The sequence below is a fragment of the Peromyscus leucopus genome, chromosome 5 (assembly GCF_004664715.2).
Source record: "Peromyscus leucopus breed LL Stock chromosome 5, UCI_PerLeu_2.1, whole genome shotgun sequence".
Taxonomy (NCBI): domain Eukaryota; kingdom Metazoa; phylum Chordata; class Mammalia; order Rodentia; family Cricetidae; genus Peromyscus; species Peromyscus leucopus.
Window position 1 is genome coordinate 87179423 of NC_051067.1, and position 125524 is coordinate 87304946.

Below are 125524 nucleotides of genomic sequence, written 5' to 3' on the forward strand. Positions count from 1 at the left end.
AGCTTGCTGTCTGAATTATCTTGTACCCTTCGGGCCTTGCCATCTGCCTTTTCTCCACTGATTCTCCTATGGATTCTCTTTAGCCAAATCTCCAACTTTGCCACCGTCATTATGAAAAGACAGGGAGGAAGTGGGGAGCGCAGGGGAGAAGGACAGAGAGGCAGAGGAAGAGAAGGACAGAGAGGCAGAGGAGGAGAAGGCCTCCACACACAGAAAAGAGAGCATGTCTTGAGAGAGTATAAAGTAAAAACTCATTTTACCAAAAATTAGGTTTGAGGAAATGAAAGGTGGTACATGTCACCTCTGCCTTCTACACATATTTCTACATGCATAGTGTGGGACAGTGGGGAAAGGCGAAACTGCCTTCTAAAATAAGGCCCTGTTGATATTGAAGTATTCATAAATTAGTTATTTGTGAATACCCTCTAGACAGACACACCAACATAAAGCACTAGTAAGTTACAAAGGCTCTGAGAACCTACAACCTAAAGAATTCACACACACACATACACACACACACACACACACACACACACACACTCAGATACACACAGACACACACATTCTTTTTAAAGAACTTAGTCCTGCAAGTTGTCCTCTGACTTCCATGTGTGGTCCATGACATACATGTGCGCACACATGCACACTGCCTTTGAGTCACCGTGTGCCTGTTAGGAACCCCAGGTACACACTAGCTCTATTTGGGAGAACCTTGTGGTACTGTGGGTGCCCCAGCTGGGGTGAGGGTATGTCTGGTCACACAGCAATTGTGTGTGAACAGTAACTCATCTCTACTCTCAGAGTCAAGGAGTCTCCGAAGCCCAGGAGGCTGTGGCTGTGGACAGGCAATGGAGACTGTCTGCTCTAGGGCTGTCCTCTCAGAGGACTGCTGATCCCCACTGCCAGGCACCTGCTCTTGGCGGTTCAAATGTGTCAGCACCAGCAGGACAGTGTCTGTCACAAGTCACAGCACAGCCTCACCCTTTTCAACAATGACCATGTCACCATCACTGGGCTGCTTTTCCTCTTCCAAATCTTCTGGCTTCTCCGGGGCCTTCTCCTCCTCTGCCCCTTGTTCCAGAGCTGCCTTGGTCTGTGGTTTACATATGTCAGTTGTCTTAGGACCCGTGTCTTCATATTTTTTCTGTGGTAGTTTAACAAAAACTGTTTTTACTAAAAGCAAAGCACTATTTTTATTTTATTTTTTTAGTGCACAGACACCAATTACTGAAATGGACAATGTGCGTCCTCTTCATCATACCATTTATCTACCTTTTTTTTTTTTTGCACTAACTGTCAAGGTACATAATAAACTTTCATTAAATCTTACAGGAAACTGAATTCATTGCATCTATATTGGATTCATTCACTGCCTGATTCATACAACTCCGGAATACAAGCAAGTCTGAAAAACCAAGTTGAAAAAGTGTGTTTTCTTTACCTTTACTTTTCTTGGCCAACAAAACGAAGTAACTAATGCTATGGGCAACCCAGCCATCAGAAGGTACATGAGCCAGAGCCACGGGCGCTCCTCTGCTGCTGTGGTTAGCTGTTTGAGCACACCGGGCTGTGGGAGAAATCAGCACAGAACCTTTACAAACTTCCACTGGGCAATACAATTTGATAACACACACACACACACACACACACACACACACACACACACACCACTATACTACACATCCACACCAAAAATGAAAAAGAAAAAAAGACCCCTTTGATAATACATTCTGTTATTTAAAGAACTTACTAATAAAATCACCCAGGGATTATTGTTTTTTTCTTTTTCTTTTTATATGAACAATTCCACAAGTGGCCCTTGTGCATGAATTTTATTTTCGCAACATAAAATCTGAGGTCACAATATATTTTACTTGTGACAATCACGTGTCTGAAGAAACCAAATGGGGGTAGGTGAATGGTTCGGCAGATAAAGGTGCCTAACACGCAGGTCCGTTCCTGGCATGGGCAGAAAATGCTGGCTGCAGTGGCCTGCATCAGTGACCAGAGCCCCCGTGGTGTGGTGGGAGGTGGAGACAGTATCTGGAGGCTCACAGGCCAGCTACCTGGAGTGCACAACACTGCAGCAGAGATGAACAATCATGGGGGCTTTAGAGTTCTCGAGATTTCTCTAGTGAAAACACTTGAAATGCATTTAGTTTAGTGCTAAACCTTAGGCTTGCACTGCCAACATCAAAACACAAAGGAGCATTTCCTATTGCTATAAGCCACAAGTGGGCTTTGAGTCTCATTAGAGCTTCCATAATTTAACAAATGAAATGAGGACATGGGACTCAGGTGCACACTGAGTTCACCCCATAGTCTACGCAGAAAAGCTGAACAGTCTGTCTGCAGAATGTGTGCAAGTCCGTCTCCTTGGCACTGGGTGGCTGCTGCCTCTGGGCACACCCCACAGTCACCACCGTACCTCGTTAGCATTCGCCACCATTATCTTCAGTTCCCAGCCGTCTGCGGCCCAGCGGTCTGCCACCTCCTTTTCTGAACAGATGATAAAATTATCAAAGTAGATGTTGGGAGTCATGGACCAAAGCTCTAAGCCCAGAGCACTGAAAGACGTCAGAAGGAATGGGTGGTCATCCTCAAAATAATCGGGGTTAGGGATCTTCTGAGGACTCCAGATTCCCTGGAAGGAACAACATATGAAGACAATGTTAAAGTGACGCCATTAAACAAACAAAAAGGAGCAGAAGAAACCTTTTCTAAGAGGACGGGAGACAGCTCAGTTGGTAAAGTGCTTGCCCCTGTGTGAGGTAGAAGGGTTCGAGGTCAGTCTCCAGCCCCATTTAGGAAGTAGGTACTGTAGGAGAGGCCTGTAGTCCAAGACCCAAGGGGCCAGGGCAACCCTGGGGTTTTCTGGCAGCCTGTCTATTTGAATCAGAAAGCTCCAGGTTCAATGACAGACACTGTCTCAAAAACAGTAAGATGAAGGGCAATCACACACACACACACACACACACACACACACACATCCACATCCACACACACACTTTGTGATAAATGCTGTGAAGAAAGACTACAGTGAAGAGTTAGAACACATAACCACATTTGTATGGTGAGGGAGACATCAACGAGTCACTTCAAAGACAAACTAGAGGGGGAAATGAACAGTGGAAGCGAAGCCAGAGCCCCCAAGAAAGTCTGACAGTTTCACAATTCTGAACTTTGACACTGTTAGATAAATAAGGAGTTCGCGAAGTACAGACACTAATTCTTGAAATGGATAACATGAGTTCTCTCCATGAGAACTCATTTATTTACTTCTGAAAATGGAACTTTATTCCACAGTGAGCACCACCTGACTATTGGGAAGAAATATATAAAATGAGACAGGGTTTCTCTATATAGCCTGGCTGCTTGGCTGTCCTAGAACTCACCATGTAGACCAGGCTCAAACTCTTAGAGATCCACCTTTCTCTCAAGTGCTGGGATTAAAGGCATGCACCACCACCTGGCTGCTACATTTTTTCTTTCTTTTTTTTAAATTGATACTTTATTTTTAAGACCAGTAGTACTTGGTTGTACCCTAGGCCTCTGGGATATCTAGTCTCTGGTTCTTGGTTACCCAAGCAGTGTTGGGTATGGGTTCCTTCTCATGGAGCAGGCCTTAAGTCAAATCAGACATTGACTGGCCACTCCCACAAGCTCTGTGCCACCATTGCCCTAGCATATTTTGCAGGAAGACAGGTTGTAGGTCAAAGGTTTTGTGGCTGGGTTGGTATCTTTGTTTTTCTTTTAGTAGCCGGCAAAGTACATCTCCCCACCAGCACCAAAAAGATGACTTCTCCATGTTCAATGAGTTGTGTGGGTGTTGTCTTTAGCAATACGCCGCCCTTGTCAGTTTTTGGAGAGCAACCATTTGTCTTAGCAACAGTTGGGGTTGTTAAGGATTTCCATGGTCCCCTTGGCCAACAATTCAATTGAATGCGACTCAGTCCTGTCACTGGAGGCCTCACTGGTGACAACAGATGTCTATTTAAGACTCCGTATCCCCATTACTAGGGGTCCTTATTAGGATCGCCTTCATTAATTCCAGGAAGTTTCCACTACACTAGGTTTCCACATCACCCCAAATGTCCCCCAATTCCAGCAGGCTCTCCCCACACTCTCTCCCTATACACCACCTTCTCCCTCCTGACCACTCCACTCCTGTCCCCACCCACCCCCAGTCCATCTGTAAAATCCATTTCCCCATCCCAGGGAGATCCATGCGTCCCCTCCTCTACCTACCCTAAATTAGTTGACTTTCTTTGACTTCATAAGCTACAAATCAAACTTCTAAAAGCTAACAGAACATTGGTGAGGATTGCCTGATTACAGAACTGAGACAGTGGTCATTACCTGGTAGCTAGGATTATTGATCATTGGCGGTTTCCAGACTCCTTTGTATTTTGGGTTATCTATCATAGGAGGTTTCCACTCGCCACATCCAATCTGACAGGCTGGATTGGGCATACGTGGTGCCTCCCATTCTCCATCCATGTCATCACTCCTGAAGTTATTAGAGCAGAGGGAATCTATTAGCCTCCAGTAGTGACAATTAGTAGATAATCAGGATTCACTTGACACCTTTCCTGGAATTGAAGAATGCTTACCAATCATCAGGCTTCTTGGCACTAGGATTGGGGATAAACTTTGGTTCATCATCAAGCCAGCCATCAGGTTTAACAGCACTTGAGTCTTCTATTTGGGCAGGTTCATTTTCATCCCTGTAAATATATTATGACAATGTATTCACTGTTTTAGGAAGCTCTTAAATACACAGGTCAAAATGTCCAGAGGGTTCTGCAGCAGTATGTCCTGTCCTATCATTTGGTTTGTGTGCCTACTAAGGACACCATACACCCCCAACACACACACACACACACACACACACACACACACACACACACACACACTTCATTTGCTTGTCATATGTGGTCTTGTGTTCCATGCACACTTTTTTTTTTAATATAAATGATAGCATTGCATACATAGAATGCTGAATCTTGCTTTTATCATTCAAGCTCAGTCAGCAAAAATTACGTACTAGATGTCTGTTGATATGGTTTGGAGTTTATGTGTTGAAGGTTTGGTTCCCAGTGCCGCCAAGTTCAGAGTGAGGTCTTGAGGATCATAAGGGCGTTGGTTTCATGAATGAATCAATCTGTTTTCCGATTCCTAGCTTAATGGATTTCAAACTTAATGGATTTTGTTATAAAGTGATTCCTCTCTGTTTCCCAGCTGCTACAATGTGGGAAACTTTGTTTCTAACATGGCCCTTTGCAAGGTGTCCTGACAACGCACCCAGGAGCAATGGAGCCAGGCACCTATGCATGAAATGCTGAAACTGAGCCCAAGTCTTTCTTCCTATGTGTTGACTCCTGGGTGTTTTCTGTCACAGTGAAGGAAATTTAACACAGAAACTGGCACCCAGAAATGCGGTCATTTACATGACTAACCCTGACCGTGTGGTTCAGAGGCCTCTGGAAGTTGTTCATGTGTGGGAAGGGCTTGGGAAAGTCTGGAGACTCGGTCTGGAAAGAGCTCGGAAAGCTGGAAGCAGAGCTCAGTGGGCAAGCCTGGCGGGAGTCAAGTCAGACAGGAGCTGCTGTGGGAAATGCAGCCCGAAGAGCCTGCCCGACAGCCAGGAGTTAGGTATCTCCACCCAAACCAGGCGCACAGGGCAGCACCAGTGCCTTTCCAAACCATTCTTATTTCGTTAGGTCGCCTGTTTCTTTTACATTAGGAAACTGGCCCTTTGCTGGCTGTGTACTATAAAAATATAATCTTTCCACTTTCTACTTTCTCAGGTTAAAAAAAAATTCACATTTATTTATTTATTATTTCTCCCTCTCTTCTCTCTCTCTCTCTCTCTCTCTCTCTCTCTCTCTCTCTCTCTCTCTCGTGTGTGTGTGTGTGTGTGTGTGTGTGTGTGTGTGTGTGTGTGTCTCCTGTGACCACACAGGAGGTCAGAGGCTAACCTGCAGAATTGGTTCTCTCTTCCACATGGGCTCCAGGGTGGAATTCTGGCCATCAGTCAGGTCCAGTGGCAGGGACCGTTACCCGATGAGCCATCTCACCAGTCCGCATCGGTTTTTAAATATATGGTTATTATTTATTTAGGCAGGGTCTCACATCACCCATGCTAGCCTGGAACTTTCTATGTAGCCAAGGCTGTGACACCCTGATGCCCCGCTCTTATTTTCCCAGTGCTGCGACACAGGTTTCTAACTTGATGCCTGGCCTTTAACACATGTCTGCTGCTGTTCCTTTTGCCATTTACAAACCATATGTTTTCAGGCGGCTGCATTTATTAACATTTTATGATTTTTTCTAATTTATGTCAGACTTAAAAAGATTCCTCCTACGCCATTTTTAAAAAATTATAAACTCTCCATATTTAATTTTAGTATTTTAATTTAAAAAGAAACACAAACTTAGGAAGAAAACCCCGAGGAGCATGAGCATGGTGAGCAGGAGAACGACAGAGACACCACCTCTGTGGAAAAGCGGACATCTTGACGTCATCAGCTCATTCATGGCTTCCCACATGCACCTCAAGCTGCAAAACAGACTAAACCCAATTCTGCTGATGCGCAGACTCGGCCGACCCGACCTCAGAGTCGGTCTCGGAACACACACAGCAACCGGATCCTGGCACTCGACAGCTTCTCTTTTAGCGCCTCCTAGACAAGTCTCACACGTTTCACCAAACATGAAGCTGTCATCTACAGCTTCTTGAGTTTGAGGGTAACGTCCTCTTTCTGGGCACAGAAATCTGAGTTGGAGTGGGTTCGCATGGAGGTGCACTGCTGTTTCTGGCAGTCCGAACACATCACATGATTCCATTAACGCAGCCTGCTGCTCCTACCCTCTGTAAAGCCTGAGAGGAAAGGCCCCGCTACCGTCAGTATCTCTCTGAATCAGCAGGATTGACGTGTTGGGTTTTCTTAAGAACAACATGCCGTGTTCTGGACAGGTGGTCACAGCAATGTTTACAAACAAGTGACTGGAGGAAATGGGAATGACTTTTCAAAGACCCAGAAAAAACCGCGAGACAACACAAGCAGTGGAACAAACACGTAGGGAGCGATCAGGATGCTCGGTGAAGCAGCAGCCAATCTGCACGCCACACAAACGGCGCGTCCACATTCTAAGATGCGCAAAGAACTGAACTGGAGAAATACAATCACGAGGACAAAGAAATCCACATCAGAACACAGCAAAACCGCACCGCTGAAAACTGGTAGTGTGGGAAAATACCTTAAAATTGAAAACAGTGGCCCACTAGGCAGGGATCATCCACCCGCCGTTACTAACGGCAGGCCTCAAAACAAAAACAAAAACAAAAACGGATGCATTCTCAGAGACAGCGCCCAGCGGTGCTTAGTTGTTAGTGAAAATTACCCTTCAAAAACTATGCTGATACAAATACATTTCAGACACAAAACAGCTGGGAGAACTCACTGAAAGCAGAGAAGAGCGAACCAAGTACATGTTGCCTGCAAGAAACCCACTTTAGGGCTAGCCAGATGGCTCAGTGGGTAAAGGTGCTTGCGGCCAAACAGTGGACCTGAGTTCAACCCCCAAGACCTGCATGATAGAAGGAGAGAACCAACTACCTCGGGTTGTCCTAACTTTCACACAGTCATTGTGGGGCAGGCACCACATACACACAAGCACACAAAATAAAGGAATAAGCAATTTCTAAAAACATTTGACAAACCTAAAATGGTATTTCAGCAAAGAAGTGATATAAATGGCAGTAAAAGCCACACACTGAGCGAGATTAGGGAAATGTGAGTTCAGACAGTAGGATTCCACTGCAGACTTTTCAGAATGGCCAAAAGAAAAACAGAAATAGAACTCTGTAAATGTAAAGCAGCTGAAACCCTTGTGTGAGGCTGGTGGGGTGCAAAATAACAAGGCCTTGGGAAAGGCTCGCAGCTTCTCACCAGTTCTCACACACACACACACACACACACACACACATGTATACACACACACACACACACACACATACACACACACACACACACACACACACACACACACACACACACACACTTCCTGAATGGTCCAGCAAATCCATTCCTAGGCATTTATCCTTGATAAGAGAAATTTATGTCCGTCCGAAATTCTGTCTGTAAATGTCGACCACACATTTACTTGTAATTACACTAAACTGGAAAATCCTGCAATTTTCCATCAATTTGTGAACGGATGGACCGATGACGACATATTTCCCGCGCAGGGCAGCTGCTGCAGATGCAGGAGTCAGCATAGGGCAGGCTCAGGGGACAGGCAGAGATTCTAGAAGAGTCCATTTTACACAGTGCTTTGCCAAGCTACAGAGAAGGAAGCCTCATGGGGTGCAGGATGTGAGGTCCTCCTGGGAAGATGAAAATGCCGTAGACATCGGTATGTCCATCAGAACCCATAGAACCATGCACTGCCTCCACACATCTCTGCCTCAACCCACTGAGGTAGTAATCAGCATGCATTGTCTTTGCCTGGTATGTTTCATGATATTTGTTACACAGTACAACCTAACACAGTGGTTAAATACAAAAAGAAATATAATCTATTTAGCAAACCTTAAGAGTTATGTAGCCAGCAAGAAAAAAAAAAAAAAAAAAAACTATGGTTCTTAGGAATAAAAGAACACGGTCTTCATGCAAAAATCACAAACCATATCTCAAGGACAAAGACTAGCTCGGTAGAAAGAGAGGTATGCTGGCATCCCTCACCATCCAACCTCAAACTATGGGGACTCATCAACTGAATGCATTTCAGTTAAGGAAAACCTTCAGTCCCCCAAAATAGAAATAACACACATACAGGGCTGGTAAAGGGAAACAGTGCTTTGGCATGATGATGTGATGAGTCCCACAATGGCTTTGTAAACTGATGACGGTATGGTAACCTAAAGCCAAGTCAAACAATCAAACAAACAAAACCCAACCAACCAACCAACCAACCAAAACCAAAACCAACCAATCAACCAACCAAAACCAACCAACCAAAACCAAAACCAAAACCAAAACCAACCAACCAACCAAAACCAAAACCCAACCAACCAACCAAAACCAAAACCCAACCAACCAACCAAAACCAAAACCCAACCAACCAACCAAAACCAAAACCAAAAGCAACCAACCACCAACCAACCAACCAACCAAAACCAAAAGCAATCAACCAACCAACCAAAACCAAAACCAAAACCCAACCAACCAACCAAAACCAAAACCAAAAGCAACCAACCACCAACCAACCAACAAAAACCAAAAGCAACCAACCAACCAAAACCAAAAGCAAGCAAGCAAGCAACCAAAACCAAAACCAAAACCAATCAACCAACCAACCAAAACCAAAACCAAAACCAACCAACCAACCAACCAACCAACCAAAACCAAAAGCAATCAACCAACCAACCAAAACCAAAAGCAATCAACCAACCAACCAACCAAAACCAAAACCAACTAACCAAAACCACAACCAACCAACCAACCAAAACCAAAAAACCAAGCAACCAACCAAAACCAAAACCAACCAACTAACCAAAACCAAAACCAACCAACCAACCAAAACCAAAACCACAACCAACCAACCAAACAACCTACCAACTAACCAACCAAACAACCAACCAAACAAAATCCCAGTTCTCTATAGTCACCTATAGAGAATACCACACACATATGAAGAAGAACAAGCCAGGAATTAAAATGAAAGGCTTGACATGTCAAACTCATGGATCTTCCCATAGAATTGATATAATAAAAAAATGAACACATGATGAAAAAAGGCAACAAAGTAAAAATGTTAAAGTAAGTTTTAAGTTAAAAAGATAAGGAAATGCAACATCCATTTCTGAAAATTATTTCATACAAAATTATCAAAGCAAACAGTATTGCTGTTAAAAGAGTTTCACTGGCTATAAATGTCACCGACCCATTTGTTGTGATATTTTGTTTGTGTTCTGATAAGTAAAGCTTGCCTGGAGATCATAGGACAGAGCTAGCCACTAGTTAATCGTAGAGGCCAGGCCGTGATGGCGCACACTTAATCCCAGCACTAGGGAGGTGGAGACAGGAATATAAGGCAGGTGGAAACAAGATCTCCGCCCCCATTTGGTCTGAGATTTCTTAGAGGTAAGAAGTCTCTAGTGGCTGCTGCTCTGCTTCTCTGATCTTTCAGCTTTCACTATCTGTATCTGACTCCAGGTTTTTGTTGTTAAGACTGATTAGGATCATGCTTCACCCATCCTGGACCAGTTCAGGCTGGACACCACGTGGTAGCTGAGCTCCCCCTTACCAGTCCTCCTTACCAGTCCTCCGGCTTGACCGCACTGGGGTCGGGGATTTTGGCTCTGTCATCCCACTCATCTGGTTTCTTGTCGTTGGGATCGTCAATTTCTCTGGGTGGGTTGATAGGTGGGACCACATCCTCTAGCAAGCTCCCTTGGTTCACAACTTTCTGATCAATGAAGATTTCAAATGTATCATCCGGATTCATCACTGGAGAACAATTTTAATACTTTATAGTTATTATTCAGACAGACATTGCAAAGATACTTCTAAATATGAAAATGGCCTGAACTTTATGGATATAATTTTCTCCTAACCAAGAAAAACCAGTGTGTTGAATCAAAACTTGCTGAAATCACTAGCTACAGTATTTTCTAAAATAAAGACAAAATTTGTTTTAAACTCATTTTTAAATAATAAAAATTTCCATGATTTCCACAGGTAAAACTACTCAACATCTAGCTAATCCTGGTGGAGACTCATGGCCACAAAGTGTCCCTCTTTTACAGCTACAGAATATAACCCAATCTTCCTCATATTAAAACAAAACCCTCAAACTTAAAAAGGTTGCAAGTATATTACAAAGAACTCGAACTGTGAGAGTTCCTGGCCCAGTATATATCACCCCTAAAAATGCATTTGTCCTACAAACAGACATTCTCCTATGTAAACCCTACTCAGCAAAACATTGTCAGGAAAGTTGCATACTACGTGACTTCCACTCAGGTATCTCTTCTGAACTCCCCTTACCTCTGCTGGGGGCTTTCTTTTCTCCCCTGTTTTATTATTTGACACAACTGTCTCCCCTAAAGATAAACTTCTTAAAGGTAGAGACGTTTGTTTTCTCCCAAAAGGACAAGCCGTCAGCAACTCTGCGGTCAGCGAGTACTTTTGAATGAATGAATGAATGAATGAATGAATGAATGAATGAATGAATGAATTAAAGGTGTACCAAGGGTATAGAGGTGAGTCTTTCTGTCTGTGAAGAACTCTTTCAGATCAACATCTGGAGGTTTGGCATGCTTTTCTTCAAAAGCTCCAGTTTTGGGATGTTTGTGTCTGAAGATAAGATGAAGTTTATAATCTTCTCCACATTTATCTGGTCCAAACATGATGGTATAGGATGTTTTATCATAAAAGTTTTCCTTCAAAGAGAGATGATGGTCCAGATTAGCCCAGAGTCATAGTGCAGTCAGTGATTCTATTCTGTCCAGTGGGTGGAGTTTATAAACTATATTAAAAGCCAACTTGTTGAAGAATTAATACAAATGACAATAAAAGATACAGCAAAGTGAAAACTTCTGCTTCAAAGTAATGTGCTCCTTTCGACAAGCACACACTACTTCCCTCCTGAAGGTGCAGGGAGGAGCTGGTGCCTTAGCATCAGAAAAAAGCTTCAACACTTTATGCAAATATGCATTAACAGTTCATAGGAAATTAAGCACATTTATGACCTCAGACTAAAGTGATGGATTATTCATTGCCATTATTTAGGAAGATCCCAGCAAATAACCTTAGTAAAATGTGCTCAGACACAGAGAGGAACTCAATCTCATTCCTTGTGGGGCCTACTCTTCTGGCACATTATTCTGTACTCAGATACTGCAGCTCCAATGTTGCCACTGCCACGTGACCAAGTGCATGTGGCTGAGTGAGTTTCTGAGCCCTCCGAATCCCCATGTTACCACATCTCAAATGTGGAGATGACAGTTCCTACCTTAGAAGGGCTCTCTGAGGATTTGCTGAGTCCAATAAAGCAGTAAAGGGATTCAAGCTACCCTTCCACTGAGACCATGACCTACAAGACCTAAAACAAGAGCTTCACTAACTCCATCCTACAAATGCCTCTCTTTTGCCTGACCTGAAAGCCAGCTGTTCAGAAAGCAACCCATGATGTGCTCCTTGCAGCCTGCCCATGGCAAAGCCATCTCAACAAGACCCAGGGTCTCCTTACTTAGGTTCTAGCCAGACCCCTGACAGAGCTCCCACTGCGGCCTTTTCTTTTGCAGACAGCTGTAAGACATGCCCCCAGCCTATCAGAACTGGACAGCCACTGTAGTTTTTTCTGTGTTTTGCCAACACTTGAAACAGCCCAGTTTTTAATGTGGGCTTTGGGATGCTTCTGCTTTGTGCTTCTCTGAACAAGCCTGTGAAGAGCTCCAATTTGACATCTCATCGGTATCTCTAAGCACCCGTCTTTTCTATTCGCAGATGGGGCACAGTTGTCTATATAACTAATGAGCACAGAACTGACGTTTTCACCAAGTAATGCAGCTGTGTGATGAATCTTGAAGGCAAACTGTAAAGACCATGTAGACTCATGTTGGAAAAAGACATAGTTACTTTTTTCAATTGAAAACGAACTTTTCAGTTGTTGTCAACCACTCCTTAAAATACTTATTGACTTTAATAAGGTGTTCTTAGATAGTAAAATGTCATACCAGAATCAAATCATCAGTGTCTGCTAGCAGTTTAATGTATGCACCTCCACAGTCAATACCATCTTGGAAATTGACTTCATATCTAAATGGAGGAAAAAGAACCACACTGCTGATAAGTAAAAGTTACTTGTTGCTCTGTAAAGTATAATGAATCACTCTCAATTCCTTTAAGCAGAATTATTTTATGTTACTACCAAGCTCATTCATAGAAAGAATACCCGCAACTTACAGGAGGTGAGCAGAAATGCTCACCTAATGCTTCAAGTCATGATGTTAAAATACGAAAGTATTTTAAAATAATTACAACCAACTAGACAAAAACCAACCACCCCATTGATGTAATTTTCCCAGCCAAAGTATTAAGGTAATGGTGAATTTTTTTTTTTTTTTAGTTTTTTGAGACAGGGTTTCTCTGTGTTGTTTTGGTGCCTGTCCTGGATCTCTGTAGACCAGGATGACCTCGAACTCACAGAGAGCTGTCTGGCTCTGCCTCCTGAGTGCTGGGATTAAAGGCATGTACCACCACCGCCCAGCAGGATAAACAGATTTTTAACTAACAGGAACAGCAACTGGAAACCTCACATTCTGATGAGGCAAGTTCTCCCTATATTCTCCTTCTTGATGGAGCTGGGTATCAAACCCAGGGCCTCACACAAGCTGGGTAAGCACTCTACTACTGAGCCATCCCTGGCCTCTCTATTCTGGATGTTCTGAGCTACAACAGCTTTCTCAGAAATTGATGATAACATTGGAGATTCAGAACCCACCACTAATTTTTATTTCAATTCAACTACATCTAAACCATGCTCAATAGTTTGAATTTATTGAAATAAATTTCTCCAAAGAAGTTTCAGATTTTCATTAAAAAACTTGGGGTATTTCACACAAAAATAGCCAACTTCTACTGTCTAGTGTGACAGCTAAATACCTAAATCTCTCACAGATCTGCAACATACTAGAAGTCTCAGCTATTTTTTTTTTTCTGTTTTAGGTTGTTTTTAAAGAAATAGTATTGCTAAAATAATAAGGCAAAAGCTTTTAAGTGTCTGATAAATTAATGAATCATATGTGAAAAAAATCTATAAAGTAGTTCCCAAAGTGAAAAACAGTAAAAATAATGGGGAGAAGGTTTTGTTATATGAAGTGAAACAAAAAGATGAAAAAATTAAGAAACTATGTGCAGTGCTGATTATTTAATGAATGACTATAGTTTTAAATGCTTCCTAGCAACTTCAGGGACAAGACAAAAATAAAAATAAAAAAGCATATACAACCTGCCAGCTTAAACCCATTGATGTACTCATTTGAATCAAAAAGAGAGGAAGAGAGAAAAAAGAAAAAAAGACTGAGTGATTCTGTCTAACTTGCAAGCCCGTGGGCAGGCCCTGCCTTGGCTCTTTCCTCAGCTGTCCATAAGAGGGCTCTGGGCAAAAAAATAAAATAAAATAAAATAAAATTAAAAAAAAAAAAAGAGGGCTCTGGGCACAGACTCTCTGCTTCCTGAGTCTTCTGCCTGCCCCACTGGCATCCTGGGAGACACAGATCCTTTAATAAGCTCTGATTCCATCTGCTCACCTATGATGCAGGGTGTGGCCCTCACCCGCCTAAAGAACTTGAGGGAAACAAAGGCTTAAAAATGTCACATTCTGTTATGGAATTTAGCAAAAACTATTTAAAAAACAGTTTAAAAAGAAATGAAAATTGATTTATTTCCCCTAAAGCCTAAGTTTTACTTAAAACACAACTTGACAGTCTCTTCATGGGGCTCATATCTTTGAAGAACAAAACAGAAGAAATCATGCCTGGTGCGGCTTCAAGGTTGTCGTTTTCAGGAAAACAACAATAGAAAAGACATTGCTGTATTCCAGGTGACTCAAGGGTGAGGGTCCTCCAGCACAAACTGGCTCTACAGACAGGGACACGGCCTTGCTGTCCCGTCACACCGAGGCTCAGTCACTCTGTTCGTTTCTCATCCTGCAAACTTTCTGTTTCTGGACATCAGCTCTGCAGGCCTACCTGCAAAGGCTCTAATCTCAGACACTTGGGAAGCTGAGACAGGAGGACCCCAAAGTTCAGTCCAGCTGGTGCAACGTGGTGAGATTTTGTCACAAAATAAAAAGTACAAACAGGGCTGGGCCCAGATCAGAGGCAGAGCATTTGCCCAGCGCACGCTAAGGCCTCCTTCAATCCCCAGCACCATTAGAAATAAGCCCACAAGCAAAGTGAACATTAATTTGCTAGTGTAAATCATATGCAGTGGACTGGAGGGTCAGCAAAACGTCACTTGTCACATATGGAAACTGCTGCTAAGCGTCAAGCCAGCAGGAAACTGAGGCTGGTAACTCAGATTTCTCAGGAGTATCATCTACCAAAACATTAAATGAAACAGTTAAAGGAGAAAACTAACTTACCTGGTCAAGCATACTTGGGGGAAATAATATTAAAGCTACAGATTTTTTTATATGTAGAACTTTTTAATATCTTTCATGGGCTAATGTGCTTTCTTCTTACGCTAGACCATCTCTAATTTTCAAAAGCTGTATGATCACATAGCACATACATGCTGGATGTTTCTTTGAGACCCATGCATGAACTTTACCTCTGGGTATCCCCAGTCTGAAATCTGAAATGCTTTCAAATCCAAAACACTTTGAGAGACACTTGGTTACTCAAACTATTTCAAACTTCAGAGCAGTAGAAAGTTCTAGGTGCTTTGAGAACTGAGAGAAATTTAAAACAAACAAACAAACAAAAAACAACAGAAAAAATTGCTAATTTATTGGAGCTTTTGAGGGAGAGTGTGGAGCATACTAGAGACACAATAGAAATGCAATATGGAGACCTGGGACAGTCTCAGGAAGGGTTGAAGCACACGGCGTCTAGCATCCCATCTCTCTCGAGCCAAGGCTAACTTTTGAGTCCAAAGGGGCTTCACAAAGTGGAGAATGGGCCTTCCAACAATGCCAGCTAATGCTGTGGGCACTGGCCTATTTGCTACAGAAGAAGCCCAAATGCAGCCTTCACAACCCCAGCTCAGCTTACAGAACTGACAAGAAACCCACACCACTGAATTACCCTAAAAAATGCCAGCTCACAGTGCCAGGCCCAGCCCAGATGCTCCATCTTAGAACTTTCCCACCTGTGGTCCCACAAAGCAGGTGAGCAATTCTACCCACCCACCCTCATCCTGGAAAACAGAAAGAAGCTTGGCTTAAACAGATTGGCCCCCCAAGGCTCCAAACAAGAAGCTGAGTCAAACCAATAATCCTCAGATCTTGGAAGGATCTAGGCATCCACAACCTCCTGGAGCACCCCGCCTCAGTCTACCAAGGTACTTCAGAGGCGATGGACAAGTCTAGACACAGCTGAGCATCCTGGAGCATAGGCAAGAATGTCCCACTACGTCCTCCTAGTCCCTAGACTAGGGACTCTGTATGACCACCAGCTACCCAAGCACGACCCATGCTAAGCCCCCAGAAATCAATGTGCTCCCCACTGCTGAGAGTGCTACACCATGCCGCCCCAGACCCACTGCAGCATCTCCACACCCACGAAAAACACATGTGGCAGGTACCTGCAGCTGCAGGCCCTGCCAAACACGCTCCACCTGCGTCCAAGCTGACAGCGTGACCTCACAAGCCCTGCCCACCTAAGTCATCGAGACCCCGGCAACCATCCGTTTTATGGCTAAAGATGCTACATGACACCACGTTACTGTGTCCACGTGGAACTAACGGCAGTGTGGTCCACCCAGCCAGCATCCTGGGATTCACTGCCGGGAAGGTGTAAGTTACTATCAAAGCCACAATATAAAGATGGTAGAGCCAGCTGATCTGAGTTCTAGAATGCTCAAAGGACTCCAGGAAAATCCAACCAAAGGGAACCGGGTCCGAAACACATGATACTTGAATTCTGAAACATGTGAAGAGGAAGTTCATAAAACCATGAGAGGAAAGTACTGTCTCAGCTGGGAAGCAGAAACTGCAGGAAACACTGCAGGTTCAGAAAACAAACTGAACTCACAGAGGTTACAAAAATAAAAACGAAAGGCTGGCAATCAAGAACACCTTAGCTGGCAAAGCTGGCCTTTTCAACCAGGAAAGGTATTACTTCCTAAGGCAAGCCAAACCTCTGTCAGCTCAGCACCACAAACCAGCCTTACGAGAAATCCATAATGGGGTCCTACTTTGGAGACAAAAGGACAGTAGCTGCCAACACAGAAGCACATTAAAGCATAAAACTCATAACAGACCACACACACACACACACACACACACACCTTAAACCATCAGAGACGAACAGTAAGAGAGAAACCAAACAATAAAAAACTTACAAAACAACAACGTATTGACAAAATTAGAGAATCTCCTGTAACAATAGCCTTGAATACTAACATTTCAAACTCCTCAATAAAAGTGAGACTTGCTGAGTAAATTTAAGAAAAATGAACTAAACAAACAACAACAACAAAATCTGAACAATACAAGAAGAGGAGCCAACCGTTTTCTGCATACTAAAAGATTCAGAGGTGGAATGTGAAGTGACAGAAAAAGATCTGCCATTCAAATTGAAGAATACAACTCTCCTCAAATAGGTAGAACAGACTTGGTCAAAAATGGTAAGGGGAAGCCAGGTGGTGGTGCACACCTTTAATCCCAGCACTCAGGAGGCAGAGGCAGGTGGATCTTTGTGAGTTCCAGGCCAGCCCAGTCTACAGAGTGATATCCAAGACAGGTACCAACGCTACAGAGAAACCTTGTCTTGAAAAACAACCAAAAAAAAAAAAATGGTAAAGGGAGACAAGTCACTCTAATGATAAAGGGGTCAGTTAAAGAGGACAAAATCCCAACCAGTACAGGTGTGAACTTGAGACTGGAGCGTGTGTGTCAAGTAAATGCAAATAGACTTAGGAGAAGAACCAGCAATTGCAGGGAACTCCAACACCCCCAATTTAACAGGGAACAGACCATTTGAGCAAAGCATCACTGGATTTAAATTATTCCAGGTCAACCAACAACTGCAGAAGCACTGACTACCCAGTAGGACCCAGAGCTTTCTCCAGGAAAAACCACATGCTAGTATAAAACAAGGTGTACAAATTAGAAATAATTTGTTAATATTCAAACTATATGAAACACTCAAGAGCAAAATGAAAAAAAAATCTCAAAAATCCTATTAAAAATATACACACGCCTTTAAGCCCAGCACTGGGGAGGCAGAGGCTGATGGATCTCTGAGTTCGAGGCCAGCCTGGTGTAGAGTGAGTTCTAGGACAGGCAGGATGACACAGAGAAACCCTGTCTCAAAAACCAAGAGATGCAATAGGCTTATAAGGCATTTCTCAAAAGAAGAAACACATGAGCAAAAGTATATTAAAGGACAAGTACTATCGTGAATCAGGAAAATACAAACCAAACCTTACCCAGGTGGAATGGCTTTAATGAAGAAAAACACAAAACAAAACAAAACAAACACACAAAAACCAAAAAAACCACCCCAGAACAAATAAACATGCAAAACTGCTTAGGATGTCAAAGAGGGTAATTCTTACATTGATGGTGGGACTATGAATTAATACAGCCACTATGAAAAATGGCACGAGATTCCTCAAATGAAAACCAGAACTACATTCTGAGCCATTTATCAGCTCTCCCAGGACTGGGAACGTAGTCACAGGAAGTGTAATCAGTCCGTGAGATGCCTGCACTTGCAACATTTACTCAGCATTAGTATCGATCGCCATGATGCAGGATTAACTGAGGTGACCACTGATGTTGGGTAAGGGAAAGGTGGTCCATATGCCCAATGGAATACTGCTCAGCCACTTAAAAAGATTAAACTTTTATTCACAGAGACATGGCTGGGACCATGGAGCATCACATTAAGTAAAATAATTCCAACAAAAAACTTGACATTTACTACGTGGTCTCACTCTTTTGGGAGGTAAAACATTGGTTTTATAGGAGTGGAAAGGAGTCATTAGAGGTTTTGAATTGAAAGAGAGAAGAAGGAAAAAAGGAAGCTAAAGATCAGGGACCAAAACACACTCAGGGAGGATGAAGAAGTTCTGGTGCCCTCTGCAGCAGCAGGTGACTACAATAATTTATGTTCTAGAAAGAGCCAGAAGGAAGGGTCTCAACACAAAGATGTGATGAGCATTTAAAGAGACAGAAATGTCAATTTCCATTACATACTGACCATAACATATCTATTAAAATATCAAACACCACACAGATAGCATGTGTAAAATTAAGATTTGAACAAATATTGAGCAAAAACAGTAGTACAGAGCTGCTATTATATGAAGAAGTGATCACAAAGGTTGGAAACGTGTTTTAAATTTCAAAGCATTTCAGATCTCAGGCTAGGTGCGCTTGACATGTGTTGACATGTGCACACACTGGAAAAGAACCAAAAGTCAGCAGATCCATGTGCCAATCACAGCACTTAACATACCATATTTTCATTTCAGCCCATCTGACTGCTGTTCAGTTCTTGATCCTCTTTATTTTTTTCAAAACAATCATTTCACAGTTGTTTGGGAAATTTTTAGATGTGTTTTTCTGTTTGCTTCCTATCTGGCAAGGGATCATTTTCCTGTCAGTGATTGGCACAGAAAACACTCCATTCATTTTATTCCTGACAACTTGAATTTTGTATTGGTTTCCTGTACAACCCTTTTCAAATGAAGAGTACATTCATAGAGTGATGCTCTATACATCTAACTTCTAAGAGAATGAGAGTGGGACTACCTTACAGTCTCAAGGAAGGGCTGGGGAGATGGCTCAGTAGTTAAAGCACCTGACACCCAAGCATTAGGACAGAGTTCAGATCCCTGGAACCCATGTAAAATGCTGGGTGAACATGGAGGCCAGCCTGTAATTCCAGCCTCAGAAGGTGGAGGCAGGGGATTCACAGCACAAGCTGGCTAGGGAGACATGTTGCAGATTGAGAGACTCTGTCTCAGTGAACAGGGTAGGATTGCATCAAGGATGATCCCAGCATCAATCTCAGGCTTGCACACACACACACACACACACACACACACACACACACACACACACACACACACACTCGATGCACCCCCCTTCCCTGCCCCGCCACCTCCACACACACTATAGAGAAGAAAATAAGGCAAAAAAATTATCAGCAAAATAAAAATCAGACCAAATCCTAATTAGTTATAAATAATACCATTGTGGATACTGGTCCCACTTAGTGTTTGTAATGTTATTTTAATTAGTTCAGGTACTTGTCCTCACTTGGTAGTGAATAGCCACTGACATGGATTTATCTAGACTGCAGCTAATCCCAAGAAGGAGCGGTTCACTGCGTCGGTGGGGAACTGGGGGTCTGGAGACCAGGGTCTACCGCTATTTCTGCAGTTTCAGACACCATGCCAATTGCCACATTCCTGTCTTGTATGGTCCGAATAGAGAAGGGTTTTCAGAGCTTCCTTGTGGCTTCACAGCCTACTGGTGAGAGAAGGCTGAGCCTTTAGCCTGACCTTGGGACAGTGCACATGCAGACCACACGGCTGATGTCGGTGCAGGGCGAAGAGAAAGTCTTTTCAGCATGGAGCTTTTGAAAGAGTTCCACGCTCGAAAGACACTGACCTGTGGACAATTTCCATTAGAATTAATCTGCTGCCTTGAGTGGCTCGGCATGAATAGGACGGTAAGCTGGCCAGGCTTATGGTTCTGTTCTGTGTCCTGAAGTGACTGTTATCAGCAAGGAACTGAAAAACTAAGATAAAAGTGGTGGCTTCAGTGTACCGTCCTTTACAGTGACAGAATTGTGCATACAAGACATGTGATGTGTAGTTGATCACTAAACTGTTTGCCCCCTCAAAGCCCAGGGTGTGGTTATATATGTGGACATTTGTATATGAGCCTTGAAAGGGAAATGTGGGAATTTTTTTGTTATACACAGCACCAAGACCTAACATACATTCAGATGCCAAATTACACCAAACTGACACAAATCGAAAAGCCTTAAAACTTACTGGACTACCAAAGGTTTATCGGAGAAAACAAAGGGTTTGGCGAGGACGGCAGATATTGCGTGGTGCTTGGCTTTAGACTTCAGAACCAGTCCTCGGTCGCCGGGTACCTGGTCTTCCTTCAGCTCTTCTATTTCCCATCTTCCTAAAAGAGAAAGCAAAGCAGTGAGCTGAAAAGAAGACACACAGAAAGTCACATCTCAGCAGCTGTTAGCAGTGATCTTTCCCGTGAAAACTGATTATGGAAAAATAAAACCAAATAGCACATCAGGAAATCACATCTGCAGTCAGTATCTCCCCTTCTCCCCTCTCATTCTTCCTTTTCATCTTCCCCTCCCCCATCTCCAAGTCCTTTCTCTTCCTTTCTTTCCTCTCTCCTCCTCTTCTTGTCATTTGTCAGGAACTGGTTTCATTTCCGTAGTCCAAACTCGGAAGACTAACAAATAACATGGCAGGTACACTTCTAAAATGAATGCTTAGAACTTCTTGACCTACTCTCAATGAAACAAATGATAAATATGCTTTATCTCATAAGGTCTATGAATGCCGACTTTAAAAAAATGAGCTATAAGAGCAAGTGCCCTTCCTGTCTGTGAGTTCCTTCTCCCAGGTACATCTTCTTGATCAAGAGAAAAGTTTGCCTTGTCTGGACACTTAGAATAAAATGAAATTAAAAAAAAATGACATATTTTAAAAAGTATACAAGACAAAGTGCATCCTTAACGGGAAGTGAGCAGTCTGCACAGCAGGTGCTGTAGGTACTGAAGTTGCATTTGAAAACTATCTCAGCACACAAACTCTTCTCTGATTAAACCGCATGGCCGTGAGCCAGGCGGGCTAACTGTAGCCCCAAAGTTCTGTGTTGGCACTCTTTTGCTCCGTTAAAATAGAAAAAAATCAAAATCAACTTACGTTATTTTCAAAATTATATGTTTAAAAATTATATATGTTTGTCTGTTCCAACTAAACTCAATTCAGCAAAAGATGGTTATTTTGTTATAATGTTTGAACTCACAATTATTTTTTTGGGCACATTTAAATCACTAATGCTCTAGACCGCTTTTTTTTTTTTTTTCTCTAAAGAACAATACCACTACCACAAGTCTTGAGATCAGATCAACTTGAGTTTTGGTGTCACTTTGTATACACTATTGGGATTTTAAAAGGAATCTCAAGGATTTTCAAGAGCAGCACCTTGTTGTATGTGCCTGTAATCAAATCACCACTCAGATAGCTCAGGCAGGAGGATTGCATGTATGAGGGCAAACTGGGTCACATAGCAAGACCCATCTTAAAAACAAAATAAATTCGGGTTTCCCTAAAGCGCACTCTGTCTTACATTTTTCTAGAGTGAACATTTTACTTGGTTTTTCTTAAAAAAAAAAAAAAAAAAACACAGTTGCTTAAATCAAGCATTCTGTTTTTTAGTGATACTGAGTTTATTTGGATCAATTTTAGCAGTGTATCGCCTGGACCCATTGTTTCTTTGAGGGAAGAACTCCGTCAATGGCTTTAGCTTGGTCCGCACGTGTGCTCACGAGGATTGCACACACATGGTGGCAGGAGCGATTTGCTGGGATGGCGAACATTTTGTGTAGAGGGAGGCAGGCAGGCATGTCTTTATCTTACACAGTTCAGAAGCTGTGGGAGGGAAACTGACAGCTGAAGTCTAGCACATGCTCTGATGGGGCTGCCTGCCGAGTCGGGGTTCTAGGCCATGTGCCGAAGGGTGTAAGGACCTCCCAGACAGGGGACGTCCCCCCCCCATCCCCTGCAGCAGAGGATATAGAATGCTTGAGGAGGCTGCTTTAGAGCAGGAGGGGGACATTCTTTTGTCATTCTCCAAGGTGGTCTTTCATATGACCCTGAAAGATACTTCCATAGCCAACCTGAAGACAGCGCCATCAGGGATCCTGTGCATGATGGGCATGGCCTGAAGCTGTGGGCTGTAGTGGTGGCCATGATCTTAGAGTGCTCATTAAGACACCTCTGCTCTTGATCTGAGTGCCTAGGCTTGAGGGAAACATCCAGAACAGCACAGTGCAAGCTAACCCTCTGGGGTCAAAATACAACTACGGTTTAAGAATCAGAAAACTGGTTCAATCCAGCAATCCCTGAAACACTGAGGAACAGGATGAAAAATTGAACATTTCATTGTGAGGTCTGGTTGGCACTTCTGGCCAACATAATTTAACAAAAATACAATCTCAAAGGCTAGTGAACATGGGTTATTTTATCTAATATTTAAGTAGTATTTTACCATCATATATGGAAATTTCTGAATCCATATCATCCTTCTTTGCTTTTGATAAGACCCACCTGTAAATAAAGGTGAAGACAGATATTTGCCATTAAAATAAGATATGCAACTTATAGATAAAACAAATGTAAAAATACAAGAGGTTACCTAACATAATCATTTTTTATTCAAAATAAATTAGTGCCAAGAAGTTAATAAGTTAATCTAGCCTTTGAACAATTCCAGGAGGCTTGGCATCTGCTCTTCAGTATCGGTGCGGGAGTAAGCTCGCACACCAGGCCTCAGTTTCTCAGTGGGGACTGGGGTGGACTACATATCTCCTAGCAGAGGCTCTGGAGCATACTAGTCAGTAGTTACGTTACAGCGAGGCATGCCGTCACTGTGGCTGCAACAGTAACACAGAGTAGTCTTGTGAATCTCCACTGTCAACATCTGCCCTAGAGAACTAGGAAATGCTCTATGTATTCTTTGCATTCCTAATTTGCATTGTCTCTCTCTGTATAAACACATAGCTTTAAATTATTCCACAAAGTCACAGGAGAGCTGATTTTCACAGACCAATAGCTTCAGAAAACCCATCAAATGGAAGAAAATGCTGTCTTTCAGGAGCACTCACCCAGCCAGCTTTCCACTGTCAAATGTTTCTGTAAAATACACTTCTCCTATAGGCTGAGGTGTCTTATATTTAATAGTCTAGAAAAGAGATTGTTTTAAAGCCAAAGTTATTCATTTCTGCAAATATCTGAAGTCATCCTGATAGTTCAGAACCTAGTACGCAGTGCGCATGGGCAGTAGAGATTCAGGCAGCATGGGCTCTGTTTGCAAAACTCACCTCTTAGTAATGTCATAATGAAACCTGTTATTTTGTACAACTGATGTCTGGTGATAAAATTTTAAGTGTTTTCCCCCACTTGTCATCCCACAAATATACTTGAGTGGTGAGCATGCGTGCCAATTTTTTAAAGTGTGAACTTTTAAAGACCCCTGTAATAAGGTGTTTGCCTAGGACGCGCCTTCCCTTTCACACCCGCCCTCCTCGTGTGCATTTTCTACACACGGAGAAATAAACAAAAGCCACTTCCTTTACTTCTTGAAGAACCACAAGTTACAGTGCCTTCCATTTTGTCTGGCAAATTCTGATATCATCAGAACTAGAACTGAAGGCATTTGTCTTTGCTAAAGAACTCGATCCTCTTTAACCAGCGAACTCTTGCCGTGGTAGCGAAAACTCCCCACATGCTCATTGAGCACAACTGGCAGAGGTGTCATCAATCAGATGTAGGACGCTAAGGAACACAGTGGGAAAAGTGACACTTTCCCGTGCACCGGGAAGACTAGCCCTGTCAGAAGGGACCGGTCACTCCTATGGCCATGGGAAGAATAACTTATAACATTTCTTACAGCTGTCTTACCCCTGAGGAAGTTTCATCTTCTTTAATATTACTCTCTTCTGAATTTTCATTGAAGTCTTCTACGTCAACACCATCATTCATAAATTCTGCATTGACAGTGATGAACAGAAGACTCAAGCATAGTCCAACACCTTGGAAATGCATATTGACCATCTGTAAAATTAAAGCAGCCAGCGAAAAGTCAGGCATGGATGCCACGTGGTAAGAACCATCAGAAGAAATAATTTCTCCTTTATTCTGTGATGGTTTCATCACCAGCAACATTATTTAAATTAAGCCTTGAACAAGTAAAACACCAACTTCACATTTGCAGTTCTAAGTCTTCCAGAACCAAAGAGCTAATGGTATAAAAATATAAAGATATCAGCAACATCATCAATCAAATGCAAATAATGTTAATTCATTGAAAAGAAAAAAAAAGCTATCATGATCCCTAAATTTTCACTTATATTATTTCAAATAATGTAGCTTAAGTATATGCAAAATTAGACATTTTATAATTATAAAGCTTGAGTCCACTTACATCTAAACACCCAAAACCAAGGGTTTTTAATCATACATTTAACATAATAGTGTTTTGCCAAAATCAAATCCCATGTTGTATAAAGCTGTCTGCTGGGGACCATGTTCTTTTGAACTCATTGTTTCTATAATTCCATGATCATCACGTAGTTATCTGACCACATGTGCCTTCAAACACTGCATAACTGCTGTTCCTTGTGTTAGAAGAAATGCCAAATGCAACCTGTCGTCCTCTTAGCAGAAGCGCTTGATTTATGCAATTATGTTCTCACCCACTATCATTAGCATATACTAGTTCAAGATCTCTCCCTTGGTGCTAGCAGACTTTCGAGTACTGTTGGGCACTGAAACAGTTCAGCGTCATTGATTCAAAAGCAGTGATACAATAACACATCATCATCATGTACGCTATTCTTTTCCCAAAAAGCTAACATCAACATGGGGACATTTTTAAAGTAGATTCTTAGAACTCTAAAGCTTTTCAGACCATAGATAGCTATGGACATATCTGGGCCTACTTAAGAAAGAGGGCACTACAGTCACCAGAATTGCTATCATCAAAAATGACAATTGATAATCACAGAGATTGGAGAAACCGGAACTCTCACCCACTGCTGAGGTGTGTCAAGGTACCACACCAACGGAGGTGGGAAACAGTGTGGCAGGTTTCAACATGCCCCAGTGATTCCACTCAAAGATAGCCAAAATAAAACCCAAACTTATATCCTCACAAATTCTTAGATACAAACCACAAAATGCAGTTCTTGTATCAACTCAAATGTGGACCGATTCAAATGCCCTTCAATTCAAGAGTGTACAGACGTAAGTTGAAGCACTCATACCATGGGAAAGCACCCAGCAACAGCAAAAGAGAGAACACCCATACAAGAATTCATGAACTCAAAACTACTGAGCCCAGGGAAAAGCCATGGGAAAATCATAAATGTACCATTTCTCTTTAGAGAAAGAAGAAACCCGAGAAAACAAGAACTGGAGACTAGATAAGACATCAGCTAAATCAGGATTGGGGACAGCTAGTGGGCATGTAGGGGATGAAATGTCCAATATTGGAATTTGGTAATAGTTACCCAACTCTATAAATATAACTACACATATTAAGCAGTTGAACTTGATAGTACACAAATAATATATCATTAAAGCAGTTTATAAAACATCACAAAAAAGCATTATTCTACCAAACTAGTTCAACCGACACAACCCCTTTTTAAATCAAAACTTTAGATGAATGTCTGGGCCAGAGACTTCGATTTCTTCTGAAGGCTGCTGGCTACCACTCCTGTGTTTACTTTGAAAATGTACATTTTCAAAACCACTAAGTAGAAATCTACCTTGATGGGAGCTTTCTATATTCAGGTACTGCCATCTTTATGGACAGAGACAATACATACATACACACACACACACACACACACACACACACACACACACACACACACGTGCGCGCGCATGCAGAGTAAATAAATTAATGTAAAAAAATTTAAAAGAATATCAATATCACTTTAGAACCATGTTTTCTGTTTCAAAATAAATGTTCAGTTTAAGTTCTTGGATGGTTAATACTGTCAACTTGACAGAATCTAGAATCCCCTGGAGAAAGCTTTCTGGGCAGGCCTGTTCATAGAGGTTTCTAATTTGTGTTAGTCCAGGTATGAAGACTCATTCTTAATGAAGGCAGCACCAACCCTGGGCTGGAGCCCTGAACTGAAGCCGAGCACCAGCGTTCATCTCTCGCTGCTTCCTGACTGCAGATTCCTCTTCCTGTTGTCACACCTTCCTGGCCACATGGACTGTATCCCCTCAGACCGTGAGCCAGAAGAAGCCTTCTCTCCTCAAGCTGCTTTTATCCAGTGTTATGTCTCAGCAACCAAAGAATTAATAAAGAGGGCGTATACCTGATCACTTGATCATATGACGGTTCTGTTTTTAATTTCTGAGAAGCCTCCACAGTGTTTTCCATAATGGCTTTTCTGTCTCCGCAGCACCGGATTGCAAGTGCACACCACCACACCCTGTTATCTTTCTATAGATACTTCTTGCTTCTTCCTATGAAAGCTATCTGAGGATTCCCAAACCCCACAGTTCAGAGGTCACTCTTCAGTTTGAAGAATTATTCAGTCTCAAAGATGACCCAACATCTTCATTAATTTGAACTTGCTCTTTCCTCTGAATTGAAACATTGTGCCCATTAAGATGGCCTGAGGAACTAGCTTAATCCCTAGGACCCACACCAAAGAGAACTGATTTCCAAAGGCTCTGACCTCCACACGTGGGCCATAGTATTAGACCACCCCACCCATAAATAAATAAATAAATAAATAAATAAATAAATAAATTTACTTTTTAGTTTGATTTTTGAGACAGGATCTCTGTTTCATCCTTGCCATCCTGGAACTTACTATGTAGACGAAGCTGGCCTCAAAATCGCAAGACATCCACCTACCTCTGCCTCCCAAGTGCTGGGAGTAGAGATGTGCGCCACTGTGCCTGGATTATTTCCCCTTTCTATTACCATCCCCTCTAGTCAACCAAAGTGGTCCTAAGTGGATGGACAAGGTCTGGGAATGAGCTCACTGCACAGCACTAGCCTGGCATGCCCAAGGCCCTGGGTTCCACAGAAAACAAAGCAGGACTAGATTGCACCACAGGTCCCCTGGGGTCTCTGGTAACTAATCTCATTAGGGCATCTGTGGAATGAACACATTTTCACCCCTCAGCCTTCATTAGGGACATGACCTCCTAACAGATATCACTAATCGTCACTGTGTCATTTACACTCTGGTTAACCTTCATAACCAACCCCTGCCTTCTTGCAAGCCTGATGTTTTCTAACAACAATTCTTAACTTGGACTCTACTTAAAACATTTTCAGTAGTTCTTATAGATTGCTTCCTCCAAGACTCATTCTTTTATTCTGGGTATTTGCCTTACATATTTTTTAAGACTTTAATTATGTATATGTGTGTTTCTCCTGTAGGGCTATGTACATGTGGGGGGGGGGGGGTGCCAGAGGAAGCCAGAAAAGGGCATTGATGCCCTGGAACTGGAGTTACAGGTGGTTGTCAGTACCTGATGTGGGTGCTGGGAACTGAATCCAGAGCCTGTGCAAGAGCAGTGTGTGTTCTTAACTTCTGAGAAAGCTCTCCAGCCCCAGTACTTTCCTTTTTAACACACTTACACTCCTGTAAATAGCTCCTCTAATAACTGAGGATTTTTGCCTGTGCTCAGGTCTAAGGCAGACTGAGGTGTCAGACGTCATTGACACACCTCAGGAGTGGCGGTTGGAGACTGTGGCTCTTTCCTGTGGCTTCAGAAGTTAACTACAGAATGACAGAGGTCGAAAGCTTCCTGACCTTGCTGCCTTCTAAGTGGCTAGAGCTGTTGTCCAGAGGGCACTGGAACTGGGCATGTGCTCTGGGCCTCTTCTCACCCATGAAGTGAGAGGGTTGAGTGGCATGAGCTAAGTCCCATCAGTGCTGACAGTTCCAATTTTCTAATTACACAATTAAGAAGGAAAATTTATTAGACACCAAAACAAACCCTGAAGCTAATTTACAGCACCCACCAGTGCATATCCATCAACACATGCCACCATCTACATACGGTAAACCATCCCAACCGACCAGAAAAACAGGACAAAAGAATATCTTGTTCTAAGAATTTGAGGGACAAGGTCAATGTGACTGGATGACCACACCAACAAAATGTGGACTATAAAGTCGTCAAAATTAGAATGACCAAGAAGAGGGCTATCTAGAGAGATGTAAAAATGTCAGGGCAAGCAAGCAAGCAAAACAAAAATGCGCAGTTTACTATTTCATGCATCACAAAGTTTCAACACAAATTAAACATGTTCCAAATATCTTCCCATTGACCGTATTGTTTTTGCCTAATTTGTTCGTTTCTGTACCTTCCATCTCCAGTTCCCAACTTCCTAGCCATTTATCTTTTAACCCCGAATGAACGCCTGCAGAGCCTCTTCCTCCTGGGTGGGGCAGATGCCACTTAAGTTCAGCTAAAGTATCTGATTGATAGTAAACAGGCTTTAGATAATGAGTCTCTAGTCATTAAGCTTTAGCTGAACTCAACACACTTTGCTTCGCTCCCTAGAGGCGCCCGCTAGGCTCCACCCAAGTGTCTAGGGAGTGGCCAGGACTCCCGGGCCACCTTCACCGGGTGTTGGTGGTGGTGGTGGGGTCCTTTTGGCTTCGCAGAGGTGGATTGCACAGAGGTGGGCTGCTTATGAGGAGCCCAAGTTGGTTTTGTTTACCTTTTTTAGAAAGATGCGAAGAACTCCCCTGGGAGCGTGGCCAGGGCTCCGTGGAACGGGGCCACAATGGCAACCGCTGGGATAACGGACTCCAGGGGCTCCGGGCTGAGCAGGGCACCCGGCCTTCCCCAGCGCCAGCGCAGCAGGTGGAGCGCTCGAAGTGGCGTCTCCCTCCACCCAGGGCTGATCTCTCTACCCGAGGCTGGCAGAGCCCACTCCCCAAGCGTCTAGCTGCTGCACCTCCATCCTTGAACTCAACCTCCAGCCTCACCTGGCCGCACCCAGCTGAACCTTCTGGACTCAGAATCGGGTGCAGCCGGCATCCGGACCCGATTCCTCACCCCGGGCCCGCGGTCCACACACCTGTCCTGCGGGCTTGTGTCCGGCAGCGGCAGCTCAGGTGTCCGACTGGCTGCTACTCGGTCCCCTGCGTCTCCCCAGACCGATCCCGCCGGCAGCCGCCCAGCAGCGACTGCTAACTGCGCATGCGCGAGCGGCCGCGCCGGAGGATGCTGTGGCCGCCCGGGTGCGCAAGCCGCCGGCTCAACCGCCGCTCGGGACCCAGCGGACGCGCGGCGACCCTGGGGATGCGGAGATCCCAACGTCAGGAGCTCTCTGGAGCTCAAGCTGCCCGCTCTGCAGACTGCTCGGTTCTACGTGTCGCGTCTTAATTGGCTCCTGGATGGACAGACGGACGGATCTAATTTAGTTTAGTTTAGTTTTTCTTTTTTCTTTGTGGTTATTTTGTTCTGTGACGGGTCCAGGCTGGCCTGAAACTAATTGTGTAGCCAACGATGACCTTAAGTTTCTGATCCTCTTTTCTCTACTTTCTGAACTTCGGACCACAGTACTGTTAATGCAGCACTTGGGATCGAAGCCCTGTTGGTGGGCACTAAACGAGCTCTATCAGCTGCGCCACATCTCACATCCCTTGTCCCCTGAATTTTATCTTAGTCACGGTTTTAGAGGATTGTCAGGATAGGCATGCCAAATTTCATATGGTAGATATTTTTTTCTATATTTCTGTATTTTAACAGCTGAGTGCCCATGATTACCAGTCAGGAAGCTTCCTATTTCATATGTGTTGTGACATGTTAAATGCTAACATTATAAATGAAACTATATATTTTTCATTCTATCAATATTATTAATAATTTTTTTTTTTTTTTTTTTTGGTTTTTCGAGACAGGGTTTCTCTGTGTAGCTTTGCGCCTTTCCTGGAACTCACTTGGTAGCCCAGGTTGGCCTCGAACTCACAGAGATCCTCCTGCCTCTGCCTCCCGAGTGCTGGGATTAAAGGCGTGCGCCACCACCGCCCGGCGTATTATTAATAATTTTACAGAGACACATAATTGCTTTATTAGTCTTGAACACTGCTTGAAGGTGTTACTTACTTTTTTTCCTTCTGTATGCTGTCAATTCTGTGTGTGACCAAACTTTGAATCTGTGTAAATGTCTTGTTTTCTGTCCATCTATGCTCAAATTGTCTCCTTGATTTAGGATGTGTCAATCACCTTTGCTTGAATCAATTTTACTGTGGTTTCATTACAGTAACTTAACACATTTTCATTATTAGACACAAATATAAATAAATATAAATACATCTTCACTCATCAACCCATCCTGTCTAAGCATAGGTTCATAGAGTCTGTTTTATCCAGTCATTCGCTCAGTTACTGCAGTACCCAAAGTGCCCTAGGTTAACTGAAGGAGGTGTCTTCAAGTCAGTTCTGGTAGTCTTTGGACATGATCCTATCCATGTGTGTGTGTGTGTGTGTGTGTGTGTGTGTGTGTGTGTGTGTGTGTGTGTGTTTTCGAGACAGGGTTTCTCTGTGTAGCTTTGTGCCTTTCCTGGATCTCGCTCTGTAGACCAGGCTGGCCTCGAACTCACAGAGACCCGCCTGCCTCTGCCTCCCGAGTGCTGGGATTAAAGGTGTGCACCACCACCGCCCAGCGATCCTATCCTTTCTTAATTGGTTCTTTGGAATATGTTTTGTATACAGTTTGCTGACTTTGGGGATATGCAAACACCCTAGGAACACAATAAGGAACATGTCACTTCCAAAAGCTTTCTTGACCCCATCCCTAGCAACCACAGACTTCTTGTGGAATCTGACAGAAATGGAGCTTAGCCAGCACTTCTTTTTCTGGCTCCCTCCAGCCAGCGTGCTGAGATTCATCTGTTTGTCTGGATCCAGTGTTTGCTCCTCCTCACTGCTGCATGGCTTCCCACTGTACTGACATACAACTGTTTACAGATCTCCTTTTAAATGGATGTTTGGATAGCTTCCAATTCAGAGCTACTGTGAATAAAGATGCTGTGGGCGTTCCTAGACAAGTCTCCTCTTCAGCAGTGACTAGCAGCAGAATGGGTGAGATGCTGGAGGGTCTGCTAGGAAGATGCTTAGCTACTTGTTACAATGTGGCTGTGCCATCTTAAGTTCCCACCGGCAATATGCAACAGTTCTTGTTGCTCCTCCACTGGTGAACATGGACCGTCTTTAATCTGAGCCTTTTGGGCAGCCGGTTAACAGGGTCTCGTAACTGTTTCAGCACTATGTGGTTGTCTCATACATACAGTACTAAGTCTGTTCTGTCAGTCAGGTTGTCCTGTATGCTCACAAGCAGTATAGGAGAGGAAGTACATGCCAAAGAGATATCCGTGCACCCAAGCCCTGCAACATCACATTTTTTTCCTGCAGGGTCATGGACTTTTTCTGAGGCTCTGCCCCAAAGCTTCAGCTCCAGCCTCTTTCATGTGTGTATGGAAGACATGTTGAATTTTTTTCAAATAGCTTTCCAGCTTCTGTGAAAGTAATAAAATGATCTTTTAAAAACTTGCTTATTCAGCCGGGCGGTGGTGGCGCACGCCTTTAATCCCAGCACTCGGGAGGCAGAGGCAGGCGGATCTCTGTGAGTTTGAGGCCAGCCTGGGCTACCAAGTGAGTTCCAGGAAAAGGCACAAAGCTACACAGAGAAACCCTGTCTCAAAAAAAAAAAAAAAAAAAAAAAAAAAAAAAAAAAAAAAAAAAAAAAAAAAAAAAAAAGAAAAAAGAAAAAGAAAAAGAAAGAAAAACAAAAACTTGCTTATTCAATGTAATAACAAGTTTCCTAACAGGCCCCTAAGGTTCATTCACCCTGGATGTAAATACCAGGACAGGTCGTGGTTGGGTGTATATGGACAGCTAATACTCCACTGAGAAAGTTTGGACCGGTTAGCATTTGTTGTTATGTAGTGTGTGCCTGTGATCATTATCCAGATTAAGTATTATTACATTTACACCATTAAAGAATTTGGAAATTTGCTTTGATCTGAAGCAATTTAGAAATAGTGGACTATAATTATTTGGGGTTTTGAAACTTTGCCTTCATTGTGGAGAGCCCTGGGTTCAATACCCAGTGCCAAGAAATATATATTGAGTTGAATTCCCTTATACAAACATGTGATCACCTGGGGTTGGTAGTGCTTTGTGAATTTTACTTCCCCTCAACTTTTTCTGTTTTTCTATGAAAACTGTCTGGCTTAAGCTATATGTCTAGCATCCATTTTGATGAACTGTATCTTTTTAAAAAAAAAAATTACACATTTTATCTGGGCTTATAGAGAAAAATCTAACATCACCAAAATAAAATAATGCAAAGACTTCATCATTAAATGGTAGAAGTGTCTACTAAAATCCACAAAGCATCTGTAAATGGATGCCAATGGTATTTCTAAAATATTTGAAAAACAAAAATCATGTTCTCAGGAGAAATAGCTGCCCAGACTTGAACACCCATCATCTGTCCACACTTTTCACAGTGGGAGGTGTTTAAGTCCACAACCTCATGACAGCTTTCCATTCCTATATTAACAGCCCGTGTCTCCATCTCCTCTACCCAAGAATGAAGAGATATTTATCATCACTATTAATATGTAAATATTACTACATTGCTAGGTACTTCAGACTCTGCTAAAGCTTAAATCTGGAATGTTCCCCTAAAGGTCCATGTGTTGCAGGTGTGTGAGGGGATCCCTGCAGGTGTCATACAGGGAAACAAACCACAGACAGAGATGAGAATGAAAACCTGGTGCAGATTGACTTCATCAACCTGGATCAGATTTTGGGGTTCTAATGCCAGACAGTTCATAGTAGGCATATTTGAACACACTAGAATTTGGAAAAGGGTCTCCAGGCAACAATAACTCCCATAATCATTCAATTTCCAGGTGTTCAATAAAATAGGCAAGCATAAGAGAATTATAATAGGGCTGGAGAGATGGCTCAGAGGTTAAGAGCACTGGCTGTTCTTCCAGAGGTCCTGAGTTCAATTCCCAGCAACCACATGGTGGTTCACAACCATCTGTTAATGAGATCTGGTGCTCTCTTCTGGTCTGCAGGCAGAACACTATATAAATAATAAATAAGTAAGTCTTAAAAAAATTAGAGAGAGGGAGAGAGAGAGAAGAGAGAGAGAGAGAGAGAGAGAGAGAGAGAGAGAGAGAGAGAGAGAATTATAATAGCTAACAGAGGACCAAGGAGAGGGGAAAGCCATTCTCCATTCACCCTCTCTTAATTCCTGCTGAGACTTCTGCTGTGAGCAAATAGGTGTAATATGCCAATCCCACATAAACCTTTATAAACAATCACTAGCATGACAAAACAGCATCACGTGTCTCCTATAACAGGTGTGTCCTTTATCCCCTTTGACAAAAGGCATTTGGATTCTGCATGGACAAAAATGAACATGCAACACAGTCATGAAATGTGACAGTATCATTTTGGGGTTAACTGTCATTTCCCCAAATTCTCCCCAAGCTATCTTATTCTCTCTCTCTTGGGATATCTCATTTTGGTGGATTTGTCTCATAATTCTCTTATGATTGCCTATATTAGTTAGACAAGCCATGGAGACAATACATTCTGCCATGCCCTCAATCATGGCCACTAATTTTTCTTTAAAAACAGTATTGGAAAGATGTAGAGGGAACGAGTGTCTTGTACTCACAGAAAAGCACTAAGAGGAAAGAGTCTGGAATAATCATTCTGGGGAATTAGGGTTAGTTAGGTCTGTCCCTTCAGACAGCAAAAATGTCACCAGGTCGTTAACAGTCTCTACTCTCAGCTCTCTGATGGAATGAAGGCATTTGATTTCATCTCCCTCATTGAGGAGACACCCCTGCAAGACTAATGTTCCCAGTTCTTTTAGTGCTTCTCTGTGAGTGTGAGGCCTTTGTGCCCTCTGCCAGCGTGGACCCAAGCTTGGTGTGTGGAGGGTGGTGGAGTTGGGACCCAGTGGGAAGTCTTCACCTCACTGGGGCCCTGCCTGTAAAGGAGACAGTGGGGCCCTTTCTCTTGCTTCCTCTCTCCCTGGCCCTGTGCTGATGAGCTGCTCTGTATACACTCACACAGTGATTCGCTGCCTTGCCACAGGCCCCCCAAAAAGCAATAGTGCCAGACAACCATGAATAAGAACCTCCACAGCTATGAGCTGCAGCAACCATGTTGTAAGTTGATTGCCTTAGGTATTTGTGGCAAGGATGTGTAAATGAATGAATCCCCCCAACCCCCGCCTGTTCCTGAATAACCAGTCAGAGGCTTGATATTAATTACAAACTGGTCTATGGCTCAGGCTTCTTGCTAGCTAGCTCTTTCATCTTAAATGAACCCATTTCTATTAATCTATGCTTTGCCACTTTGCCATGGCATTACCAGTCTGTTGGCATGCTGCTCCTTGCGCAGTGGGCTGGCTTGTGGAGTCCACTTGACTCCACCTTTCTTCTCTTTGTCTCTTTGCTTGGATTTCCTGCCTGGCCATAGGCCAAAGCAGCTTCTTTATTAACCAATGGTAGCAACACATATTCACAGCATACAAAAAGACCATCTCTCAAATATTATTAAGGACCAGCCTTCTTCTTCCTAGGGGCCCAGAAGAGAGGCTACGAATGGCAAAAATTATTTTCAGGGAAAGAATTTATGTATACCATTCTCTGAGTCCATCTACTTTATTCCTCTGGGATAAAAATCCTGTCTACACAGCTTCAGTTCTGCTCTCACACCCAGCTCCTTTCTTGCCTGATTTCTCTCTACATTTATCTGCGGTCCTCTCTAAGTTCTATCTTAATTCTCTCATCATAGTTCTGCCTTATCTAGGTTCTCATCCATCTCATTTGTTCCCATCTTAGCTCCTCTCCCATCTCCTTCTCTCTCATCTTGTTCTTCCCCATTTGGCTCTTCCTCATCTTCCATCTTGTTCCTCTGGTACTCTCTTCTAGCCCTTCAATCTAGTTCTTCCCCATCTCAGTTTGTTCCTCTTCAGTTCTTACCCATCTAGTTCTTCCATTCTCTTTTCTCTGTCTAGTCCTTGCTCTGAAAATGAAACTGCCTTTTATCCCTTTATCCCCTATCCTCCAAGCTATCTCTGCTTCCACAGTTTCTGGCAGAATGTGGGGAAGTGTGCTCAGTCACTAGGCAACTTGACTAGGCAACTTCCATCACAGCTAGATGTACCTGTAAGTAGGAACCCTTTAGTTCTGAGTTAATTGTTAAGGTTGGATCTAAAACTAGAGATAAGACTTTGGAAAGGAGAAAGTTAAGCTTAATTAGCACATCCGCCAGGCCTTCTCAAACAGGTAGTCTGGATGCTTAAGTCTGTTCTTAGAGAGTACAGAGGTTGGGGCTGGAGAGATGGCTCAGAGGTTAAGACCACTGGCTGTTCTTCCAGGGGTCCTGAGTTCAATTCCCAGCAGCCACATGATGGTTTATAACCATCTGTAATGATATCTGGTGTCCTCTTCTGGCCTGCAGGTATATATGCAGGCAGAACACTGTATATATAATAAATTTTTTAAAAAAGAAAGTACAGTGGTATCTCTGATAAGATACTTTTGTCCCTCTGGGGATGGTTGTGGCCGGATGCTGCTAATGACAATAATTACAGAAAGGCCTGAAATTAGGGGTCCTGGCTGCATTACTGCTCTGAAGGTTATCAAATATTCCTTTAGTAGAGGGAAAATTGTGTTCAAAGAATAATGGAAAAGCTATAATAGCACATGAGAAATCCATAGTAGGACATCGCTAATAATCAAAAGCCAATATCACCAAGACTCCTTGAGTCTCGGCTTGGCCTCTGGAAGGCCCTTGGCTTCTTCCAGGTCTTAGCTTGTCATAATCAGCTGAAATCCTACTTCATATATTTTTGCAACTTGCAGCAACCATCCCATAGCAGGGATGGAAAAGACTAACATGTTCAGTAGCAAAAAGTGCGGTTGATGGCTTTTTATATCAATACTTGAGAGAAGGTTGGGCAACAGAGAACGGCACTCCCACTCCCACGGTCTGCAGAGCTTAAGGAAGAAGGTTCATTAAACACCTAGAAAATCCAGTTTCTACAGACCTGCTGCAGTACTCAGTGCCTACGCTTGTGCCTTGTAGAGAGGTGATCTCAATAACAGATTCAATGTTATTGCTATAAAGTAAATGCCCAAGCCACCAATGAAGCAATTCTTTATGCCCCCAAATCGACACCAGATATTTCAGTCTCCTCCTGATACACCTGAGTCTAAGATCCTGAGTGGTAAGCCAGGTCCATGACCCCCGGGGCCCCCCCCCCGCCCCCCTCCATTTGTGAGCAGCAGAGATGGGCACTCTACTCATTACGTCAGACAAAGTTCCTAGAAATGCTGTGTGCCAGCCTCCCCAACTTTGCAAATCATTTTTTTACAGACAGGGCAACTGTTTTTTGTTTGTTTGTTTGTCTGTTTTCTACTTCCTTCCAGCTCCTGCATGTTCCCAGGATCCAGCTGTGGTTTGAATGGCCCTCGAGGATCAGGGCATCTGCCTTCAGCCTTGTGCTGGGCTGACAGTCTTTCAGTGCCTGCCCCAGCATAAGGTCCTCACCTTCCGGTCCTTCTGCTCCTGGCTTGGATGACTGACTGGCTTACAGGTCCACGTAAGCAGTGTTTGAGGAATATTGCCTCTTGAGAAGAACTGCACCTAGAGGGACCTTTGACTTTTTGTATTTGCTTAGCATAGGCCTGGGGAGACAATTTAGATCCTAACATACCATATGCATTTATGAATACGAAGTAAAATATTTAATTAAGACACTCTAAAAGGTGAAATTTTCAGTTAAGTTTAAACTCTTTGGAAGGCATCTGTGCCACTGTTCTTCTCACAGGAGAGGAGAAAATGGATGCAACAGTTCACTTTCTGTGGTCTTATAAACGCTCATGTGCCACAGGTCATGCTGAGTCAAATGTGTGTGGACTGGTGAGAAAGCTTAGTCACCTGACTAAACTGATGAACCCCATGTCCTGGTGAGACTTGTTTCAAAAGAACAAGGCAGATGGCTACTGAGGAATGCCAACCAAAGTTGACCTCTGACCTCCACACAAATGCACATACATGAGCATGCACACCTGCACATTTATGGACATCTGCCCATACAAGAGCATGAACATTTACCTGTGTATAATATATACACACAAAATTAAGTCAGAGCATTTGGCTAAAATATAAGAAAAAAGAATTATCTTTTATTGTTTAAATTATATAAAGTAAATGAAATATTTAAGAGATGCCTATAAAAAAAACTGGACTAAAAAAACTTAAATACCAGGGAACTCTGTATCCAACAATTCAGAATACTTTAAAAAGGCATTTTTAATTTATAAAATCAACATCCACAGAAACAAGTGAATGCAACATTTGAAAAGGCACGTTCATGGACCACACATTCTTGTCTAAGCTACGGAGCGCTTGAATTCACAAGAGCCCTCAGATATTATCACACAGATAAACTCATCCTAACAGCAATGCAGTCAGAAATCAATAAAGAACAGATGGAAAGATAACTTGTTCCCAAACGATTCATGGACCCAACTGTGACATTTTTAGAAATGAATGACTATCAAAAATATGTCACATACCAAGGTATCTGATGATAGGTTCCTATGGTACTCAGGTGTGTTTATAGCTGAAACATGTTTATTAAAAGGTAGGCTGTAAGACATGGTGGTACAAACAGGCCCAGGCTGGATCTACACTTTCTAGTTCTTTAGAGATCTTTGCAAAATGATCACAGCACACAGATCAGTTCCCACAGAGCCTGTCCATGACAGCAGCACACTTCTGAGCTGTTAGATATTTCTGTGTAATGGCCTTGCTGTCTACATCAATAAAATATAGTTTTTAAATGTTAGTAATGTCTCTAATTGTACTGTTTTAAAATTCAACTCTTTAGGCTAAAAATATCCCTGACAAAAGCTCTATTTTTGTCTTGACATAAAAAGTCATTTAATGCCTTCAAGTACTGTGTTCACTGATTTGTCCTCTTCTAGGTAATTTATCTTCCCACACTTCTTGTTTCTGAAAGATACCGTTGGAAACCAACATGTCAGAGGATCGGGTATGACAAAGTTTCTTCTTGTATGTTTATTATCTTCAATATTCCTGAAATAAAAACAAGAAATCTGTAATATTCAGAAAGAACTTTTTAATCAGTAAAGATATAACCATTTCTGTAGTAATTTCCTGATATTACTCAGTTATTGTGTTCACCTCAATATTATCACGCCATCTCCTTGAAGCATCAACAAAAGCTATAGTTCATCAATTCATCACTTGCACTGGTAGGTAACACCAATCTCAGTGTGGTTGTACTGTTAAATTACCAAATGTAGACTTCATCTGTAGGGCTCCTGAGAAAGCGTGTATATAAAAGATCATTGCAGCTAAAGAAACACTATAGGTCCCGTGGAAGTCACTTTGAAGAGACCATGAGGAGGGCAGGAGTGATGGGAAGAGAGAAAAGATTATGGATGCAGGTGACATGAAAGCAAGAGAGGGGGAGGAATGGGGAGGGGGACAGCAGGACCAGGCAGGGTTTGGGGGAGATGCAGAGGGGAACAGGGACAACAAAATATGCAAGAAAATTCCATAATAAAACCAGTCACTTTGCATGTTAACTAAAAAGCCCCTCAGAAGAAAAAGAAGCTGGGGTTGGGGATTTAGCTCAGTGGCAGAGCACTTGCCTAGCAGGCACAAGGCCCTGGGTTCTGTCCTCAGCTTCAAAAAAAAAATGTCAAGGATGAGCCTTAAATAATTGTTCAGCTAATGCATTTTCATGGTAAATCCCTCCATTCTATTATTTGTTGCCTGTCAGACGCAACAATGCACACAACAATGCACACAGCAATGCATGCAGCAATGCACACAACAATGCACACAGTACACCTCTTTGAAAAAGTTATTGTTGGTCTGGAGAGATGGTTCAGTAGTTAAGAGTAAGAACTGCTCTCCCAGGGGACCTGAGTTCAATTCCCAGCACCCACATCATATGACTCACAATTCCAATCCCCTGTAGTGCCAGCTCTGGAGAGTCCTCAGGCACCCACACTCACATGCACATATCCTCTCTTCCCCACATAAAGAAAATTGAAAGGTAAAGTCAGTGCTGCCAGCAGCTCATGATGATGCTTACTGCAATCCCAGCACTCTGGAGATGAGACGGAGACATTGGAGTTTGAGGTCAGCCTGGGCTACATAGTGAGGCCTTGTCTCAAACAACAATAAAACCATCGCTTAACTGAAATTCAGAGTCAGTGGAGCAGTGTGGCCGTGTGCAGCACACCACACAAGAACGGGAATGGTTTCACACAAACGCAACTTTAACAAGTTATAGTGAAGCTCTCACTTGCCTGCCAATCAAAAGGCACACCCCCTTTGGAGCATTTGTAGTCATTTGAAGAGATTACCTTTCCACTAACACAAAAGAAAGTTTTTGTTATAAATGTATTATAGAACATTTATTAAAGTTGAAGATCTAGTGAAATTTCAAAACTAAGGTTCATCATTAAAAGGATATGATAATGTTTTTGTTTTTTTTTTTTTTTTTTTTTTTTTTTTTTTGCTATAAGCTAGTGACCAGAGATGAAATAATTTCTTAATAAATCTACAGTGTAGCTCTATTGCACATTTAAAAGTTTTATGGTAAGTGTCACACATAATATGGTTTGGGAACTTACTTCATACAAGTGTTTTTGAAACACTTAAGTAATGAACATCAAGGGAAATCTAGTAACAAATTTGAACCCATATGAAGTGCAAGATTTTTCTATGTTGTGAGATGAACAGCCACCTGATAACTGTACAGACAGATTGAATTTGTATACTCACTTTATTACTGAAGGCTTAATATTAAACAGTATAATGTAGTCTCTTATCCAGTGTAATCTGAAAAAATCTGATTCTTGTTGTGCCCTTTTCCCCAAAAATGAGTCTGACAATTTTTAAAGAAATTGTGAGATTTAGGGAAATCCTAGTAAAAATGGTCCTGTTAGAAATGTAAAAAAAATAAAAAAAAAAAAAAAATAAAAAATAAAAAATTAGTATACTCACATTTGGTAAATTGTTACTTATATCTGTCTTATGTGCTGTGAAGGTTAAGATGAAAAGTACCAAGATTATGATATCTAAATATAAGGTATTATATACTCACTCATTTTAACCCATCATGAATTAACAAGGTTAGATTAAGATCTTCCTTCCTTCCTTCCTTCCTTCCTTCCTTCCTTTCTTCCTTCCTTCCTTCCTTCCTCCCTCCCTCCCTCCCTCCCTTTCTTTCTTTTTCTTTCTTTCTTTCTTTTTCCAAGATAGAGTTTCTCTGAGTAGCCCTGGCTGTCCTAGAACTCACTCTGTAGACCAGGATGTTGATGAACTCAAGAGATTCACCTGCCTCTGCTGGGATTAAAGGTGTGTGCCACCATTGCTCAGCTAGATTCAACTATTTTACTAGGCAAAATACATAACATGAGAAGAGCATTCCACTATAACCACACCCAGACAGGGGTCTCAGTGCACCTGCTGCCTCCTTTATGTGGTGGATGCTGTGACAGTTGCATGGACTCACAGAAGATCATTTTTGCTGTTCTGGGGCCTTCTTTGTCTGCTCTGATCTTTGCCTTAGATTTCCTGCCAGCTGGGGCCCAACACTGACAGTGTCCACTCCCTACAATGAGTGTTCACAGCGACAGTTCGAGAGAGAGAAGGGCGGGCCTGAATCACGGCTGTTTCAGTTGACAAAGAATCTCTGTCATTACTTCCCTTGGTTGTGAAGACACGGACGGCAGAGATGCCGAGGCTCTCAGTGGTAGATGACATCTTCTGGATGATTTAAACTCTTGGTTTTAGAGATGGAGGAAGCAGTGTGTGGGGCTCCCCTGGGAGAACAGTTCTTACTCTTAACTGCTGATCCACTCTGCATCACCACGACAAACTCGTGCCATTTGGAACCTGGACTGTTTCCTCTTAACCATCTAGATGCTGCTATGGTTTGGGTAAACAGCCCAAAGGCACACGTGCAGAGTTTTGGTCAGCAGGCTCTGGCAGCTGGAGAGCGGTAAAAGCTTTAAGAGATGGAAACCAAGGGGAAGATTTTGGCTCCTGGAGGTGTGTACTTGTGACCCAGGCCCTTCTTTCTGTGCTCAGTTTCTCTGCCCTGTGTTTGCCTTATGACGTGTTTGTACCACGGACCCAAAGCAAAAGGGCTGAGCAAGCCTGGGCTGACCCTACTTGAACTGTGAGCCAAGACAAACCTTACCCTTGTGTTAAGTTGGTTGTCTCAGGTACCCTTCTCAGCGACAGTAACACTCTTTCCAAAACTGATGTGAAATTTGAGAGTGACTGAACATGACATAATGCTGATTTTTTTAAATTTTGGTCAATAGTTATTTAAATAAACATACTAATTATATTTATAAGGGCTTTCCATTTCTGAAATATTCTTGCTAACAATTTTTATTTTAGACCAAAATAGTGACAGCTGCTGTGCTTTTCTTTTTCAAAACACTTTTTAAGTATTATTTGGATTTCACAGCTAATAAGAATAAATTTATGCAGACCAAATTCTTTTTACCATGGTAGATGACTTGGGTTCTTGGAAGATAAATAGCTTTGACCTTAAAACACTGCCCCAGTGTGGCAGCAGGTAACTACCACCCCTGCCTGTGACCTGCCCCTGGGGTGTGGCCAAAAGGAGACCCTTTAGGATCTGAGATGCACGTGTTTGCTCTCTTAGCTCCTCATGGTCCTGGAGGCTGGATGTGCAGATCACGTCAGGGTTCCCCAGAGAACTACACTGGACTATACCTCATCTCTCCTGGATCCTGTAATCGACCTCTTATTAGTTGTAAGTTACCCCTGAAATAAACCTCTTTTAATTACCAGATAAACTACGTGGAATTGCCTTGTTAATTATAGCAATATAAATGCGTAAACTTTCAATGACAGGCATATTATCACAGTCCTCACTTCTTCTTTTTCTAAAGGTTTCTAAGTTCATCGAGGCTATGTTACTGAAATTCCATTTCAGAATTTTACCTTGAGGTACTGTTTTCGTCCCGGAAATGATGAGTGGGTGCCCACGTGCTGGAACAGAGATGGTCTGTATTGAATTCGAACTTCTTTCTGGCGTTGTATACAGCTCCCCTGGGGAAAGAGCAAGCGGCCACCTTCACACAGAGTCCAGTACTAACTTTCTACAACATTTACTGCCCATAGGATCTTTTTAGATTAGTTTTGTTCAGAGTTCTATATTTGTATTTAAAATTTGCCACAAAACATTCAGTTCTGGAGTCTTCCTACATAGTAGCCCAGGAGAAGAGAAGGGCATGGGGGAGCATGTGGAGGTGTGTGGTTCCATGGGCTCACACAAAGTCAGGCTACATTCCACCGATTTTCATTTCCTCATTCTCACTCTTTTTAAAGTAGATTTTGTTGTTGTTGTTGTAGTTGTGGTTTGAGTTTTTGAGACAAGATCTCACTAGTCTGTAGCCCAGGCTGCCCAAGAACTTATTAGGTAGCACACACTGCCTCTGAGGTCAAGACAGTCCTCCAATGTCAGCCTACCGTACTGTCTGGGGTTACAGGTGTGAGCCACACAACTGCTCTTCTCTCTCTTCAGTAGCTTAGATGATTTTGGGGGGTATTTTCCTGTCTATACAATGCTGTCAGAGTACATGATCACATCTTTGTTTTCCTGTACTAATTAATTTTGCATCAAACTATATCCTTTAAAATCTCTTCTTAAGTGGAAAAAGAATTTGATTACAGTACAAAGTCTATACTATACTAAATGGAAAAGCGTTTGAATTATCTCCATGGAAATATAAAAATGGGAAATCATGTTACCACTGCTATTCAAAACAAATCAGAACTAAGACATGGCCAAGAGGTAGAGGATGGGGTTAGCATATGCCAGGCCCTGGGTTCTATCCCAGCATCCTAAAAACAAACAAAAACATCCCAAATGATCATGACCACTATTTGGTGCATATCTTTATTTTTTTATTTTTTATTTTTTGACCACTATTTGAGAATCATTTATTATCATTTGAATTCAGAAAAGTAAATCTCAAATTTTCACATACAGGTTAAAAAAAATCCAGCAAATTTATTTGAATGTGTTCCTACCCAATACTAAAGTATAAAAAAAAATTTATTAAGGAATCTTATAATAAGAGAAAAGTAGTTAAATGTTTCTGTTACTTCAGCTTTAAACTAAATTAACATGGAATAAAATTGCTCAAATAGTTAAATATGTTAACAAATATGAAATATTTGACATAGTCTTAGAGATTTTCCAATAGGAAAGCAATGAAACCTTCCTGCTCCCCTCCCCGACCCGGCCCCTTATCCCCACCACAGCCTGCTGATAATCATGGCCGAATCCGTTACACAAGGTAGTAAGGGAGATTAAATGTCTTGGCTAACTTGGGCTTGTCCACGCTTGCAAAGATTTATTTTATTTAGATTCATATGCATGCAGTGCCTGTGGAGATCAGAAGAGGACCCTGGATCCCTGGACCATTAATGACAGGCCTTGTGAGCCGAGTGGGTGCTGGGAACCAAACCTGGGTCCTCTGGGTCCTCTGCAGGAACAAGTGCCCTTAACCCTGAGTCATCCTGCGCCATCTCTTCAGAGCCCTAAACCTTTTCTTTCTTCTTCTTTTTTAACTGTTATTAACTTTCATGAATTCTTAACACACTGTGACACAAGGCAAGGCTTTCCGCCTGCAGACCGCGCCCAGCCCCGCCCTCCTCTAGAGCCCCTTCCCAGAGTGTCTCATGTTGGCTGAAGCCAAGCTCTGTTCCATTCCCACTTGTCTAAAAGTTAATCGCGACTGTTGTCGCGTGATTTCTGCACCTTGACTGACATTAACACGTGGCTTTCTTCCTTAAGACTGCTTTTGTTTGGGTGGGAATTTTCAGATTTTGTTGTGTTTTATGGCAGGGTTTGTAAGGAACCTAGGGAGTCATACATGCTGGGCAAATGCTCCATCACTGAGTTATTTTGCTAGCCTCTCCATAAAAATTTAAATGAATAGATTATATTGCATGTAATTTTAATTTAAGTTAAATTTAAATTAAATTTTAAGTCACTATTTTGTTTTAATTCACTGTTTAGTTGGGGATTTTTGTAGCTATGTTCGTGTGTGTGTGTGTGTGTGTGTGTGTGTGAGAGAGAGAGAGAGAGAGAGAGAGAGAGAGAGAGAGAGAGAGAGAGAGAGAGAGAGAGAGAGAGAGACTCTGTGTAGCTCAGGGTGATCTCAACCTCATTCTGTAGCCCAAGTTTTCCTCCAAGTCAGGGTCCTCCTGCCTTGACCCTCCAGGCGCTGCGCCCTGGCTTTCTTTCTTGTTTCCCCTTTGGTTTTCATGTCAAGTTCACGCTGGAGATGCCTCCTCTTATTCAGTTTTTTTAAATTTCCGGGCTGATGTGTTGTCGAGTTGAGCGCTTGCTGAGCACAGGTAAGGCCCCAGGTCCAGTGCTCAGTATATGATAAAAAGTCCCAGGTGTTGCCGGGTGTTGCCGGGTGTTGCCGGGTGTTGCCGGGTGTTGCTGGCAGCGGCTGGCGGCAGCGCACACCTTTATTCCCAGCACTTGGGAGGCAGAGCCAGGCGGATTTCTGTGAGTTCAAGCCCAGCCTGGTCTATAGAGTGAGATCCAGGACAGGCCCCAAAACTACCCTGTCTCTAAAAGCCAAAAACCAAACCAAACCAAATCAAACCAAAACAAACAAACAAACAAAAAACAAAAAAAACCAAAACAAAACAAAAACAACAACAACAACAACAAAAAACTCCCAGGTGCTCCAGGACCCACAAACTACTGTGCAGACACGGCCAAGAACCACACCACACATAATCAATCCCCCAAACAGCACAGAAATAGCATCAAGAAACCCCAGTCACAAAGATAGGAATCCCTTAAGGAGGTAGACCCCAAGTTTCTGTGGAACATGCGCTTTACCAAGAAGCATAATAATTAAGGCCTGAAGATGGTGCAGGCAAACAACTCAAAGGCAATCCGTGCATGTGCAGAGGCCATTGAAGACCTTGTGGAGTCAAGGCAACCAGTTAAGCCCAAGATGCTAAAGGGCCCCAACACAAACTCAGCCATCCTGTTCTCATTGTTCATCCCAAGCTTGAGAAGCAGATTTCAGGCTACATGGCCAAGGTTTTCAGGCTCTGTCACAGGAACACCAGGTGACAATTGAGGTTTCAGGTGTCAGCCCACCAGAAGAAAAACTCTCTGATGGGTATAACCTCATTAGGCAAGGCCATGAGGCTACAGACTCCAGAATATCTTTTGTTTCTGCTCTACCTTCACATGTTTGCTCTTATAATCTTTTCCTGATATCTGATATGATGTATATGGATGTGGTGAATCACCCACCGCCTGTATTGTAGTGTGTTTATCTCTTGAAAACATCCCAATCTACTGGGTATTTATATATATGGATTGTCAGGAAGATGATTCCTCCAATTCATACAGAGTTTTGATGAATAAAAACAAATACTAGGATATGTTTCGTAGCTAAGGCCTGTGAGTTCCTTGAGGCCTGTGAGTCTCACTTAGGAGCTGCTCTAGAACACAGACCAGATTTATGAATAAGAAAACATTTGTGTCCAGGAGCAAAGCTGGCCCAGATTTCCTCGATCTCACTGCTGGGAAATGCAGTCATGGCTTCGTACGCACCATTAGGTAAAACAAAGCTTCAAGATAGCTTTAGATGAGACCAGATGCCTTGCTAATGGTTCTAAAGATAAACACTCCCAGAAAAGCAATCTGTAGTTCACAAGGACACATAGCTGAGCTGACTAGCTAGGTCATAAATACAAGACAGCTCAACTATTGCTACCTGGAAAATAATTAATTCCTTGTACCCATTCATGGCCTCAATTTGTGAAAATAAATTTTGATTAGTCAGGGCTACAGAGAATAATTTGACTCTGTAACCCCAAAACAAGGGTTACAGGTTTTCTTGGATAGTCAGCAGTTACACACACAGGGCAGAAAGTACATTTTAAGATTTAAGTGTTATGGTCATAGTACTGTGGAAAGTGCTGGCTGAGCTGATACTAAAAGAAATATGGTAGCTCAAGGAGATTGACTTGAGCCAGAACTAGAGACTCTATGACACCCCTAGTGTCTCTTTGTCTGAAACCTGGCACTCACCAGCCAACTCTGAGATCTAGGAGAACTCAGAATTTATGACTTCTAATTATAGAGTGTTAGTTCAAAATGTTTACAGAGTCATGGGTTAGTTTGACTTGCCTTTACCCTGCCTGGGACATATTTTTACTAATAATCATTCACTTGAGAAATGGTATGTAGCCTCTTTATGACTCCTGTATTCCCTGAAAGACGCTGTTGGGGTATTTAAGTGGTGGGGGGAGAGGAACAGGAGAAAGAAATAAAGAAATAAAGAAAGAATCCATCAGGAGAGTGCATGAGTGTCTTCTCTCCCTAAAACCCCTCAGATAGAAAAGTGCTAGTTTACGCCAACACCCTGGATTTCTCTCAAACCCTGTGCTGCCTTGGGGCTGGTTCCCCACATGCAGCATTATCAAACCAAGGGTGAGGCTGCAGCTCCAGCTCAGGCTCCCAAAGGTGCCCGGGTTCCTGGGAACCCTTAGAAAAGGCTTCTGTCTGCCAGTGTGAAGACAGATGGACTGACGTGACACATCTACACACTGTTTGCAAACTGTGCTGTATGGTGTTTTTACAAAGAAACTCAAGGCAAGATCTGTTTTTAGAAAAAGCAGAAAAATGTAAAGCTCATCTGAACATTATTATTTGTTCTTTAAATGTTTAGATAGAACTCACTTATGAACAGGACTTGGATACTTCTTTCTCAGTGAGCTTCTATTTATTGACTGAATTTCTGTCTTACACATAGACTTATTCAGGTCATCTGTTCCATCACAGATGAGTTTCCACAGTGTGTGAGGCTTGCCGAGCAGCCATTTCCTTTCTACCTTGAGGTTACATGTATACAATTGTAGCATTTGTTATCCTACTAACGTTGGGGTTACATGTATACAATTGTAGCATTTGTTATCCTACTTAAGTTGAGGTTACATATATGTAATTGTAGCATTCATTATCCTATTAAGGCCTGCGAATTCTGTCACTGTATTTTCTCATTCTAAGACTGGTGCCTTTTGTCTTCTTTTTCAATTTATCAGAGTTGTTAGTGACTTATCAAGATCAGTTCTCTTTTCAAACTCAAGTCTGGCGGTCCCCAGTGGAACAGCTGTGGAACCACCAGGCCATGCGACTGTCTGGAGCAGCAGCTCTGCTCTGTTTCCTGCTGCTCTGCGGTCCACTATGGAACCCTTGCTGGCACTACCCTGACTTTTCTGGATGTCTTACACTACGCATGGTCTACTTTTTCCATGTAGATCCTTTAATCTGTACCCTACATTTGGACTGAACTAACACACACACACACACACACACACACACACACACACACACACACACACAGGCACACATACACACAGTCATTTAAGAAAACATTCTGATAATCTTTGTGCATTTGGACAATTTACACTTAACACAAATATTGAAATGCTTGGATTTATGTCTTATTTTGTTTTCTGCTATTTACCTCTGTTCTTTTTGTTTGTTTGTTTTAGGGACTTGGGTTTTTGTTGTTGTTGTTATTCTTTGTTTCTTGTCCCTGTGTTGTGATTTTTCTCAGCATTATTTTGGATCCTCTTTATTTCATTTAACATTATGGAGATATCAGCAAAATTTAGGGCACGGAAGCTTAACGTTCTGCTGCACCCATCATTATTTTGGTAATAAAAACATTGCAGTGATTGTGTGACATGATGGTATTTTCTCAGCCTGTTTGGCGTTTCTGTAGGGACACTCACACAGGGTCTCCCCAGTTGTACACCCTCACTGGAAACACTCACACAGGGTCTCCCCAGTTCAGTTGCACACCCTCACCAAGGACACTTACAAGATCCTCTCCCAAGTTGCACATCCTCACCACGAAAATGTCATTTAAGAGCAGATCTATGGGCTTCACTTTGTAGAACATCAAGAAAAAGTGTACAAAGTCAAGTAGGTCCTTCGATTGAAAGAGTTTTCCTGTGGAGAAAAGCAAACTTGTGAACATGTGTACAATATGAGCACTGTCTGTTCCATTCAAAGGAGCAAGTGTTCTGAGAACACGATTACCCCTTGTTTATATTTAGCAATAAACTTTAACATGCCACTGAGCTTGGGAGACAACAAGACAAAGCCTCACGTTTGCTTCAGAATGTACCAAGGACTAGCAGTTCTAAAGGGACAGGTCTGTGAGAAACTTCACATCTGGCTGTTCTCCCAGGAAACCCATTTTGATCTCACGTAAACCATTTGTCTCAACCACACGGAAGGCAATAGAGCAGGAAGTGTGAGAAGGCCACTGTCTCTCAGCTCTGTACAAAGCGTCTTCACCTGACCTTGGTAACACTCAATGAACCTACTACATAGTAACTTTTAGTCCTAATTTTTTACTAAAATACTGTATATTTCAAAATTTGAAAATTGTTTAATCAGGTATTTATAAAGTAGAATACTATTTTAGATTTATGGTTCTTAAAGATACACCATATTTTAAAAATATGATCAGTTAGGTCCAGTTAGTTTTTTCCCTCCATTACTCTGAGTCCTGAACTTTAAGGTGAAACTGAAAAGATTCACTTGGACACTTGTTTTAAAGTATGTAGCACAAAATAACTTGCTCCATTTAGTAAGTTGGATGGACACATACTACGCTTTTTTTTTTTTTTTATTTTGAGGCTATGTGAAACATTTAACATGAAATGTACAATTGTGTTTCAGCTGTTAGCTGATGTTGAATTGAATGATGAAAATGGTTAATTTATGTTCCCTCCTGTTATCAGCAAACTGCAAAGTCCTATTTTGTTTCTGGCTTCCAGAGTAACCAAAATTAAGGCTGTGTGAAATAAAACTGAGACAGGTCTTTAGAGTCACATGTGTGAGCGCTCCTTGTTCAGTGTGTTCTCACAGTGATGAGAACGCAAATTCTCCTCTCTCTCTCTCCTCTTCCCCCTCTCTCCCTCCCTCTCTCTCCCTCCTTCTCTCTCCTTCTCTCTCTCCCTCCCTCTTCGTCTCTCTCCCTGTCTCTGTCTCTCTCCCTCTCCTAACTGCTGACAGTGAAGTTCTTTGAGGATTTCAAGTTCTCAGAATAAAGCAGCTACAGGACCATTCATTTCTCCTCCAGGTTTCCCACTGGCTGCTGTGGTTATTTGTACTTTTTCTTATTTTCACCAAGGCTGAGTGAAACACATTTGAGCTCTTAAAATGTGACAGGAAATTTGGGAAAGAAATGTGATTGAGTGTGCATCTGAAGAACAGATGGGCTTTCTTATCATTCAGAGGAAATTACACAGACTCCTGAATGCCCACGAGAGGGTGGGTGGGTGCCAGAGAAACTGAAGGGAGCAAAGGCAAGAGGGTGGTAGAGGCGCCTGAAGCCAAATGCACTCAGCTTTTCTATGGGACGCGCTGACAGCACAGAGGGACAGAGCTGTTCCTCCTCCCCGGTCCCGGGTCGGGGTTAGGGGGGGCGGTGGCAGCGGCGGCAAACCCATCCGCCCTCTTTCCTCCTGCTGTAGCAGAAAGCTGGCAACAGTAAGAAGCTGATTAGAGATGGACATTCATCAAGACCCGAGAGTTTGAAGCATAGCTTTGAAGGTAAAAAATGTAAGGAACCCAAAAAAAGGTTTATCACACTACCTGTATCACACTACCTACTGTTTATATAGATGTAAAGCAGGTGCCAGCGTGGGAAACAGCAGATGCCTTCACTTGGATATGTTTCTGTTTCTAAGTCAATTTTGAACTTGCTACAATTTAAAACTACTTAGACAGTGGGTCAAAGTGAAAGTAGGAAGCTGGGATGTTTTTTCTTTAAAAGAGTAAAATAAGAGAGTGTCCATCAGATTAATTAATATCAGGTTCCTGGGAATGAGGGGCTCAGGAACCTGAGACCAGGAAATGAGGGGCAGGAACCCACCTGAGACCAGGAAATGAGGGGCAGGAACCCACCTGAGACCAGGAAATGAGGGGCAGGAACCCACCTGAGACCAGGAAATGAGGGGCAGGAACCCACCTGAGACCAGGAAATGAGGGGCAGGAACCTGAGACCAGGAAATGAGGGTGCAATAACCCACCTGAGACTAGGAAATGAGGGTGCAATAACCCACCTGAGACTAGGAAATGAGGGTGCAGGAACCCACCTGAGACCAGGAATATGAGGGACACAGGAACCTGAGACCAGGAAATGAGGGGCAGGAACCCACCTGAGATCAGGAAATGGGGGGCAGGAACCTGAGACCAGGAAATGGGGGGCAGGAACCTGAGACCAGGAAATGAGGGTGCAGGAACCTACCTGAGACCAGGAAATGAGGGGCCCAATAACCCACCTGAGACCAGGAAATGAGGGCACAGGAACCCAGCTGAGACCACGGAGCTCAAAGAAACAAGGGAGAGGCTGAGAGGAAGGACCGAAAAGGAAATCTAATAATGACTGTAGAAACTGGAATCACCATGAGCACTGTCACAGGAACCTTCCTGTGGCCAGTATAATTCACACATTATTTCTTTTTGTGTGTTGTGTATGTGTGTGGTGTATTCCCACGTGTACGCAGGAATGCATGCGCAGGGAGGCCCAAGGTCACTATTTGGGTGTCTGCCTTGACCATCCTCCACCTTATGTTTTGAGGGAGTGTCTCTCACAGAACCTGACACTCGTTCAGCTAGGTTTGGCTGGCCAGTGAGCTCCAGGATCTGCCTCTCTGCAGTCTCCTCAGAGCTGGTTTGGGTCCCTCCACCATGGCTGATGTTTATACAGGTGCTGGGACCCAAACCTGGGCCCCTGTGCTTACACAGCAGTCTCTTTACCAACTGAGCCGTCTCTGGGCCACCAAATCATTTCTATGTTAAGAGTAGCAACCTTGACATACTGGAAGTTAGACACTTACGCCACAGCCCTGAGTTCCTTTCCCTGCAACTTCACTTCTCTGAGAATCAGCTGGAGTTTTTAACTGGTCAGTGTGTTGATTGAGGTATCAGGATAGGACTTGGAGTCTAGCATGTGCTGAGCACATACTGTCCAACCAGGGCATAACCCTGGTCCCTTAGCATTCTTCTACACAAAAAAGTGATAGGACATACTTGTCACTGAACATGTGCGTACTCATAGCTCCGAATTTTATGTTTTTACAATATGTGTATATATGTTAATTTGCTCATTTATATTCTCTACCTAAAAAATGATCAAAATATTATGCTACTTATAGTTCAGGTGTACCAATCCGGCTTTACCATTAAAGTCATATTATCCATACAGGAATCAGGCCATGCCTTTCCACTTAGTATGATAACAAACTATTTGATATGTTCTTTAAAAGTTCGTGGTGGCGCACGCCTTTAATCCTAGCACTCAGGAGGCAGAGGCAAGCAGATCTCTGTGAGTTCAAGGCCAGCCTGGTCTACAAAGCGAGATCCAGGACAGGCACCAAAACTACACAGAGAAACCCTGTCTCGAAAAAAAAAAAAAAAAAAAAAAAAAAAAAAAAGTTTTAAGACTATTTTGTGCTAAGTGACAGACAGACAGACAGAAAAGCAAACCCTTACTCTAAGCAGAGAGTGTTGGTACACACCCATAATCCCAGCACTGAGGACAAGGCAGAAGGATTAAGATTTTGAGGTCCACCCTGATTGAGAGTTCAAGGTCAACCTTAGCTACATAACAAGAGCCTAGAAAGAAAGAGAAAGGAAGGAAGGAAGGAAGGAAGGAAGGAAGGAAGGAAGGAAGGAAGGAAGGAAAGGAAGGAAGGAAAGAAGGAAGGAAAGAAGGAAGGAAGGAAGGAAGGAAGGAAGGAAGGAAGGAAGGAAGGAAGGAAGGAAGAGAAAGCAAGCGAGCTTAATCCAACATGATTCAACACAATAGAGTATGGCTTACCTATAAATCCAAGTACTGAAAACTCAATATACAACCAGTTTTTTGAAGTGAGACTATTTACAAAATTTTTCATTTTTGTAAAATACATCTGTTTCGCTATGATATCATCTTCTAGCTAGAGAAAAAAAGCCAAATACAAAAACAGCATTAATACCACAAATGACTCCTTAAATTAATAATATCTCAAAGACAAAAAATACTTTCAATCGAACACACTGGAAATGTCTTTGATGAGATGATAATATTTAGTTCAATTCATTAAGGCTATTTTCAGTTAGTCAAATTTCATTCTGTGATTATGAGAGTAATCAGATCTAAAAGTGTCTTTTTCTCTCCTAAATGCTAACCCAGAACATTCTCCTTAAGTCCTCTTTGAGACTCGTTTGATTTCAATTTAATTCTCATCAACATTTCAGCTTCTAATTAAGATGACTCTAGTCCATTCTGGTTGTTCTAACAAGATTCCATAGGCTGGTTCATACACAACAGTAAAGTTGTTCATTCTAGCTGTTCTGGACTCAGGGGAGCCCAGGACCCAGGTGCTAGGAGACGAGGTGCCTGCCGGACGCCCAGTCTTCATGGAGGTCTTACTGTGTTCTCTGGCAGAGAGAAGAGGCCTTCTGTATAAAAACACTAATCCCAATCATTAGGATTCTCTCCCCGGGACCAAATTAGACCCCAGGGGTCCTACAGCTTTATAAATACCACACATCTGAGAACTAGGACTTCAGCACAGTAATTTAGGGCTGACGCACAAACATCCAGAGAACAGTGGACACAGACATGCTCTGCGTCTGAAGTAATGCTACCAGCTTCTATCTGTAGCTGCTATGGTCCTTTGCTGAGAGATGGCAGGAAGGAGCTGGCCATTCCCACCCACACCCCGCTGTTCAGAAGCATGCTGCCAGGATCCTTAGAAGGAGGCCGCCCTAGGAAAGGGGGTGAGGGTGAAAGCTGTCTTTCTTGATTTTATGTGCAAGGAGCTTCCCACATCAGCCCCATCAGGAGGGTACAAACCAGAACCCTTGTCCCAGAGTGAAAAGAACTCAGGCTGCAGCTGATGTTCCTCTCCTCCTCCACTGAGCGAAAGGAGTTGTTTTTCCTTCAGCCTCCCCTCTGCCCTCTACTGATAATTCTGAAAACTTCACAAGGGCACTGTTTTCTTTGTAGTGAGGTATGTGCTTATGGTGGGAGCCATGCCACTGTCAGGCGGTCTGAAGTGACTGAGAGGAGATGGATGCTCATGAAGGACTCGCTTTTCCGGTTAGAACAGTGCCCCACACAGGGTGGGAGGAAGGCTGGGTGGCCATCTGGGCAGGGCCACAGCACGAGCTACAGTAAGGCTTAACCCTGGACACAGGGCAGTTCTGTGTCCTCCCAGGAGCCTTAGATTTCCTTTCCAGTTTGTGGCCTCTAACTTTAATTCTCTCTGCTCCAGGAAACACAGCAATCTTAAGCTTCCTTCGGGCACACTGATTTCAGAAATATTTCCTATTTGCTTGGCTACAGATTAAGGCAGAGAAACACATGGAGAAAGGAATTAAAAGAAGCATTGAAAAAGTAATATTCTAATTTAAAATTCATGTCTACCAAGTTTTCACCTGTAAATAATATGTGGCCTTGGGTTGGGCATACAGCATCAAAATACAATAATCCAATGCTTGTTTTATTTGCCAACTAAAAATAAATAATAAAATCTGTTAATGTTCATTATAGCAGATTAATTTATAGGCATATTTCAGTAATTAAATAACACTTTTCTATTTTCTGACATAACCATAAAGACAGTAAATAAGAATGAATATATTTATACTAAAATTATACTAAAAAGCTTCTCTACTGAGTGAGCAGTACCTGGCTCTGCTTAACTAGAACAAGCATGGACTATATCTTTTGCATTTTAGCTAAACTTTTATTTAAATAATAAATTACTATCTATGCAGTTAGTTTACTGTCAGCTTGACAAAAACTGGAGTCACTTAGGAAGAGGGACCCTCAACTGAGGAATTGTCTCCATCAAATTGGCCTGTGGGCAGCTGTGGGGGTACTGTCTTCATTAATAACTGCTGCTGGAGGGCCCAGCCCACTGTGGGCGGTGCCACCCCTGGGCAGGCGGTCCTAGGCTGCATAAGAAGGCTGCTGAGCAAGCGCTGGAGATGAAGCCCATCAGCAGCGTTTCTCCATTGTTACTGCTTCATGCTTCTGCTCTGAGCTCCCGCTGTGGCGTCCCTTAGTGCTGGACTGTCATGTGGAACTGTCAGCAAAAGAAACCCTTTCCTCCTCGAAGGTGTTTTTTGTTAGTGCTTTATCACAACAACAAACAGCAAACTAAATATCACATAAAAGTATTTAGAAATCTGATTGTACTTTATTAGCAAATAGGACACTAGGCCATGTCCTGGAGGTACACAGAACAGGACACTTCTTGCCCTGGGGTCTCACTGACTATTAAAACAGAAATGGGAAAATTAGAGCAATTAGATTGTGTTGGGTAAAGTCATCAATGGTGAAGATTATTGTACGACAAGATGGGAAGAGCAGAAAAGTGGAACAGAAAGAACCAGGGTACAGCATGTAGCTGAAATACAGTGCCCAGGCCTGAAGCATGGAGGAGCTAGCCAATCAGCTACAGAGCAGGGAGGGCTTGGACCCTGGGGAAGCAGGGATGCTGGAGACCATCCACAGCATGAAGGGTGTCTTATGACCTAGAGGAAGCACTGGGCTTGATCTCAGATGAAAGACAGAGTCCTCTGACCATGGAGAGGGAGTCTAAGAGAAGGCAGACAGAAATATGCCTGTGCCAGGGCAGGCCTGAGCCAGCCCGCGGCAGCGGAGTGGTCTGGGGAGGATGGGGCCCAGGCTGTCAAGGGAGAGGACAGAGACGACAGGCCGCAGGCCAGCAAAGGTCTGGGACCAATGCAGCGATAAGCAAGAGCCCTAAGTAGTTGAGAGTCAAACACACCACATAGGACATAATGCCATACAATATGAATAGTTCTTGGGAAGGGATTTCCCCTGAGATTTTGGAAAGCCTTTCTCTTTATTTTTTAAATTAATCAATTTATTTATTTTGTATCCCTTCCCTCCAATCCTCCTGCTCCCTTTCCGCCCCCTGCCCCCCTCAACCCACCCCTCCTCTGTATCCAGGCAGAAAGGGGCAGGCCTCCCATGGGCACCAGAATTTTTTCTTTGAGAAATCAACTCAATATATTTCTCACAATACCATATTTATTACCAGAAATATATAATCATTTGTGTGCACACAAAGGCTTCAACTTTCTAATATTCTTTCATAAATACTGTGGTGTTTTATTCTTATAACTTCCAAATGATCTGGTTTGTCTGTTAAACACTGTGTATCTATACTATTTCGTTGAATGTATTGACAAAGTGAAGGAAATTAGGGGAAAGGCCGATTTACCTGTCTAAATGACTAGGAAATGCATAGGGAAGCTGGGAGAAGCTTCCAAGAGCAATGAGCACCCCCCCCCGCCCCCTTCCCCCGCCTCCTTCACCGTGTCTCTACGAACCACCGTCTAGAAACTTGAGCAAAGCATTCTCAGCGGTGTGCCGGCAAGTGTTGCCAACCAATTCAGAATGGGAGGGCGGTGCCTCCTCCTGTGCACCTTTTGCCCATTTTCTTGGAATAATACTATGGCTGATTTCATGCTACCAACTAAATGTCATTGAACTAGGACTCAGAATGTGATTCACTGACAATCCTTGTGAGTCAGTAAGGGGTGGCTTCCGCATGTCACTATACTGGAGTTATCTCTCAGGTCCCCATTCTAGGGCATCCTCAGGATGTCAGCTCTTTCAGGTCCGTTCTTTGACCTACCTTTCTGAGTCCACCCTTGCCGTGTCCAGCAGTGTACTCGGATAAAAGAAGGTGGGTATTGAAATGACTTCCAAGGACCCGGACTTCACCTGCCTTTTGAATCTAGAAATAGAAGTACAGGGAGGCTGAATACCGATGTAGCTGAATGTCTTAACTTAGCAAACTAATGCAGATACTTCAAAATACGTTCTCTATGCATATCCACATAACATTGATTTGGATTATCTCACAGGTTGCTACCTGCTACCAATAACATGTAAGTACTATTTCCTAGCCAAAATATTTATAAACTAATGAAAGGTATACAAAAAAAAAAAAAAAAAAAAAGACTAAAACATATGGGGCCAGCAAGATGGTTCAGTGGATAGAGACACTTGTCCCACAAGGCCAGTGACCCAAGTTCCATCTCTGGAACCCACATAAAAGTAAATGAGAGAACCAATTACTACAGAGTTGTTTACTGCCCTCCGTGCCCAAACTATGGCATGCATGCCCCCCATACCATGAACACAGAAAAATTGATAAAACATTTAAAATTAGAATGCAAAATATAAAACAAATGTCCCACGGGATTATAGATACTGTGAATTTTCTTAAGATGGTCAAAGGCATCCTTTGACAGTCAGGAGGAGAGAGATTAGGCTACAATAAGAACGCAGCTGGGTCAGATCACTCTCCAAATAGATACATCTCCTCTGTCTGCTAAGAGCCCTGCTCACCAGCAGTGCAGTTTCTGAAGTTAGTCTACATGGCTAGCTAGACTTGGCCGGACTCACCTCTACTGCCCACTAGACTGCGTGGATGTTTTAACATGACTATGGCTGGTCCTCCTGCCTCTGCCTCCCAAGTACCAGGATGGTTAGGTCTGCTGCTCTGCCCGCCTTCTAATGTAAAACTTAAGAGAATTAATTCTAATATTACCTCAGAGAGTGGAAACTACTGGTGTGGGAGAAAAGGGGAGTGAAAGTGAGAGATGGAGCATCCAATTTTAAAATGAAATTATGTGACTTTGAGGCAGATATAGGAGTCGCGTACAGTAGAGGAGAATGAAGATCACATGAAATTTAAGTGTCCACACTCCTGGGGAAGCTTGGACTGCGGAGGTTAATATAAAATGTGGTACATATACACAATGGAGTACTACTCAGCAGAGAAAAGCAATGACATCATGAGGTCTGCAGGCAAATAGATGGATCTAGAAAAAAATCATCCTGAGTGAGGTAACCCAGACTCAGAAAGACAAACATGGCATGTACTCACTCATAGGAGGATACTAGACGTAAAACAAAGATGACTAGACTGCTACTCAGAACTCTAGGGAGGCTACCTAGAAAACAGGACCCCAAGAAAGACATGGGGATTGCCCAATGACGGAGAAATGGATGAGATCTACATGAACAGCCTGGACATGAATGGGGGTAATGAAGGGCAAAGGTCAAGGGAAAGGGAGCTTAGGGGAGTGGGAGATCCCAGCTGGATCAAGAACAGAGAGGGAGAACAAGGAATAAGAGACCATGATAAATGAAGACCACATGAGAATAGGAAGAAACAAAGTGCTAGAGAGGTCCCCAGAAATCCACAAAGATACCTCCACAAAAGACTGCTGGCAATGGTTGAGAGACAGCCTGAACTGACCTACTCTGGTGATAGGATGGCCAAACACCCTAATTGTCATGCTAGAAACCTCATCCAATGACTGAGGGAACCAGATGCAGAGATCCACGGCCAGGCCCCAGGTGGAGCTCTGGAGTCCAATTGGTGAGAAAGAGGAGGATTTGTATGAGCAAGAATTGTTGAGACCAAGGTTGGAAAAAGCACAGGGACAAATAGCCAAATAAATGGAAACACATAAATTATGAACCAATGGCTGAGGGGCCCCCAACTGGATCAGGCCCTCTGGATAAGTGAGACAGTTGATTAGCTTGATCTGTTTGGGAGGCATCCAGGCAGTGGGACCGGCTGTTTGGAACCTGGAGCTTATACAGGGACACTTGGCTCAGCCTGGGAGGAGGGGACTGGACCTGCCTGGACTGAATCTACCAAGTTGAACTCAATCCTCAGGGGAGTCTTTGCCATGGAGGAGATGGGAATTGGGGGGTGGGCTGGGAGGAGGAGGGCAGGAGGGGGGAGAACAAGGGAATCTGTGGTTGATATGTAAAATTAAATTATAAAAGAAAAAAAAAGTTTGCACCGCAAACAACATCACCCCAAATCCTAAGGCACTAAAGGTCAAATAACTTCCCATTGGGTGGCATAATTTCCCCTTACTGATGGAGAGAGATTTTGTCTCTTGCAATCCTGGGTGGTGATAGTTTTCTAGGATTCTCTGAAATATTTCAAGGTTGTTGGTTTCTGTTACATACAGTTTATGTGCTTGAGGTGACTTCCAGAATTGACAGTCACCACTATAAATGAATAGCCTTCTTCATAGTGATGTGTAAGGGGGAAAACTTGCAGCAACATGCTTTTGTATAAAATACAGTTATGTTCAGTCTCAATAAAGTTTTATGTATATAACATCATTAATGTTTTAAAAATTAATGATCAATTCAAATCTAATGTTACTCTGGAAGATCTGGACAAGATCCTGAACAGTATGAAATTAAACACGAATTGAAATTTATATATTCACATTAACTGACATATAACAACTGAGAAACAATCACTTAGAAAAATGTTGGGTTAGGGATTGAACCCAGGATTGCCAACAAAACATAGCCCAAGTCTCATCACCGAGTTTTGAAATTACTGATTCTATTAACGTGTTCATCTGAAATGATGGAATTGAGCTGGGGAGATGGTTCATGGGGTAAAACGGTCTTCTGTGCAAGCATGACCACTGAGTTTGGACCCTAGAACCCACGAAAAGTCAGGCATGGCTGTGTGCACCCCTGTAACCCTGGTGCTGTTGGAGGGCAGAGGAAGGAGCTTTCCCGGGCTGGCTGGCTATCATTCTAGTTCCAGGTACAGCTGAACACCCTCAAAGGAATAAAGTAGAAAGTGATAGGACGGGGGCCTGAATCCTCCCCTGGCTCTGCATGCGTACTGGTGGTACACACACACACACACACACACACACACACACACACACACACACACACACACCACCGCATACAAACACACCACATCCATACACATACATATTAACTTACACAAAATAAAAATATTGCATTGTCACAATTTAAGAATAATTATTCAAAGTGCCCTGCATTAACATCAACACTACTATCAACCCTAGAATCGCCTCTAAAATCTCTCACATAATTTCCTTATATTCTTCATTTTCAGCTATAAAACAGCAGTTTCTGAAGCCACCGATTTTTACACGTGTATGTTGTACTTGTGTGTATTCATGTTCCTATGTTTGTGCGTGTGTGCAGAGGCCTGAGCCCATGTGGGTTGTCTTCCTTCTATATCGAGGCGGGATCTCCCACTTCATCTTAGAGAGCTCACCAACTCAGCTAGTCTGGCCAGCCCGCTTGCTCAGGGGTTCCACCCCTGCCTCCTACACACTGGATTACAGGGGGACTACTATGCCCACGTGGCTTTTTTCTTCTTCTTAGTGTGGGATCTGAACTCTGGTCCTTGGGCTTGCAAGGCAAGTGCTTTACCAGCTGAGCCAACTCTGCAGCCCCCACTGATGTTATCTCTGAACCTATAGAGCAAACTCCAAGTGTTCACATGTATCAGAGAATGGTTCTCTTTTCACTTGTGATCTTGACAAATCCCTACCCACTTGTTTTTGTCTTATCCACGTCAGCTTCTAAATGGAGTAGACAAAGACGGAATACATCACTGCTGGCTACATTCCTGTTATATAACATTCCTGACATATAACAACTGAGAAACAATCACTTAGAAAAATGTTGGGTTAGGGATTGAACCCAGGATTGCCAACAAAACATAGCCCAAGTCTCATCACCGAGTTTTGAAATTACTGATTCTATTAACGTGTTCATCTGAAATGATGGAATTGAGCTGGGGAGATGGTTCATGGGGTAAAACGGTCTTCTGTGCAAGCATGACCACTGAGTTTGGACCCTAGAAGCCAGTGGCCAGGGTCAGGGCCCTGATCAATAGAAAACTGCAAATTCCTTAGCTTCGGACAGAATCGCTCCATGGCTTATCATACCTCCCTGCTTAACCTCAAGTATCTATGATCCAAGTACACTTAAAGTTCCAAAAGCCTTGCACATTGGCTTTTGATTTCCGATGGACTCAGTACCAGGCACAGGCTCTCTACTCTTCTCCACCCCAGGAAGTCTACTTACACCTCTGGAGCTGCCTCATCCCTGCCTTCCCCATCTGCAGGGGGGAGGGGGCAGATAAAGCAAGGAAATATGAATTCCAGTACGAAGTCTGCAGACCCAGGAAAAAAAATCTGTGCTATACTTTATCACAGATTGAGAAAAGCCACAGTCACTGAAGAGAATATGATCAATAAATGCTAACACAATTGGACAAGAGTAGAACATAAAAATAAAGAGTGGCTGATGTTGAAATTTATCAGAAAGTACTTACTTTGTTTTAACCATGTCAACAACAGAATTTAAATAACCATCAGTCTAAAAAAAGAAAAAAGAAAAAAAATCGCTGAAATTAAGGATGCCTCATGGTTTTATCAAGACAACACTTTTGTTTGCTACATGGAATTTATGTGTGAAATATCATGCCCTAATAATTTCTAGTGTTTTCACTTTCTAGGAGAAAATATAAAATATACACATTTATTTTAAAGAACACTTACTTGGATACAGAAACTACTGCACACTTCTCCATGTGTCAAAGTATGGAATGTTACATTAATCACACTTAAATTAGTATATACACTCTTATGCATCTAAAATGAAACACTTTAGAATTATTTTGTGTCTGACATTCATTCTGAGCTGAGCACCACTCCAGGCACAGATTTGAATTTATATTAGCTAATATCAGCCTCAAAAGACCTGCGACATAAAGAATACTATCAGCCTGACTTTACAGATGAAATGAGGCACAGAAAAGTTCCCTGGACTGCCAAGGACATGTGGCAGGGAACAGAGCAGTGTTACTGGAGGATGACCACGCAGGCACAGTCTATGTTCCTGGTTAGCTTGCTATGTACTCATACTGTCCCTGTGCTCAGACACTTGCCTATCTCCTAAGAACAAGTTACCAGAATTTGAATTTTGAAATGTGTTACATGTTGCCAACTCCTCCTCCTCACAAAAGTCTATGATACCAATACATAATTCTTTATAGTTTTACTCAAATTTTCAAAATGAAATCGTGATTACTTTATGGGTTGGGGTGAAAAAGAAACTGATGTAGCCATTGAAGAGTCCTATACTCGAGTCTGTTAGTTCCTGGGCAATATATCTTCTTTACACTCTCATTCATCACTCCCCTCAGAGCTCGGGGACACCCACCCCTAAGAGGAGGCAGGAAGAATATAAGAGCCAGAGGGGATGGAGGACACCAAGAAAACAAGTCCTCTAAATCAACACGAGCAAAACTCATGAACTCCCAGAGACTGAAGCAGCAAGCACAGAGCCTGTGCCTTTTCGTGGGCCCTTTTTCTTCTGTTGGTTTGTCTTGCCCAACTTGGATGTGATAGTTTTTGTTTTATCTTATTATATTTTACTTTGTTATCTTTTTAAATGAATGAATGAATGAATGAAAACCTAGTGACTAGGGTAAAGGTTAACAACTGAACTGTCATTTATACCTGCTGGGAAAGTAAAATCAGTTCTCTTCAATGGAGTGACACTGGGTATATCAACCACTCCAGGGCAGGCCTCATGTTCAGGAGTAATTGACCAACTTACAATGGACTCCACAGTGGTTGGTTTGTTTTTTGGTGTGTGTGTGTGTGTATGTGTGGTTTTATTTGGTGCTGTTTGTTTTGGGGTGGTGGTGTTTTATTTTGTTTTCTTGGTTTTGGGGGGGTGTTGTTGTATTGAACTTTTGTTCGTTTTTGAGAAAGAACTTAAAGTAGGGTAGCTATGGGGGAGGGTCTGGAAGGACTTCAGGGAGGGGGAGAATTTAATCAAAATATGATTAAATTAAAAATTGTTTTAAATAAAAAATAAAAAAGGAGATAGGTGCTTTAATAAATAAATAAAATCAGGGCCGTGACACACACTTTACAGAGATGTTATACAGGTTATAAATGATGTCTAGAACAATTCTCCACAACCCCTCAAGTCTAGGAAGGAGCCTTCAATTAACAGTAGTTACCAGAACTTAATAATGCATATATTTACCTTTTATTGAGTTAGTCAGATTTTTATCACTTCAGTAATAATTTCAATATCTATTTGAAATTTATAATTACAATTAAATTATTGAATTTATAATTAAATTGAATAATTTTTGTATTTTATTGAATGTAAACATCCTATGTTAAATGAAATTTGGTTTTAAATTATGGCTCTCATGTAAGATTCATGTTTCCATACACAGTCTTTCCCAGTGGTAGCAAATAAGTACTAAATATTTCACCTAGACTCTCAAAGGTATCTGTGGGGTGCTTCCTTTGAGTGAAAAAACAAAATCCTGGTGGAATAGTAGTTGCTGTTGAGGGGCTTAGAGGCTACATAGAGGGGTGAAGGACCTCGGTTCCCATACATACGTCAGCGACAGAGACAATCACCACAGAGTCCTCCTCTTCTTCAGGCGTCATTCTGGACAGAACAGAAGTCAGCGCTTGCTTCAGGTAGGTGTGGTTCCTTCTGTTAATGGTGGTGATTCCCAGTGCGAAAGAAACTGCAAACGGGCACAGACATAGGACAAGCTGTGCTTACCATCAGATCATGCCTACCTGTGAGGGAGCTGGTCTTGTGCTTGCCAAAAAGAGCGTTTTGAGCCATACTACCAAACACTGCACAGTGTTACTTTATGTTCTGCTTTTCATTTTCTGTCGTTTGCACTGTGAGTGAGTGCACTAGACTCCAAAGTGTTCTCATGCTGGAGAATTTCGTTGTAGAGAAAATAAAATGAAACATTTTCCATTCGTTAATACATCTTTTACCTATCTACCTCGGTATACATCGTCCCACAACGGCTGGTTCTCCCGTCTTCTTTCTGAAGAGGCGCTGGAGTCCCATGTGGGACAGGTAGTCTGAAATATTGTCATTTGTGGAAACCTTGAGTGATGTCATTTTTAAATGGTTTGATGGGATAAATATGTATCTCAAATGGCTTTAGGCACCTGTAATGAGGAAAGTATGGAGAAGCACGGGCCCCGCATGATCTAGACAGGAGCTGAGCTTCTACAGGCAGTCTTGATCACCCCAGTGTCTGGTGTGCAAGTGCACACCAGCCTTTTCAGCTCTGGTTCCCTCACTGTTTATATTTAGTTTAAGCTACCTTTATTCTTCGTGCCTAATATCTTATAGCCTATGTATTTCTCCTATTGCCTTTGAACTTCTACTATAAACTATCATTTACACACACACACACACACACACACACACACACACACACACACTTCAAAATGCTCTGAAGGCTCTCAAGGGGGATTCTGATGGAGTTAGAGATATCTACAATGTAAGCTTGAAAAAAATCCCTTTATTGTCTCTCAGCCTCTCTTTCGTGCGTCTAAGACAGGGTAGGTAGAGATTGGCCTCTTGCACTGGCTTCTGGGGACTAAAGCAAAGTAATGGGAAAACAAGAGTTGAGTTTGGGAAACAGTAAGAGCTTAGTAGATGTGAAACAGTGTCTCAGAGGCATACTCTCTCCACACTCCAGGCCTGGGCAGTATGTCAGAGGCATGTGATGCATACTTATTCCTGAGGAACTAGCTCGCCCGGGGACTGGCAAACCTTTTCTGTGAAGGGTCAGACAGGACAGACTTTCAGCTGTCTCTGTCGCAGCCACTCAGCTCTGTCTGGCGCTGTGGTGTAAGAGCAGACATGAACATGGCTCTGTCCCAGCAAGGCCTTAGGAGACTCTGGCAGCCTGGGAGCCTGACCCCAGGTGACCCTCTCACTGGAGCAAAGGAGACTTGGGGGATGTCAGACATTCTGGGATTCGGCTCAGTGTCTCTGGTCCGAGCTGCAGTGCTGATGAGCCTGAACTCATGCTTCCAAGCTGGTCTCACATGGCCCCTCCTCTACGTGGAGTAGTGACGCCTGGCTGTAACTCCAGTGCTCAGGAGGTAGAAACAAAGGCATTATGATTTCAAGGTCAGCCTAGGGTACATAGTGAGACCCTGTCTAGAAAGAAAAGACCCACAAACAAACAAACAAACAAACAAATAAATAACCATCCTCTCTTTGGAAACCATCTTTTGCTGATATTGGTCATAAGACAGTGGGAAGAATAGGACGATCACCAGGTATCAAGTTTGTCCACACAAGGAAAACTATGGTGATATTTTGAACAAATAAAGCTTGCCTGAAGATCAGAGGACAGAGCTAGCCACAGAGTTAGCCATAGAGGTCAGGCAATGGTGGCACACACCTCTAATCCTAGCATGTGGGAGGCAGAGATCCATCTGGATTTCTGTGAGTTCAAGGCCACACTGGGCTATATGAGATTAATCCAGTCTAAAAGAGAAACAGAGCCAGGCAGTGGTGGCACACACCTTTAATCCCAGCACTAGGAAGGTTGAGACAGGAAGGGATATGGCTGGGCAGAGAAAGGAATATAAGGCAGGAGGAGATAGGAACTAGCTCTTTTTCAGGCTGAGGAATTGGTAAGGTAAGAGGTGGTGGCTGTGGCTTACTCTGCTTCTCTGATCTTTCAGTTTTCACCCTGATATCTGGCTCTGGGTTTTTATTAAGACCATTTAGGATTCACGCAACAAAAACCCTTTGCCAGGCACTTAGAAGATGCTTCGTGTGTACTGGACATATGTCAATTAATTTTCCAAGCATCTCTAATGAAACTGAACCTAAATTCAAGACACTAAGTGGAGTGACTACTTTCTTCAAAATTCACACCTAATGGCTAGAAGTCTACACAGTAGTATCTTACTACTTCAAACCCAAAAACTTCACCATGAAATCTAGAGGGATTTCTTGGAGGAAGGGGAAGATGGGAACCACTGAGTAGAGGGAGGATGGGCAGGAGAAAGTTGTGATGGAGGGCAAATATGGCCAAAAAGAGATGATAACCACACACGTGGACACACACACACACACACACACACACACACACACACATCTCACACTGAAACCCATTATTTTGTATGCTAACTGAAATTTTAAGATATAGATTCTCCCAAAGATCAAAATACTTGAACTTAGTTTCCCAGTTCTAACTGTTCTTACCACCTGCTTTTCCTCTGCCAGTGGCTACATCTGGGTACATGTTCCCTGTGGTCCTTAGATGAGGGAGGAAGAACCTGAGGCTTTCAAATCTGTTAGGAAGTATTCCGTTCTCACTCAGCATGCTCATTTTCCTCTCTACTGCAAGAGAAAAAGAAGGGCCGCCGAGTTCACACAGCGTGTTACCTCTCTGGTGGGGATGCGTCTTTAGGTTTTTAAATTTTTGATTTGTGAGGCGGAGGTGGGGGGTTGCACACCCTAGCATGCATGAGTGTGCGAGGTGGCTGCTGGGACCTTAAGGTGGCACAAGATCCCCTGAGGCTGGAGTCACAGCTCCCGAGGCAGGTGTTGGGAACAGAGCTGCGGTTCTCTGGTTGATGAGAGGCACTCTAACTGCTGAGCCATCTTTCCAGCCCGATACAACCTTTTTTAAAAATGAGGGCTGGTAAATTCATCCACAGACTTAGTGCTCAAGGAAATATATGCAAATTATTGTTATCGTAATTCTATATGGTGTGTAGTTCAATGGTTATTGATGAGTATCTATTTTTAAACCGGTGCTTAATTTCAGCCCAGCACTGTGAGCTATCCCAGAAACCAGCAGAAGTGCCAATCCTGGACTGATGAGCACTGATGAAAAGGCTGTGATAAGCACCCCGATACTTTGATGGATGTCCTCTTCATTAAAACTTGCAACTTCGTAACTTTTGTGTGGCCCCTTAACATTCAGCAACTCTAGTCACATCGTTCCTAAATAATCTCTTCTTCAGTTTTGAAAAAGATAAACAAAGTAGGGTGCATGTGAATAGTACCGGGGTAGTAGAGATGGTGAGGGAGAAGATGGGTGGCCCCTCAGATGCATGGTGATGAGGAGAAGGGGGGTGAGAGATGCCGCCAGGGCTTCTGGTGCTTCTGTTGAATTGATCATGGACGGTGGTAGACCTCAGAGACCACATGCGCAATCACCGTCATGGTGGAGATGGGGAAAGTGTGCCATCCGTGTGTCTTGCCCGAGCTCTGCATGTCTAACAATGAAACACCAGTATTAACTGGACTATTAGTGGGGGAGGCAGTCTAGAATCAGAAGCATCTAAATCTAAACCTCCAAGTTTGTGTAAGAAAGGTGAGCATTCACAAAGGCAAAAGTAACACGCACCTAAGTTTCCTGATGCGTCTGCTGTCTTGGCAATTTCAGACTTCATTTCATTCAAGACTTGCACTAGATTTTGGTGATGACTGTCACTTCTGTTTTTTAAACGTAGCATCGTTTCCTTAAATTCCAAAATATGGTTTCTGCAATTAATTAGTTGATTGACTGCAAAGGAAACAAATATCTAGTTTATACATGCAGTGGGCAAAACGAAATTTTCCAATAACAAAGGTGTTGTATATAGTACTATATACATATTGTACATATATATGGAGGTTATACATATATGGCACTACATATGGATTTGTACATATATGACACTCTATATGGGGTTTGTACATATATGGTACTATATATAGGGGTTGTACCTAGAAATAAGTGAATATATATGTAATATACACATAGCATGTAGAGATAGCTAAAAGAACAAAATTTAAAAAAACAGTCATATGTGGGAAGTGATATTACCAATGATTATTTTCTTTTTTATTTTGTGTTTTGTTTTCCAAATTTTCCTTATTATGTATAAGTTTAATTTGTAATTATAGAGAAAACTCATTGGCCTTCCTGTAAATGGGTGCTTAGGAATTTATCTGTGGAAAAATGAACAGAAAGCTGGGGATGTTGCTGAGTGGGGTTTGCCTAGCACGAGCTGGGCTCTGGATTCCAGGCCCAGAACTACCAGAACAAACCAAACCATAAAATGAAAAGTGACCAGGAACACACACTGGTTAAGTCTGAGGATATTCAACACAGGCAGGCATAGAAGCCAGCTGGGGAGGCTGAGATGGCTTAGCTATCGAGGAGGGAATCATCATCCCAGGCACCATGTGAGGAGGGTGCCTCACATTGATTAGGTATTTTATTTGTGAGGAAACACCCTAATCAAATCAACCGGGGGGGGGGGAAGGGTTTATTTGGCTTATGCTTCCACATCACAGTTTATCATCAAAGGAAGTCAGGACAGGAACTCAAGCAGGGCAGGAACCTAGAGGCAGGAGCTGATGCAGAGGCCATGGAGGGATGCTGCTTACTGGCTTGCTCCCCATGGCTTACTCAGCCTGCTTTCTTATAGAACCCAGGACCAGCAGCCCAGGGGTGGCACCACCCGAAATGAGCTGGGTCCTCCCGCTTCCATCACTGATTAAGAAAACCCTCTGCAAAAAAAAAAAAAAAAAAAAAAAAAAGAAAACCCTCTGCAGCCAGATCTTATGCATGCAATTCCTTAATTGAGGTTCTCTCCTCTCAAATGACTTAAGCTTGTGTCAAGTTGACTTAAAACTATTCAGTACACTAGGAATCAATCATAGTGATTGGATGGGCTGGAGTGGGCCCTGGCTCTCTGTGAAGAGATGTAGGTGAACACAGTGCCGTGGATTCAGAAGATAACAGAAGGAGAAAATATGACAGGAAGTTTGGATAGCCCTCTCTAGGAATTTTTCTGTAAGGGAAAGCATTAGAAGCTAGTGTGTGTGTATGGGGGGAGGGAGGGAAGACAGTAGTTTTTCACTTTTTTTTTAAGGGGAGAAAACCAGCCTTCTTGTTCTGTTGGATATGACCCAGGACAGATGGGGCAAGTGATGAAGCAATGTGAAAACAGACAAGAGGGGTGGTGCCTTGGTCCACGTGGAGAGGTTGCAGCTATTGAATGGGACAAAACGCAGGGGAGACAGGCGCTTAGCCTGGCACATGGGCTTCCCATTAGTGACTGGGCATCGGAGGCTCTCTGTTAACGTCTGTACTTCTCAGTGAAATAACAAGCCTGCTCTGGGCTGAGAATGAGGGTCCTGGAGGCTAGCAGAGAATGAAGGGGAAAATAATTTTCTAAAAAGGTGGAAAGGTAGGAATGTGACATGATCTTAAAGAAACAATGGCTACGTTAATTGCTTTTATTGTCAGCTGAAGACACCCTGAAGCCATCTGAGAGAGGAATGGACTAGATCAGACTGACCTTATTTTTATAACTAATTGATGCAGAAGGGGCCCAGCTCACTGTGGGTGCAATCATTCCCTGGGAAGGTGGTCCTGGCTGGGTAAGAAAGCTAGCTGAGAATGGGTCCAGGATAGCCCCGCCAGCAAGCAACATCCTCCATGATTCCTGATGCATTTCCTTGGCTGTGAGTCCCTTGATCTGAAGTAATGCTGCATGGAATAGGAAGTTAGTCACCTCCAACTTCCTGCCTGACTGTTTGTCTATAAGAGACCATAACCCAAGAACTGAAACAAGCTTTTCCTCCCTCCAGTGGCTTTCGGCAAGAGTGCACTAGCACAGCAACAGAGAGCAAACTAGAACACGGGCAGATTCATGAAGCCGAGGCATCTTTATAATGGCTTGTTTTCTTCCAATTGTTTCCAGTCACCAGGTATAGATTCTGGAAAACAAGGAGATGGATGTCATCTGGGCAGAGATTCGATATGAACAGGCACATGTTCTTTCTAGACCCTGCACTTAGAGACAGGAACCAAGACTTTCCCTTCCTCTTCATATCTATCCCTCCGGTCTGTTGCCAACATGGGTGACTCACACTAGGTCACACGTGAAGACAGTGCCCTGGAGTAAGAGAGTGTCAACTTGGAAGGAATGCAGAGCCACCAGTGAAGACAGAGAAGAGGTTCTCACGGAAGCCCATCCCTCATGTGAGCCATCATTCCACATCCTTCTCAACATTAACAGGTCCACATTTCCCTTCTAAGTAGTTAAAAGACATGTTCAGGGTAAATGAGGGACATGAGCAGCTTCTAACCATAGCTTTCTTGTTAACATTGTTAGATGTTAGTAGGGAGCGATTCAAAAATTCTTACAGGCATACAAAAGGCCAAATATTAACTATAGTTCTACTTAAAAAAAAAAAAAAACTAAACAAAAAAAAAAAAAAACAAATAATATACACTGGGCAAGGCATGGTGTGCACACCTTTAAGGCCTACACTCAGGATGCAGAGGCAGGGGTATCTTTGTGACCTGAGCCCAAGCTAGCCTGGTCCACATAGTGAGTTCTGGGTCAGTAGGGCTATGCATTGAGGCCCCATCTTAAATAACCACTACAGAGTGCTTAATATCTTACATTATATGCTCCAAGACTTTTGCCTGCTTCTGTTTCTCATTTTACCACAGAAATATCAGATAAATACAGGGAAATAATTCAGTGAGTTGTTTTATATAAGAAAATGTGGATTTCTGTGATAAACAACCCCCAATTTCCCTTTCTTTCTTTCCTTCTTTCTTTCTTTCTTTCTTTCTTTCTTTCTTTCTTTCTTTCTTTCTTCCTTCTTTCTTCCTTCCTTCCTTCCTTCCTTCCTTCCTTCCTTCCTTCCTTCCTTTCTTCCAACATGATGGCTCAGCATAGAGTTCTCTAGAATGCAAACTTGAGAACAAGACATTTGGGGTTTGCATTTACTGAATTCCTGGAGTCTGAAACAGTGACTTCCCTCAGCTGGATGAAGGCAGCAAATGGATTCACCACATAAGAACTGACTTCAGTGAGGACAGAACTGCCCTTGTTCACTTCTTGGGTACTGCTGAGGTGTGGCCACAGTGCACACTGTGTCATCCGGGTTCCCTGGATAACTGTCTCTGCCAAATGAATCATGTGTTGGAGTTGCTACATTGCGGGTGATGCAATCTACCTGAGACAGTCCCCTAAGGACCAATTTGGTACACATGAACAGAGAGTCTTCTCTGGAGAGCACTATTCACAGAAACAGACACAAGAAGTGTTCAAAGACATTAACTGACAGGCAGCCCTGCTTCTTGTGATCTCTGTGATGAGTCGAGGTATCCCTAGAATAGTCAAAAGCTCACAGTGCTACACATTCACCCAGGCCATGAGTAGGGACAATGTGGTAGGGAATCAATGTGGGAAATTTGAGTTAAACAGTGATTGTAAGCTTTGGTCTACTGAGTATCATTGTAGAGCATCATTGTAGAGCATCATTGTGGAGCTGTGAAAACAAAACCCAGTTTATATGCAGAATGGATCAAAGTGACTTTTTTGATGCATATTCTCTCTACATAGCCCTGGTGTCCTAGAATTCTACAGACCAGGCTGGCCTTGAACCTCTAACCCACAAAGATCTGCCTGCCTCTGTCTCTTGAGTGCTTGGATTAAAGGCGTGTACAAACAAATAAACAAACACTCCGAGGGACCAGCAGGACGGCAGGAAGGACACTTGCCACCAAACCTGATGCTCTGAGTTCAATTCCTGGAACCTCCATGGCAGAAGAAGAGAACTGACTCCCAAAAGTTGTCCTCTGACCTCCACACCTGCGCTGTGCTTCCCAATAAATAGATGAACACAAAAAGTTTTAAATAAAAGACTCCAGGGCTGGAACTACAGCTCAGTGGTAGATTTCTTGCCTAGAATAAATGCTGCCCCCCCAAAAAAATTAAAAAATATAAAAGGCCCCTGATATGGTCCTAAGTATCATTGCTTCTCACTTTTTTTTTTTTTTTTTTTTTTTTTTTTTTTTATTTTTTTTTTATTTTATTTGTGATATATATTTTTTATTTTACATTCAATTCTACATATCAGCATGTTCCCTATTCTCCCACTCCACGCCCTCCCTTACCCAGCCACCCTCCATTCCCACCTCCTCCAGACAAGTCCTCCCCGAACTGTGATCACTTGGTAGACTCAGTCCAGGAGTCCAGTCCCTTCCCCAGCTAAGCCAAGTGTCCTGCATAAGTTCTGGTTTCAAACAGCAATTCATGCATTGAGCACAGGACTTGGTCCCAATGCATTGCTACAAATTGCTCTCAGATTTAAAAAATGATAAAACTAAGTGTAGAAGCACCCAGCACCCAGAATGTTGCTGGATATTTGTACACTGTGTGAAGATGTATTGCTCTGATTGGTGTAATAGAAAGGTGAATGGCCAATAGCTAGGCACAAGGTAAAGGCAAGACTTCCAGGCAGAGAGAGAACTCTGGGAAGAAGAAAGGCAGAGTTGCCAACCAGATATGGGCAGGAAGCAGGAGGTATAAGATGGAAGAGAGGTTGCCACGCAACAGAACATAGATTAATATAAATGGGTTATTTAAGTTATAAGAGCTAAGCTAAAGGCCAAGATTTAATAATTAATCATAAATCTCCATGTCATTATTTGTGAACTGGTGGCCCAAAGAAAAATCCGACTACCCCAGGAGGCTGAGGCAGGAGGACTGAAATTCAGGCCAGCCTGGGCTAGCAAGACTGCCTCAAAAAGGGGAAAAAGAAAGAGAGGAATCCATATCAGTATGCTTAAATTTTCTCATAACCACATTTTAAAAGAGAAAACAAAAAAGTGAAAGTAATTTTACATTTTAATTAATCCATTATATCTAGATGATATTTCATTTTGAAGATAATCAGTGTGATATCTATTCTTCTTCAGTGATATTTGGTTTGTGTGTGTGTGTGTGTGTGTGTGTGTGTGTGTGTGTGTGTGAGAGAGAGAGAGAGAGAGAGAGAGAGAGAGAGAGAGAGAGAGAGAGAGAGAGAGAGAACTCTTCTACCTCACAGCAGGATTCAGATGCTGAAGATGAATGATCAACAGAAACACTTCCACACCCAAACAGGAAAACTTGCCAGAGAACTAGTTCACACTTTTTAAGATGCTAAATGTAAACTAAAACTACTGAAGATTAAAGGACAGGTGGGCTCTCAGGCTCACAGGTCACATGACTCCATGGGCTGCACTGTCAGGCGGCATGAGCCCCGGCCATCAGTTGTGAGCTCATTGGAGTAGGTGTCTCTGGCAGCTTTCACCCCAGACTCACTGAGTTAGAAAGGACATGTTAGTAAGACTCCCAGCTGATGGTCATCTTGAGACTCGGAAGCCCTGCCATAGGTGCCTGCCACCATTTTATCTTTGTTATCATCGAGGCTTTAGTGTCTTGGGTTGTACTATTTGCCTCTTGGTTGGGCTTTCGCCATTCTCTAACTCACCATGGTCTTCCAGAACACCACTCAAAGACTAGAAGAAAGCCTAAATTGTTTGCCTTGGTTTACAAGGTCCAATGCAATGTAGCCATGACCTGACTCCACCTGATGTCATTCATCCATGGAATGATGAAAGGCACTGGACACACAGGGTACCTTGGGCCACTCACTGGGACAAAGCACAGGAAAACCACACCAGTCAAGTTTAGTTTCTACTCTGTTTAAATTGGCAATCTTGGCTGGGCGGTGGTGGCGCATGCCTTTAATCCCAGCACTCTGGAGGCAGAGCCAAGCCGATCTCTGTGAGTTTGAGGCCAGCCTGGTCTACAGAGCGAGATCCAGGACAGGCACCAAAACTACACAGAGAAACCCTGTCTTGAAAAACCAAAAATTGGCAATCTTTTTTTTTTTTACCCCCTGGAGCTGAGGACCGAACCCAGGGCCTTGCACTTGCTAGGCAAGCACTCTACCACTGAGCTAAATCCCCAACCCTGGCAACCTTTTTTTTAAAATTTAATTAATTAATTTATTTTCATCCCAACCAGTTTCTCCTCCCTCCTCTTTTCCCGTTCTCCCCCAACCCTGCTCCTTTCCTTCATCCCCCCACTGATCCACTCCTCTGTTTCTCTTCAGAAAGGGGCAGGTCTCCCATGGGTATCAACAAAGCATGGCATATCAAGTTACAGTAAGACTAAACACATCTCTTTGTATTAAAGCTGGGCAAGGCAATCCAGTACAAGGAATAGGGCCCCCAGAGCCAGCCAAAGTGTCAGGGACAGGCTTGCTCCCACTGTTAGAAGACCCACAAGTAGACCAAGCTACACAACTATCACATATATGTAGAGGGCTTAAGTCGGTCCCATGCAGGCTCCCTGGTTGTTGGTTCAGGCTCTGTGAGCTCCTATGAGTCTGTGGGTTCCCTTGTGATGTCCTTGATCCTTCTGGCTCCTACAATTCTTCCCTTTCTTCAGTAGGATTCTCTGAGCTTGGCCTAATGTTTGGCTGTGGATTTCTGCATCTGTTTCCATCAGTTACTGAATGAAGGCTCTCTGATGACAAATTGGGTTAGTCACCAGTCTGATTACTGGAGAGGGCCAGTTCAGGCTACCTATCCACTATTGCTAGGAAGGAGTCTTAGCTGGGGTCATCCTTGTAGATTCGTGGGAGTTTCCCTTGCATCAGGTTTCTACCTGACCCTGAGATGCCCCTCTTCCAGTCATCTCTTTTAGTACTCTCCCCCTCCATCTATCTCCACCCACCCCCCAGTCCACTCAGGAGATCTCTTCCATTTCCCCTTCCCGGGGAGATCCATGAATCCCACCTTGGCCCTCCTTGCTACTCAGCCTCTCTTGGTCTGTGGATTGTAGCATATTTATCCTTTACTTTACAGCTAATATCCACTTATGAGTGAGTACATACCATGTTTGTCTTTCTGGGTCTGGGTTACCTCACTCAGGATGATTTGTTTTTTTTTTTCTAGTTCCATCCATTTGTCTGTAAACTTCCTGATGCCATTGCTTTTAACAGCTGAATAATACTCCATTGTGTACATGTACCACATTTTCTTTATCCAGTCTTCAGTTGAGGGATATCTGTGTTGTTTCCAGGTTCTTTCTATTACAAATAAAGCTGCTATAAACATATCTGAGCAAATGTTTTTGTGGTATGGTTGAGCATCTTTTGGGTATATGCCCAAGAGTGGTATAGCTGGGTCTTGAGGTAGATTGATTCCCAATTTTCTGAGACACCACTGGATTAGTCAAGGTTCTCTAGAGTAATGGGACTTATGAATCTCTCTCTCTCTCTCTCTCTCTCTCTATTATATTATATATATATTATTATATTATATATATATATGTATACATACATACACAGGCTGCAGTCTAACAATGGTAGTTGTGAATGGAAAGTTCAAGAATCTAGTAGTTGGTCAGGCCCATGAGGCTAGGTGTCTAAATGCCACCTTTGCCAGTTGCCATATGAGAAAATTTTACATGTTCTTCAAGTTTTCAAATACCCCTTTAGCCCTAAAATCCTTCCTACCTGGTTTCCCAGGCCCCTTCCCAGAATTTATCATTTACCCTCCCTGGTCCTTGGGTGCTTTGGAGATGACTCAATTTTAACAATTATAATCAGTTGATTAACATTGCCAGTTTAGTAATAACTGGATGTCAGTGTATAGGAGAATGCAAATGGATCCATATCTATCACCCTGCATGAAACTCATCCAAGTGGATCAAAGACCTCAACATAAATCCAGTTACACTGAGCCTGATAGAAGAGAAAGTGAGGAGTAGGCTTGAATGCATTGGCACAGAAGACTACTTCCTGAATAGAACGCCTGTAGCACAGACACTAAGATCAACAATTAATAAATGGGACTTCGTGAAACTGAAAAGCTTCTGTAAGGCAAAGGACACTCAATAGGACAAAATGGCACCTACAGAATGGGAAAAGATCTTCACCAACCCTACATCCAACAGAGGGCTGATCTCCAAAATATATGAAGAACTTAAGAAACTAGACATCAAAAAACCAAAGAATCTAAAAGTGGGATACAGACCTAAACAGAATTCTCAACAGAAGAATCTCAAATGGCAGAGAAACACTTAAATATTCATCATCCTTAGCCATCAGGAAAATGCAAATCAAGATGACTTTGAGATTCCATCTTACATCTGTCAGAATGGCTAAGATCAAAATCACAAATGACAGCTTATGCTGGAGAGGATGTGGAGAAAGGGGAACAATCTTCCATTGCTGATGGGAGTGCAAACTTATACAACCACTTTGGAAATCAATATGGCAGTTGTGATGGCTATTCTTGGTTGTCAACTTGCCTGTATCTGGAATGAACTATAATTCAGAAATGGAGAGCATACTTTGTTCTGGGTCTTGAGACAAGAAGAAAATATGCCTTTAATCCAGACCTTGAGTCTGGAAGGCACACCTTTAATCTGGGCCACACCTTCTGCTGGAAGCCTGTATAAGGACAATGGAAGAAGGAAGGGTTGGTTCCAAGGTTTGGACCAAGAAAATACTGCTGTCAGTGGATGGGGTGAAACAGCCTGATGTTCTTAGAGGGAAGTAACTTACTTAGGGGATTAAGGGACCAAAGGACTCATTGTTGAAGAACTGACAGCATGTTTTCAGCTCGTTGACTCACTTGTAATCGGATGCTGTTCCGAACATAGAATAGCTGAGGTGTTAAGGGGTGAAGCTGAGAAGGAAAATACATTTCAGACTGCTCCCTCCACTCTGCCAGCAATGGTCAATTACACTAGTCAGATCTCCTAAATTCCCCAGGAGCGGCCCTTCATCCAGACATGACAAAGAGCACACAGGACAGCTGGATGGATAGTAAGAGTGAACACCCACTACTACCTAAGCCTTGGGTATGATGCAAGTGTTCCCAGACCACCTGTCCCTTTCCCAACACCTTTGGAAGCTGACTGACTTTAAGCTTTAGGTATTACTAACTAAAAAGATGTGTATTCTTCTACATTTGCTTCTTTTGCTTGTTATACTTCTCAAACATGTGTGTGTGTGTGTGTGTGTGGTGTGTGTGTGTGTGTGTGTTGCCATAGTCACACATGTGCATGTATGCGCACACCACAGCTTGTTGGCAGGTAAAGGACTAGTGGGAGTAGGTTCTCTCCTTCTACTATATGGTTTCTGGTTACTGAAATCAGGTCAGCAAAGCCCATTTACCTGCTGAGCCAGCCCCAATTTATGCTCCTGAGATTCACCCCTGCAAATGGGTCAAGCTGTAGTCCATGTGTGAGCACTGCTGTAAAATATTTCACTCAGAGTGCATCATGACACACTTTCACATTCTGAAGGATGCTTATACGGACATCATGTTTCAAGAACATTTCATTCTGTCTTCTAACAAATGTATTCAGGTACTCCTCTGGAATGTATCGGATGCTAGCATTTTATTTAAGCTACTGAACAATGTATGTGTAGCATACATATGGATCTTCTCCCCCTCTCTCTCTCTCTGTCTCTCTCTCTCCTCTCTCTCTCTCTCTCTCTCTCTCTCTCTCTCTCTCTCACACACACACACACACACACACACACACACACACGGGGCAGGGAGGGAGAGAGAGAGATTGGCCCATGAGAACGTAAGTTACCATCCACCATTGGTCCTGATGCATGCCGGCTGGCCCTGGTGGAACCAGAGTGGAGCTGCTAAGATGAGCAAGGTGCCCATGCTTCACTGAAATGCCTGAACAGAGAGTTCCCCAAGGGAAGTTTGTAGAACTCCAAAAATTCCAAGTTCTTGCCAAATGTCCAATTTCCTAAGTGAAAATCAAAGTAGTGGGAATGGAGAGGTAGATCAGGGTTTAAGAGTCTTTGCTGTTCTTCCAGAGAGTGGATTTTGATTCTCAATGCCTACATCAGATGGGCACAGTCACATGTAACTCCAGCTCCAGGGCATCTGACACCTTTTTCTGGCCTTGTCAGGAACTCACACACAGCACACAATGTCAATCCTTAAGAAATCAAAATGCTGCACAATGGAAGCAGTTTCGTGGCTGCTGGAGTTTCCCATGCTTGTGAAACATTTCTGTTCCATTTTCTTTGCTAATATTAACACAGATATATCAGCTTTCCCTTGTCTCAGGCTTGTGGGGGTGTGCTCTTTCTGTCTTTTAAAGGTGCTTCTTGTGAACACCATGAAGTTGTTTTACACCCACTTAGAAAGTATTTCAACTTCAATTTGGAGCGTTCACTATAATTGCTGATCCAGTTTCATGCTATTTTACTATGAATTATGGTTAAACAGACTTCAACATGAATCCTTGACTTATGGCAGTCTAGTATGAATTCTTATATTTTCACTATCAGCTAAAGCTGAGCACAGCTTATCTCCATTCCCTTCTTACTTCCCATGCAATGGTCATCCCACACTGTAGCCCTGCAAATATATTTTAAATCTTGACAGGCATTCCCATGATGGTCCTGAGTACTTCCCTCTCCCACTTGGACATGGGAGTTCTTCTCCCCAGATGGGCTCCATGGATGGCAATAATGATGTGTCTGTCTGCTGTATTTCCCAGAGTCCAGACCTTGCTGGGATTTAATGTACTTTCCTGTTTGTATAGGTATGTAGGGAGATTTCCCTCCTTCCAAAGAGAGCCTGGGAGAGATAAAGTATGGTGCTCCAGGGTCAGCCTTTTCTCCTCCAATTCAGGCTCAGGCATGTTTCTCTGAAAATTGCAAACCATTGGGCCAGATGAAGAGGAACAGGGATGGGGAGAAGCAGCTAAACCAAGATGGGACATCTGCAAAGCAGCTTTTCAGGCAGGCAGGTTGAAGTGGCAGAGATCGCTAGTTAGCTGTGGTCCTGAGACGACATTGCAGGGTCACCACAAGCGTGCATCTGCCTGGTAAAGATTCCTGGCTGCAAGGGGCTGTGGCAGAGGATCAACTCATTGAAACCGATAGGCCACATCAAGAAATGAGTGGCCAGCTAGGAGACCCCACCAAGACCCTAAAGCAGCCACAAGTAACCCCATCAAAGAGCCAACACGGGATGTTGGCTGCAGAAGTATCATCCGGAGAAGCCAAAGCCACCCCCCTCCAAGCCCTCCGGGCACTCCTCTGGCAGGGAAGCACCAGAAAGATGCAGCAGATGGCATTTGCCAAAGGTGGCATAGTGGTGCCTCCCATCAGAGGTCTTCTGTTATGTGACCTCACCCTCTGTGTGCCAAGTACCCTGTGACGCCTCCACAAGAACAACATGGCTGGAGCCCAGGATTGTCCTTTCCTGTCCCTGCCAACACCTGAGATCATGCCACAGCCCTATGCTTTAGCTATATTTGTTGTTTTTTTTCCCCCCATAAGCACTGTGGAAAGTCTACGGAAAGGGGGATTTCTGTCGCCACAGCTGTTGACCTATTGCTTACAACAGAACAGCTACAGACTCATTCATTCATTCACTCAATCTTTTTCTTTTTTTCAAAAAATATTTGGCATGCTTGCTCTGTGCCATACACTTTTTTTCCTGGACACTAGGTTCACATCAGGGGACAAAACAGACAAAAATATCTTCATCTTTCCTGAGTTTAAATATTTTAAAACAAATCAATTATTAATACCATGAACCTACAGGAAAAACAAAAAGGCTATCTGCCCATAAAATTAGTTGTTATTTATTTAGTTAGTTATTGAGCCTATGTAACTCTGGCTGGCTCGAACTCATAGAGCTCTGCCTGCTTCTGCCTCCTGATGCTGAAATCAAGCGTCAGCTAATTTTTAAAGGCAGGAAAGATTAGGTACTAGATCTGGTAGTCTTCCTGTAAGTGTTTCCAAATTCTCACTGATAACTTTTAAAGCTATTGAGAAAAGAGGAAAGATGTTGGTGTAAGAGGAGATCTGAAAGAAAGCAGAGCAGGAGAGGAGAGGGATGCTTTGGAGGGACCGGCCAGAGCCAGGGAGGCCCAGTGTGCTTCCCACTGTGCCTCCCAGGGCCCGTTACCGCCCAACGGCCACGGGACGTGGGTCTGTGAGCTCCATCCGCACAGCCGGGGTGGGGCAGGGGACCGCCAAGGTGTCCCTTCTCTCCCTTCCTTTGTGACATCGGCGGTGTGGCTCCCGAGGGAGGCAGATGGGGGACCGACCATCCCCGTCCCCGTCCCTGTCCCCATCCCCGTCCCCCACTACTCCCCATCCCCCTACCCCGGGCTTACTGGTTTGGTTCATCTTGGAGATGCAGAAGCAGGAGAAGCAAAAGAGCAGGACCGCAACGAAGGCGAACAGTAAGTTGATGTTCTTGGCCTTCATCGCGCCGGCGTCGCGGCAGGCTGGGGGCTGCACCCCAAGGCCGGATGAGCAGGGCACCTCCCGGGAGAGCAGGGCGCCCGTGTCCGCTCGCGCTTGCGCCCCCTTCCACAAGGGCCGTCGCAGGGTCCCCAGCGCTTTCGCACGGTCGGATCGCGATCCCTTCTTGAGATCACTTTATAACCCTCTGGCTAAGGCTGCGGGTGGTTAAACCTGAGAAACTGGGCACCACCGACTTGGCGTATTTTCCTGAGAGAATTCACCGGATTTCGATGAACGGCACACCCGCGGAGCCCCTTCATCCGTGTTTCCGATTTGGCTTTTCCACTCTGAACTCTGTTGGGACTTGCAGGCAGTGTCGGGGTGATAAGCAATCTCTCTTCTGCAAGCGCAGCCCGGGTTCTGGCCCCTTTGAGAGCTAAAAAGGATGTGGAGACCCACCTGCTTGAGAATGGCATTTCTGCTCGGATGTCTCACCTCAGTGTGTCCAAGCATCTCCCTCAAGCTCTGCATCTACAGAGCCCCTCAGTTTTATGAAATGGCGTTAGACCAATTGACTTCACTGTTTTTACACCCCATCATTTATAAAATGTCTACAATCCTCAGAAACTTGTTTCTAAACCCGTGTATCTGTTTTTTCCCCGCCCTGACACCCACGTTGTGGCGGTGATATCCAAAATGGTCCCGCTATAGCATCCACTCTTTGCGGTCCACATTTCTTCAACTAACAAGACAGTTTTTCCGCCCGTCATGCCTGCTTGAGTAGCTCTTTTTTTCCGGGGTGATAAAGCCCAGGCAGGTTCTTCAACTGGTAACCAACCAGAAAACGAGCATTACTGTAAACGTAACACAGAACAATATCAAACTACTAGCGTCCAGTTTACCGCAAGTTACCCAGTTTTCTGTTAGGAACTTTCTAAGCACAAATATTCCAATGGATGCCAGAAGGTGGCAGTATTGTGTTTCAACAACAACAAAAAACAAAAACAAAAACTCGTATTTGAATGGGTCCTAGTATCAGAAAATTCCCAAATCCTTTGAATATGCTGGTGTCCTTGGGTCCCTATACCACACTTGGATCACTGTTTATATATAATTTTCATAGTTTGTCAAACAGACTCTTGTGTGTTTTCTTTCTTTTCACTGGCAGGGCCCTGTAGGGAGAGCGATTTGTTATTGTTCGTAGACTATCTCTGGAGTCCAAAGTTATTTTTAGGTCCATGGTAGTTAGCCAAAGTTAAATTCACAGGAATGGGCTCTGACTCCTAGCTGGATAACCATCCAGCTGGCTAGCCTTATTACCACAACTATCAAATCCTACCGCAGGGCGAATCACCCCAGTGCCTTCATCAACATGATAAATGCCCTAGATTTTTATATAGTAGCCATGTTTAGACATGGTCTCACGAGCTGTGACAGCAATCGAAGAGACCAGATATCCTCGGGGAAAGGCCACAAGCACACATCTGTGTAGCCAACAGTGCTAGATTTTCTCTGAGTGAGGTCAGGGAGTCAGTCTGATTTGTCACCCAAACGAAGCCCGTTCAGTTTGCTGGACTTCCTGTTCCACTTACAGGATGCCTGGCACAGCAGTCACTTCCTTAAACCATGGTGACGTCACGATAGTCAAGAGTTACCTGCAAGAGCCACTCTCTTTCCTGGGCTATCTAGGTCAACAGGTAATAGAAGAGGAGATTAGGGCTTCTGCTTCCATTTTTTCACAGGGGAAGATGAGGTTTCCTGTGTTTCTCAGGAATGTGGCATTGCCTGGCATTCACTCTCAGGGAGCACTGGAATAAGTCGCAGGCCCTTCCCTCTGACGGTCTTGTTGAAACTACACGAAGGTCCTTCTCCGTCTCATAAAGGCATTTCAATTCAAGATGGTAATGACAAGGACCTTAACCATGTTCTTTCTAATTTTGTGACTGGTAAAATCAAGAGCTAGATATCTTATTTCTTTTTCTGCATTGTCATAGTGATTGGGTGCTATGCATTGTGCCTTTTTCATATCCCGAACTTCCATTCTCATACCTTAATGTTGCCCGTTTCCTGTCCTGCTGGGATGTGAGTATACCTTCCACCATCATTATGGTCCATTCAGTACGTTTCCTACCATCCTTCCCGGCTCAGCACTGATCATGCCATACACCCCTGGACTCTCCACACAAGTCAAATGATAATTTCTTCTTGTCTTAGCTACTTTACAGTACGCCTTACAATGACAAAAACCTGACCAGAGAAACTTAAAGTACAAAGGCTTGTTCTGGCTTGCAGTTCCCAGGGGAGGTAGGCCATCTCGGTGGAGAAGGCAGAAATATGAGGCAGTCAGGAAGCAGGACCAGGGAAGCAAAAACCTCAAAGCCCACCCTGGGACATACTTCCTTCAGCCAGGCTCTGCTCCCACCAAAGGTTGCACAACCTTTCCCAGGACCACCATCAGCTGGAGACCAAGTGTACAAATCCAAGAGCCTTTGGGGGACATTTCACATTCAAACCACAACATTCCTCCGAATGCACTTATGTAAGAGATGGGTTAAAATCACCAGAGCTGGAGAAACGTCTCAGAAGTTAAGAACAACGGCTGCTTTTGCAGAGGACCTGGGTTTGAGTCCCAGCACACACAGTGGCTCACAACTGGCCATAACTCCAATTCCAGAGGATCTGACGCTCTCTCCTGGCCTCTGTGGACACCAGGCACGCAGGTGGTGCAAAGGAAGACATTCGGGTGGAACACCAATACACATACAATACAAATCTTAAAGAAAATTTAAAAAGCCTCACCTTTGCTAAAGAGTAGACTCTCTCTGTTCTGAATTCTGCATCTGTAGCTTTGAAAGTGTGGATAGAAAATGTTTTGGGAAAAATGATATTTGAACAATATAGATTTTTCTCTTGTTTTTGCTAAAATAACATAAATATTTGCATACTATTTGCATTATTCTAGGAATAATGAGGTATATAAAAGTCACTTGTGGTACAGTATTTAAGTCAGCAGGTGGCAGAAGTCTGTAGATCACACTACCTTATTTGACATCAAAGGCTTAAGTATCACAGTACCACAGACTTTGGTGTCAGATGGGTCCTAAGGAAAATCCCTCATAAATACTGAGGGATGACATTTTCATCCTGGGACAAAGTTTTCTGCACCCCGAGTTCATGCACAAAGAAACAGTGCTGTTTAATTTGGTCCTCTGTGGACCAAATGCTTGAGCTGTATCAAGTAGATGGTTAGTGACTGTGTCAGGCAGTTCTCGCCATTCAGCAGTCTTTCAAACCAACAATTCTATGGTTTTTTAATCATTAGAAATGTAGATGCAGCAGTGTGGCTAAGCACTATAACCAAAGGTTGGGAAAATAAGTCAGTAGGTGCTTGTCATGGCAGCATGGCTACCTAAGTTTACATCCCAGCAACTATGTAAAAATCCTGGTGGAGCCTCACGCACTCTAAGTCCCAGAGCATGGGAGGTGAAGACGTGAACATCCCTACAGCATGTTGGCCAGCCAGGCTGTCTAAACTGGTGAGCTCTCTGTTTGGTCAGAGATCCCATCTCCAAAACTAAGGTGGGAAAGCAATGGAGGAAGAGAGCCCGGTGGTGTCCACTTCTGGTTCCTACCTAACACACACACACACACACACACACACACACGCACGCACGCACGCACGCACGCACGCACACACCCACCCACACAGTATACAGACTTCATCATAATGTAGCCTTTGGCTTTCTTTTAGGTATCTGTTAAGGTCTGAAAGGGCACATAGTTTAATGGAGAGACCTAGAGAGCAGGTGAAGAAGGTCCCGTTTTCATCTGGGAGTCAGAATCCTATCTTAGAACCTCGTTGTTTCTTAGCACCATAGAAGAATAAAGTCAAAGGATATAAATGCAGTGAGCATCCTCTCCTTGAACAGTGAGGATTTAATAGATACACACACACACACACACACACACACACACACACACACACACAGACACAGCTGCAAAAAGAAACAAAAATCTGGCTAGGGAAAATCCCTTGGTGGAAGGAAACTGGCAGCCAGTGTCTGGGCAGGGATGTAGCTGGCCTGCAAGGATCCAGGGGCAACCAGGGGCAGACAGATATTTCTTTACATCTCCCCACCTTTACACAGAGAGCCATGGACCTTCCTGTGAACTTTTGGTGGGCTCTTGGTTCTTCCCTACCCCATTCATTTGACAGCTCTTTCTCAATTGATCCTAGTTTTTCACCTTCTGGGCATACCCATTTTCGAGATTTGCCACTCAGGGCCTGGTTGGTAACCTATAAATTTGGACGCTCAGAGGTTGCAGAAACAGGACCACTTACTGCGGGAGCCTACAGAAGAGAAGGAAGGCTGCCTTCAACACTCCCGGGGATAGATTTACTGGAGGCTCGGCTCCTGAGCCTTCTCTTGTGCCCTGGGCAGGGAGCTCACTTGAGCCGCCTCTAGGATATGACGAGCAGCTGCAGGCAGAGGAACTGATGGCTACAGGACTGCGTTATCTGATGTACTAACTGATGGACTGCGTTATCTGGCCACAGAAGGGAATTATTACCCCTGCAGCTGCTCCCAGCCACCTCCACCCACTGCTTCTGAGACCTACTCCACTCCAGACTTCCAGACTTGAGGCTTCAGAGCTTCGAGTCTCCAGGCTTAGCCACTGCTGGTTCAGTGACCTGCCCAGCTGTGACCTGCCAGGCTGTGACCTACCAGGCTGTGTGCTTTCAGGAGCTGACAGCTCTACCCGAGAGTTCAAATGTCTCCATTTGAACAGGAAAATCCTGCATGGTGATGTGTTTAGTTTTTATCTTGTTAAGGTTTTAATCCTAGAGTGACAATGAAGTCTGCTTGTTTGTACTCTTTGCTGCCTGCCTTCTCCATCCTTGGAGGAGGGCTGGACAAAATTTGATTGGAGACAGCAGGGAGATGGTCTCCACCAAACATTTCACTTACATTGGACAAAGAAAACAGCTTCCGCGTCCTTCACCGGTTTCTGTTCTACAAGTAGAATCTGCCTTTGAAACGGTGGCTGAGTAGTGGGAAAGTGTGTACTGCTCACTTAATTCAAGTTAACAGGGTGATGAACGGAGCACAGACAAGACGTTGGCCTCCACATTTCTGGAAGTATACGGAAGCGGCAGTGGTTGCCTTTGAGCAAGGGGAATAAGGAGCCAGGAATCTTGGTTAGGTGGGAGGATACTTTATTTATTTACTTTTTGAGACAAGACCTGATGATGCCAGGCTGGCCTTGGTCTCCCAACCTTCCTGCCTACATCGCCCTCTGGCTGGGTTTACAGGCTTGCACTACCATGCCCAGTTCAGGGATTTCTTACGTTTCATTTTATTTTTATTGTATGGTGTCTTCTGTACTTAGCCTTTTTTCCACTTTGCTCTTTCTTATCCAACCCTTGGACCCCTCACTGTTCCATCAGCATTTTCAATACGCTCCTCATTCGAGACCTCTACACCTACTGTCCACATGGCCGCTGTCATGGCATACTCCTTCACTTCATCCAGCAAAGCTTATTCTTACTTTGCTGACTCCGCTGTATGCAACTCTTCCTCTGCTCCCTAATCCGCCTTAACTAATCTCCCTAATAGCTTTGTTAGGCAGCGTCACCTGATACTATCTATGTTTTTGCCAGTTGGTTTAGTGTGCAGTCCCTTGTAGAAGACAGCCTGGCACAGTATACTAGCTAATCAACCGTACCTTTTGGGGCTTTAAAAAATGTGCACAAAGAAGAAAAACAAGAAAAAATAACAAAGAGAAGAAAAAAAAAAAGCGAATAAAACAAAAGAAAAAAACAAAAGAAAAAAAATGAAACAAAAGTGTACAAATTATTCTTCCAGTAGAAACAATAATTAATAATTAAGAAATGAACGTCTGATGAGTTGATCGTTCAATGTTCATTTTCAGAGGAAAAAGTCCAAACTTCGCAACTTCTCATTGCACACAGGCCACGCAAATTCCTTTGCGTCATCCATAAAGTCCCTTCGAGCCAAGTTTCCTTTGTGCCTCATAAAGAGGGGGAAATAATCACTTCACAGATTAGGAAATGTAGGTGAAAGTGCTGTCGTCCTACCGGCGGTGGAAGAGCCACTGAATGCCCGGAGCAGTTTCCAGCCGGCGTCCTCCGAGGCCACGTTGGCGCTGGGCGTGGCAGCCGGCCCCCCGTTGCCAGGGCAACCGCCCGGCGTCTGGCGCTCCAGCCCGCAGGCCCTCCTTCCGCACCGGTGATAGGCGGGAGCGCAGACCAATCGAAAGAGGACAGAGAGGCGGGGCTCGGAGTCCGGCGACGCCTCCCCGCTCCCCCCCGCCCCGGCCTCCTGTCCTGACTTCCGGGTCGCGGTGTTTGCAGGGAGTGCTCCGAGTAGAGCGTCGTTTCCGTTGCCGGTGTTTGCAGCTGGGGGAAACCGAGGCAGCGCCAGCTTCCCCTAGTTCTTCCGCTCCTGTGAGGTGGCTGCTGTTTTAATTTTCTCTCACCCTGCGTTGCTGGTGTGCAAGCCTCGCCGGGGTCCTGCGGGTAATCCGCAGGGTGCCGGGGCCGTCGGGGCTTTGTGCAGCGTTCCCGCGCGCTAGAGGGGCGGGACGGCGCGGTGCCCAAGGGGCTCGTGCACGACCTCCCGAGGCCCCGGGGCCCGCGGCCGCCCGCCGGGACGGCCTGCCGGTGCCTGGCACTTCTGCCGCCTTCGTTCCGACAGGCGCGGACGGGATGACTCATTTTAAAGATCCAGATCCGCGCGTCTGGCACCGGCACCGCGTGCCCTGCCCGGCGGGGATTTCGAGTTTGACAGCTCCTCGGGCCCGGCGCAGAGAGGGTGTGTCTGCAAATCCCAGGGCTGAAAAGCAGGCGAGGAGCGTTTTCCTCTTGGTCCCCGGCATTCCTCCTCCCCTTCGTTTAGCACCCGAAGAGTTTTCATCTAAGATCCAGTTGTATCAAGTGTGTAGGTTTTGCGGGATTTTTTTTTTAAACTTTTTGGTATTTCTGCCCTTCACCTATTGACTGGAAAAATCATGAATTCGTCAGGATGCCATCTGCTCGGTTTTCAATCTGTCTGCTGCAGTTTGTAAGCCGCTGTAGTGTTCTCATTTGTTGGTGTCAGCTGACTGAGACAGCTGGGACACGCTCTGCACCAAGGCTAAGAGGAGCTCATTCTTGGGGATCCACATCAGATGTGTGGTTGATTTGAAATTGTTGCTCGGTTGGTCCTTCTATTCTCGAACTGTTTAGTTTCAAGTTTTAAGGGATGAAAAACAGTAGTAGGAATCCAAATGTGAAATATTATTATTTGGTAAACATGTAAGGTGTTTATTGTTCTTTTAAGCCATTAAATAATTTGACCAATTTTTCCTACTTTTTTACAATTTTTTAAAAAAGTGACCAGTTGGCCTAGAGATAAATTGACCATTTGGTTAATCAGTATTTAATCTATGCTATATATTGTTTCCTTGCCTAACTGATTAAACACTGTCACAAAATAGACACAATGGAATAATAGATTTTATTATAATTTGGGATCTGGGGAGTTGGATGAACTTAATTTGCTTTTCAGTTTTAAAATTTCAGTTTAAGGTCTTTAAGCTTGTGTTCTTATATCCTTTCCCAGGAAAAATGTTTATTTCTTTGTGGGAGTTCTTCTATGGGCACTTTTTCCGATTTTGGATGAAATGGGTCTTACGACAGATGACTGGAAAATGTGAATTGCAGCGAATTTTCGACACCTATGGAGGCGCACAGAGGACATACAGGATAGGTAATGCCATTCAAAATCGAAAAATTGGAGATTAATAAAAATGTTATTAAATTCTTTCTGTCTACCCAGTGGTAATGTACTTGTGTTATTGCACCTGAGTTTCGTGAGCTTTGTGGTCTTTGAATCCTCACTGTACTACTGACTACTGAACATTGAAAAGCTGTATATAAAAAGAAACTTTTTATATCTACCCATATCTACCCAAAGAATGAATCTTTGGAGTTTCTTAAAAATGTATCAGTTAGGCCTGGCAGTGGCGGCACACACCTTTAATCCCAGCACTCGGGAGGCAGAGACAGACGGATCTCTGAGTTTGAGGCCAGCCTGATCTATAGAACTAGTTCCAGGACAGGCTTTGAAGCTACACAGAGAAACCCCATCTCGAAAAACAACAGCCGGGCGGTGGTGGCACACGCCTTTAATCCCAGCACTCGGGAGGCAGAGGCAGGCGGATCTTTGTGAGTTCGAGGCCAGCCTGAGCTACCAAGTGAGTTCCAGGAAAGGCGCAAAGCTACACAGAGAAACCCTGTCTCGAAAAGCCAAAAAAGAAAAACAACAACAAACAAAGAAGTATCAATTATTCTTCAGATTATACTGGCAATTGTTTACTAGAAAATTATTCTTTCTTCCATTTGAAATTTTTACACAAATATATGATTGGAAGAATTGGTATCTTCTCCTGCTTTGGGGCCTCATTTACAGTCTTCTCCCTTCTGACTCTTATTCGTGAACGGGCAGACTGCTTGGTCCTAGGAAAGATTATTAGAACCTACCTGTGCCAGACTCGCAGTGATAACCACATGGTTAGTGAGCACTTGAAGTATTCATGATGTCAACTGGTTTGAGCTGTACCCATAAGGTACACAGTGGATCTCAAAGTCTTTGTATGAACAAAAGTGTAAAGATGTCACAATTGTATTTGTAATATGTTGAAGTGATAATACTTTGGATCTGTTAAGTTATACAAATTGCATGTATTTCTTTTTGATTTAATGTAGCCGTGGAAATTTTTATGGTATATGGGCTCAGTTTGGCTTACGTTTTTATTTCTGCCAAATGACAGTTTTTCAATGTTTAATTAAAAATATTACTCTGACTTCAAACTCAGATGGTTGAAAAATGTGGCTTGAAATCACCTTAGGCCCTAGTAAGAAAGACCTGGGCAGAGCCACAGCTCATGATGTTGTTGTGTTAAGTGGAAAATTGAGAATTAACCAGTTCCGATTTTGTGTTGATCAAGAATGCTTCAAATGAGAAATCAATATCCTTAGGGCCCAGGGAGTGAGGCCCAGGCAGTGGGCCCTGTGCCCAGGGTGGCATTGGAAGAATGGCAGAAGTGTTTCGTGGGCACTGGCTGGTTGAAGCTAGTGCACACTCCCTGATTTCCCCTCTTGCCTGTTGAGAAGATCCAAGTGCCTCTTGCTACAGGTCTCTGAGGGCTGCACTGGCTGGCCCTTTACAGTATGTGGAAGAGCATTTTCAAGGCTTTACTTTGAGGCAAAAAGCATTTTTCTTAAAATTATCAAAAGGAGAGCATTCTCAGTGTACCAGAACTGTTTTTTTTAAACAGACAACCACAAACATTCTTGTCAGTCCTGGAACAAAAGCCAGGGGTGCGGAGGTTGTTTGCTCTTGGCAGACAGTTTAGGCTCTGCTCCTTTGTTCCTGTGCTGTTCAGTGGCTGGCCACTCACTCGGGCTGACGCTGGAGAGAAGGTAGTGGAGAGCACAGTCTCCAGATGGATGTCTGAGATCTGAGCTGTTGGCAGACACCCTCATTCTGGTGGTCTGCAGAGAAACAGAATATTTGGGGAAATTGATTGACACCAGCTTGGTACTGTGTTTGGGGAATCATTCCACCTCCTTCTCTGTCCTGTAAGACTTTGAGATGGTTGCTCCTGTAGAAATTGTATTTAAACTGTGAGAGTGACTTATCATTGCTGTTATATTTTTACTATTTGATTTTGGTCTAATTCAGAAAATATATTCAAGTGATAACTTTTTTTTTTTTTTAATTTCAGAAAATTCCTTGACATATTCCAAGAGTAAGGTAAGGGCACATTAAAATGCTAATTGTAGACAACTTAACCTAAGCGTATTTTTTCTTTAAACAGAACACTTTGACTTTAGGATTATATTTACTGTTTTGCTATGAGAAACGGTGAGTTAAATTTTCTCATTTTACACACCGGGCGGTGGTGGCTCACGCCTTTAATTCCAGCACTCGGGAGGCAGAGCCAGGCGGATCTCTGAGTTCGAGGCCAGCCTGGGCTACAGAGTGAGTTCTAGGAAAGGCACAAAGCTACACAGAGAAACCCTGTCTCGGAAAATAAAAACAAAAACAAACAAAAAATTTCTCATTTTAGAAGTAGTAATTATGTTTTCAAAATACTTTCTTTCTGTGTTTTGACAACAGAAGAGTATTTCAACTCTGTGCCCTATTCTTAGGCTTTCCTGTTTATTTTGCAGTAGCAGGTTGTAGCTTTTGGTAGACCAGTAGCTGGAGAAAGCCCTCCCCATGACTGTGTCCTCAGGGTAGGTCGTGAGAGAAGAGCAAAGCAGTTGTGGGTGGAGAGGACCTTGCATGTTTACCTTTTGATCTAAGGTGCGTCCCAGCTCTCGCCCTGTGGCTGTCAGCTTTTGCTGTGTCAGAAACGAGCGCAAAGCTGCAGGGGAAAGCAGTGTTGCTGTGTGCTCCTGCACACGTGGGTCCCCTGCAAAGGCCGTCCATCAGGCGGGTGTCTCCTCCTCACGCCTGTCCCACTTGTCTTACTGTGGGCTCCAGGTGTGGGACTCAGTGGGCAAGAGGGAATGGTCTCCTAGTAACTCCCTAGAGGCCCGCAGGCGGTGCCATCTCCGTTTGCACCCACGGGTGTAGATGAGTGACCAAGTGCACAGCAGTGACTCCTCAAAAGCCTTCTGCACCCCCGAACGCTAAGGCAGGCAAGTGGTTGTATACCTGACTTGCGGTTGATGGGAAGTCAGGACCTATGCCGGTCTGCCTCGCATTAGTCACAGCTTTTGATGCTGCGTCAGTTAGTTGGAAAACCAAGAACTAGCCAGCAAGAGTTAACATTAGGTCACAGTGTTTCCTGTGTAAGAATTACTGGTGTGGCAGAGACACACTCGCAGGCCATGGAGACCGTTGTTTGAATCCGTGTTCAGAGATGATGGCCAGCATTAAACAGTGACAGAAGGGTAGAAAATACTTAGAAATGACTGTTCACAATAAGATGAAATACCATTTTATGACATTTTTAGTTCAATTAGCTATGTGTATATCTGTGTTTTAGATATCCATATATGCTTGCACTTGGTCATAATGTAAACTGTGAATCATAATAAACACGTGCGCATGACTCTGTCTGCGAGTGTTGGTAAGAGTCACTGCTGGAAACAAGGGTGTTGGATTCTGCAAGCCGATGCGCTTCTTTCTGGAGAGTTTCCGCTAAAGTGGGGCTTGCTCGTTTAGGTACAATCTCATTTATGAGTTAAATGTATGAGAACAAACAACTCATATCCACGTAGATGAACACTGGGGAGGAGTATAGAGTTGTCTTTTGTTCACAATCCTAAAGTGATTTTTTTTCCCATGAGAATGTGACGTCTGAAAGTTTGAGTGTTTCTGCTCTAGCTCTTGTTTAATTCGCAAGCACGCGCGCGCACGCGCGCACACACACGCACACGGACATGGACACGGACACAGAGTCCTTGCCGTTGAAAGGTAGCAGGCAGATCCCCACAGCGGCCTGTGCATTGTAGCAGACCTACTTGGACACACCATATTTCAAAACTGTTACAACAGGTTCAAATTCAGCAGCCCCAACCCTCTGGAAGCTTGGTGGAATGTGGGCACTGGGCCCCACTCCAGAAATCCTGATTCTGTTTCTGATGTATTGGTTCCTTGGTGACACTGTCCTGCAGGCCAGGGCCCTACTTGGAGGGACAGCCCTGTGTCCTGACTGCTCCCATTCTTTCTGTAAGAAGCAGTGTACTCCACACGGACCAATGGATGCAGAGCAAGACCAATGGATGCCATAAGTCTGGGAGTATTTGAGAATGAGGCGCCCTCCGGCAGGTGCTTTCTTGGGGCCTGGAAAGCAGGTTGTAAAAGTGTGACAGTTCCTCACACCGTCCCCTCGGCCCCAGCATTTGCCCAGCTCTTGAGGAGCGTGTCCTCTCGTGTTTGACACCTGCCGCTGCACAGTCTGGGCTCCTGCTGCTCCAAACCATTTTCTCCTGCCCCAAAGAAACAAAACGCAGCATAGTATTGGTCGTTTACGTCTGTGCCCCTCGAGTCTGCACCAGCTCCTGGTGTGTAACACGCTCTGAGACAAACGAAACGAAGATGAGTGGTTTGGAAGTGCAGCCTCTGCTTTCTCCACATGGACGTGTGGTATTTGCTGCCTTGGCTAGCTCTAGTGGAGAAGGTACAGAATCTGAACTCAGCACCCATGCTGCGGCAGAGGCGCTGTAGGGAGGATCAGCTGCAGCAGCGTCTTATGGTCCAGACACTAATAGTGAGATTCTTTGTCTGTTCCAATTCAACTAGGTAGAAGTAGGATAGGAGATAAGATGCGGGCGAATCTCAGCAAGGAGTTGATGACCGCATTTCCGCAATCTCCCAGGGTCTTCAGTAATTGATAAAGAAGCAGTTCTCAATAGGAGTAAAGAGTGATGCAGAGAAGGAAGGTATAAACACAGTTTAGAGCAGCGGGCCCACCTTTCTGATGCTGCCACCCTGTAACACAGCTCCTCATGCTGTGGTGGCCCCGACCATACAGTTATTTTCATTGCTACTCCATAAATGTAATTTTGCTACTGGTATGAATCGTAATGTAAATATCTGATATGCAGGATGTCTGATATTCGACCCCTGTGAAAGGGTCATTTGACCCTCAAGGTGGTCACGACTCGACAGGAGTGTATTAAATAAACAGAAAGTAACATGCTAATTTTTACCTTATTTACTAGTTTTTTTTTAAAATCTCACTTGAAATATGAATGTTCAAGTTGTATTCTTTGATCTCACCATTAAAAAAGTAAACTACTGCTGGGTGGTAGTAGTGCACACTTCTAATCCCAGCACTCGGGAGGTGTGAGTTCCAGGACAGCCTGGTCTACAGAGTGAGTCCCAGGACAGGCAGGGCTACACAGAGAAACCCTGACTCAGAAAACAAAAGAAACAAAAAAGTAAAACCCTGATGTTTTGTAGGACACTGTAAAGAGAGCAGCTAACAGGACACTGTAAAGAGAGCAGCTAACAGTCCCTGGTCTCAGTTAAATCACAGATGTTTTGTTGGCTTGAAGCCTGAACCCAAAAGTAAGTTTGTTAGTGCATGGAGACAGGCTTGTCAGCTTACACATGCAATTTGTGTACATCTTACACATTACATTTACTTCAAGAGAAAAATCTAATTCTGATCTTGTGGTATTTCCATTGGCTACCTCTACATTTTATTATATGAGAAAAAATCTGGACAAAATTCTGATTTTATTGCTTCCTACTTGTTCGACTTCATACTGTTTGCTTGTCCTCTGATCAGCACCATGTGATGTCTGAGGACTAGAGACATTAATATGAGTCAACATAAGAGAATACATGTTGGTAATATTGACGATAGTGTGATTTGCTTGTCCTCTGATCAGCACCATGTGATGTCTGAGGACTAGAGACATTAATATGAATTAGCATAAGAGAATACATGTTGGTAATATTGATGATAGTATAATTAAACCAGTGGACACTACAAGAATTTGAGAGGATTAAAGCATCCATGAAACCCTCTTACATATTTAAATACTTTGCATTTCCAGTGCTTGTTATGAATAACAGCAATTTCAATCTATTAAGGCTTATCCCCAACAGTAATCTCAAAGGAAGGTTGTGTTGGGTTGTAAATTGTTTGACAGTTGAAACTTCTTTGATTGTTAAAGATTAAGTCTTACTTACTCAGTTACAGACTAGGGACTACTTATAATATACATCCTATAGCTGCTAAAATATGAAAATCTTTAATATCTGGACTATAAACATTGCAGTAATTCCAAAGAATTTGGTAGGAAACAGAGAAAGAAAATTGAACTGAAATCACAACATATCAACATTTGCTTAGCTTACCAAAGCAAATTTAGAAGACCTAAACCAATTTTTTTGCAAGAATCCTTACAAAACATCAGCAAATTGATCCTAGTAACACATTAAAAGGATAGCATATTATGATTGAAGTTTAAAATCAATGAGAATAATTTATTACCACATTAATAGAGTCAGAAAATATGATTATTTTGATAGATACTAAAAAATCTGCTCATGATTAAAAACTCTGTCCAAACTAGAAGAGCCACAGCTCCCTCAGTCCACTGGAGGCCGCAGACAGCCTGCAGCTGGCACTACAGAAAACTTTTCTGTAGTGAATGTTTTACCACATTTAGTTGGAAGCATGACAGATACGCTGTGTTCAGCATCATTGCACTGGAAATCCTGGGACACAGTCAGCAAAGAAAAACCCAAGACATAGTCAGCCAGAAAGAACTCTTAACAGAGGTGCAGTCTGAGAATGTGGACAGTCTTGGAGTCCTCCGAGGCCCCGCTGTGTGTTAAGAAGCAAACTGAACAGTCTCAGCAGGTAGCTCACTGCCGTCTGTGTTAGCAACGAACTGTTGGACCACGGAAGATCAGTGCCACCTACCACAGCAGCCGGGAGTGCAGAGCGCCCAGGGGTTTTAGCCAAATACTTAGTCTTCAGCCCTAAAACTTGTGGAGGAATTGTTGAGAAAAAAAGAAATAAAATGAAGCCTGGTATTCATCCATGAAAAGACTCATTACTACTAAAATGTTACTTCCAGATTGACCTATGAGTTTGTGAAGTTTTAATCCGAATCTTGTAGAGTACGTTCTGGAGCCACCAACACGCTCATCTGGAGACTTATGCAGAAATGGAGGGAAGGCCTCAAACGGTCTCTTAAGAGAGCTGGACAATCGAGGAAGTTATCGGAAGACCAGAAGCAGGCCGCACAGAATGATCACCTTTTCAATGTTGACACAGTTCTCTGGGAAGAGAAGCTGCCAGCGAGGAGTCCTGGAGAACTGGATGCGGGAAGGGAGGGCAGGATGGAGACAGGAAGTCAGCTCTTAGAGCCTGCTGCTGCTCCTTTTTAAAATGCTAACATCGTTTTTGACAATTTCATAAACATGTACAGTGTTTCGTGGCCGTATTCTTCCCGCACTCCTCTCTACCTCCTGTACGTGCGGGTCTTCCCCAGCAGCCCTCCCACTTCCATGGCTTCTTTCTTTCTTTTTCACCCACTGAGTTTAATTAGGGTTGCTTTTCTGAGTGTGGGTAGGAGGCTTTTAGAAAACCACAAAGATGTACATGATTCCAGCTCTTGGGAGATCTGAAGGAAATATGGTTGGTTTCTTTTTGTAAAGTTGATTATGTATCAAAACAGACTTCACTGTCTGTTCACGGGGAAGTCTCTCATTCAGCTGTTTCTCCATAACTAGGTCCTCCAGAATGCAACACGAGTTGCTGAGAGTGAACTGGACAGATGTGTAGCAGACATAATGAAGGAAAAGAACATCTGCCCCAAGAAAGACACCAGGTGCGTGCTCCTTCTGTGACTGTGTTGTGCTCTGTAGCCTGCCATGCAGAGCCCTGCTCAGATGGACTGTGGTGGGGAAGGCTTGTGGGTGATGCAGCTTTTCACTCTCACCTCATGAGCACAGAGGTCCAGTGTGCTGGGCACTGCACCGAGGTCCAGAGTGCTGGTCACTGCACCGAGGTCCAGTGTGCTGTGCACTGCACTGAGGTCCAGTGTGCTGGGCACTGCACTGAGGTCCAGAATGCTGGTCGCTGCACCGAGGTCCAGTGTGCTGGTAGCGGCATGGGGCTACAACCGTACAGGAGGACTAAGCCAAGTCCTCCCACTTAGACCCGTGCTGTTACTCTCCCGAGGTTAAATGGTTTTGGCCACTGTCCTTCCTGCCCTTCAGAGTTTGGTTTCTGTGTCCTCTTCAAGCCCCCAGTGTGCGCCACTTGTTCTGAGTCCTCACACTGTCCTCTGCCCTTCATCGACAGGCTGCACTGTGGCCTCTGTGGGCAATGTAGCCTGGTTCTCCAAGAGTCACCAAGGGGCCAGCCAGATAGTGGTGGGCACACCAAAGGGCAGCGGCACACCCCTGTGTTGTAGTAATAAGTGACATCAGTAGGCACACGTGTGAGGGAGGTGAAGGGGCTTTGGGTATGTGACAGGGAATTCCCAGGGGTTAGGGAATGAACCCCTGGGTAAGAGGCATCAAAGCCACAAACCCCGCAGGGAGTCAGTGCCTTCTAGTTTGGTCTGAGGGTTATTTCAGACAGGATGAGGCTTGATCTTCTAGATGTTGATGGACTGGAACTTGAAGTGCTCTCTCTTGGGAATTAAAGCTTAGTGTGCCGTTGTAGATTAGAGTTACTGTAGAAAGCATGTTGCTCCAGGGAAAGTAAGCTCCTGTATTTGAGGAAACGGATAACTTGTTGTGGGTTGTTCGTATCCATTTCAAATACTCTTATTGCTGTGGCAGTAAAGATTAGGAGATGTGTGGACTGCTCAGAGAAAATGTGTGAGCGAGTAATGGAGCCAGTCACACGTTGCATGCGTTCGAAGCCCTGTTTTCCCACAGTCCTGTGTGATACTCTGTGTGGCCTTCAGTACATCTTGTATTAAATTGAAAGTCAAAGAACTGCTCCAAATGGATGTGTGAACCTGTAGCTAGAGTTTTCCTGCCTTGCCCAAGTCAGGACAAATCTCTGTCACCCGCCAGTCCCACAGCCACTCAGACCCAACCAAGTAAACGCAGAGACTTATTTTGCTTACAAGCTGTATGGCCATGGCAGGCTTCTTGCTAACTGTTCTTATATCTTAAATTAATCCATTTCTATAAATCTATACCTTGCCACGTGGCTTGTGGCTTACCGGCATCTTCACATGCTGCTTGTCCTGGCGGCGGCTGGCAGTGTCTCTTTTTGCCTTCCTGTTCTTTTATTTCTCCTCTCTGTTAGTTCCGCCTATACTTCCTGCCGGGCCACTGGCCAATCAGCGTTTTATTTATTGACCAATCAGAGCAACACATTTGCCATACAGACCATCCCACAGCATGAACCACAGGCTTTCCTTGCTTTATTGTGATAAGAGGTCTGATTTAAACTAATAATTTCTCCTTTCAGTTTCCAAATCTGCATGAGGACGTGCTTACTGCAGATAACTGGCTATAAGCAGCTCTACCAGGACGTAGAAAACGTGAGGAAAAAACCCTATGATTCTGGCAATGCGCAGCATGAGAAGCTGCTCCTCAAGGTAGGTGCTGGCTCGGTGTGCAGGGGTCAGCCTCAGCTGGGAGAGTGGTGGGGGCTCTGGAGGCTCATGTGTCCCCCACTTGTTTGCCTCTTGGAGAATGTGTGTTAGACTTCACTGATAGGCAAAGGTTGTTGGTCAGTAACTCTTACTTGATAAGTATCTTTTAGAATATATTCAATTAAATAATGCTTCTGATGTAAGTTATCCATTCACAAAAGGGGGTCTCTTCCACCTCAAGGCTGGCTGCGGTTTACCACACTGCTCAGCCGTCCTGGGAAGAGAACTGTGGGAATGAAGTAGTTCTGAGTATAAGCCAAAGACCTATGTGTTCACCTGCTTTTGGCAGTGTCTACTTTTGGGATACAGGCTTCCACCTTAACCTTATGAAATCAGAATCTCCAGGTGGCAGCCCATAATTGTATTTATGGATATTAGATTTTGAGTATTAAAAGCTGAATATGATGGCATGTACTATAATCTCAGAATTTTGAAGATTGAAGCAGGAGGATGGGGGTTCACGATCATCCTAGGCTACCTAACAAGACGCCATCGCCATAAACAAGCCAACAAAGAACTAAAAACTGAGCAGTAGTGGTTTTACACTGCGGCCCACATCGAGAGCCTTATTGCTGTGGTCACATCCTCATCAATGTCAACGAGCTAGTAAGAGTGGGCGAGAAAAAGTCCAGTCCAAGAAGTGGATTTAGCGTCAGGGCCAGGATTCTCAAGGCCACAGCCTTGACAGGTTATTAGATGACAGGACACTCTTTGTTAATTATTTTTCATTGACTGGTATATTCATATCTAATAAAGGGAAAGATTGTTAGTCAGTAACTCTTGATAGCAACTTAGTGTTAAAGATTCTACTTAGTTACAACCAAGCCATTTTTTCTTTTAAAAATTAAATTTTATGAAATAGTCTCTCTCTCTCTCATTCTCTCTCCCTCCCTCCCTCCCCTCCCCTCCCTCCCCCCCCTCTCACACACACACACACACACACACTTATCTCTTGAGTTTTATTAATATTACTTCTTCATTGTCCCCTCCCTCAGACCTATTTATTTTATCTTATTGGATTAAAGATTAACCACCCAATGTTATAGTAGAACCTAGTCAAGGCAAATTATGGGTCCATTTACCCAAGACTGCTCTTAAGCCATTTAATTCTAGTATACACACACACACACACACACACACACACACACACACACACAGAGAGATTAGTAAACACATTGCTCTAGATTTCCGTGTTTTTTACTTAAAAAAAAATGATTCTTTATGACAGTCTTTCTGGTTGGACTAGATATACCATGTTTTAAATACAGTCCTTGTGGTCTTAGAATTTGTCTAAAAGTTATTGAACTGAAAGTATTCAATTATGAGTTATCTAAGCTAAGAAAAGGAAAATGTCTCAATAAACCAAGAACACCACTATTGTTTGTAACACAAAAGCATGTTTGTGCAGCTCTGGAATCTTCTGATGCCTACGGAAAAGCTGAAGGCCCGAATCTCTAAGCAGTGGGCGGACATTGGTTTCCAAGGTGATGATCCCAAAACAGACTTCAGAGGCATGGGCATACTCGGCCTAATCAATCTTGTGTAAGTGGAATGAGTTTCCTTTCCTTGGCTGAATGAAATTCCGTGTAATTTCCAGTTTCTATTAATTCTAGTAAAAATTGACCTGCTGTTTCTTATTGACTCTAAGTTTTTATAACTGTAGTGCTCATGTTTGCTAGGATGCTGGTAACAATTAGATGTGCGTGTGTGTGTGTGTGTGTGTGTGTGTGCGCGTGCGTGTGTGCGCGTGTTTGTGCACGTGCGTGACTACTCACCAGTGTGTGCAGTGCATCCCTCCTCCCTGCTCTTTCCAGCCTCACTTCTGACACCTGCTTACGCATTTGCCTCTGGAGAATGTTATGAACACTCCTTTCTGTTTTTGCCTCTCGTTTCCACTGGGTGGCTCTGATTCCGTTTGGGAAGAAAAACCAGGGTTGGTGACATGCTCCTCACTGCCCCTGGCAGGTGACCTGAACCTCTCCTATCATGGTCGTGACACTTGCCTTTTCCCTAGTACTCAGGCCGTGTGCATGACATCCCAGAATATGCACTAGGCGTCACAGCTGATAGCCAGCACTTCTAGTAAGTAACTAGAAGAAGAGTGAGATCTTATACCAGTGGTTCTCAACCTGTGGGTCACGACCCCTATTTGTGTGGGGCACATATCAGATATTTACATTATGATTCATAACAGTAGCAAAATTACAGTTATGAAGTAGCAACAAAATAATTTTATGGTTGGGGTCACCACCATCAGTGGATCACAGCACTAGGAAGGTTGAGATACAGATCTTCTATAGTTATGAAGGTGTGCAGACTATAATTTCTTTGGATTTTTTTTTCTGTTTTTTTTTTTTTTTTTTTTTTTTTTTTTTTTTTTTTTTTTGAGAGAGAGGGTCTCTCTGTGTAGTCCTGGCTGTCCTGGAACTCACTCTGTAGAGCAGGCTGGCCTTGAGCTCACAGAGTTCCGCCTGCCTCTGCCTCCTGAGTGATGAGATTAAAGGCGTGCGCCACCACTGCCCGGCTCTTTGGATAATTCTTACTGTGGAAAAAAATCTGAAATTGAACTAAGAAAATATTGAGAAAAAAACATTTAGTTCAATATGGATAAAACTGTTGGGGGGAAAGATGTGCATAATGAGATTTCAAGATATATGTTATTTTACATTGTAAAAGCATGTATGCTTTGGTGATGTCTAAAATCTTAAAAGTCCTATATAATTCTGCTTCCTAAGGAGACATCACACGATAATCTTCAAGGAATGTGAGCAACTTCCCCGTGTCTGTCAGACAAGTAAACTGAAGCCTGGGGCCTGAGTGATTTAACAGAGTCTGCTCTAGCCTCTGACAGAGTGCAGTCATCTGTCTTCACTGTGTTTAAGGCCTCGGCTGATGTGAAGATGGCCAGGACTCACTTCCATCTGTAATGTCTGCTCGTCAGCAGGGGTAGAAATACACATCCACTTGTGCAGAGAGTAGACAGTGAAGGGTGGCCCAGCAGGTGCCCTCTGAGGAGTGTGCAGGATGAGAACAAGCAGGTTTGCAAACAGGAACTTAGGACTTTCTCTTGTCAGTGAACAGGAAATCCCTTTGTAGGTGAGTTCTCTGTAAAATACTCTTGCCCAGAGCCAGGCTACCCGTGTTCCCTGACAGGCCTGACTCCTTAGGATTGAGCCATTGAGGTGACATGAGAGGGGAACAGAGTGGCTGTGGGAGTGAGGGCTGCTGTTGTGAGTGTGGGATGAGGGCTGTTGTTGTGAGTGTGGGATGAGGGCTGTTGTTGTTGTGAGTGTGGGATGAGGGCTGTTGTTGTGAGTGTGAGATGAGGGTTGTTGTTGTGAGTGTGAGATGAGGGCTGTTGTTGTTGTGAGTGTGGGATGAGGGCTCTTGTTGTTGTGAGTGTGGGATGAGGGCTGTTGTTGTGAGTGTGGGATGAGGGCTGTTGTTGTGAGTGTGGGATGAGGGCTGTTGTTGTGAGTGTGAGATGAGGGTTGTTGTTGTGAGTGTGGGATGAGGGCTGTTGTTGTGAGTGTGGGATGAGGGCTGTTGTTGTGAGTGTGGGATGAGGGCTGTTGTTGTGAGTGTGGGATGAGGGCTGTTGTTGTGAGTGTGGGATGAGGGCTGTTGTTGTGAGTGTGGGATGAGGGCTGTTGTTGTGAGTGTGGGAGTTGCTTGCACTGAAGTTTTTATTCTACTTGTGATTGGAACATTTTCATTTCCTCTTTTTCCTTGAACTTGCTTAGGTATTTCAGTGAAAAGTACACCAGTGAGGCGCACCAGATTCTTTCCCGTTCTAATCATCCCAAATTAGGGTAAGCTGGACAAACGTTAAAAAAGCTAGACTGTTGCAATGAAAATGACTATATAAATCTTAAAATGATGTTATTTTAATAAGTGATAACTATAGAAATGATATTAACCATTTTAAAGAAATATGATCATAAATGTTCTATGTATTCCAGTAAATTTTATCATATGATATAGTTTATAAAACAAAGATGGAGGGGCTCATATTTTTTTCAAAAATTATTTCAGAGTAGGAGTAGAAACTAATTGAAATAGGAAAATCAGAGTCAGCTTTGAAAATGGTAAAGGAAATGTAAATTGAGACCTTGTTATTAGCTTTATATTGCTTTATATGTAATAATCAGAACAGTGAAGCTTGGTAAATTAGACTTCCCTCTCTGGGTTGTTTTTAGGTGTTATATGGTAGGAACTCTTATTTTTATTTCTTAGCTTCTATTCAGAAAATTAACAGCCTTCAAAAAACAAACGCTTTGGATCTTTCTGACTGTCTAAATATAGAGAGATTATGGCAAAGTGCATCCTGCGTTAGGCCAGCAGCAAAACCGTTGGAGTGAATTAGTAAGTGATTTATGCACTGTACACTTGTTGCGGGCCGGCAGCTAGCTGTGTAACTGGTGATGTTTCTGACGTAGGTACTCTTATGCAATAGTTGGGATCAACCTCACAGAGATGGCTTATAGCTTACTCAAGAGCGAAGCCTTGAAGCTTCATCTCTACAACTTCGTTCCTGGGATACCAACAATGGAGCACTTCCACCAGTTTTACTGTGAGTATTAGAAGGAGTCAGTACCAGAGCATCGTTAATTCCCAACAAGGCAGGATGTTTAGTTTTTAGCCTAATGCCTCTGAAGTACAGAGTGTATGCTTATCCTTCTATTGTTTAAGATCTATGGAATCCAGGAGAGTAATGGGAGATGGATCTCTTAGTGCATTTTGTACTTTACTTTCCATATTTGAGCGAAGATTGTCAGGCTAGCCAGCCAAGCAGCCTTACCCACTGAGCCAACTTCCTGGCAAGGTGGATGTACACTTTCTGAAGATGAGATGCTCTAAATACAATTTTATTCCTGTGGACAATGGGTTTGTGTGGTTTTTAATTGCAGGTTACCTTGTCTGTGAATTTGACAAGTTTTGGCTTGAAGAAGAACCAGAAAGCATTATGTACTTCAACCTGTACAGAGAGAAGTTTCATGAGAAGATTAAAGGACTCTTAATGGATTACAATGCTGTACTCACTTTGAAAACATGAAACATCATAGTGTCTTCTCTTTCTACCACGTTTTGCACATACAGCAGAATTTATATGTTATAGAAATTATCTGATCAACTACACTCTTATATATAATTTCCTACAAAATACTTGAGAACTCTATTTAAGAAAGCTAGTGGACAATCAGTGTATGTTTACAGTTGTTTATACACTGTTCTCCACAGGTTCCGCACCCTTCCAAAGAGCCCTTCTGGAGTCACATAAACTACAGTTTGGAACTTGGGACTTAACCTGTTAGTTTAAAAGTATGAATCAGGTATATTTATATTTAGCCAGTTGATTAAAATGTGCACGAACCTCATTTTTAGGTGTTGTAGCTCTCAAGCTGGTATCACTCTCAAAATTTCAGAACTCTCCAAGATTATTGTTCAGTCTGGAAGTGGGTTTTGAGTGTGCTTCTCTTTTTTATTTCTAGACAGACAGGCACCAGGTGAGCCCTAAGGCTTTCTTTGAGTCTCAGCACTTGTCAGGATGTTCTTTCCGTAGAGTGGGGGGAGCATGGCTCTGTCAGAGGGTGAAGAATCATGGCTTCCTTCTCTGATGGCTGACCATAACAGAAAATGAGAGAATGGTAGTATGGGAGACTAGCTTTTCATTTATGAGTAACACACTTTAGAGGTCTTATTTCAAGGTTTCTAAGCATTTACTCTTGCTCAGTATTTGCTTTTTATCAGCTGTATAGAGAGAACCTTCCTCACAGCTGTGAGGCCCTCTGTCTCTGCATTAGTAAGGAGGTGCATCTACTCAGAAAATCTGGACTTTGGAAACATGGTTTCTTTTAAGATCAAACTGTCTTTGAAACTTACACAGGAAGAAAACTTAGAGCTTTCTCAAAATGTCTGTTTTCCATCACTGGCATGTTAAAATGTCTGTTTTCCATCACTGGCGTGTTAAAATGTCTGTTTTCCATCATTGGCATGTTAAAATGTCTGTTTTCTATCAGTGGCATGTTAAAATGTCTGTTTTCCATCACTGGCGTGTTAAAATGTCTGTTTTCCATCACTGGGTGTTTGGCTTGCTGCTCACTTTTGCTTGTCCTTGCCTTGACTCTGGTGTTTCTGGGTAATGTTGTAGGGACCCGATTAACAGGCTGTGGGGGCCGTAGCCTGGACCATGACTGTGCGTTTGTATAGCTTTACCCCCCCCCCCCCAATCTCAGGAGGGCAGCAAGTACTGTTGGGGATCATACATGATGAGGTTTCCTCTTGGCAAGTTTTAGAGACTTGTTCTCAGAGCAAAGTTAAAAGAGTCTAAAGTTAGGAAAGATTATTGGTTTGTGAGGCAGTTTTATGTCCTGTGGAAACCGGTTCACAATATAATAACTTAATCTCAAACATGGTGATATTTTGCACATCTTTTAATATCAGGTATCTAAAGACTAGCTCATGTGGTAGAGGAAGATTTGGTATTTTCCAACAGTTTGTCCGTGTCTTTTGATAAGTTCCTGTCTTCACGCTGGTCGAAGAGAGAACGGTACAGATGTCCCACGGGAAAGCCACAGCTGTAGTGTTGTGTAGCACGTGCATTACAATACATGGGTTAAAATTGTTTTTCCTTATGGAAGATGAAACTTTTTCTAAAAGTAGGTTTGTTTTATAATACGAGAAAGGATTTAGCTTTTCAGTATTATAGGAACTTAATAATTGATTTCTTATAGGGGACTTTCTCAACCCTGGTAATATATTCATTTCACTTTTGAAAAATCTTTTGTTGTCCAGGTTTTATGATATATTGTAACAAAACCCTAACGAGGAGCATATGTCCGCCATTATCGTTCATTGTATTATAGTGTTAACTTTTCCATGGAAAGCAATTGTGTAAGTCTTTAACTTTTGCACTAAAAATAGTTACCATTTATTTTAATTTTTCAACAGCTTAGATCTTGAACTGATTGAACTCTTTATCAGCCTATTTAATAAAAAGAGTACTTGAAAGGTGACGGAGGAAATTTTTAAGTAATAAAGCATTTCCCAGCAGAAAACCTCTAGTGACATGTCATAGTTTAGTTAATGTCTTAATTCTCCTTTGTTTGTACATTACAGATATTGTTTGTTTTTTACTGAAATTATTATTAACCATTTCAGATACTTACATAGTGAACTGATCTATAAGCCAATGACAGCTTCAGAGGTCTAGAATTTGACTGTCACTGGTTGTACATGAGACTGTGACACGAACCCTCTGGCTGACAGTTTAGGCATATGCAGGGAGGAAGACACAGTTTCAAAGGTGCCAGAATTATGTAGTTTGAAAACCCATGGGTAGGTCTTTATCTGTGTCTAGAACTAGGAAATGACAGCGCAGCAATTGATGGTCACAGCATCGAAGTAGCAGGGAAGTTATGTTTCTTTTAGTAGAAACAAATCAATGTGGAAACGAATTTTCGTATGTGCGAGGTTGAAGAGATTTTACCAGTGACAAGAGTAGCATAAAAATGTAACTGCAACATTTCCAGTTCAGATGCTTTCAAAGACAATCTTTTTAAAAATGGGAGACACCGGTGTCACTGAATCCAGACCCGCCTCTTTGTAAATAAATGTAACAGTACAGCTAGGTATAAAAATGAATTTCAACTGGCACCATCTACAGTTCAGAAACCAGAATCTTTTTCTTAATAATCCCTAGCCTGGTTTTTTTTTTCTTTCTATTTTAGTAGCTACTTGGATTTGTATGTATTTTTCTATGAAAATGTATGCACTCATGATTCTTCCTTCAGTGTTGGCCACCATTCATGCCGTTCTGTCCATTGTGAAAGAGACTTTGATTAAAAGCTTTGCTCAAAGGGAAAAACCACACTACTTGGGTGTGAAAAGCACCTGCTCGTTTCTGTGGGGAGGGTGTCATGGCATGCCTGGAGGGTGACAATCTTGATTCTTGTGATCGTGACTGAGCACCAGCAGCTGGGTCCTCGGGATAGATGCTCTCTTCTAATCCATGAAGAATCCCGTGGCTGGTGAGGCTTTGTGTCACGTTCATGTGTGGAGTCTCCACACAAGCAGCTTTTAAATGGAGATGAGTGGGCTTGTTCATGCGTGAGAAATATCATGCCTTGTGGTTTTGGTTTTTTTCTGCCTCCAGTTTTTGTTGAGAAAAAAAGTTTCAAATGTAGTGTAGGTAGTACCCAACAACCACATTAACTTTGGTAGCGTAGGTCTATGTTTTTGTTAAAGTACTGACAAATATTTAAGCAGTAGTGTTCCCTGGAGGGAAAGTACTGGCTGGCAACTTAAATTTTTGTCTATTTTGCATCAAGCATTTGAGTTTCAAGTAAAAGCAATAGTGTGAGATGTGTTGTCCTTTTGTTTGTGATGTTAAGTGAGAAAATAAAAACAGCTGAAACTGTTGCAAGCCTTTCTGTGGATGTTTGGACTGCCTTTGTGTCCCTCCCCTGTTTAAGTCATTTGAGTTCATGAACCGACTCTTCCTTATTTAAATTACAGGTAAGTTGTAACTCATAGATCTGTGACTTTTAACTCACTTTGTAAGTATATAAGATGTTGCTGAGGAGAGTAAGTGGTTATGAGACTAAAAATCTGCTTTATTTAACAAGATGCCACCATTCCCCTCCCCCACCTAGTTCTCGCCACGGGCGGAAGTGAGCCATCCTGCACATTTTCTGTACAGTGTTTCTTGGTTCTGTTTATCTATCAAGACTCAATTTTTATAACTGCATGGCACTCCAGGATGTAGTTTTGTATTTTATTTTGAAATAACCAACTCTATAGACTAGTCTGGATAAAGCTGCAGCAACCCTCAGAAGTTCTTCTGCCTGTAAATGCTTCTAGCAAGATGGAAAGGGTGAAAATTGAAGACAGTGCATCCACCTCAAGGTTTTCATAGAGAAGAACAAAATAAGTGAAAATAGAGGGGGGGAAACTGTTAAAAATGGCAATGTGAACCGTGGATAGATTATCGGCATGTTATAGAATTGACATCAGTAGCTGAGTTCCAATGTGAACAGTAGGTGAATTATTGGCATGTTATAGAATTGACATCAGTAGCTGAGTTCCAATGTGAACAGTAGGTAGATTATTGGCATGTTATAGAATTGACATCAGTAGCTGAGTTCCAATGTGAACAGTAGGTAGATTATTGGCATGTTATAGAATTGACGTCAGTAGCTGAGTTCCAATGTGAACAGTAGGTGGATTATTGGCATGTTATAGAATTGACATCAGTAGCTGAGTTCCAATGTGAACAGTAGGTGGATTATTGGCATGTTATAGAATTGACATCAGTAGCTGAGTTCCAATGTGAACAGTAGGTAGATTATTGGCATGTTATAGAATTGACATCAGTAGCTGGGTCTGGTTCAGGTGTACCCACAAGCACACACAACACAAAATGTAATGAAGTTTTTTAAGTCATTAAGCAAATGCGTCAATAGTGATCATCTTCATTTTATAAAACATACAAGTATGATAAATGAAAAGCATTGCTTCTATCACAATTTGTGTAAGTCAGCTAATGTCACAGCAGTGTTGTCTAGCCATCAACTACAAAACAAAGCTCCCTGGTGGTACATCAGACACATTTACTCATATGCCAGTAGACTAACTCATCAGCGAGGATGGTTTTAGGATTCTTCACTTAAGTCCAGGGCTGCCAGTTTTTGAACAGTTTTGGTTCCACTTCTGGAACTAATCTGAGGCGTATCCTTACAGTGATTTCAGGTGCACAATAGCAAGCTCAATTGCTCAAACATTCCAGCCTCTCACAGTGTGTGCCCCTGGGCACAGCAAACCACATGGCCAAGCCTAGTGTGGATGCAGCAGGAAGTGTCCCCTGCAGTCAATGGGGACCCGTGGGAATGTGCTGTGTGCTGCTGGAGACAGTGCAGAGGAACCGATGATAGAAAGTAACAAGGTACTGCTCAGAAGGATACAAATGTGCAAAGAAAAAAAATTTTAAGATTGATTTCTTTATTTTATGTATATAAGAGCTCTATCTGCATGTATACCTTTATGCCAAAAGGGCATCAGATCCCACTAGAGATGGTTGTGAGCCACCATGTAGTTGCTGGGAATTGAACTAAGGACCTCTGGAAGAACAGCTGAGACATCTCTCCAGCCACAAAGAAAAAAAAAATTTTTAAAGAATTGCTATATAAACTATAAAGAGTTGGCAAAGTTACTAATAAAATCAGTATGAAAACCAGGCTTGGTGGCTCACCCATGTACTCCAGAGTACTTGGAAAGCTCTGAGAGTTTGAGGCCTACTGGGACTACAGAATAAGGCTCTACCTCAAAAAACAAGCAAGCCAAAAAGCCAAAACAAACTGATCAAAGTCAGAAAGTGAAATCAACAGCACATTCCATAGCCTTAGAGGACAATGTACTGCACATTTCAAAGAGGATACAAGGGAAATTTGAATATTCTTATCACAAAGAATAAGGAAGGAGCTATAGGTGTTTATACACACTTTATACACTGAACATAGCAGTGAAATGTGTATTAAAATTACATAGTACCCCATATGTCTATACAATTTTTGTGCCAATTTAAAAAATTGTGTATCTAACATAGTTAAATCTGTTAAGACTGTCAAGCATACAAATAAAAAAACTGCAGAAATGACTCTTAAATAGATTCAAAAATTACATTTTAATATGCCATCCAAACGCAGCTAGAAAATCTTTAAAAATGTCTACAGTATCTAAAAATACCCAGCGCTGTGCAGACTAGCCTTGGGTCAACTGGACACAAGGTAGGTCAGCTGGGAAGAAAGAATCCTGAGAAAATGCTGCCATAGGATTGGCCAGTAGATGGGCCTGCAGGCCTTGGTTGATGATTGATGGGGAGGGCCCAGCTCATTGTGGGTGATGTCACCCCTGGGCAGGTGGGTATAAGAACAGAATGAGAGTCGGGATGATCAAGCCGGTAAAGAGCACTCCTCCGTGCTGTCTCTTCCACTTCCAGCCTCCAGGTTCCCACCTTGACTTTGCTCAGTGATGTAGTTACCAGTAAGTGTAAGATGAAGTAAACCCGTTGTTCCTCAAGTTTCTTTTGTTCATAGTGTTTATTAAAGCAATAGATATCCTAAGACAAGCACCTAAGAATAAATACACCAAATGTGGTGTGTTTATTATTACATCCTGTATGTATTACACCATGATGAGGAGACCATGCCATGCTACATTAAAAACAAAACTGGAGATACATACCATATTCATGGATTGGAAAATACTTTCTCTTCGTATTGATCTTACAGATTGAATGCAATCTATAAATTCAAGCATTTTTTTTTCTCCTTCGTGGTCCGTATTGAGAGGGACACCCTTGCCTCCAATGCCGTAGTCTTTATGTCAATAACTCCGCAGGGCATTGCCCACTCCTGGTGGACTGTTGGGGTGCTCATGGGCAAGCCAGCCATGCATACGGGTTTCCGTTTGTGCTCATGTCACTTCTGTTTAACCCTTGACACAGAGAGCTGTAGAGGTAAACCGAGGACAAGTGGTGGGAAAATATAATCAGCAGAGAGGTGTTTTATGAAACAACAGCCTGATCTGTCACTGGAAAAGGCCTGACTCGCATAGCTGTCCTACAAAAATGCATGCACATGTGTACCACAGCGTGTGTATCAGATGGAAACAGCCTCCAAGCATGAGCAGATGAGTTTGTTACATTAAATAAGAGAAGCGAATTGAAAGAAGTGGAGAAGTCAGGGATTTGACGATGAGACCGCATTCTCCTCTGGGACCTGCAGAGGGACACACCTCAATGAATGCATCTGAGATCTCTCTCTTTAGAACCACCAGATTTTGTATTGTTCGAAGCCACTTAATTTATGATAATCTGTCATAGCTGAAGCAGGAAATGAGTACCTCTGTCATAAGAATTCATATAGCCTGAAAAGAAGGCTCAGATGCCTATCAGATGGAGGAGATCAGGTCTGATAATTTCTACAATAAACTGCTGGGTACTGCTGATCATCTATGAACTGCAGCTATGAGAAACTGCATGAGTAGCCCTAAATCTACAATATCAACCAAAAGATCCTACACACCCAACAAATGGCTCAGTCGACATAAAGTCTCCCAAATAAGACAACTGGAGGGTAAATGCCTACACTGTGAATCCACATTTTAAAAAAGACTGACCATTAGCCACAGAGGTAAAGTCCCAGGATGAAGGTGGATCTGGGTACTTGAAACTCTGTCTCTTGAGCCTCCCTGTGGCTGCTTGGTCACTTTGTGATAATTGAAGTCATTCACTTGTTTTATGTGCTTATATATATACATGTTATATTCCCCAATCAAAATATCCTTACTAAAACTTGAAGAGAAAAGCAAGTTAATGTGATTCCTAAGCAGGGGAGTTGCCGCCTTTACCTTGTTACACAGTGAAGGCTCAGATAACAACCATTGCCATCTATGTGAAAAAAAAGACCCTCCCCCTCCCTGAAGGGGCTCTTCCCAGATGAGGCTGCTAACCATGACACTCAGTGAGCTGCCAGGGGCCACTGTCACCAATTTACTTCTATCTTTGGATGTGAATGCAGGACCTGTGCCTATTTTACCTCTCTGTACACAATGTCAGACACCTTTTCTAATGACTGTTCTGTGTCCCAGCGTTTAGAACCTTAATTTCCTTCATTTGTTACTGCCTCCGGGGGAAGCAGGACACAGGCAAAGAAATCAAACTCCGTGCTTTCTCCCTTATGCTTGAAACATGATACACTAAGGTTTTGGATTCCTTCAGAAACCAGGCTTAGCAAAGGCTTTGCATCCCATGCAAGATGATCCCAGGTGACACTGGCCAGGCCCTGGAGACGGACGAAGCCGATCATGCAGAAAGAGTCTTCGTTTTAAGCAGGATGCCACTGTATGCAGCTTGAGTTTGATCTGTCAGTGGCATTTTACCGGAGGGCTTACAGAAATGAGAAACTGATGTACCATCTCAGTTCCTCACTGCTCAAAGCTCTGCACCCAGATCTCAGGTGCCACTCACAGGGGGGCAATGAGGACTCTATTGATGAGAAGACCCTGAAGAAGAGAGGTGCTCCCAGAACTGTAGGAAGTCACAGTAAGAACTGCTGGATGGTATGTCTGGAAAAGACACTGAAAACATCCACCACAAAATTCTGCAGGAGACAAATGAGGAATGGAGGTGACAGCTTTGGGTGTGGTTATTCCTCTAGTTCCGTGTGCTAGTGGAGCCGGCCCCGGCACGCACTGTTGAGACGGCAGAACATGAAAGGTGTGAGGCCCAGGGAGATAACAGGTCCTGGGGTACTCCCCACTTACGAACACATCAATGCTGGTCTGGAGTGACTTCCCTGAAGGTGGTTACTATAAAAAAGAACAAATGTGTCCTTTCCCTGAGACGGATAGAGGAAACTCAGCTCTCCCTGTGGCCCTGGACAGATGTGAAATGTTAAAATCACTATTAGTGTCAATATTAAGGTCTTTAAATCTTTGCCCTGAGCATGCCATCTGGTGTTGATTTTCCTGTAAGTAAGCAACGATGCTAACTGGCCGGTAAGCACCTTTTGGACTCCCTTGCTTCCCCAGCTGTTTTGAGTGAGAGGACTGTCAGTCAGACACAGCTGGATTACCCTTCTGACAATATCAGATGCTTTGCAAACGCCACGAAGGCCTTGTCAAAACTACCCAAAGAAAGGCACTGATTGCAACAGTTCCCGGAGGCACAGACTTTTGCCTGTCACAAGCCTTGGTGAATTCTAGACAACTTCCCAGCCATGAGCACACAGGCCAGAGAAGGAGCACGTCCCCAAGGGATCTAGCAAAGGAGCTGCTGTGATGGGCACCAAGAGGTGAGTGAGGCTGGGATGAGTGCAGCCACACTCCTTCATTTGTGTGTGTGTGCTGCAAATATCCCTTCCCTGGCTATTGGGTCAGGCTGCTTGGGATAACTGAGGGAGTCAGCTGGGGAGCAACACCTGACCTGCCTTCTCTGGCCTTGCCACAGTATGTTCAGTCAGAGGTTTCTCTCAAGTGGTCTTGTCTTCCTCCAGTCCAGCTCAGTAGCTGGCAGACCACGCTAATGGCAGGAGCCTGGCCCTTGGCTGTGACACTGGCCAATGTTACGTTAGAACCTCATCTTCCTAGACCCACGGGAGTTGCAGTACCATCTGCTGTCAAGGGCTGAGGAGCTCTGCTGTCTTGGTGACCTAAGAGCTACAGCACCAGTCACCAGCCCAGGGCTGCAGAAGCCCGACGTCCTAGGCCTACAGAAGAATGGAAACACAAAGAAGGAAGCTTCCTACACAAGGAGCACCCACGGCTGCCTGCGCCTCTGCTATCAGCTGTTGCCATCACTGGTGGACACAGAGGGCACCAACGACCAGCATTTGAAGAATCTCTCCTGTTTACCTATGATTTTTCCCTGGGCGGAGCAAAAAGACCCCAGGACAACACAAAACAGACCGTCACAACCAACATGAGGCCCAGGAGCGAATCCGCCAGAGCAAATTCACTGGAACCCTAAAACAGCAGCAGAACACCTGATTGCTGAGGGCTTCCTGGTCCTTCCTTTCAACTTTAATCTGGCGTCCGCTTTCTGCTCTTCCCCTCAGTTTGTAAGAGTGAAATGAAGATAAACTAAAAAGCTCACTCCACCGCTGCTCACCATCTTGGCGCTGTGCGGAAGACACAATCACGACTCACCAACAGTAAAATTAGTGACCAAATGATATCATGTCTCCAGTTATAAGTTGTTACTGATGCCACGAAGTGTGGACTCCAGACAGCTGTACAAACCAAGTTAGTTTGTGTCTTGATTCCGAAGAACTTCCCTTGCTATGGGGACAATTCTGTATTCTAACCGAGCCTAAACTCTTAAATCCAGTTATAGACTTTAAATGACAAATTTTGAATGGAATTAGCAATACTTTATTGATTATATTAGCTGTGAACTGTGGTTAACAAAAATAATGAAACAGCAATGTTTTCTTTGATAACTTCATTTTTTAAGTGTTTATGGATGTAAAGTTTTCCTTTCCACCGGTCTGAGATGTAATTTAAATTATTTATACCCAACCATACAATCCCACCCGCAAAAGACCAGTTAAACACAGTACCTTACGTGGGCAGTATTTTATCAGCATGTGTACTGGATGGTGTGCTTTTCCCTCCTTAAGACAGCGAGAATAAAAATTGTGTGTGTTAGTTTTCCCTTTAAAAAAATCAGAAGGAGTTTCAAAAATCTCCACAAGAAATAATCTTTTAAGGTAAATGAGTGACCAGAGGTGTTGGGTTGGTTTGGTTGGTCGCTTTTATTCACGGTCTCCAGGTACAGGGACCCACTGCTGAACTCCATCATCTTCTCCAAGCTGGTTATGTGGAGCAGTCCACTGTCTGCCTTGACTTCATCAGTTCTTTCTTCAGTTGTTCAAAGCACACGAACATGATGACATTCCAGGATGCGAGTCGCAGGAAAGAGGGCACAAACCTGAGAAAGCACACGACACAGTCCTTTAGCTGTTGGAAAGTCATAAAGCCTGGGCGCCCTGAGTCATCCAACGCAAGGGATAAGGTAAAATAAGGTAACAGGACTCAGCACTCACTCATCTTCCCTCCTTCGACAACCAGGTTGCCTCTAGGCATCTTCTATATCTACCCTTCACAGCAAGGTCACACGTGGACCAGGCCTACCTGCCCCCCTCCCACAGAGCTGGAGCAAATCTCCTAGAAGGCAGTGTCCAGCAACACTCCCCTCCCTTTGTGGGGAGAGGACATTTTCGTTTCACTTTACTTCCTAGACAGGAAGTAGGAAAGCAGTAAGGGAAGAAGCAGAGGGAAGAGACAAAGCATCCAGCCAGCATGCTGACCACATCCATGTGGGGAGCCCTGAGTGGTCCAGGTGGGGAGCCCTGAGTGGTCCAGGTGGGGAGCCCCGAGTGGTCCAGGTGGGGAGCCCTGAGTGGTCCAGGTGGGGAGCCCCGAGTGGTCCAGGTGGGGAGCCCCGAGTGGTCCAGGTGGGGAGCCCTGAGTGGTCCAGGTGGGGAGCCCCGAGTGGTCCAGGTGGGGAGCCCCGAGTGGTCCAGGTGGGGAGCCCCGAGTGGTCCAGGTGGGGAGCCTCACGATGTCTACCCCTCCACAGCTCTTGAGAGATTCTTAGAGCCTGAATGTGACTCGGTCAGTTCCAGGCTTAGGGAATTTTACTAACCTACACAGAACGGCTTTTATATCAATGAATTACTCCAGAAGGCAAATGTGTTGACAATTAAATCTGCTTTGATTAGATATTTTAAAAACAAATTTGTGTGCCAGTGTTTTAGCCTGCATGTGTGTCTGTGTACCATGTGCATGCCTGGTGCTCGGGGAGACCAGAGGGGCATCTGATCCTCTGGAACTGGAGTTGTAGATGGTTGTAAGTCACCATATGGGTGCTGGGAATCCAACCCAGGTCTTCTGGAAGAACAGCCTGTCACCTTAATTACTGAGCTCTCTCCGCCCCAAATAGACTTTTTAAAAATTAATTATTTTTAAAAGAAGCCTTTCCTGCAGTTTCCTCCCAATGAGCTTTGTTTTTATTATTTGTTTTGTTTTAGTTTTGAGAGTGGGTCTTGCTGTATAGCCCAGGGTAGCCTGTGCAGCCCAGGCTAGCTTCAGACTTCTAACGACCAACACTCCTCTCCTGCCTCCCCAGTGCTGGACCACATGCACATGCCAACACACTCAGCCTCCACAGTGAGTGTTTCCTCTTCCAGGCCTCTTAATAGAGTTCGCTTCACTCCCAGATGCATGGTTTTTTTTCTTGTGAAAAGATATAAGTAACATAAAATTTGACATTTCAACCATTTTTCAGTGTATACCTCTGTGCCATTAAGTGCACGTACAATGTGTAGTAAACACCAGTGTCAGACTCCATGGCCTTTCGTTTTCTCGGACTCTTCACTCCTCAAGCACTAGCTCACCACTTCCCCTGTCAAAGGTTCACCTTGGGGTTCCTCAGCATGGCCGTCTACCCCCACCCTTTTTTCAAGACAAGGGAACCTCCTGTTTCTGCCTCTGTAGCACTGGGATTACAGGTGTGTGGCCATGCTCTGCTTTTGACACGGGTTCTAGAACTGAACTCCCATCCCCATGTTCATGTGGTGAGTGTGTCACAGACGGGGCCATCTCCTCAGCCTTTATTTTCATTTTAGAGACAGGGTCTTGCTATGTGGCCCTGGCCGGCCTGAAACTCACTCTGTACTCCAGGCTGGTCTTGAACTCATGGCAGTCCTCACACCTTAGCCTTCCATGTTCTGGGATTACAAGCATGAGCCACTACACCCAGCTCAGCTTGCTTGATTTAGTGCCATTTGTCAAGACTATCTCATTTTTAAAAAGTTTAAAAATTTTGGAAAACAACATTTAAAAAATAAATTTGCAAAACATTAAATTATTAAGTGGTTAATAATTTATTAGTGATATATCCATTTTAAGTTAATTTTATAATTTAGATTATTTGTATTAATGTATCATAAAAACAGATGGACTTAGGACTTTATATAACACGTATGATACATACATATTTTATTTTATAAATCTCAGGGCATGGCTTTACAATTCAAAAGATTACAAAATATTACTATTTTATATTATTGTAGTACTTGTTGAATATATTTAAAAACTATGCCATACTTTATTATTTTATGCCTATATTTTATTAGGAAAGTGGCTTCTAATATAATAATATAATATAATATCATATCATATCATATGATAATGATATGATGATATGATATAATATAATAAATATGATATAAATCACTTTGTTGGAAAATGTGATCTATGTCTTAATAGTCAAGCAACACTTTCTGTGTTTTTTGCTTTAAAAGAAATTTTAAAAAGTAGGCTGGGGGCATAGCTCAGTGATAGATTGCTTGCCTGGGATGTGCAAGGTTCTGGGTTTGATTCTCTTCAAGCACCACTACAAAAAATTAATTAGCTTTTATTTTCTGGTATGTCGGGATTGGTGGGTTGAAGACGTCCGTGACAAGGCAAAGATAGAGATGGAGGCCATTGCATGGACCAGGCCGGGTAGGCTAAACGCCAATTGCTTTGCTGAGACAGTGTCCCCATGCCCACAGGTACCTGAAACACAGCTCCACAGACACAGAAGGTCAGCCTACCCTTTGAAGAAAGCTGTTGGTCCTTCGTTGGTGAACATGGTCATTGCACAGCTGGGCACACTTGGGTACTGTCCCGGCAGAGAGTTGATGAATCTTGTTTTTACCACATCCGCCGGAGAGGCCAGGAGTGTGGTGCAAAACCCAGCGACAAGAGCTGACAGTAAGTGGCAGGGAACGTCATCTGAAAGGGACCAGGGAGACGCGTCAACACCAGACGGAGTCGCCTGGCAGTCACCTGTGAGACACTTGGAATCCTGTTAGTAACGGGAAGTTAATATGGTATCTTATAAATAGATTAGCACATAAAAAGCAAACATATACTTGTGCTAGGAAAATGTGGCTGGTGGTAAATGGCACAGTAACTGCATACCCACTTCCAGGTGGGTTATTTTAGGGTGACACTGTTTTTTTTTTGTGCTTTGGACCTGGTGCCATGCCTGACACATGAGCATCTAATACTGTCCAGCTAAATTCAAGTCATCCAAGGAGAATGTCTTGTCTATAGAAACAGGATATGATTTAGATGAAATCAGTGATTCACTCTGAATGTAAGCTGCTCTTGACTGCCTGCTGATTCTGCCGTCCACAGAGAAGAATCCCAGGGGAAGTTCCTTCCTAGTGTTAGTGGAGAATATCACCACAACATTTCTTTGCACTTTTACTGTTTCCAACACTAGTTTTAAACTTTAGGTATTTTTGCTTCCTAAAAGATTAGATTACATTTGCCAGGTGTGGTGGGACACACTTTTAACCCAGCACTTGAGATGCAGAGGCAGGAGGATTTCAAGTTGGTGACCAGCCTGGTCTTCCAGACATTGAGTCTCTCTCTCTCTCTCTCTCTCTCTCTCTCTCTCTCTCTCTCTCTCTCTCTCTCTCTCTCTCTCTCTCTCTCACACACACACACACACACACACACACTTAACTCTAAAAAGAGAAGCCAACTAGAATTAAGGAATTCAATACACTGTGGCTTTCGAATCTCCAAACTGAGATTGGAAGGTGCAGACATGTTCATTGTGTACGGGAAGTACCTGCCAATATTTGGTTGTTCACAAGGGCCCCCTTCATGAGGTCATATGTTACCAGCTCTGTACAATTGATGATGATATTCCTGATCAGATTAGGGGTTGTCCCTGGAGAAAAACAAGACAATATTTAATAAGTGAAGTTTATGATAAGGTGCTCATTGGGTATATGTGCCTTAATTATTATGAAAGTCCACCTGATACTTAGCTACCTTTCCAGAGTGTTGAGAAGCTTTCTGTTGTAGCTATAATTCTGTAAGCATTGTAGGTCCCAGTGTAGCGGGGTTTGATCCCGTGTAGGTGGCTCTGTGCTTGGAGTCTGACTTTCACGACCTCTGTAGGTTGCCCGATGAATACTGCCACGCCTCCAGTCATCAAGCCAGCCGAGATCCTGTTTATCAGAGTGGGAGGCGCTATCCAGAAAGAATAAAAGATGGATTAAGAAAAGAAAATCAAGACCCCCCCCCCACGCATTCACATATCTTTTAAATGTTGTGGCCAGTCTTTGTGAGTGAGTGTGTGTGTGTGTGTGTGTGTGTGCCTGTGCCAGAGGAAAACCTCTGCCCATACTTCTTCAGGAAGCCATTGTTTTGGTTTTTTAAAACAGGAACTCTTACTAATGGACAACTTGCCTAGCAGACTAGCCTAGCTGGCCACCATGCCGCTAGTGCCCCGCCTTCACCTCCTGAGTGCTGGGGTCACAGGTGTGTGCCATCTCATCTGGATTTGGGGCAGTGGTGAGAGTTCCAGGGATTGAACTCGGGTCCCGGTGCTTACCAGACAAGCGCATTACTGCCTGAGCGTCTCTGAGCTCCAGTGTATTCACCCTGGCTCTTCCCTTCCTCCCTAGTACTCGGTCAGCTGCTGCTCACATTTGGAAGCTGTACTGCCTCACAGCAGACAGCAGGCCTAGAAAACCTCAGCAGCCTGGGGCCCCACCAAATGAAGACTTCCAGGGGAAACGATGCCTGTCTAAACCGAAGCTTGGTCCTTTCCGGAATTAAGCCTTGCTCCTCGCTGTGCTTAGCTGTCATTCAGCATTTCCCAACTGGAGACACCTGAACAGAGATGCTACGTTTCCCCATCAATGACAATGTTGACCATTGTACTTAGTGGTCCTAGGGAAAACCCAGGGGGCATCTGCCTTAATATAAGACATCAACTAATGTTCAAAGGGATTAAAAAATAAGACAAAGAAGCGTTTGTCTTAAATTTTTGGGGAAAAAAGTCTGTTGCTGAAGACAGACGTCATTTAATAAAACTTCAATGAATCCTGAAACCCAACGTTCACTCCTACAGTGAACTATGCAGTCCGAGTCCAGGAACACCCACTTATTAAGTAGTCTTTCTGCTTCTACCCCCAATCTGTAAGACAGGGATAATGCTAACAGCACGCTCAAAGGGTGTGTGAGTTCATGTTGATAACGCTCTCGCGGCAGCTGCCCTTTTAGCTGTGATATGGTTGTACTTTTTCCTCATTGTTCTCAGCCAGGAGCTGAGCATGTCACAGACCATTTTTAAATAGGTATTATTATCTGATCGCAATTGCCTTCACTGGGGCTGGATTTCATCTGAGAGTGCTTCCAACGCGGACTTCATCTCCTCCCTAAGACAGTCTCCCTATCTCCCACAAGAATTGGTGTCTTCGTTCAGAAACCTGATAGCTATCTTGCATTCCTACTTTTCTATTGAGCCTTACTTCTAGTTTTTCACCAAATGCAATCAATTATATTTGTGAAGCATTCTGATCCGTACCCCGGTTTTCCCTGTATGCCGTAGGGCATACCACAATCATTTCTGACTTAGAATTTTTATATACATATTCTCTACTGCTGCCAAAGTAATCTGAATTATAAATGTGCTTATGATACTTGCTTAACTTGTTTTTTGTGGTGATGGAAATTGAACCCAAGGCCAATTGTTCTACCACTGAACTCTATCCCTAGATCTTCATTTCTTATTTTTTGAGACAGAATCTTTCTAGGTAACTCAGGCTGGCCTTGAACTCTTGATTGCCAGGTCTGCCTCCCAAGTTCTGAGATTCCAGATGTGTGCCACCACAGCTGATGTCCTGCTTAGCATGTTTTCGATGACTTCATCACTGTATGTGTAGAATACAAACTGTAGAGTGAACGCCAAGGCCCTTTGTGACTGGTTCCTGCTTCTCTGGCCTCACCTGCCCCTTCTCACCAGTATACCTTCCGTCCCTCCCCTGCACATTCGCTCAACTCCTTCCTGAGATTTTGTGCAGTCTTCACTTGGCTGGAAAGGACTTTTCTCACTACTTTCCAGCCGGCCCCTGAAGTCTCCTGCTTCTCTCTCATGACTCTTCCAGAGTCTTCACGATCATGCCTCTTCACTGTGCCCGCTCTGCAGTGACTTACCACACAGCATATGCCATAGTTGGGTAGTCAGCTGAACTGGGACTTCCTGTCTAGAGTGGCAACTATCACTGGCCAATTTCCCATCCATGACAGTTCAACAAAGCTTACTAGACAACTGAAGAAGCATAATGCAGAACACTCCCAGAACATATCTGGTTAGTTTAGGGCCTGATATACCCAGTGATTGATTAAAACATTTGCAGAACACCAGCCGAATGGGCCACTCTGAGTGTGTCTCCTCTTTCTATCTCTACCAATATGACAATGCTATGTTGATCTAGAAATGTCCAGACCTGGACGTTGGAAGTTCTGTGTGGGTGAGTTTTACTGAGACACTCGTGCAGACTCAGGGAGCATGGTGACCTCTCTTAGACTTCTCACAAGCTCTCTAGGCTTCTGGGACTGCTGTTTGGGGAAGTCTGCACTGAACATTGTTTCATAGCCTACCTACATAGAAGAGACACAAAGCTCCCCTCACTGGCCGGTTGATTTTTACAAGTGTAAACCTGCATGTGAAGAATTGATTTGCGTATCTCTTTTTCTTTCTAGAGGCAGAGAGACAGTGCAAATACTGACTTTTTTGCCAATTTACTATGAATTCCACCACACATTGTGTTATTTTGGGTGAGCTGGGGCTGCTGGGATGGAACCCAGAGCCTAGCCAATGCTGGACAAACGGACAAACATGTTATCTCTTGTTTTTCAGTTTTTGAATAGAGCACAGTCTGGGCATAGCCTCCCCCCTCCCCGACCCCCAGCCATCCTTACTTTCTCTCCCTGAAGAGAAGTACTCTTGGACAGTATCGTAGAGGCCAATCCTGAGTGAGGCAAAGCTGATTTGCCTCTGAATGCCAGCAGGCAGACCGCTGTACAGTTTCGGCAACCCTTCTGTTTTTGCCAGGGTGGTGATGGTCCCCAGGACACCTTTATACCTAATGGTACTAGAGTTCTGGCCTTCACCTTGGATCTGGAAAGAGAAAGGTGCAGGTCAGAGGGAAGTGGCTGTCCGTTAAGGAAGGGGTCATGCCCGGCGAGGACTAAAGACCGGCACATGAAGACTGTGGAGATGCCCTAGGCAAGGCTTGTCCAATAGGCACTTTTTATAAATTGTCTTTCTCAGCAAACTTTCCTGCATACAACTCCATATTTCTATCTCTCTCTATACTGCCCTCCCTATCATCTATTATCTATCTATCTGTCTATCTATCTATCTACCTATCATCTATGTGTTATCTATCTATCTATCTATCTATCTATCTACCTACCTATCATCTATCTATCTATTTACCTATCTATCATCTATGTGTTATCTATCGTCTATCTATTTACCTATCTATCATCTATCTATCTATCTACCTACCTATCTATTATCTATCTATCTATCTATCTATCTATCTATCTGTCTATCTGTCTATCTGTCTGCCTATCTATCTATCCTTTTTCTATCATCTATCTATCTATCTACTTACCTATCTATCATCTATCTATCTATCTATCTATCTATCTATCTACCTATCTATCATCTATTTATCTATATACTTACCTATCTGTCATCTGTCTATCTGTCTGCCTATCTATATCTATCTATCTATCTATCTATCTATCTATCTACTTACCTATCTGTCTATCTGTCTGCCTATCTATCTATCCTTTTTCTATCATCTATCTATCTATCTACTTACCTATCTATCATCTATCTATCTATCTATCTATCTACCTATCTATCATCTATTTATCTATATACTTACCTATCTGTCATCTGTCTATCTGTCTGCCTATCTATATCTATCTATCTATCTATCTATCTATCTATCTATCATCTGTCTATCTATCTGTCTATCTGCCTGTCAATCACCTATCTATCTATCTATCTATCTATCTACCTATCATCCATCTACCTCTTTATCATCTATCTCAGAGGTGGTATTGACTACAGTGCAGGCTCTGAACACCTGACAAGGTACCCAGGAACTCTCCACAGCCCCTAAGCGCAGGATGGGACAGTGCCCTGAAGAATCTAAGAAAGGTATAAGTGCCAAGCTTGTAAACTCTGAGGGTATACTCTAAGGACCCTACCTGCTTGGGACACCACAGCCGTGTGAAGAGTTTGGCAGAGGTCACTGTCACCCCATCACCTGCAGCTTTTCACCTTCCGGGAAAGGGGTCCCATTTCCTCTCCTACAGCACCCAGTCCCAAGGTAGAGCCACACTGAGAAGGAGTGGTTAAACCACAGCGGACATCACAGTGATGCCCACAGTAGTCCCTCTGCCCGGAGAACCCGCGCCAACTTCCCTGGACTCTACCTGAAGCCGGACTTTGGCTGTATCCAGCGGGAAGGTGATGATATCTGCCAGACAGGCGGCCAAGCCGGCTGAGAGATCTTGACCCCCATGGTAGGAGGCACTTCGGAAGTTGTCGGGCTCACCATCTTGCCTAGGAGGGCGGAGAGGTGCGAGGGCACGACCAAAAAGACTCAGCCCTGAAGGTAACAGTGGCACTGCTGCCTGGTGCGGGCACCGAACCCGGCACTTCTGACTTCTGGGACGGGCACCCGGGGCCCGGGTGGTGCCACTGCAGAGCCCGCGCTGCTGCGGAGCTCAACGTGAGCCAGGAGGACCGGCTAAGCCCAGGTTCCCGGGCACCTCTGCCTCCCGGCCTGGGGGCGGTGATCTATATAGCCCGATCGCTGGAGGAGGGGCTAGAGCAAGCGGCTGAGCAGGGCCAGGTCTCCCTAGATCGGCTAGGAGAAGCGACAGGGGCGGGCCCTGGGGGTGCGGAAGCCTCCAAGTCGCGCGCGTCAGCCCTGGCCCGCACCTCTGGTTTGGCACCAATTCCTAGCGATGCCCTGAGGACACACAGAGGAGCCTCATCCCTCGTCCCGCACGCGTCGTCGTACCTCTGCCATTCTTCAGCTGTGTAGCTTCGACCAGGGCTGGCTTCCTTGATCAAGAGCGATCTGATGACTCTCCTGCCCCTGCAAAGTCCCGAGGCTAAAGCTTAGAGCGCAGTCCTGGGCCGTCCCAGGCACCTGGCTTCCCTTTCTTCTCCTTCAGTTCGGAGTCTCCTTTCTCCACATTGCTTTCCAAATGCCAACTTCAGACTGGTGTGTGTGTGGGAGATCCAAGCAAAATCTAGTAAGATTCTAAACGTTTACAAGAACGTGTTTTTGTGTGGTCGCCTTTAGCAGGCAGACGTCAAAGGAGCTCACAGCCATGCTAGGAAGCCTATAGTGGATCTCAGCAGTCTGGGAAATGACAGCCCCTGCTCCTTTGGATAGCGGGAGTACTGGAGGGACCGGGCCATCTGGCCTGGCTGCAGATGCAACTCCGCCATCTGACCAGCTTCGTGACCCTGAGAAAGTCCTCCAGCTTTGGCTGGTGATTGTGTCAAATATAGTTGCAGATGTGAGATCCTGCCACCTCTAGTAACAGTTCAGACACTGTAATGTGGGCTCGTGGCCGTGAAAGGAGTTTCCTTACTTCTGTCTGTGAGCAAAGGTTTGATTTAAGCATGCACTTATTTGAAAAACTTCTAAAACACTGTTTAAGGAAATGTGAGAAAGAGGGCAGGCTGGAGCTTCCAGGACCACGCAGAGACACCAAAGAGCCACGGGGTGCTATCTGCATTCTCCCGCAGCATCCATGCTATGCAGCATCCATGCTACGCAGCATGGTTCCCAGAGAGTGAATAGACTCAGACTCGTCTCCAGCAGTGGGGCCGGGGGTGTAAGACAGAATGCCCCTGGACACTACACTTAAAGGAAAAAGTGTGTATGAACTAAGGAGCTGTCACAACACCACAGACTTCTGGGATTTACCCAGAAAAGCAGTGATGAGCTACAGAGGCAAGTCAGGGGCGTGTGTGAAGACGAAAAACCAGGGGAAGCAGAAGGCCTTTGTTGGCCTGGTGACTGGGGAATTGAATGACGGGGGGGGGGGGGGGGGGCGACGGACAGGGGGCAAGAAGCTGAGAAGGCGTGGATGAAGAAGCATAATAGAGAGCAGACTGAGGATCTGTGTGTTCGCTTGTCCAGGGCTCGACAGATCGTAAGGTGCTCGGATGAGTGGCACATCTAGTCAGATAGTACAGCTTAAGGAAGGGTCACAGTGGGGTCAAACACCATTCAGATATGACTCTACATTGAAGAAGGTGGCAGCAGTCTTGGTGATGAGGCCACCTGACTGTCACAAGGCAGTTGGCAGGTGACTTTATAACCTTCGTAAGATGGCGGCTTTCCATCTTAGAATGATTTGGAGAAAATGGTGTCTGTTTTCATAAAAAGCTCCCATAGGAAACTTCGTGCTACTTGCAGAGAATCAAAGCTGAGAGGTACCTGGAGGTCGTCAGTGCGGAGATGAAGGGATGAGAAGCGTCTCACATGGGGATGGGTACCCTGGGGTTGAGAGGGGTGACAAGGAACAAATTATAAGGAAACCCAGAGTTATGGTCTAGGAAACTTGGAGCCCCAGGTATCCATATAAAAAATCAAATGTCCCCGTGGATGTCATGCTCAAGAGGCCTCACGTGGGGACTTCCGTTGTCCCTCACCAAGGCCCCAACCACTCAAGTGCAGCCACCTTGGACCTTCAGATATTCAGTTCCTTACATCAAGCCATCTCTGCAGTAAGAATAACCACCCAACTTGTCCTGAATTACAGACTCCAACATAACAGATGTGGCTGGGTACGCTACACACCTGCAATCCTAGTCCTTTGGAAGTGGAGGCAGGAGGATCTTGAGTTTAAACACAGCTTGGGCTACACAGAAACTCTGTCTCAGACAAAACAAAACAACACAAAATGAGATGTTACGAAGTGATCGTCGAGGTGCATTGGATAGCTAGAGCACTGCTGCTCTTGTTTCACACTTGGGGAAAGCGCTCCTTGCTGTCACTCCCCCCCCAAATCCCATCTTCACGAGGTCCACCAGATGCAGGGGGTGTATGTTGAGTCTCTGCACTGAGCTAAAAAAGCAGTTCACAAAACTCCGTGTGTAAGAAGCGGGATGCATAAGTGCTGATTTTGTTTTCATACTGCCCACATGTGGTGTGTTATCCATACTGTCCATGTGTGCTGTGTTATCCATACTGCCCATATCTGGTGTGTTATCCATACTGTCCATATGTGTGTGTTATCCATACTGTCCATATGTGCTGTGCTATCCATACTGTCCATATCTGCATGTGTTATCCATACTGTCCATATGTGCTGTGTTATCCATACTGCCATTGTTTTTTATTTTTTCCATATGTGTGTGCTGTGTTATCCATACTGTCCATATGTGTGTGTTATCCATACTGTCCATATGTGCTGTGTTATCCATACTGCCCACATGTGGTGTGTTATCCATACTGTCCATATCTGCATGTGTTATCCATACTGTCCATATGTGCTGTGTTATCCACACTGCCCACATGTGCTGTGTTATCCATACTGTCCATATGTGCTGTTATCCATACTGCCCATGTGTGCTGTGTTATCCATACTGACCATATGTGCTGTGTTATCCATACTGTCCATATGTGCTGTGTTATACATACTGTCCATATGTGCTGTGTTGTGTTATCCATACTGCCCACATGTGCTGTGTTATCCATACTGTCCATATCTGCATATGTTATCCATATTGTCCATATGTGCATGTGTTAAAGGTGGAATTGGATGAACTAGAGAACAGAGTGGAAGAATGTGGGAGAGGAAGAAGAGACACAGTTGTGTTAGAAGTTTGAAAAGCCAGAAGAGTTCAGGACAAGCAGGAAGTGAGGACCAGGGAAGCAGTCCAGAAAGAAAGCATCGTCTCCCTGGACGTTCACACCGAGTGGGAAGTAGTCAGGTGAGCGACTGTCAGCTCAGGGCGATGGTAGCTGAGTACCTGTGATGTGCCAGGGACAGTGCAGGCCTTGAAGGGCAAAGGGCAAGCAGAATGAAACGCTCACACGAGGAGACCCTGGGATGTCAATTGAAGATGGGGAGGTTCCAGATTCCGAGGAGAGGGCTGACTTACTGCCCCAGAGCCTCTGGGAAGGGGGACAAAGTTTGCTTCATACTGGAGAGAGCAGTGGGGAGAGGCCGGTGTCCCCAGAGAGTCAGATTTCTGTTCTTCTGGCAGAAGGAGTGCAGAGGTGAAGACTAGTTCAGTGTGACCAAGGGTGACTGACCCTCCGTGACGTCGCGAAGGAGTGGCAGCAAGGTTCCCTTACCAAGTGACCACGTTCTCTCTCTCTCTCCTCTCTCTCTCTCTCTCTCTCTCTCGGTTTTTCGAGACAGGGTTTCTCTTTGAAGTTTTGCGCCTTTCCTGGAACTCGCTTTGTAGACCAGGCTGGCCTCGAATTCACAGAGATCCACCTGCCTCTGCCTCCCGAGTGCTGGGATTAAAGGCGCTCGCCACCACCGCCCGGCTGTGACCACATTCTCTTAAAATGCAGAAAACCATTTACAAAGGCTCCTGCTCACAGTATGCTTACTCCAGAATCACTGAACAAACAAATGTGTTCATTCAAAACACAGAAGCATCACAACGCTTTGCACTTGAACAGGGTTCTCTACCCTCCCATAGGAACTTCTTATCTGTCTCCAGGAGGAGATGTCAGGCATACTAATACAGATAGATGCTCACGTGACAATTTTAAAGAAGTGATTCTGACAGTAGCCGTGCAGGAAGCTGCATTTAATTCCACCGATATGGAAACGCAAAACTTCCCACAAGAACAACTTCCTCCACCAACTTTGGAATTCATAGAGCATGCATTTTTAATTTAGCGTTAGAGATACAATTAAATAAATTATTCATGTACTTGAAACTTGGATTGTTAAAATATCAGTATTCTGTTAGCGGTGGCATTATAAATTGACACAATTCTTTTGAGAGTGATTTGCAGTGTGCCTTGAGCTATGAAGATGTTTATGTCTTGGGAAGCAGTGATGTAACTTATGGATTTATACCCTGAAGTAACTATCCGGACAGGAGAGGGTCGTTGCAGCTTAATAATTAAAAGAGAAACCAATGTGAGTGCCACCCTCATTTTGGGGTCCAGACATACATCTCTGGGATTGGCTGAAGTGGTGCACATTTTCTAGTGGGAGATACTCCCATTAGAAATTGATGCCGAAGTGGGAGGAAGACTCTCGCAGGGATAGGGAGAGAGCTGTGGGTGAAATGGGTCGGATTGCTTGGTTCAGCCCATCCTAAAAGAGAGAATGATTTCAGGCAGTCTGCTGTAACATGCATTCAGTGTTGGACTGGTGGTCACAACTTTGGTACATATAGATTTGAGCCTGCATCGGTTATCTATGTAAACTTG

At 43.6% G+C, this 125524-nt stretch overlaps 4 protein-coding genes across 13 annotated transcripts in view; 1 reads left to right on the forward strand and 3 right to left on the reverse strand.

Moving 5' to 3' along the window:
* The window catches only part of Clgn (calmegin), a 31360-nt gene extending 1633 nt beyond the window's left edge, over positions 1-29727 (reverse strand). The window contains exons 1-13 of one of the 4 annotated variants that reach the window (XM_037206125.1): positions 29596-29727; positions 24423-24575; positions 23627-23703; positions 23011-23069; positions 20754-20895; positions 12749-12830; positions 11260-11452; positions 10328-10517; positions 4614-4727; positions 4360-4510; positions 2429-2644; positions 1442-1567; positions 1006-1144 (exon numbers count right to left, since the gene is read on the reverse strand). In XM_037206125.1, coding sequence (XP_037062020.1) covers positions 1006-1144; positions 1442-1567; positions 2429-2644; positions 4360-4510; positions 4614-4727; positions 10328-10517; positions 11260-11452; positions 12749-12830; positions 20754-20895; positions 23011-23069; positions 23627-23703; positions 24423-24575 — 1642 coding nt within the window. In that variant the 5' untranslated portion in view covers positions 29596-29727. Of the gene's footprint in view, positions 1-981; positions 1145-1441; positions 1568-2428; positions 2645-4359; positions 4511-4613; positions 4728-10327; positions 10518-11259; positions 11453-12748; positions 12831-20753; positions 20896-23010; positions 23070-23626; positions 23704-24422; positions 24576-29503; positions 29562-29595 lie in introns of those variants that run through there. The other 3 variants (XM_028881779.2, XM_028881777.2, XM_028881778.2) reach the window with 3 other exon arrangements.
* An 8132-nt stretch (positions 29728-37859) lies between these two features.
* Mgat4d (MGAT4 family member D) lies at positions 37860-87196 on the reverse strand. Of its 3 annotated transcripts, XR_005091648.1 has the most exons (13): positions 87113-87196; positions 79414-79483; positions 66798-66956; positions 65645-65782; positions 63001-63134; positions 60906-60949; positions 56385-56486; positions 54148-54223; positions 52547-52661; positions 48530-48660; positions 42594-42701; positions 40392-40548; positions 37860-38666 (listed from the first exon to the last, which is right to left on the reverse strand). XR_005091648.1 is itself a non-coding variant. In XM_037206126.1 (11 exons), exons 1-11 carry the CDS (start codon positions 79505-79507, stop codon positions 38658-38660), a joined length of 1110 nt encoding a protein of 369 aa, XP_037062021.1. In that variant the 5' UTR covers positions 79508-80366; the 3' UTR covers positions 37860-38657. The 3 variants fall into 3 exon arrangements, 1 of the variants encoding a protein (XP_037062021.1); XR_005091647.1 differs by lacking the exon at positions 87113-87196 and having other exon boundaries at positions 79414-80365; XM_037206126.1 differs by lacking the exons at positions 40392-40548; positions 87113-87196 and having other exon boundaries at positions 79414-80366.
* On the forward strand, positions 85831-105091 carry Elmod2 (ELMO domain containing 2). 5 transcript variants are annotated; one of them, XM_028881783.2, is made up of 9 exons: positions 85831-85960; positions 87112-87258; positions 89279-89307; positions 94765-94862; positions 96467-96596; positions 98062-98195; positions 100397-100465; positions 101093-101226; positions 101564-105091. In XM_028881783.2, exons 2-9 carry the CDS (start codon positions 87117-87119, stop codon positions 101707-101709), a joined length of 882 nt encoding a protein of 293 aa, XP_028737616.1. In that variant the 5' UTR covers positions 85831-85960; positions 87112-87116; the 3' UTR covers positions 101710-105091. The 5 variants fall into 5 exon arrangements, with proteins under 5 accessions (XP_028737616.1, XP_028737614.1, XP_028737617.1 ...); XM_028881781.2 differs by lacking the exon at positions 85831-85960 and adding an exon at positions 85990-86322; XM_028881784.2 differs by lacking the exon at positions 85831-85960 and adding an exon at positions 86329-86448.
* A 6477-nt stretch (positions 105092-111568) lies between these two features.
* On the reverse strand, positions 111569-120882 carry Ucp1 (uncoupling protein 1). Its single transcript, XM_028881762.2, is given in 7 exon segments — positions 111569-112143; positions 114815-114995; positions 115846-115947; positions 116052-116252; positions 118992-119190; positions 120528-120601; positions 120604-120882. Coding segments are annotated over 7 exon segments (921 nt in total). The 5' UTR covers positions 120653-120882; the 3' UTR covers positions 111569-112028.
* Positions 120883-125524: the final 4642 nt, after the last annotated feature.

Coding starts and splice junctions, on each gene's coding strand:
- Mgat4d (XM_037206126.1), bottom strand. CDS start 79,507: ATGAAGGCCAAGAACATCAACTTACTGTTCGCCTTCGTTGCGGTCCTG. Junction 65,783..66,797: donor AGACGCATCAGGAAACTTAG/GTGCGTGTTACT, acceptor TTTCTCTTGCAG/TAGAGAGGAAAATGAGCATG. Junction 63,135..65,644: donor TGGCAGAGGAAAAGCAGGTG/GTAAGAACAGTT, acceptor GCCCGTTTGCAG/TTTCTTTCGCACTGGGAATC.
- Elmod2 (XM_028881781.2), top strand. CDS start 86,217: ATGACTCATTTTAAAGATCCAGATCCGCGCGTCTGGCACCGGCACCGC. Junction 94,863..96,466: donor TGCCCCAAGAAAGACACCAG/GTGCGTGCTCCT, acceptor TTCTCCTTTCAG/TTTCCAAATCTGCATGAGGA. Junction 101,227..101,563: donor GCACTTCCACCAGTTTTACT/GTGAGTATTAGA, acceptor TTTTAATTGCAG/GTTACCTTGTCTGTGAATTT.